At 44.2% G+C, this 128041-nt stretch overlaps 2 protein-coding genes across 13 annotated transcripts in view; both read left to right on the top strand.

Annotated features, from left to right (window-relative positions):
• arsj (arylsulfatase family, member J) overlaps nucleotides 1–15536 on the top strand; it is a 15592-nt gene extending 56 nt beyond the window's left edge. Inside the window, exons 1-2 of the mRNA XM_069672298.1 lie at nucleotides 1–630; nucleotides 13263–15536. The exon at nucleotides 1–630 is cut by the window's left edge and continues 56 nt beyond it. Of these exons, the coding sequence (XP_069528399.1) occupies nucleotides 320–630; nucleotides 13263–14661 (1710 nt within the window). The 5' untranslated portion in view covers nucleotides 1–319 and the 3' untranslated portion in view covers nucleotides 14662–15536. The remainder of the gene's footprint in view (nucleotides 631–13262) is intronic.
• Nucleotides 15537–29957: 14421 nt separating this feature from the next.
• camk2d1 (calcium/calmodulin-dependent protein kinase (CaM kinase) II delta 1) lies at nucleotides 29958–126644 on the top strand. Of its 12 annotated transcripts, XM_069672205.1 has the most exons (20): nucleotides 29958–30288; nucleotides 34707–34801; nucleotides 74167–74226; nucleotides 82859–82913; nucleotides 87144–87209; nucleotides 89735–89807; nucleotides 99104–99206; nucleotides 101167–101250; nucleotides 102689–102783; nucleotides 105483–105605; nucleotides 105688–105771; nucleotides 105902–105944; nucleotides 107933–107973; nucleotides 111405–111464; nucleotides 113366–113410; nucleotides 115091–115139; nucleotides 123529–123604; nucleotides 123689–123783; nucleotides 123896–124124; nucleotides 125190–126644. In XM_069672205.1, exons 1-20 carry the CDS (start codon nucleotides 30227–30229, stop codon nucleotides 125191–125193), a joined length of 1542 nt encoding a protein of 513 aa, XP_069528306.1. In that variant the 5' UTR covers nucleotides 29958–30226; the 3' UTR covers nucleotides 125194–126644. The 12 variants fall into 12 exon arrangements, with proteins under 12 accessions (XP_069528306.1, XP_069528310.1, XP_069528307.1 ...); XM_069672209.1 differs by lacking the exons at nucleotides 89735–89807; nucleotides 125190–126644 and adding an exon at nucleotides 91665–91737 and having other exon boundaries at nucleotides 107936–107973; nucleotides 123896–124128; XM_069672206.1 differs by lacking the exons at nucleotides 89735–89807; nucleotides 125190–126644 and adding an exon at nucleotides 91665–91737 and having other exon boundaries at nucleotides 123896–124128.
• Nucleotides 126645–128041: the final 1397 nt, after the last annotated feature.

Here is a 128041-nt window from a genome sequence, read left to right as displayed (position 1 = left end):
GCGTCTTTTGACGAAAAGCACACAGTCGAGGGCATGAGAGACAGGTTGTATGCAGAGACAGACATTAGGTTTTTGCAGTTTTGCAACACGCAGAGAGAGTGTAAGTCCCGCAGCAGCTGGTCAGGAGATGTGTTTAACTTTTTGTCCAAACCTCGAACCTGTCAGCGGACTCTGTGGTGGAGAAACGGACTGAACATGATGCGAACCCGATCCCCAACCGCCTCTGCTCCCCCCGAACATGTGCACCGCGCTCCCGCCCGCACACCCCGGCCCACCGAGCAGCAGTGACCGCGCCTGGAGCTCTGAATCCGGCTGAAACATGTTCATCCTGTGGGTCCCGGTGAGTTTGTTCCTCAGCTTCATCATTGCCCAGACGTGGAGCGTTCAGTTGTCGTGGGAAAACTGGAACGCGGAGCAGCGGAACCGAGTGAATGAGTTTGAGAAGCCGAGCTCTCAGCCGCACATCGTGTTCATCCTGGTGGATGATCAGGGCTTCCGGGATGTTGGGTACCACGGCTCCGAGATCAAGACCCCGACCCTGGACCGGCTGGCAGCGCAGGGAGTCAAACTGGAGAATTACTACGTGCAGCCGCTCTGCAGCCCGTCCAGGAGCCAGCTCATGACCGGCAGGTACAGTGCCACAGTTCCTAAACTCTGCTCTTTCAACAGCACAACTTTATAAAGTATATCTTACCTTTCACAGGGGGTTCAGGAGACTATCATGCATCTGTCAGGGGCTTTGTGAAATGTATTTGAGCCAGTCATATGTGACAATAAATACGTTAAATATGTAGCCAAATATTTTCCGCTATCAATGCTTGCCAACTGCTTGACACCGGTAAAAGAAAATGATTTATTACAACCAGTAATTTGTAATCCGTCTATCAGTTCACCATCAAAGCAGCGTTTCCTGCAGGAAACTGCAGAGCAGAGGAATCGCTTCTGTCATCTTGTTGGACATAAAAAGGTTTTCCTTTTCCTGACGGTGCAATGTGCTGCTTTGATTAATGACTGCAGAGCGAACATAAATTGTTACCTTTAAATCAGTCACCTGTTGCACCGACTTCCTGTTGGTGTGTCTCAGCAAGACGAGACAAGCAGCTCCTGAAATGCTTTGTGTTTTTTGAATGGGGTTTGGATCCTGCGTTCGTTTGCAACGTCAGCGAAATCAAGTTAAACTTTAAGAAGCAAATTAAGCCACAAACTTGTAGGTTTTCCTTCAAGATACAGAATGAGGAAGGTGACGTTAATCCTTTAAACTTCAATCCATGACACTTAGCATCTCTTATATATATATATGGACGAAAACAAAAGCTTATTCTACTGTTTTTATTTATTCTTGACTTTGGAATCAGTACTTTTGGATACAAATGAAACTCATATTTTTAGATTGACTTCAACTTTCCAAGAATATCTTAATCTACGATGTCCATCTAACGTAAACATCCACAAATCCACTTACTGTAGAAGTTATAGCCTACATAAAGATGCCACGAATGGCTGCAGAACTTAACTGAAAAACTTCACGATTTAACGTTTTCTTCAGTTTCAAAGTCATCCAGTGATGCTTGTCTGCACATTTATGTTTACATTGCAAACAGGAACCTCTTACAGCAAATTCGGCATCATTTTAATGTCGGAAAAACCGCCTAAATGCAAACAAAAATGATCTTTGAAGATGCGGGTGCAGCAGCGTTGCCTTAGCATCCACTTACTGGAGCACAGGAAGCTGTAATGAGATGTTAGAGGGCGATACAGTAACACAGGGGGTCAGCTGTGGTCTGGCTTTGGAGTTTGCTTACAGTATGTTTCGCATCAGCAGTTTCCCTCTTTGTACATGCAGCTCTGCAGGGCTTCTCTCCCCTCCCGCCCCCCCTACGTCCACCATCTGTTCCACTCCTCAGGAGGAGGCGGCCTGCTGGGCAACACAGTTTCTTGGCAGGAGTCCGAGGAGATAATGAGAAAAGTGCAGCCACCTCCTCGTTGCTCTGCTCGCTGTAGTCTCTGACCGGAGCTGAAAAGTTAGCGAACATCCATGTGGAAATGTAGGTGTAGGTTTAATTATGGATTCCTGAATGGATAGAGGGCTGTGTGTGTGTGTGTGTGTGCGTGTGTGTGTGTGTGTGTGTGCGTGTGTGTGTGTGTGTGGTTGAGTTTGAGAGAGCGAACACCATCCGTCTGTGTGCGAACATGAAAACATCAGCTGTCTGTGTCAGCTGGACGATCTCTGCAGCTCTGAGAACTCAGATTTTATCTGGCGCTCTCTCACAGACTTGTCGGAGAGAAATATCAGCCAGAGTAAAGAATCGAATCCAGAACATGAAAGTCTGATTAAAGTTTTTGCAGACTGTCTAAACGGGTAACCATGGTAACCACCTGGTGTCTGAGCTCAGCTGCGTGCTCGATGGATACAATCAGACTTCATTCCTTTTTTTATTCCTACTGATGATCTTTACTGCGGACCGTTCACTGTGTTTGTGTTAACTCAGACAGACGCTGTCTTTGCATCATGAATGACTGAAGATACTCAAAGACTGCAGAGAACAACATTCATTTAAACTTGGGGAAAAAGTTATATTTGAATTTTAATGACCTGATTGGATTTAAATTTACAGACTGTTTGAAGTAGTTTGCTTCAGCAGAGGGCGCTCTAAAAAGTCTCCAGTTTGACATAACATTACCTTTTGACCTATCGGTAAGCTCATCTAGTTACTGTTTGTTGTTTGCTACAAAAATGGAGGTCACTGGGAAGCAGAACCGTCCTCCAAACAATCACTATTTGGATCAAATGAGTTATGACCGAGTGCGTCTCATTTTAAATTTGTGCAGAACACGATTTTTGGAAAAACTGGCAACCCAATCCAACAATAGGGCTGAGCTACAGCTGATGAATTCATCACGATGAAATGTTTAATTTCACTCAGTGTTGCTGATTATTGATAATATATAAAGTTATAATCTCAAAGATCTCAGTTTCTTTCTTTGGCGGCACCTGTGGTGATAAACGGTAATTGCGGGAGCACACAGATATCCAGACAGTTCTGCATGTGTGACGTCCACGGTCGGCTCCGGTTGTAACTCCTGATTTTCCTGGCTGACGGTCGCTTTCCTTTTCAGACTGTTTGCTTCATCTGAGCGTCGAGTTTGTTTCTTCTTCTTTGGATTTTCACTTCTTGTTGAAGTTGTATCTGTAGTCATCCATCTTTTCTTTGTTTGTTCAGCCATAGTAGATTACTGTTTACTCGCAACACTCGCAGAGAGCGGAAAAGCAGCCGCTTAGCTCCGCCTACCCTCTCTGGCAGACCAATCACTGCTGGCTGATGGAAAACGCGTCACTAACTGGGCGCCGCCACAGACACCCAGTCTGTAATACTGCAAATGCAAAGGCTTTCATCAGTGGACCATAGGCTCAGTCAACATCGTGTTACCTCATTCGGCGAAAGATAGAGACTTAACAATCTTTGGAGTCACCAATGAACCTAACGAGCAGAAGAGGAGACCATGCAAACTCCGATCCAACCAGGAACTTTCTAGCTTTAAGGCGACAGCGCTAACCACTGCACCCCCGTGCAGCCCTACAGTTAAACAGATGAATTAAAATAGATAATGGATAAAGGAGGGATCTCACCTTGAAACACGATAGAGAAAGCTTTCAGGCTGTACTCAGCTACAGAGATGGTCCACGAGTGCCTACGTTGGTGTTTTTGCTCACTGTGAGGTCATTTCTCGTAAGAGGAGTATCTTTAAATACTTCATGTCCCTTTAATCTGTTATAGAAACCTCAAGATTGTTTCTTTTTCCTTGGATTAAAGTTTCATCACATTTACTCATCTTTCTTTTCTTTGTTTGTTCGGCCATGGTGACCGTTTAATTACGCCTCCTCTCAGACCAACCACCGCGGCATTGATGGACGCCGCCTGTGAGTTTCAACCTCTCACCCAGTTCATAACACCAAAGACTCCTGCACACGCTGCAGGCTTTCATCAGTGGGTCACAGACTAAACCAGCATTGTGTTTGCTCACCTGAAACACGTCGCAGTTCTAACTTTGTAGATCAGACCTTTGATGAATCGCCATGGTTACCTCAACTAAGAGATTAAGGATAAAACTGTCCTGGCTTATTTGTAGAGGCAGATGTGAGCAGCTGCTGTTGGAACCGCAGCAAAGCACTTTGAGCCTTCCAGGAACAGGAGCTCGGGAACAGATTTCCACGCTGTCCGTCTCCTGGGAAACTCACAGCATCAGAAAAATGTCTGGTTTTTCTTTAAGCTGCACTGGAGAGATTAGAGGCTTAGAGTCAGGACTTTCTTTCAAGTTCTGTGTTTTTGTGCTCCTAAACCCCCATTGTGCTCCCGCTGATTCTTAGCGACTAAAGAGGTGGATTTACACGGGCGAGGGTGTTGTTGTGAGGAACATATAAGTGACACAGTGAGTTATACGCCAACATTTCTGAAACCTGTCTCCTTGTTTTGGTTCCTTTGTAATTAAGGGAGCACACGTCTGGAGGGTCAAAGATCAATGCTGCAGAGACTTCAGTTTACCTCTAGGCTCTTGTATCAGTGGCTGAATCTCTAACCTTTCGCACCTCTGTTCCTGACTCTTGGTCAGCTCCACACCTGAAGGTAAGACTTCAGTAAGTAGCAGCAAATTATAGCTGGTTTCCATTTCAGCCCTACAGATGGTCTCAATCTTATCCTCATAGTCAACCTTTGCCATTGCCTTCAGGTGTTTAAGCCTCTGAAAACAGACCTCCTAAGGGTTCCATCTATCTCAGCATAAAGTAGTTGTCACAGCCAGAAGCTCCTGTGTCTCTTCATCTCTCCAGTCTGCAGACATCTTTGCCAGCGTCTTGTAAATGATCCTTCTTCTTCAACCTTGGATGTTTTAAATCGTCCTGTTATGCGTCGCTCTTCTGGTTTCACAGCGGTCACACATCATCACGCCGCCTGCTCACTTGCGCTAAATGTTCCTGACTATCACCTGCTGTGTTCACACATCAGCTCGTCCGGTGCTCTCGCGGACATTCTTGCGGACCAGGAAAAAGTCAGCATAATGTCGGGGTGAAACATTCGGCTGTTTGCGTTCACACATGCGGCCCACCCCGGACAGTGTCGGGAAATGTTCTGGAGGGCTGTGCATGTGTGAAATGGGTTTAAGACATCCAGACCAAGACTTCTCTTTCTCCGCTCTGGTCATTATTTACAGTCAGATGAGCAACTTGAGACCCGACGCCGACTAGTCGCTGCCGACGTCATGAATGAAACCACAGGAGAAGGGAACGCTTGGCAACAAGCAACAATACATATTTGCACAAGTTGTTGCCTGTTGCATGTGATGTTGTGCTATTGAAAGCATGCACGGCTCCCAGATCAGATGCTTCGAAGTGCAGAGTGGTTCTGATCATGCTGATAATCACTGGGCGCCGGTTTAGCTCTGTGGTTAAATTAGCGGCCGTGTACAGAGGCTATAGTCCTCGATGCGGCGGCCCCGGGTTCAACTCCCGCCCCCGGCCCTTTGCCAAGTGTCACTCTCTCTTCCCCCATTTCTGCCACTACCCACTGTCCTCTCTCCAAAATAAAAGCATAAAAAGCCCAATCTTTAAAAAAAAGAAAATCACTCTGTGGAAGAAAGGTAGCCCCACATGCAACTCTCCACACATTATTTCAGTAGCAGCGCTGGAATCAGCTGTTTCACCAGCTTCCACTGCGATGCTCTCATGGCGAGTGACTTCTGCATGCTTGGTTTGATGACTATTTCATCTGCAAGCACAGATTGCACCGCAATCCTTTGCTCGAACAGCCACTGGAGCATGACAGCTGTGATAAGCGACTAATCGATGTCAAGCATAAAGCGTCATCACACAGCAGTAAAGTCGACTAGTCTGTGCAACCCCTTGCTGGATGGTCCAACGTGGATGTGAGAGATTGCTGTTGCATAATCCTGTTAAAGTGTACCCAAAATAAAAACGATATTAGCTTCAGTGTAACTTAAATAACCTTTAGGTTGTACATGCCAAGAAATGGCATCTCAAAAAGCAAAAATACAAATATACTCACATTTTTTCTATAAAAGATCAAAACGCTTTTGCACTCAGCTCATAAAAATGAGCAAAACTTGAAAAGTACAAACTGTACAGAGTTCAAATTTCTCTTGGGATGATTAGAAATGTTTTGTTACTTGATTCTACATTTTAAAATGAACAATATTGGCACTGGTGGACTTCTCTCGCAGAGTTCTAAGAGTTAAGCTGCAGCCATTCTCGACAAGATTTTAGATCCCTTAAATGTCTTCATCAGTCTCCTACATCGCTGACCGAACTACTGTCCATCAACAAACCAAGACATGCTCGCTTGTTGTGTCTGCTCGGGAGCAACGAGGAGCAAACCTCAAGCATGGAAAAAAAAGACTTTATTCCAAACAAGCTCCTCTGTCATCCTTGAACACTGAGCTCTTCTATTAAAGCCCACTGGATTCAAATCTGGTGGAAACCACACGGAGACTTGGGTCGCTTATTTGCTCAAAGCAGCTCCTTTTCACTCCGTCTCCAACTTATTCACACTTCCCATCTGTCCACACTTATCTCGAACTTCTCTTAGCCTCTCAGTCACCCTTCTCCTGTTGATTCAGTGATCTGTCTTTCACTTCCCTTCCTCGCCCCTCACCCATGTGTCCTCGAACTCGAGTTGTGCAATGATGAACCGAGCAATGAATGAATGTTTAGAGTGACAGATTATAAGCGAGGTTTCTGGAAGAGTCGGGGCCTGGAAAAGTCTTGAAAGGAAAGAATGTTTACTACCATTTTAGAGTCTGGAAAAGAGGAGGAGCAGAAGTGAAAGAAGATATTCAGAGATACCAAGAAAGCAAATGAAGAGCCTGCTGAGAGGACGAGCTAAGTAAGACGAACTACTCCAGGGCTGACTTTGATTAAACGCAGAGCTGCAGAGTGGAGGCTGCTTATTTGAACCATATGTGTGGAGGACGTGGAGCAGGAGTACAAGAGAAGGCCCCGGTCTGCGCAACAGGTTTACTCGGTGAACCTCCAGAACCTCGGTGGCTGCAGCAGTGGCCAATGCACTTGTCTTGCGGGACTTGTGCGGTGATTTGAATTTAATGGCGTGTGTGATTTGTTGGCCTTCTGGCTCAGCGGTTGTGTAAATAAACTGAAATAGATAGCGTGATTACAGCAGCGTTTGAGAACATTACTCTGATTTTGCTGGAGGAATGCAACAAGACTCTTTGGCGAGATGAGATAAGGAATGCTGGAAGTATTTCCCCGCCTGTACTTGGTTTGATTCATGATGGACACAGGTCGCAGGGATGCCTGACCCCAGAGCTTCTGCCCCTGTGCTTCTGCTGCCCTTTCATGCCCTGGTGGGTTTTAAAGGGACTCATAAATCAGTCACGTTGGACATGTGGCGAAACTGCAGGGTAGGAGGGAAGATCTCCAGAGGGCAGTAGTTAGTGCAGTCATTATTTCAAGGCCTCATAAATACTAAAGACCTAGAACTGTCCTTCAGGTGCTCAAAAACCTGCAAAGTCAAGGCCTCGCTCCACGTGAGCCCCCCTCGTGTGTCGAGGTGAAACAACACAGGGATTCTTTGAAAGCCTTTGCGCTCCACCTTGTGCCGTTCTCCGTGAAAGACCCGGGGCAGGTTTGACTGATTTGTGGAGGGATCACAGGCTGCACTTAGCATGACATTCTCATTACACGGCTGTAACCTTTCGGTATGTGAACACCAACAAACCTGCAGGAGTTGAAAAAGAAGGGAAGGGATTGGGGCTCTTAAGGGTTGGAATCTGAAACACACACACACGTGCATGTCTTAATAAATTTGAACATGGACTGTATGTGGTCTCCGTTCCTCTTCTGTCTTTCCTCTGTCAGGCTCATATCATCCGTTCTTCTCACTTCATTTCTACAAGGTCTTTTTCCCCCAACGCTCTCTTGGCACTGATACGAAAGAGTCTGACAAATAAAAATAAATGGAAAGGAACGCCAGATGTGGAAAATGATCCTTGTGTAAATGGAAAGATGAAGATAATGGATCCGAGAACATCCTGAAGTCGTCTTAGAGAGTGCTAGTAACAACGCTAAATTCAACATACTCTGCTTTTCCAAAGTAAGGCTGGGTGATATGGCTAAAACATTGCAAAACTACATGATTCAGTATCAATATTTATCATAATATATGAGTTGAAAATGCTGCCAGGTTGAAGGGGACGGAGGCCTGAAGAAACCAGAGATTCCATTGGTTAAAGTATAGAAAACAGTTAATCAAATGATTAGATAGTACCGAATATAAGACAGGGTTATCATTGTCATACATCTGAAAAAGTGGGGTCGTCTATATTCGGGGTCTAGACTTTTTAAAGACCAATATGCGTTCACCAAAGACGACGGCGCTATCTGTAAACGACAGAAATTTTCCGCTCGTCAGAGGACATGCTGCAAGCCGAGCTGCAGCTAACAACCGTAACTCAGTTTGTGGGTTACGATTTTTATTGTCCTTCTTCACAAGGTTTTTACTGGGAGCCGAATTATCAGCAGAGGTCTCTTCTGTCAGACCACATGATAAATACTGATCAACACACTGAATAAAGTTTGTTTTATTGCCCATCCCTTGTAGAAAGTCTGGAGATATTTCACAGAAACGGTTTTACAAGCACTCATTGTTCAGTGAGTTTATAATGTGGATTTTTCCAACAAAGCAAAGTAAACAAGCGTCTTTATGTCGTCTTCCAAAGGGAACACACTCCCATGCCAGGCTTGGTCGGTTCCTTGTTGTTGATGTTGCCATCTTACCCACAAACACATGTTGCCTTCATTCTCATTCCTTCCTAGTTCAATGCATTTGAATGTCGTCGCCTATGACAGACCAACAATGCCCCCTCTATCCCCCTGTGTGCACGTTGGTAGTTGGGTTTCAGAGCTCCCCCTGCATAGACCACCGAGTGACAAGAAATTCTTCTCATCGCCTTATGAAACCAAGACCAGGGCCGCTGTGGTCTCATTGTGAATTCACCGACCCGACCTCAGTGAATGGAGGTATCAAATTCCGAATGTGCCTTATTATTATCCTGATGAGTTGAGCATTTTAAAAGTCCTGGGAACCGACACTGACATCCCTGGGAATCCTTGTTGCCAAGTTGTAAACATTACAACTTCCTAACTTCATTTCCAAATGTTTTGGAGGCATCAAACCCAGATGGCAGTTTGTTTTAGTAAAGCACAGTGCGGGACACACACTGTAATTAACCACAGAAAACAAACTGTCCAGAATGTCTCCACCAAGCAGCACACTGCATTGAATTAAAAGCGCTGGTGATGCAGTGGATCAGTGGTCATGGTTTCCCACAAAGAAGCACACGGTTGTTGCATACATTGCTTCTACCTAGCTACGACTAAAACCATGGGTTCAATGGCATTTAAAAAGTTTCTGTCCCAGATGACATTGTTTTCTGATTTCTTTATAAGCTCATGTGTAAGTCACACATCTGTGTTACCATTGCAGGTGACTCCTCAGTCAGAATCTGAGTGCTGAGCTGCTGCTAGCTTGTTTTGAGCTTGTTTTTAATACTGTAAACCAAATTACCCAGAGGTCACGTTTACTCAAATAATAAGGAACAAATTATAAAACACAGAAGAAAAACAGTTCAAGGTCTCTCAGATGCTCTCCGGCAGGGCTTCTGGAGCTGAACTTTTGCTATAATTAGATCCATAGCCAACTGAAATCCTTCATCAGGTTTAAATTATGTGGTTAAAGATGGTTAAATGCCTCAAAATAAAAAACGGAAAATGTTCAGTGTCCATAGACACGAGTCTTACAGGTATAACACGAGATATATCTTGTAACTGATAACATTTCAAGTTGGGTTCAGCCTTACGAGTTAGTTAGCTACGTTAGTTTAGTAGCTAAGTTTCTTGTTCAGCTCTGTTAGCTGTATTATGAGATTTCAGCAAATAGACAGCAGCTGACTGTGGTGTGCAGGCTTCTAGTATTGAACCACTGCCATCACGGTTATTGCAATTTCATATTTTGGGAAGCATAAATGGGTTTACCAAATTTAGTGTCAATCCATCCAAACTGTAATGAGCAAACTGTCAGATATGTTAATGAAAAGCAGATTTTGTGTCGAGTCAATGCACCAAATTTAGAGGCAGTCAGTCCAATGGTAGCACTGATGTTGCAGTCCAAAGAGTAATGCTGCTTGCATGGCTAAAAAAATGGGACATGCTCGCCCAAAGTTCGAAGAAGCCGCATTTACCTGAAATTGTTGAGCGAGAAATTGAGCATATTTTATTACAAATCTCCCGACATAACGCAGATGTTAAGTTAAACTTCACCAAACTGAAACAGAAGCATCAACTGAAAGACAAGCTGATAGCCTCCCCAGCTGTGCTACATGCCTGATCGTTAGTATGTGAATGTGCAGTTGCAGTCTGTGATTTTATGGGAGTATGTGTAGTGTCCTCTGAATTGTTTCTGTACCAGTTTACAGTTGTCAATCAGTGGGTTTATTGCTTTGTTTGGAACGCGCCACTCGGTGGTGTAACCCTTATAGGACTCAGTCTCAGGGGGCAGTGGAAGTTAGCTAGCCCTGACCACCTTCTGGATCTCCTCCAGCCGAATCGTCTCTTGAAACCTAAACCAGGCACTTATTTTCACTCCCTTTCCCTGGTGACAGCTTGACGGCACACCGCTAACCTCAAGAGAGAGCAGGGGAGGGTCAGAAGAGAGAAGAAGGGGAAGAGGCATCTGGCAGCAGCGGTTCCTCGTCTCCTGGGTGTCTTGATTTCACTCAAAGCAGACATGGAGTCAGACAGAAATGAAGTCAGAGCTTATTGTCCTCATCTTCTGAGAGCTTCTTCCTAAGTCCCAGCTGGGTTTCCTCTCTGCGGGCCAAGAACACAGTCAGTCACAGTCTCAATGATCATAAAGATGACTTGGCTGCTTTAAATCAAACCACTAATCCCACAGCTCAATTTTAATTGATTTCACTCCAAGCTGCAGAGAGTAGTCAATGATTTGATACGAGCGCTGGATATCCTTTGAGAAAAATTATCAGGGCCAATAAAAGGTCGTCACAGGTCCAATATTAGTTTGAAAGGGTCTGAAGTGGATCAAAAAAACTTTTAGAAGAGCTTTGTAATCCCGATTGGCATAAACAATTTTTGCAGAAACAGACGTGATCCAAAAGGTAATCAGAGAAATGTTAAAAGTCTGAATACACCCCAGTATAATACGACCTACGCCAAAACTGAGCAGCTTCATGCAGACTGTCTCAAAATAGCCACCAACTACAAAAATAAAAGAGGTGGAGAAGCCTCTAAGAAACTCGGTGTGATGCGTGAGGCAGGGCGGTGCGTCTCCAGTCTGTCGGCTGCTCCAACGCTCCGGACTTACAGTCAGTGAATTAAGCTTAACCAAATTTGACAAAGACCTTGCTGCAACCCTCTCGACTACCCACCACCGGGGTTGACTTTATGGCAAGCAGCCCTGCAGGAAGGCCGCTTTCTAACACACTTTCTCGTTCATTGCATACAAAGCTTCGGCGTTTCTTTTCCACAAATTCCTTGCTACTTAGTGGCTGATATTTGAATGGTCAGTTTATCGCTTTAGTGCTCTTTTTTTGCAGACATTATTCATAACATGTGTAACCACTTTTTTAATACCAAATATGCCTAAACTGCCTAGAAATTTTAAGCACACAAATCACAAAAAGCATGGGATGCGTGATAGTCAGCACCACGCACTGCCAAGTGCACAAATGGTTCTGTTAAAGTAAACAAAGAGAAAGGTTAAACCCTCAATTGAGTAGCAATTTAGTTGACACATTGACTTCAGAGGTAATAATTTACAACAAATGTTAGTGTAAAATGATTGGCTTTTGTCAGGCTTATCAAGGAAGCTTTTACGTCACTATTCACAACATGAGCAGTCAGCGGCCCTCTGAAGACGCGTCCAACAGTTGAGTAATTGATGATGTGATGGTGTGGGAAAGGGAGAGTCTTTTAACTCCAACGGGTGGAGACTGTTTGAGTTATGATTCATCAGCAATTTGTTTGAATGCCTGCAGATACGGCGTTGTACAGTCCCTTTTTTGCTAAGTGGTAATAAAAGTTTAGTTACAACCTTATGTAAAAAACTTGAGTCCACATTTGCATCAGAAGGAATTAAATACTTGGCGCCTGTCCTTTACTCATCAATAGTACTGTGTTAGCTTACTGCCAAGATGTCTGCCACAGCATCATTAGCCTCAGGTCACAACTCTGTTTCCTGTCTGCTCTTGAGTGACAGGTCTTCTGTTTTTGCTCTGGGCCTCCCCCACTCCTACTCCCATCTACCTTTCCCTGCTCTGTTACATGTAAGTTTAACATTACTCTGCTCCAGAAGGCCTATAAGAACTCTTCTGTCAGCTCAAATGTGCTTGCTTTGGACTCGGTCCAATGTAATTAAGATTGGAGAGAACCATTTATCAGTGTGTTACAAATTCTGGATAACCTATTGTTTTCAAATGGTCTGTCCCAAAGGAAGGAGTCCTTTGTGAGGGTGCAGTCTTGTCTTCAGTTTTGTATTATCATCATTTTCAGGAAGACTGAATCATCAAGGCTTGGTGTGTAGGGTTGGGCCAATGGACAATGCCCTTGTCCATTGCCGATGGCTGATAATTATCGTTTAATGAGCCCTCTTATCATCGCACCATTTTGATTTATGGCCCTTCATGGTGAGCCATAAAGTCAATCGAAGTGGAAGGCAATAGAGGAGGCTGTAGCTATCACCGTCTGGTTATAAAGTGGTTAAGCCAATTTCAATAACAGTCATCACTGGAGCAGAGATGGTTGGTCAGTGGTAGAGTCGTCGTCTCTCAATTGGAAGGTTGGGGGTTCAATCCCTGACTGCTAGGGTTGCATGTCGAAGTGTCCATAGGCAAGACACTGAACCCCAAATTGCCCACGGTGGCGTAGCCATTTGGTATAAATGCATAGATCATTAACTTGTCATATTCCATTCCGATTCGGTATACAGTACATCACCCAAACCTACTTGTGCGTCAATGGAATTGCTTATTGATTTATCTTGCATGGTCACTGGATAGACTTCTTTCTGGTTTCAGTAGCAGAAATGTTCTAAATGAAAAATGATCTTACAAGAATTAAAAACTTTCAAGCATGCCCTCCGAGATGCCCAGCTTTCCTCAAAGATGTTCATTTCTAAAAGTCTTGTCTCTGACCGTGGTTAATCTGTTTTTCTTTTTTGTAGGTATCAGATCCACACTGGTCTTCAGCACTCCATCATTCGAGCCTCCCAGCCCAACTGCCTGCCTCTGGAAAATGCCACACTGCCTCTGAAGCTCAAACAAGCGGGCTACTCCACCCACATGGTGGGCAAGTGGCACTTGGGCTTCTACAAGCGTGGCTGCCTGCCCACCCAGCGTGGCTTCGACACCTTTTTCGGCTCCCTACTAGGAAGCGGGGACTACTACAGTCACTACAAATGTGAAGGGCCTGGTATGTGTGGCTATGATTTGTATGAAGGGGAAGAGGCAGCTTGGGAGCAGGACCGCGGCTTGTACTCGACCACGATGTTTACTCGAAAGGCTATCAACATATTAGCCAATCACAACCCTCGCAGACAACCTTTATTTCTCTACTTAGCTTTTCAGGCAGTTCATTCCCCACTTCAGGTTCCTGCCCGCTACCTCGAGCGCTACAAGGGTATTCCAAATCTGCATCGTCGAAAATATGCTGCTATGGTGTCCTGCCTCGACGAAGCCATCCGCAACCTCACGATAGCACTCAAACGCTACGGATACTATGACAACACGGTTATAATATACTCCTCAGATAATGGGGGCCAGCCATTATCAGGGGGAAGCAACTGGCCATTAAGGGGGAGTAAAGCCACCTATTGGGAAGGGGGCATTAGGGCGGTGGGCTTTGTTCACAGTCCGCTGTTAATGAACAAAGGAACCAAATGTCGGTCTTTGGTCCACATCACTGACTGGTTCCCCACATTGGTGACCCTGGGTGAAGGGACTATAGAAGAAGATCTTAATCTGGATGGGTACGATGTCTGGGAGGCGATCAGTGAAGGGCGCCCATCTCCTCGCCTGGACATTCTCCACAACATTGACCCCATCTACATCAAAGCTAAGAATGGTTCGTGGAAGGCTGGGTATGGCATATGGAACACAGCCATCCAGGCTGCGATCCGGGTGGGCCACTGGAAGCTCTTGACGGGTGTCCCTGGCTACAGCGACTGGGTGCCTCCACAAACCTTCTCCAACCAGCGGCTGACCAATCGCTGGCATAATGAGCGTGTCCACTGGGACAGGGGTAAGTCCGTGTGGCTGTTCAACATCACAGCTGACCCTTATGAGAGGGTGGACTTGTCTCAGCGCTACCCTCATATAGTGAAGAAGATGCTAATGCGGCTAGCGCAGTACAACAAGACTGCAGTGCCAGTACGCTACCCAGCAAAAGACCTGCGCTCTAACCCTCAGTACAATGGGGGTGTGTGGGGACCCTGGTACAAAGACGAGAGGGAGGAGCAAGAGGTGGACGAGAGATACAATAACTTGTTTAACAACCATTTCGGAAAAAGACGGTGGAAAAAGAAATCACAGAACAGAAAGCAGAAAAGGAAGGTAGAAGAGTAGCCGACCACACCTGTGAAAGACTTGAGCTGCCTTTTCTCAGGGATTGACACTTCCTGTTTCAGGTTTGTCCTCTTCAGACATTCAAACTCCAGTAAGTTTAACTTGACCGCAGTGTATACTGTATGTAAAACAGTGTGGATGGACCTTCTGAAACGCCTCAAGGAGAGACGGATTGATCTATTGGTAGTGGAGCCTGACTGATATGGGATTGTTTTTTAACTGACGCTTATGCTAACATTACCGATATGGCGTCTCATAAAAATGGAATCAATAAAGCAACCTTTTGCATAATCACATCAGAGCAAAATCAGTGCACAAGCCACAAAAAGAAAGGTCCACTGTCATTCCAGCACAAACATACACTGTATCAGCCGCCATGTTGGTAATCTGTGACTTTTTTCCTCTAAAATAAATATTGGTATTCGGTCGGGCTCTAGCCTCCAGAGAAATGGATCCACTCATTCAAACACTGTCATGCCCAGACACAACTGAAACCTCATGCTAATGTTCGGGCATTTAAAGAATGTTTATTTTTCTAGATTGTGTTGCATGCTTGAACTGTTGTCACCTTTTGCATTGTTCTGCAAATTCATGTCTCACTTAGTGTAGAAAATAAATCTTCCTCGACAGTCGCCATAAATCTTGGTGACAGAGAAATAAAGTAGGACATAGCTCTATTATGTTGTTGATTGCAGCGATACGGTATCGTGGAAACAGATGTAGGATTTATGTGACGTGTGAGTGGATGTACGTTGGTTTTATAAGCACAGACTGTCTGAACCTTTTAGAATAACAGATTTTGTTCCCTCTGTTAGCTGATGTCTGGTCTGGCACCAGGCCAACCTGAATGTAAGACAAACTAACAAAATAAAAGCCCCAGACACAAAGCTCTTTGTCTCCTGTCATCTTTCGAGCTCTGTCTGGTTTCCATTTTATAAAGTCCAGATTTCTTTACTGTTGTAACTGGAAAAGTTTTCATATTTAGAATCTGACACGCAGCCATTAAGTGCATGTATTCATGGAAACTACAGTAAAGTGGGATCTGAGCGGTGATAAAGACCTAATTGCTTTCTTGCAGTCCTTGAAAAATGCCCGCCTCTTCAGTCATGGTGTGCAGAGCAGGAAGTTGGGATTAAGGAAAACAGAGAAGTGGAGCTACTCACACGGAGTGAACATAACTTAAAATCTGTAAAAATATATTTTTCATTGGTTGCTTGGCACCCATGTAAACAGTGCCCAAACTCCCAAGCTCCAAAATGTCCATGATTATCCTGAGCTGTTTACAAGTTTTCTAGTGTACTTAACTGGCTAATTAGCTGTTTTAATGACACTTGATGACTTCTAAAAACACTGCGCTCAACAAGATTTATAGATGCCTAAAACTGGAGCACATTCTGTTTAGCTCTTAACAGAGCTCGGCTGATTAGCGGATCCCTGATATCACCAACCAATATGGGTCTATATGTGTGCTCCGACCCTCTCAGCACCAAACCATCCAGTTTCTCTTCACTTATCCTGTTCAGGGTAAGAACTTTTAGTTCCAGGAACTTCTCTTCAAGGAACTAAATGGTTCCTGTGGCCCATTGTTGTCTACGTTTCCACAGCAGCCTGAAGTCCCGGGAAGATTCTGCAAATCGGGCCAATGACATGGAGAAGCAATAAAAGTAACTGTATTACACCACCAGTCCAGTAGGTGGCAGTAAGACAACAGTTAGCCTGTTAGCATGGAGGAGATTGAACTTTTCATCGTGCTTTTTTGAATTGCAAATGGATTCATGAAATCAACCCTGGAAAGCTACGGCCTTTTAAACATGGCGGGTGGAATAAAACACTGCGAGTACTCCAATCAGAAACGATCAGCACTGCAGGCGCCGCCCTGAAAGTTGCTGGACCTTTGGAAAGTACTGCCCCCCGAGCAGGGACTTTTCAGGGAGTACATCAATTACCCCGGAACTAAATTTAGACCGTGGTTCCTGCTGTCGAAATGCACAGAGTTACTCAATAAGTTCCTAGTTCCTTTGGAAAGTTCCTGCTGTCGAAAAGCACCGTATGTCCAAACCTGGACATGAACCAGGAACCTTATAGCTGTGAGGCAACAGCGCTAACCACTTAGCCACGGTACAGCCAAGTTTTAGAAGGTTTACCGATACCGTTACCTAAACTTTTTCGGCCGATTTAGAGTACCAATCCCATTTCAGGTAAAAGATGTTGCTTTTTTGATGCTTATTAATTACACTACTGGATCAGTGCCCTGACTGGCGTCTGCCTCATTTTAGGACATCTCTACATATCGGAAACTTTCCCCTTCTAAAATCAGCGTTTGCCTGAAGATATCGGTTGCCCTAGTTCTTTTGTGCTTCCTCAGCTTGTATATTTGTCTTTATAATTATCTAACAATCCAGCTTTCAGGAACAATCCCAGGCTTTGGGAGAGCTTGAAACTGTGTCATAGTAATGAAACATCGTGAGCTCCAGTGAGAGGGGCTTTCCCCTTGAAAGTGTTCCATGCTGCACTGCTCATCCCTCCAAAACCACGCTAGCTCGTGTCCCCCGGTCTCTGCACCGTGCTCAGAGCCAAGTTATGACCTCAGACTTTTCAGTCTCTGACTCAACTTTCACAGCGGCATTTGTGTTAACAGCTCATGCGGATTTGAAGACGACTCTTGCGGTCCTTAACCTCTGTAAATCCAAAGCAGGTGAGGTGTATTTGGGGTAATCGTAGCGGTTTTCCTCCTTCACTTTGATTTGTGTCCGCAGGATAGATTGTGCCCATGGGAAGAGGAATTTACCTGGCTATAAGCTCGGTTTCACTCCTTACCATAAACCTGTAGGGATGCCCCTCATATGTTACGAGCTACAGCTGAGAATTATAGAAGATCAGATTCTTATTTCGCTACGTCGTGCTGAATTTCCTCTCCCATGGGCTATAGGAACAGTTAAACCCTGGATTCTCTGGGAATTCACATTTGTTTTCAGTTATAGAAGCTAACATCGCTCTTATGGGAACAAGCATGCGTATGTTTTTTCTTTTTGTAACTGAGCTGTAGGGCAATACATCAAGCTCCCTCATCCTGCCGCCTCGCATTAAGAGTGCCCATTAGAGCTCATTGGGTCTGATACAAGAAAATAAGCCTGATAGATGGCAGAGCGAACATCAAAGTCGAGCGCAGCAGCAGGACTTTCCTGAATCTGGTCGGTTTTCTTTCAGCTGTGGCACCGTGTAAGACGTATAGTTTAGGCTCTCTTACGATCAAGGTGCAAATTAGCTGAATTATGTGCAGCCAACTGGAAAAGAGCCGACCACCTCGCTGCCAAAAGCTTCATGTGAAACACCATGACTAAGCCGCTTTTGTTTCTCTGAAGTATCTTTCCCAGAGTCGAGTGATGAAAAACAAGACAAATATCAAGCAGCTGTTGTCCAGAAGAATCAGAATTAATACATAATCCGTGAAGTATCTTGTGAACGCCACCCAAAATGCCAAATCACATTTAACGCTTGCAGAGCATGCTCTCAGAGCGTTACACACAGCAGGGCTGAGCTTTCCAGCTACTTGGCAAAAGAGGGACATTCCAGTCGAAAGACGTACTCTGGGTTTTTTTCAGAGCGGTTGTACGAGCGTAAGAAACGGCTGCTGTCATGTTTGACGGTGACATCATAGGAAGTCCTGCCTAGGAAGTGGCCGAGAATCTCTGCATAAAAGATGCTGCATCCTTTTTCCTGCAGGAAGCAGAAGAGCTCAAACGAACAGAGATCAGGTCGTCCTGGTTGGAAAATACATTTGTGTAAGTACAGATCCACCGACATGAGTTTGAGTGACTTTGACTTTTATTGAAGCCCATGAGTGGATTTTAAGTGTGTGAGAGAAGACAGAGCAGTGCATTAGTTTGATGGACAGCCTCTTTTGGCTGGCAGTCTCTCTGCAGACGTGGGGATTTCCTGTAATGAGCAATTTCACCCATGCACAACTGGAACTTCTCTTGGCCTTCAGGTCCAGAACTCCCACTTTATTGCATTTGTGCTTCCCCGGGACCACTCCCTTTATATCTTAATATTTCTTCCACTCCCTCTCATTACTCTTATTGCCTGCATTCATCCTTTCCTTTTCATTACCTGCCATAATTCTTGTTATGCTTTTTACATTCTCTGTTTTATTCTCTTCCCTCGCTTCCTTCTTTGCTCCGTGGAGGTCCTCTGCGGGTTTTTGCTCAAGTCCAGACCTGTGGGGTTTTGTCCGTGTGTCAGCAGCGTTGTGAGAAAAGCCTGGATCCTCCAAACACAGAGTCATCCATCCGTCAGTGGTAGGTAACACCAAGTGGCAACCTCCGAGGCTGCAAAATGTAGCGTATGTGCAAGTGCTAAAAACTGCAGTTCCTCAAACGACCACTTGAAGCTGCCTCCAAAAGTGAGTCAGTCCCCATAGAGCCCCATGTTAGAACTTTACAGCAGTACTGCTCGGTTTAAAATAGTTTTAGTCAATATATTTTGTTTCCCCAATTATGAAAACATTATGCGGAGTGAATTTCTGTGAGTGAAGTTTAGTTAAAGCACAAAAAAGGGGCGTGGCCGCTTTGAGTGACAGCTAAGTGCTGCTAGCTGTGTGTCATCTCAATTAATCTCTCTGTGTTTGTGGCTTGCTGTGCGGTTAAGTGTACAAACAGACGATTCAAGTAGTCTGTTTTTGTTTTATTATTTCATCACTAATCAGCAGGTATCTGTGTCTGTACTGGCCATACTTGGGTTGTTAGCTCTCTCAGTGTGTCTTATACATATCTGATTTAGTCTAGCGAATAAACTCCAGTCAGCTACCATCACTAATAGAATCTTATTTGGTTAGAAAAATGTTGTTAGCTATCTAATTAGCCAGCTAACGAATAAGCCTTGGGCATGTATTGGATGACTAAGCTTTTGCTAATGCTTTGCTCCACAAACCAATGATTGACATCGCAGTGTCTCAGGGCGACATGGGTTGGCTTCCTGGATCCATACAAAGTTCGCATACATCGTTTACTCAACATGTCAGCAGGAAGCTTTTTCTTTGAAGTAAATTGTACTGTTCTCCATGTGCTAACGAGCTTCATGCTGTATTTGGGGAAGCTGGCTCTTTATATGTATACAGGAATTATTTACCGTGCAGTGTGAACAGTACAGTGTAAATGATATCTTTTTAAAACCTAAATTATGAACATATATCCAAATTCTGAACCTTATGTTGCAGCAAACTTAACAAGGAGTGAGAGGTCTTTAGGTGCACGGGTGGAGTCCTTGCTATGAGGAGATAAGCGCATCCTTGATGAATGAATTGTATGTTTTTGTGCACCGATGACGACAGGATGGAACGCTTGTTGTGTCTGCTTTTGGTTTTTGGTCTTTTTGTTACTCACGGTGTCTTGTCAGCGTTTTTTGTGGCTGTGCATATTGTTTATGCATGACACACTAATAATAAAATCAGTCTATGGTTAGCCCCCCGGCCTGTTGTCCACTTGCCAGCGCCTCCAGGTCCGAACATCTTTCTGCCTTCCCTCCCTCTTCCTCCTGATTTTTCCTGCAGAACCCGTCCAGACAATTTTTTCCCTCCACTCTCATTTGGAATCAATCAACTGCAGACGACAATATGTGCACACTCCAGCAAAAACATGCAGCCAGATCTCGTGTTTCCGAGTCCAAAGAGTTTGTAACAGGAGGGTCGGTTGTTTTGCATGTAGCACACTTGAAAACGTGTATTAGTGTCAAAGTAAATTTAACATCTTAAGTAAAACTAAAACTAAGGACTGCTGAAGACAACTTTTCCTACACCTGTTATAACATTAGTGTTCCTCAGAATTAAAAGCATATTTTAGGGCTCCAGAAAATGAACATCAACACATTATCACCTCCAGCTTACATTGTGACCTTCCCTCATGTAATGTTCAGCGCAGATCCTCCTCGTTGTTCAAATACACACAGTCACATCCTCGTTTGTTTATACTGCGAGCATGAGGGTGGAAACATGAGCTCAAACACCTGCTGAGTGGATTTTATTGTACTGATCGTCCAAACATGCAGCTTTGCTCAATTACTTTGTGATCCAAACGAGGTGTCGGATACCCGAGGTATTAATGATGAGCTGATGTCATTATTTGTTCTAAATTACTTCCATGAACAAAATCCGTTCCTCCTCTACTCTGCTACTCAGGAACAGAACGCTGCAGGAGCACGATTTGTCAACAGAGCTGTCAATCGTGAGGCCACACCCAGGGGGCGATAGAGAGGGTTTGGCTTCACTTTTACGGAGCTGTCATGTTGTCCATCTTTTTATACAGTCTGTTGTTGGGACAGTGACCAAAAACAAATCCTATTCTCTCCTTTAAATAGAGAGCAAGAGCAAGACTGTGGTTAGCCTAGCTTAGCACAAAGAGCAGGGGGAAACAGCTAGCCTGCATTTTTCTAAAGTTTAATTATAAACCTGCAATCACAGATAAAGCTTCATGATTTATATGGTATATCTCAGGTGTATGATTTAGCTACAAACAGAAATGTAAGAACCATAATTGTTTTTCAAGTCCCACTTCAGGGCCGGCATCCTTGAAGGACGTGTTTGAAGGCCGATTGCGTCACAGCAGCGTGGCGAAGGCTGTCCACTTTCGAAGGCTCCTTCAGATGCGTCCTCCTTTTCCCGGGCCTCGAATGATCCATCAGGTCCAACGAATCCCAGAGATTCATTGTGCACCAATTCAAACGCTAGCTAGTTAGCTAGACGTCAACAGGAAATCCTCCGTAGACCAGACCGTCTCATTTCAGTTCGGCTTCAGCGTCTACACAGGCTACGAATGACTAATCCTCTGTAGTTTAAACACAGTTGTTGTTTTAGGCGGAGTTGTGTAGTGGTTTCTAGCCGAGCACAGTGACTGTGTGCACCTCGCTTTGTCTTTATATTGAGGTTGCTAGGTTTGGTCAGTCACTGGGCAGAAGATAAACTATCATTCGTCAGGAAAAAGTCCCAGCCACCAGAGATCATCAAGTTTTTGAACAACAGAGCAAGGCTAGCAGTTTCCCCCTGCTTCCAGTGTTTACGCTAAGCTAGGCTAACTACTGTGTGCCCCAGCTCTAGCTCCGTACTAACTGAACAGACATTAATGATATTGATCTTTTTGTCTTGCTCAGAGAAAGGAAGCAAATACGTTCCCTGTGTTACAGAAAGTTTTGGTAGTAATTTCACAGTTCACCTTGGGGTTTGTTTACGGTTTATTTTATCGTCTTATTGCTTGTGTTTCTTACCTGATGGTCACACCTCTAAAAACTTCACCCAGAGTGTAATAAAGAAAATATCTTACCTGTCAACTTAGCTTGAATTTAGCATTTTAGCATCAGCAGGTGGCAAAGCTTCTCTGCCAGTTTAGCAGAGGTAAGAGAGGTAAGTAAGAACTGAAGCCCACCTCCCCTCCCCCTCTCTTCAGTGTGTCAGCCCGGGGGGGGAGGTGGAGGGCGGAGGCCTGCGTGTCAGATCCAGTTGGAGTTGATGTGCCACAGCTGGACCTTCACCTCCTCTTCAACCTGGTTTCAACTTTGGGTCAAGTCACGTCGGAGCGTGATTGATAGAAACGTAAACTGTTGTGGGTTTTCCCTGCACCATACAATTACAGGAACACACAGAGAAGCGCTCCCATAGCTCGAGGCAGGCATGCATGGAAAGAACAATACACAGAACGCTCAGGCGGAGATTTGAATGGGAATTATAATCAGATTTATTTACACAGTGGTTATCTAAAATCAGAGTTTATGACGAGCTTTATGTGTATGCTAAAGAGGTTTAAAATGAAGCTGCAAAAACATTCGGAAAATATATAAAAGGAAAGAAACACTGAGCACAAGTTTTTACACATAAAATAAAATAAAAAAGGACTAGGAAAAGATGGAGGAGGACCCTTACTGTAAGTGCACCGAGGTCAGGCGGGATAAGAAAAAACGCCTCATATGGCGTCGGGCCAGACCTCTCAGCTGTTCACTGTGCTGGCAGAAACCCAGTCCTCCCTCAGCCTCCTCCGTCTTCCTCTCTGCCAGTAATGGAAGAAAAAGACTGGATATATTTCAGACCTTAAACCTCTCCACCTGTCACATGCCGGGGTGTGTGAGGGAAATCGGAGGCAATGGAAGGTTGGGCAGTACAGGACGGCAGTTTTTCATGATGTCATGGCTTCAGTCCCCGGATCGTCTTTCCATTTATTTCCCACCGGAGTGTGGAAGGTGTGTTAGTGTGTCTAGAAGTAAGTGTGTGTATAGCCAGAACTGACAAATGTGGCTCTCCTTGAGATGATGAAGTCATATTGTGTGTATGAAAGAATTAACTTTTAAATGGATGAAGACTACAGAGGTTTAGTTTGTTCGCAGCGACAACGTACAGAGAAACGTTTACAGAATCTGCGCTGATATAATATAAACATTTTATTTTACATTAATTGTTAGTCAGCGAGTATCAAACCCGTGTGCCACCTTACCCACGCACTCTTTAGCTGTGTCTAAATTCGGGGGCTGCAGCCTTTGAAGGAGGCGGTCTACGGAGGATGCGCCATTCATAGCCTGCGTAGACCGTTAAAGCCGAACTGAAATGAGACGGCGTTACCAGCTCCTCCCACCCTTACCCTTGCGTCACCAAACGACACTCCTGGCGCATAGCAACAGGTAGCAGTCAGGCTAACGAGCTAGCATAACTAACGTCACATAACTTAATCTCTAATTTTAAAGATAATTTGTTTCGAGGGCCCTTTGGTTTTTTTAAACGTGTATCTCCAACTATTTGATTGAGTTGAAACCAAAAACTGTGACATTTAAAGTGTATTCCTTGGCTGCTTCAGAGTCCGCCATCTCGTTTGAATTGGAGCGCAGTGAATCTCAGGATACGTTGGGCCACGAAGGATGCACCAGATGGATCCTTTATGGCCCGGGAAAAGGAGGACGCATTTTCTCGGGCCACATCTGGAGGAGGCTTCGAATTGGGACAGCCTTCAACGCGCCGATGTGACACAATTGGCCTTCAAATACGGCCTTCGAAGGCCGCAGAGCCTGGATTGGGACACAGCATTTAAGTTTGGCTTCAGCAATAGTGAGTGTTTGAGCCACCACATATAAAACAGTATCGTCAGCACACAGTTGTAGCTTAACTCCTGTGCAACACTTGGAGTTGCCTTAGCTCTATAATCTGTGGCCTGTTAAGTCCTTTTTTTAGCATTACAATGAAGCCATGTTTTTGCTTAAGAGTTCATTTTGATTTTACAGTGTCTTGTCAAATGCTTATTTCAGGTCTTGAAAAACTCTACAAACTCCACTTCCCTTATATAGAAAGCTTTCAGTATTTTTAAGCGAGTAGCTAGTTCTGTTAACTGTTTGAGTCTCCTCTCACCGTTCCTCCTCTACTCTGCTACTCGTGAACAGAACGCTGCAGGAGCCCCATTTGTCAACAGAGCTGTCAATCATGAGGCCACACACCCTTTTTATAGCATCAAATCACTAATTAAAAGTAAACTTGTCAGAAAAATGAACACTTGGACATAAATCAGCATGATAAGAACTAACTATAATGACAGAAACCATGTTGGAGAAAAATGTATTTGACGTGTATTTTGATTTTATAGTTTTACCCATCTGTTAACATGGAGGAGGCGGGCTTTATGACCTGTGGGAGAATCATTTCTCTTGTTGGTGTAATGGGGAGCTGATTGATTGATACTGAGCGAGTCTAAATCATATCAAGCAGACAAACAGGATGAGAGCTTTTATTTAAAGGAGCTTTTCTTCGGCAATCACTGAAAGCGGTGATATAAGATTTTCCAATGATGCTGCGGATGCCTTTTCATTTGGACCTGCCTCAAAGTTGCTGAAATGTTATGTTCTGGAAAGTTTCTCACTTGTCTTTTTGATCTTCTGAGAAGAATAATTCCAGCTCTTATTTCCATAAGCTGGCCATATTTCCTTTCATTCCCAAGGAAAGCAGCAACTTCCTGATATGAGAACCCGGACAGCTGGAAGGTTGGAAACAAACCTTCAGGTGAGCCAAACTTTCTTCTACCTTTCATTGCATGTGCAGGGTATAAGAGCATTTTTGGGAAGAAGCGTACAAATCAAGCGATTCGGTCAGGTACTTGGGTGTGTGAGCAACACTTTTAAAAAGAAACCATCATTGTTATTGGCCTTCAGAAACCCATACGTGTCAGACTCGATCTGTTACATAACTACAGTATGTGTGAGAAGAGTTTTACTGCGGCAGTAAAAGCGGCCTCTCCTGCAGCCTCCCGGGCCTCCACACTGACCTCCTCTCCAGGCCTCTCCCTCCACCAGATGGGAGATTGGATTGTCTCTGTATATGAACTCCACATGCGGCCTGCGGCTCACGCCAACACTAAGTGAGGGAATATGTCCCGCTGCATGTTACAATATAAATCTCTGTCTGCAAAAATGTGATTCCTCCGCGTGTTTAATGACTCTGAGTAACACGAGGCCACCTGTGAGCAGAGGAGGGCTGAGGGAGCGGAGGGTTATTCTGCCAGAGTGTCACTCATCCTGCTGGGTGGATGTTATGCTGTAAATACTGTAAATACTGTATGTGCTATTGCTATAAGATAGATGTACAGGGTGTACATGCTTGGAGACAACATTAAGCAGGATGGCAGGGTTAGTGATTAAACACTATTTCTTCAAATCTGAGGCTAATTGTTGGCTAATTCTGCAGGAACATTTAGCAAGAAAAACACAAACCAGGCAAGTTCCATAAAATGCTTTGCATCAAACAAACTTGTCTCTTTGCAAAGTGCAGTTTGGTCTGAAGATGGCAGTATAGGCGATGCTCTCGGAACAAACAGCCGACCCTTTGACTGTCTCTCCACAGGCTGCTTCAGCAGAGACTGCGAAAACGTCTCACATGTAGCGTATGCAAGCTAGCTCATCCCAGTGTCCTGCACACTGACGGCGGAGATAGTACAGGTAAAGAGGTGGAAATATTCCCTGCTGTGGTCGGCGGCTCATCAGCAGTGTTTTGTGGCCATACTGAGGCCGGATGCCAAGAGAGCTTTCTGTCCATCGTCCCGGTTCAAGTTAAGGCAGCAAAAGGTCGTCAGGTCTTACACGTCGACGCTTTCCCCTCTTCACGTCAGCAGAACTTTAAAATGTACATATAAAATATTTGGAAACATGGCGAAACTTTTTTTTACGCTTTTCAACTCTGCAAAAAATATCAATATTAGTTTTTTTTTTCTAAATTTAGGTCTAACATTCCTGATTTTCTAGAAGAGAAAGTAAAAAAATCAAGACAGTGCCTCAAAACAACAAAAAAAAAGCTGCTCTCAAAGACTTTGGGGCTCTATGAAGAGCAAAATGATAACAAGAATTTGTCCTTGAAATCAGGTTTCTTTTAGTTTGTTTTGCATGTTTTAGACTTTGTCCTACATAACATATAGACTTCATTGAGCAAAAAAGTGGTTTGCAATACAGTTTTGTTTTTCCAATGCTTTATATTTGGGCAAGCTGCTGATTTCAAGGTAAGAATGACCCATCAAATTCAACTTCATTGTTCTTTAGTTCTGCTCCACGCGTCCCTCTGTGGAAAGGAGAAGAGAGAAGTATTAGGACCATTAGGCCTTAAAGGAAAAAGTCAACATGATTGGCATAAAGGCAAAACATGGGGAATAAAGTCAAAGTTTCAGTATTAGTTAACGAAAGAATAGATTCAGTCTTTGTGCTCGTTATGTAAAATAAGAAGAAAGTGTCAGAGAGTCTCGGCCCGTCCCAAAGCCTCAGAATCAAGCTGAAGAAAACTTCCTCTGTCGTGATGACAGCCAGCGTATCCTGTGTTGTCTTCAGTTTCCATGGATCCAGTGACACTGCGGTGACATCATCGTCATGATGGAGGAGACGCATCAGCAGCTAGTAAGTGATGATGATTTCTGCCCTCCCGTCTTTTCCTTTATTCAGACTTATTTAATGTTTTTTCCCCCACTAAGTTTTCTGTCCGTTCATCACCTGCCACGAACAGAACAAGAGCTTCAGCTCAAATGGAGAAACAGCGCCCTCTTCTTGTTGTGTCCAGTAAAACAATCTTAAAATGCAGACATATTTATGTACAGAAAATGTGTTGTTACACCGTTATATGAAAAGATAAGTAGATAAAAGCAGTGAGGTGAAATCACACAATTTATATATTTTTAAGAACATTCGGGTTCTCATACTTTTTATTAATACCTGTAGGTGCGAGAATCTGGAGAGTAAGGATGTTTAAATCTTTTATGGCCTTTTACTTTGAAGTGTGTTTTACTTCCTGTATTGAACAACTTGCACTAATCCCGATCAAATCTGGTATTTAAAGTCTAAATTAAGAAGTGAAACAAGCAGTGTGATACAGAAGCAGGAGGGAAAGAACCGAAGTAAGTTTCTGGACGTCTATGACCATGTCCTGTCACTAGAGGGCAGCAGAGCGCCGGAGGATCCAGGCTCTCTAGTCATTTCAGGTCATTAAAATTGGCTTAAATCACGGCGATGGTGCTGATGCAGATTTATAAAGACAGTTTGGGTAGTTTTCTCTTTAAAGGTGCAGCTTTACATCCAGAGACCAGGATCGTTTACAGCTGAGTGAGAGTGACAATGACTTAATCTAACACCACACACTCTAACAGCATTATGTGTAAGTGATCTAGTGAAGGTACACACACAGACACAAACACTGTAACACAGCACTAACAGGAAGCAGTCCGTGGTTGGTCTGACTCCACTGCCTTCTGCTGGATTAGAGCAGATTATGGTCTAAATTAGGATTAATGGAGATTTACAGCCAGGTGAACCTGATCGCTCTCGTATGATATTTTAGACGAGGTTGTGTCCTCAGCAGATTTAGGATTTATGTTAGAGATTAGACGTTTTAATAAAAGTTAAGTTAATGAAGCTTCTTTAATGTGTTCGCTAAAAGACATCGAACATGAAAGCAGCTCTGGAAATACCCTGACCTCATTCCTGTGATTAGCGTCCTGCTGATGTCTGACCTGATGTGTGACTGTAAGTGTGTCTGCAGGAGCTACTGTGCTGCCTTTAAGGGCTCAATGTGAGCGTGGACTTTCCCCAACTCAGTCGATCAATTGACTTACAAAACAAGATTCTTTCACGCACAAAAAGCAACAAAAACAATTAATAATAAAGATACAAATAAAAAGAATGAAAATAAAACTTTGAATGTTTAGAGAATAAAAATAAGAAATAATAAAAATAACAAAAAATACACTGCAGATATATAGTTATCATAAATAAAATAAAATTAGAAAACCATTCAATTATAATATAATAAAACAGAAATAAAAGTCAAACTATAGTAATGTACGGAAGCCCAAAGCGGACATGCATCCAAACATTTTATGTGGGACAACGAGTCATTTGTTTTCTGGAGATCTCGACTCATTTATCTCGTTATCTCAAGATGGTTTTCTTGTGATAACTGGATCATTTTCTGTCGATGTAGAAGACAGAACAACAGGCTGCTCACTGTGATATGACACCGAGGCACAGCGACTTTAGCTGTGTCCCAGTCCAGGGGGCTGCAGCCTTCGAAGGCCGCATTTGAAGGCCGATTGCGTCACAGAAGCGCGTCGAGGGCTGTCGCAATTCGAAGGCTCCTCCAGACAAGTGCGTCCCCTGTTACCCCAGCTGTGAAGGATCCATCGGGTGCATACTTCGCAGCCCACCGTATCCCGAGATTAAATATTTAAAAGTCATTACTGAAGCTAACAGGCAGCCAATGGGAAGACTTTAAAGAGGACATACTAACGGCTCTCCTCGGGTTTAACAAATAGGACATTTGTTCAGTTGTACTCACAACGGGCCACTGATACTTCTAAAGATAACACGTTATTAACACAGGTCACAGAAAGAGGTCAAGGGTCAGTGGCGTCAGTGGACAACTGGAGAAGGTCAAGAAGGACGATACAAACAATAAATTCTTCGTCAGCTTATGTTGCCTTCCGTCATGACACCTGTTCTCTGGAAGGTGTCTTCTTATAAGCTTTAAGCTTTAATGTGTCGTTAAACGTAAATCTTTTATTTTGAAATCTGTTTTAAAATATTCCCTTTAATAATTTTTATGTTTTTATACATGTAATACCTTTAAAATAATAGAATTTATTTATTTTATTGATGATCTTTGCCTGATTTTAATAGTTTGTTTATTAATTTTAAAGCACATTGGGTCCGTGCCGTACAAAATGTGACTTAACGCTCACATCTGTCACCTCCGATCAGCGGTTTTTCAAAGTAAAGTACATTTATTTAAGTAGGTATCATGACTGGAAAATCTCAGTGACCTCGCAAAACACAAATTGAACAATCACCGGACCTGCTGTTAAAAAAAGAAATGTGCACTTTGATGCCACGTAGTGCAGTGGTTTCTGGGTAATGACGTTATGCAAACAATAATCTAAATTTGCAATCTAAAATTGCTGTTTCCATTTAAATCTCGCAGGAAAACAATGAGTAGACTGAAGTAGAGTTTATTCTTTGATTATGTCCTATTTCTAACTTCACTGTATTTTGTGCATCACATCAACAAACCCAGAAATAGCCGTCTGTGGTGGGGCGTTGTGTTTGTGGAGATGTGGTCCGGTGGGCCTCAGAGGCTCGTTAGCGCGTCACAGTCTCAGCTGTAGTTCTCCACAGCAGCCGTTTAGTAGCAGTTCACCCCTGCGGCCTGCAGATGTCGCCCCCGTGCAGCAGGTTCAACAAGGAAGCGGCTGAGAGGAAAATCAGCTTCGTCAAGCCAGACACCGAAAAGCAACAAAACCCCTTCAAAATAAAATACAAATTAAGGTTTGACATATAAGCGATTGGTAAAACGTTCGGTGTGCAAGTAGCAGGTAAATCACCATAAAAAAATGAAATGAAATTTAAAGGTTAATTCTATTATAAAGTTTAAGGAGCAGGAATTATGATTTTATTTAGATACTGGTGTCTTTTTTTTATTTTTATTTTTTATAAATGCTTTGTTTTACTTTGACAGGTGAAAATTTCAGGAAAAGTTTAAAATATTTGGTCAGATTTTTCTAAAACCTTTCCTCGGGGATCTCTCTCTTCAGTTGATGTATGTTGAACTTTTTATTGAGCATTTAAAGAAAATGAATAAGTAAATAAAACAATCTAAAAAGCTTTTACCTTCACCTCGATTTAAAAAAATGCTTTAAATTTAGGCGCATTTGTGATCATTAGGAGGGACTCTTAATTAGAGTTTTACTTTGAAATCTCGCCACAGGATGCGTGAGATTTTATGTTAGATCTGTCTTGACTACGGTCAACTAATCCAAGTGTAAGTGTAGAGACTAACACAACAGCAGGTCGCGACGTCCCTGTCAACTCCAGGAGTAAACCGGGATCTGCAAACAGGAGCCAGGAGGAGCGACGCCGAGCCTTCCCGCACACAGGAAGTTATTTATAAATAATACTAAAGTTTGCTTTTATTTTCTCCTCCGGAAGGCGACAAGTGGCTCTTCGGGACACAGAGAGGAGCAAAGGATTTGTGGAGAATATTAAAGGCGTTCCTGTTTCCCGAGACTCCACTGCTCACCTGAACATGGCTTCAACGACCTGCACCAGGTTTACTGATGAGTACCAGCTGTACGAGGAGCTGGGGAAGTAAGTTCTCTTCATTTTACAAATCTTGTAACTTGAAATTACAGTGAAAGTGAAGCTTTATTGCCCCGTGCTTTTATATACAGTGTTTAAATCTAGCGTAACCTCCGCGAGCGACCTCCGCCTACCTGTTCGTACCTTGCGCGTGTGGGCAAGGCGTCTTGCGGATTCCTTTTTAAAAATCTTTAAATTTACTTCTAGTTTGATTTTCATTAAAAAGCAAGAGCGTAGAATGAATTAAAAGGAAGTGATTTTACTCTTCTAATCCTCTCATGTTTATCTTAACTTATTGAATCGGTTTTCCCAGCATGTTAACGCCCATAGCGTCTATTTAGAAGGAAGAATGCCTGCAAATTAAGTTAAATAATTGTAAGGAAACTAATCCGAGAGCCTTGTGAAGCAAGCCGAATACATATGTGGCACATATTAATTTGTTAATAGTCATAATCAATGCTCGAGTTCGCATGTGCCTGGAGCGACGTGCCAGGGAAGTGAACACGAACGGAAATGTGGATGGAATCTGGTGTTTGAGACATTTGCAGTCAGCTTCTGGGAAATTTGGAGGAAGAATGACTCGACAATGCCTTTCCTACTGATAAAAAAGGTCGACCAATTTTTAAGGAAATGTAACTGAAAGACATTGAAGTCATGCCAAACATATTTAGCACATAGTAATTAGATAATAGTCACAATTCGTGCTCCAACTAGCATTTTCCTCTGGCGATATGCCAGGCATGTGTAAACAAGCCGAAATCTGGAAGGAATTTGGTGCAAGTGTCATTAGCAGCGCAGCAGGTCACTGGGGAACCTACCTGTTTTGCTCTCATTCAGGTATGGGGAATTCTGGAGAAAGGCTCGAAAATGCCGTAGGCTATGTGCCCATTGAAAAAGTTGTACATTTTACAAGAAGCACCTATGTGCCTTAGAAATCATGACGAATACATATGTAGCACACATATATATGTCAGTAGTCATAATTCATGCTCCAGCTAGCGTATTCATCTGGCAACGATCCAGGCAAGTAAAACAAGCTGAATTTTGGATGGAATTTGGTGTGTGTCATCAGCAGCGCAGGTCAGTGGGTGAACCTCGCAGCTGTGTCGCTCCGAAGGAAAATTTAGAGGGAAGTGGCTCAGAAATGCCTTACGTACCAATTAAAGAAGCTGAAATATTTGTAAGAAAAAGGCCGTTATGTCACTTGGAAACCATGCCGAACATTTGACTAGTGCAATGTTAATTGGGCTGTAGTCAAATTCATTCTCCAGCTATTATATTCCTGTGGCGACGTGCCAGGACATAAAAAAAAGCCAAAATTTGAATGGTGTTTCGTTTGAGTGTCATTAGATGCACAGTTAAATGGGAAAACCCCTCTCAGGCTTTACGATGGTCTATAAGGGCAACATTATGTAAATAAGAAACTGAATGTCAGTAATTTGGTATGTGTTTGCCCAAGTGTTGGCCCTTTTACAGAATGTGAAGGGTTATAATTTCTCCGTTGATCACTCACATACAAGATCTCATTTAGATTTACACCTATTTTCTTCTTCTACAACATAAAGCACTTTAAGTTCTCTGCAAATTGTAACACACATCTAAACACTCATGAGCCCGGTCTGCCGTTAGCTTTGGGAAGGTGTGGCTCTCCTGCCTGACTTCAGATTAAATATTGTGGTTGAGTAAAGATCAATCACAAACTTATCAGATAGCCAACTATATTGGAAAATAAATCACAGGGGAGTACTCTGCCCTGATAGGACCTGACAACATCAGTCATTCCTCTCATCGACTAAACACCAGCGATTACATCATTCATTGCTCCACTCTGTCTTCAGGATTGTCACAAAAAAAGCAGGTTTTGAAGTTTAGGTAACGAGTTATTGATGGAAAGACTTTTTCTGGAGGCTATAGGTGAACGTTTAGAGAATGTGGACCTCCCATTAAACCATTACTTTTTCAAGCACTTCGTTAAAAGCAAATCAAAGGGTCACAGTGACTGTTTAAATGTGTTCTTATTAATATTCTCAGTGTCTTACTATGGAAAGGATTCCCGCAAAGATCAGAGACCTACAAGCTGTTGCATGACTCTCTCCAAAGCCACCAAACTCCATTGACAAAAACAGTGATTTAACCTTGCAGAACAAACTGCCTCGATCGGTTCGTTTTTCTTACACAAAACTGAGTTGGACTGTACTGCCGGCTGGATTTACACCTGTCGGCATCCTTTCAAAACATGATTCATTACATATCGCTATGGTAACCACTTTCACTGAAGCAGGTAAAGAACTTTTTATATCAAAGTATTTTTGGGAGATCCTGTAGTGTAGGCCTCAGCAATGTCAGACTTTAGGTAGAGCAATAAAAGCAGATGAACAGGTGTTTCCACTTATTTTGCTCGATTACACCTCTTCTTCTCAAGACAATACAGGTGTGCTCTACTGTTAGCTTCCTGCACCTGTTGGGGGCGGGACAACTTTCCCTTTTTAACACCTCACCACTGAGCGTAGTGGGAATCCTTAAAAATCAAACCGCCCCACAGTCACCTGTTTTTAACCGCTGTGATTAGTTTAATTTGGAATAAATCATCCGTCCACACATGGGGGAGGACACCAGAGCACCTGGGGAACACCTGGGGAACACCTGGGGAAACTGACACGGACAGACGACAGGGATTGGTTTAAAAAATAGAATGAAAATTTGAAGAATCCTGGATTTTTCCAGGGCCATACTTGGTATAAGCTTAACTGAGTCCAGTCGTAGGCTCATATTTAACAAAGTGTTGATTAAATATGAATCTAACTCATTAAAATATAATGTGTAGTCTCTGAATCTGACACAGGTTGTTTCCTACAGGCTGCTTGATCCTAATAATGAACGCAGAGTCAAAACTAAAAACGGTTATACGCTTAAATTATTGATTTGAATCAAAGTTTAATGTGACTCCTGAAAGTGATGAGACGAGATCATCTAGAGAGAAGATGTCCCACTCTGTTGGCGTTTTAGGGAGCACAGAGAAGCTGCTCTTGCTCACAGTCAGCGGCTGCAGAGAGCACTTTAAGCACAACAGTTTCACTTTGGCCCGTCATTGACTTACACAAGGATTTAACTTTAATTAGCAACAGCTGATATGATCTATGCGTCCTTTGTCAGTTTAAACGGTGAAAGTGACCCTCAGTGCTGCGAACATAAGAAGCTGCCAGCTCAGTGATTTGTACTCTGCTCTTAGCTGATGAGAAAGAGGGAGAGGAGGAGACATAATGGACTCTGTAGAGTAGAAACTCTACAACATGAGCTCAGAGTCAGTGTAAAAGAACTGCTCTCGATGACCTTTTCACATGTGATGCTGTAGAGCTGCAACAGTCGTAGTCTGAGGGAACAGAACGCAGTGTATCTGTGATGCTCATCAGGAAGGGCTGGAAGCTGAGCGGCTGCTCAGCTTGTTGGGATTAATTCCTCACAGCATCAACAGCTTCCATTGTTTAAAGGGTTTATGCTCGGAGCTGAATTATCTCCAGGTGTCTTGTGCCATCAGGGGTCTGGTAATTAAATTAAACCTGTAAAACACACAGCACTAAAGCAGTTTCTTGAAGCGTTTCTTTAAAGCCATTGGGAAGATCTTCGAGGGGCTGTGAGCTGAGCTGCTGCTGAGGCGGTGTCTACCACACTACACGATAATCAAGCTGATGTAGGGCCTGATTCCTGATGTTCTGATAGTTCTACAGATGATCTCTTCAGCTGTTCCTGTGGTGTGAGGGATGTTAAGAGTGATTTTACTTCCCCCGATCTGCTCAGAACGATTTCAAATCGTGTAAACACGTTCAATATTTCCGATCTGTTGTATGGGGGAACCCTGAGGACTTGCATGTCAGGTGGAACCAAACGACAGCCAATCAGGAAGCGAGTTGACTGAAGGAGGAAGCACAACGACCGCGGCCATGGCGGCAAAAGCAAACGTGCACGCCGTCTCCACCACTTCATCCACAGTTTCATCCCAAAACTATCATCGCCAATTCTCCCTGCCCGTCGTCCGCCATGTTTGCTTACTCTAAAGTCTCGTTTGACTGTGCAAGCTTTCGTGAGAATCGGTGTTGTATGACTTGATAAAGTTATTTTTAAAGTGAGTCCCACAAGTAAAACACGGAGTTTGGTTTGCTGCTGAACTGAGAAACGTTCAGTCAAAGTTTGAATTAAACAAAGAGGAAAAGCTGTGTCCACCTGACGCCCCTGCAGCGGAGCTCACACGGTGCCTTTACTGATTAAAATCACAGGTACAAAGCTGCACTTTATAAACTGTATGATTTGGTGATCAGCTCCAGTTAGGAGCAACAGATAACTCAACTCTTGAAGCCGTTCACTGTTAGTCTTTGTGGATTTATGGCTCCTCTTTATTGCTGAACAGTGGCTGATCTCTATCTCCTCTGCAGGGGAGCTTTCTCTGTGGTGAGACGGTGCATGAAGATTTCCACGGGGCAGGAGTACGCCGCCAAAATAATCAATACCAAGAAGCTGTCTGCCAGAGGTGAGTACAGGCCGCTCTGTGTGCTGTGTGTTTCAGGTCGGGCAGAGAGACATGAGGATGTGGCAGCAGGTCACTCTGGGACGTTCTCTTCCTTTCCTCTTTAACTCACTTCCTCTCTTTTTGTGACTGAACATGATTTCTTACGCCTCTCCCGCTCGCGCCTGTAGTCACTGCCGTCGGTCACGTCCAACCGCAGCTTCAAAATTCACTTTCACTTTCCATTACTTTCCATTTTAACGCCGCTTTCATCAAACGTGAAGGAGGGCAGCAGCTCCTTTTGTGACTCATCCTCTGATATCAGCCACAGCCTCGGCTTTCTGATGAGCTGTACATGACTCACAGCGCCGGCTTTCACGTTTCAACACAAGGCAGTGAAGGCACCGCGCTCGTAGACTTCTCTTCTCCGCCTGTTGACCTTTTCTGAGCATTTGTCCAAAAAGCGAAGGCGCGAATTCTTTTATCCTCCTCCTCTCACCTGCTTTCATTCTCTCCATCATTACATGTGCAGCGGGGGATGAGGAACGGATGTTGCGCCGCTGATTGATCCTCACAGAAAACCTTAATGGGCTGACGCGAGCGTGAGAAACAAACGTACAGAAGAGAGGAGACGGGCTTGAACAGGCGCACAGTGACAGATGTGAGCGTCTCACGGGGGAAGCAGGGGATTTCCTCACAGCATCAGCAGCTGAAAACAATCAAACTAAAAAGAGAAAGAGAATATTCATTTTGCTTTTACAACATTTATTTAATCACAGCCAGGCCTCTTATTGAAGCTTAGAAAAGTACGCTGGTGTTTCTGGGTCTAATAGTTGTTGCCGTAGCTGCAGAGGTGAGAACATGAGCGATGAATGTAAGGCGAGCAGAGAGAGAGAGAGAGAGAGAGAGAGAGAGAGAGGAGGGCAGATGTTTATAGAGGGGACTCCATGATTGATTCCATACTCGGATTGCTTTGGCTGAATGCCTGCGCCGAGCCCGAGCCCGAGCCGGAGCCCGAGCCGCTCTCACCTGAAGGAGAAAATGAGAGTGAAATGGAAAGACGAGAGGAGGTGGTGTGTGTGTGTGTGTGTGTGTGTGTGTGTGTGTGTGTGTGTGTGTGTGTGTGTGTGTGTGTGTGTGTGTGTGTGTGTGTGTGTGTGTGTGTGTGTGTGTGTGTGTGTGTGTGTGTGTGTGTGTGAGACCGTGTGTGTGTGAGACCGTGTGTGTAAGAGTGTTCATCGTCATCGCTGCTCTGGTGTTTGTACAAGGTGAAAGCCAACTTTTCAGGAAGTCAGAAAAAAATGCTACGTTGTAATTTCTGAGTTAATCCAGGAGGAGGTTTTATTTGTTCAGTCCGCAGACGGTCAGAGGAAAAACTCTCGTATCTTCAAAGATTTATTTGTGCATCTTTCCTCTTGATAAATGAACATTTGTAGTGTCCGACATGGGCAGTGTTCAGGAAGCTAGTTTTGCAAACTTCCAGTTGCTTCAAGCTGGAAGAAGTTGAACAGCAGCAAAGCTACCTGAGGGAGAGAAGTTCAAACTACACACTGCTACTTCTTTTACAAATTTCAGATTCAAAACATTAAAAACCACAAATATATTCATAAATTAGTCGTTTAACAATCGCATGTGCAACAGCCACGTTGCAGGACGTGCGATAGTGAAGTTGCTCGGTGCAAAAGGAGTTCTCGCCATTTTCTCGTTGTCCGTCACTAATCTACAAAAAACAGTCTGATATCACATGAGTGCAGCTGTTCTTCAGAGCAGAGTGACCTGAGTCTGTGTGTCACCTGCCTGTAAACTGTAAACAAGCACGCGACGCTGCCGCCGTCACAGATCGTGTCAGCATGATGATCGCGTCAGGCTGCTTAAACATACATTTGAACACCTTTTGAAAAAGGTAGATGACATACAGTACTAAACCTCTTAACCACCGAAAGTAGCGCGTTGACGCAGGTTTTTCAGAGCCGGGAAGATGCGCTAATAAATGCTGATTGTTTCTTTTCCCATTGCCAGTGAAGTATCCTCCTGTCGGTCTCTTTTCTGTTGCGTCAGACGTCACAAACGCTCCGGAGACAGGGTTAGTAACCAGTGAAGATGTTACGGTGGTTAGGTCTTTATTGTATCTGTTACTCATTCAGTCTGTTTATCAAACTCGGCGCCGTCAAATTTGGAACAATGTTCGAGCGCTGCTCGGACGGAGACGGGCGGAGTTTGTAGTATAGCATCGCGCCGGAAAGGGGGCGGAGATTAGCGTGTTGACACAGGTTTTGTGTTCCCATCAATGCTGATCGGAGCCGAGGCGATAATTACCCGGGTCTACTGCAGAGTCATGTGACCCGGGTCTGAATGCAAAAAAGCCGGGTGTTAGCAGGTTTTTTGACCAGTGGGAAATGAGCTCACTGTGGGATGTGATGACGGCCACAGTATGGTTTAAAGTGTTTATTAATGATGAACGTTCTGCCCATCACAGCCTCAAACCACCACATTCTGGTGTACAGTGTTTTTACATGACGGCGGTGACGGCATCCTCTGCCTGCAGGCGGACAGATCCGGTGTTGTGCTGCACTGTAAGAGCAGCTGATGATATTAAAGCAGGCAGGCTGAGCTGAAGGTCACGTTCAGTGAAGGGAAACCCCAGAGTGACGGCCAGCTCTGCGGCTGCTGCGTGAGGAGGAATCCTAAACAGGAAGCTCCATCTCATCTTGGCTTCACACCAAACGCAGCGCTGTCTGCTGATGCGAGCTTCCAGGGAACATCGACGTGACTGCAGCGGTGTGACAGGATTTACTCGTGCTTTCACAAAGTAAAAATCACATCAGCGTGAATATTGAACTTTTAGCCTCTTATTTCCTGTGTGTTTGTTTTTACATCAGCTGAAGTTATCTGTCAGATTGTTTATTGGGGGAAAGCACACTGTGAGGTCACGCCCCCACGCTGAGGAATGAGGAAGTGGGCGGGTGAAATGTAGATGAGCTGCAGCCTGGATGGAGAGCAGCCTGCTGTGGCTCCTTTACTTTAACACAATGCTGTGTGTAAAGGTGTCTGATCCACGATGCAGACTCTTGGAACATGCAGTGTTCAGGTGCTGTCGTTGCTGTGGCATTTTGTTAGAGTTTGTTCGTCTGCACAGCTGTGATGATCTGCTGCGTGTGCTGCAGACAGTGCTGAGACGATTGCACAGTTTATTTATGGTTACTATATTTTAAAACTACAAATGTGCAACATTACATGAGATGATCGATTTAAAAAGGTGTGTTTGAAGCTGCTGAAGTGTCAGACACTGTCATGAATTGTGAATGTAACTGGAAGCCGTGCATGCAGGGAAAATAAGATGGGTCTAATGTGACTTGCTGGATCGAGTCAACAGTTAGCTTAAAGCTAATATTTATCCGCTGTCCTTTGGCAGGTTACAATTAAAACATCACATTCTGTCTGAGCGCTCTCTGCAAGGACAGCATTTCCCAATCAACCGACAGGCCCTTATCGGCTGATTATATCAGCCAACTGATATAAAGGTCTGGCTCTAGCAGTGTTACTTACCTTTGTTACGCTACGTTCGAATATCACTTCTGCCACGCACAAATTATTATTGTTTAAATGTATGTTTTGGGCCTTTTTATGCCTTTTAATCAGTGAGATGACGGTGGACGATGTCGGAAAAAGGGAAGGAGAGAACGACTCACGGCAAAGGGCCGAGGGTGGGAGTCGAACCTGGGGCTGCCGCGTCCAGGACTGTCGCCTCCGTATATGGGACACGTGATTCAGCCGCTGAGCTGAACAAGCAAACTTGTTGGACTCATAATATGATGGTCTGTTTAAAATATAAGCAGGTAGTTTTGATGCGCAAACCAAACCAACCTGTGACAGTTTCAAAGTGTTGTTCTAGTTTTTCTGCACAGCACCGTCTTCTTGTTTTTGTGCTGACAAACTCTCACAGAATTTCTTCCAGTTTCAAATGGACATGCTGTTATCTACTGATCTCTTAAAGTGTATCTACATGATCCTAATCATGGTTGTTGGATACACTTGCCCCTGTCCCTTCAAAATAAAGCGCAGACGAGCACAGAGCTTGTCAAACATTATCCAGCTGTAGTGGACTGAGGGCTCGTGCTCTGACGGCACCGTCTTGTGTGTGTGAAGTGAAAAGTAGGGCAGCGGTTGAACACAGAGCTAGTGATGCTTGGACCCGGCCGAGTGGAAATGATCACTTGACAAACCCACCAGGCTGTGGAAAAGCCGGCTATGGTTCAGGAGACGGCCCATTCTGTCGGCTTCTGGAAAATACCCGAGGCCCCGGCAGCTCACCGTGAACTCCTCATTCCCATGGAAACAAAAGAGACGTGCGGCTAAATATAGTCTGTGGGGTGATATCGGCGTTGAAGTATATTACAGTCTCGCTGATGTTAATTGTGCAACCGCAGGATGATGTCAGTGTTGTGTGAATAACTCGGCTCGGATCCATTCAGCTGCACAATGAACAATAATATTATGATTTTAAGTTCAGACCGTCACAGGAGCCAGCAGCTTCATATGTCAGCTGTAAGCCCGGACACAGGGGCGACGACCCGACCTCTCAGCGCCGTGGTTTATATAGAGGCTGGGTGTGTGACCTCGGCTGGTGATACAATAACCTCTATGGGATCATGATGAAGTCAGTAAGCAGCTTTTAGCTCGCACGGCGGATATGAAAACATTTCCAGTACATAATTTTCTTCCTGTGCGCGTCATGCCACGTTTTAGATCTTGGTTGTTTGAAAATATAATTAACTGGAAGTTAGGCTTCAAATGTTTGGAAATAAAGAGTCAAGTTGAGCCTTGTTAGCTAGTTTCACATAAGTACGGAAGCCCTAAGCGGACATGATGCCTTACATTTTATTTACTCTGTTTTCTAGTGAGAACGAGTAACTTCAGTTGTTTTTTCCCGCTTTCTCTCCAACCCTTTCCCCCCGCGGGATAAATAAAGTATTTCTGATTTCTGACTTTCTCGAGATCTCGACTTATTTATCTCGATCACGACCCTGCACCACCGTAACGCCAGATGATCATAACTTCCCCAGAGCTGCAAAAGCACAGAACAAATCGATCGCCAGAGAATGATCCCGTTATCACAAGAAAACCAGCTTTGTTATCTCGAGGTAACGAGATAACTGGATCAAGTGAAATTAATTCATTATCAGGGGAACCAGCGCTTTTACCTCGAGATAAATGAGTCGAGATCCAGGGAAAACGACGGAAAATAACTCGTTATCAGGAAAACAAGTGCTTTTATCTCGATAACGAGATTAATAAGTCAAGATCCCAAGAAAACAACGAGAAAGTACTTGTGATCACAGCATGTCCGCTTAGGGCTTCCGTACATAATAGCGTTCAAGAGAATTGCTTCATTGAGTTTGTTTTGGAGAGAAGGAGACTTCTGCACATAAACGTCCTCCATAGAAACTTGATTGACAAACGCTGAAGGAATCCTAACCTCAAATACAGCTGAGCACCTGAAAGTAAGCTAGCAGCAGCAGCAGAGCTCGCAGCCCCTCCTGACATCACGGTTCTTTTGAGCAGCGCTGGAGAAACATGATATTAAAGTGAAACAGGGTTGGCTGTTCACTCTCCCTGTTTTTTATGTGTTAAAGTGAAGAACTGGTTGACAGTTTATCAAAATGGTTCCCAGCTGTTACGTTGCAGTGCATGTCTCGTCACCGTCACTTTTTAGATCTCGGTTTGTTGTTGATTTTGTCTTATAAGAGGTTGAAGGATTTTAGTCATCAAAGGTTGAAATGAGTTGTCATTGAATTTAAGTGTCAGACATACCATCGTTTTCCGAGTTTGCTGAGGGGTGAGCCATCTCACATCCTTACTATCTCTGCTGAGAGCTGCTCGTGCAAAACAGCGAGCCTGACTTCCTGTGTGCGCCAGTTGAATGATCTTTTCTTATCACCTTCAAGAAGTGTCACATACACAACTTTAGCGCTTGTTAATAAACGATGGTTTAAGGTTTAACTCATTCAGGCCTTCATCAATATCAGGATAATCGTCATCTCCATCAAATTATATACGACGCTAAATGATGATATTGTTCAATAAAGAAAAACCTGTACCTGAATCCTTCCTGCCACACTCCCCTTTCTTTGCATTGAGAGGCTCTAAATAAAGCTCTACACACACACAGCTGGACGGTGTGAGTGTGTGTGTGTGTGTGTGTGTGCGGTCGGCTTAGCAGCTAATGTCAGGAGCTCAACGTGCCATTTACACAGCACTCTGCAAAGACCGGACATGAAAGAGGTGGATCAAGGGAGATATATTGTGTGCATGTGTGCAGTGTGTGTGTGTGTGTGTGTGTATATCTAAATGGTATCTGCGTGTGTCTCGTCATTGTATCCTCCGCTCAGCCTCTGGTCCTCGCTGACCCACATGGCCTGTGACTGTGACGACCAGCGAGCCGCTGAAACCAGCATAAGTGATGACTCAGAGCCCGCCCCCCTCCGAGAGCGGCCTCGCGTCTCTGTCATCGTTTAAGTGGCCTGTCTCTCATGCCTGAAGTGTGTCCTTCCTCTGATCCTAATTACTGCCTTCAAACACTGCAGGCTTGTTGCACTTTAATATTTTACATCGTTTTAGCCTCATGCATTCATTCATCAAGAAATCCCAGCAGGCCTTTTTGTGGACTTCAGATGCACCAGATTGTGTGTGGCTCTGTCAGTTTGTCTGTCTTTCATGTCACATAACAAGACTTTACAGCATCTTTGAATCTAACTACCAGTTAATGTGTGTGAGACGTTGGAAGCAGTGATTGATTTGATTTGTGTAGGAACCGGTCCTGGATGCAGTGAGCTCACTGTCGACACATCCAGGAGGTTGCAGCACCCAGTTTCTCCCTGATAGTTCTACACTGTGAACCGTCTCAGTCATAGCCAAAGTGATGAAGTGCTGCTTCTGCTTCTAGAAGATCAATCACGTACAACTCCTCCCTTCTTTTACAGTTAAGGTACGCTTCACCTCTTTTTGATTTGTGTTAAATATCAAACTTGTTTCTACCTGAGGGTAAAAATTCTGTGAAATTTGTCAGCTTTCTAAACTATCACGAGTTAAAACAAGATGGCGTACTTGCCCCTGGAAAAAGCCACTGTCAATCAGCCCCCCAAAATAGCATGATAAGACTGAGGTTGAACTGGCGCTTTTAGGGCCTGTGTCCACTAGAAACAACTAAAAATTTTTTTGCTGGCAGCGCAGTTCAGCGTCCTAAGAGCAAAAATGTCCTCGTCCTCGTCAAAGTCACTTCTCCCTCACCGACCAATCAAAATCAAGAAGAGGCGGGACTTCTGATATCAACTTTGTCAACAACAATGGCGGAGGAGAAGTTAATCCTTTCGTTTTTCACAATTTCAAGTGTAGAGCTGCTGCTAACGCCAGGACACGACTTTCTTTTAAATCGCTCTGTTTGCTTCATGTGCTTTAATTCAGACTACTACAGTCACTACCGAGGGAAGTGGACGTGCTGCAAGATGACGTTCGTAACCTAGCAACAGGAAGCGGCGGTGACGAGTGCTCTGAAATTGAGGTTGTGGGCGCTGTCAGAGCAAAACACGCCGTTAGTGGACACAGGCCCTAAAGTTTGTTGTGAATGGGATTTTAAACATATGTGGGGAATGCAAAGTAGAGCCAGACTGATGGAGGATTATTTCTTTATTTGTACAAAAAGACAAGATTAAAAAATAAAACAGAAAAAGGAATTGCAAAGGGAACCCACCGAGGCTGATTTTGGTGTCTAAAAGAAGGAAGAAAGTCCACTTTCCAAACAAAAGTTTTAATGCACTATAACATCATTCAAATACAGTCACACCCTTTCAAGAGAGCTTGGCCCCTATTGTCTGATAATATCGAGCAGAGATGTCTCAGCCGGGCTCTCGTGCCGTGCCTGGTGCGCTCCTGCTGTTTCTAAAGGTTCTCCCTGTCTGTGTGTACACAGTCTGGGAGCTCCTGTCTCTGCCTGTTACTCATCCTGACTAAGAACCACTCTGTCAGTTGTTCCACTATAACAACTTAGAGTATAAACATCTTAAACCCAGCCCTTCTGCTTCCTGTTGTTCACGACATGACTGTGTGCTTAGCAAAGCGGAAAACTGTCAACATTTATGTCCTGAAAATTCAGACACTCTGCCCAAAACACATCTTTGAGCGTCCTGTCGGCTCTGAGTGCGTTTCACCAGAGGACAACAGATGGAGTTTGTCTCCTCGTCTTCCTTTAAACGAGCGTGAATGAGCGAGTGTGTTTAACCTCCTGCGCTGCTGCTTTGAACCAGACTCAATCGATCTAAAGACGGAAACACTGAGAGAGTGCTGGCGTTGAAATGTCCCCAGATCTGAGCAGCGTAAAATGGTTGTATATTTATTTTAATTCACCCTAGTCTCGCCCATCTTGTAAGCGACGCACAGCTGCTCTCGGCAGGCTAAAAATATCTCATTAGGCCGACGCGCGGGAGCATGAAACCCAGAAATCAGGCTGCCATGTTATAGAGCAACTGTCAGCGGGAGCGGAGGACTCCCCGGCTCTTTGGCAGACGGTTTTCTCATCGCTGTCTGCCTAATTTCCCCATCAATCAACTGGCAACAGAAAGACTTATCTCTCTAGTCTTTCTCTTTTAATTAATGTTATTTCCACTTCAGCTCCGGCTCAGGCTGAAGAGGCGAGTACGAGGAAGAATAATGAACAAAGTCAAGAGAAACACATCGGATATAAAGCTGCATAATAAACTCAGTAAAGCACTTTGATAATGTGTTATTATACAGATTAATTTGGATGCAAACATTCAAAGGGACTCAGCTGACAGGCAGCGGATAGCAGGTATCGACTGTCTGATGATGAGATACATCGTTGGATGCTAAGCTGATTTGTTTGCTGCTCAATCAAAGCCCACAGGAGGCTCCTCATCAATACTGATGAGCTGCACTGTCTCTGCTCCCGTGGAATAATAACATGTAAGGATTGCAGAAGAAGAGTGTCTCTGTCTCTCTGAACCTCGAGCCTTTGTTTGAGCAAGAAGAGGAAAGGAAGGAAAAAAGGGGTCTACTTTTTCTGCCTGTTGGTTAAAAGCAGCGAGTCTGAAATTTAGACTTTAAAATAGTGCAGAAGTTTTCTATCTGAGGGTGATTCTAGTGTCCACTAGATGAGGGACAGCAGAGGATGATTCAACCTGCCAAAGACAATGATGGAGCACTTCTACACCGCCATCATTGAGTCCATCCTCACCTGCTCCATCACCGTCTGGTTATGCTGCTGCTACTGCCAGGGACAAGCGTATCATCCGCTCTGCAGAGAGGGTGATTAGCTGCGATCTGCCATCTCTCCACAATCTGTACGCCTCCAGGACCCTGAGGCGTGTAGGTAAGAGTGTGGCCGACCCCTGCCTCCCCTCTGGCACGAGGCTGCGCTCCATCAGGACCAAAACCTCCCGACACAGGGACAGTCTTTCCCCTCTGTTGCCAGCCTCGTCAACAAGGCCCCGCCCATTTTTTTCCTGCCATGATGGCATTAGCTCCCCATGATAGCATGATGGGACTGAAGTGGAAAATTGGCAAACTGGCCCTTTAAATATTTGCACTCATCATCTTGCACAACCCTGCACATCTGCACAGCTCTTTAATCACACCTGTTGTACATATATTATATTATTTTGCTGTTGAATAGCAACCAGACTCCATTGACAAAAACAGTGATTTTACGTCGCCGAGCGTAGGAATTGGCTAGATTACATAAAAACGCAATGCAAAGATGTGAATCAACTTGATTATCGTGTTGGACGAAGTGAATGATGCGGTTGGAACAACTTTGCGTGTTGGTGTGAGGTAAAACTTTTCAACCTCTTAACTAGGTGACATCAGAAATGGTTAAACCAAACTCCATTCAAAAAACTAGCATTTTAAAAAATGATCGCTTGTCATTTTGCAGACAAACCTGACCAAACATGAATTCAGCTTTTTTACAAATCTGCATCATGATGTCGTTAATTCAGCATCTTTTCTACCTGTTTGTTTCAATTATATCAGAGCTAAATCTGCTTATGTTGGGTTACCACTAATGTAGGCCAGATAAATCCTGATCCTAGCTAGCAGCTCATTAAACTGGGCAATGGTCAGCCTCAAGTAGCTGGAGCAGGAGGGAACGTTAACCGAGCTGTGTGCACCCTTGTGTGATGTTATGAAGCCAGACATAACAGTGTTTGGTTTTCTGGTGGTTCTGGAAAGTTGAATATGCATTAATGCAGGGCACATATTCCCGTCGCTTTTGTTCTGTTCACCTTTAACCCCCAGGACTCTACAGTTTGTCGTGGCGACAGGAGTGAAGCCAGAGTCCCCTCCCTCCTTGACTTCCATCGGTGTCATCCTCTCAGGTGCTGCCTCTCCTCGTCTCTTTCCAAACACGGAGATAAACTGGAGTATTCCCTCTGGGCTTTACTCTAAATCCTCATTTAGCCAAGTAGGGCGAGCACTTGAGGGACAGGCTGCCGGCTTTAATTAGAGCTTCTTTGTCTGGCTGACAATCTGGAGACGGCATCTTCCAGCGGTGCTCTCCTCCGCCTTAATAAACCACTCGGCCTCTCTGTGAGAGCAGGAGGTCAGACTCTCCGTGTCGCTCTGAAGCTCCCTCTCTGTCCCCCTTTTCATCTCCGTCCTCTGCACTTGTTGCAAATGAGGAGAGGGAGGTTGTTATTCTCACGCCTGTGATCGTTGTGTTCATCGCTTGCTGCCCGTAGAGATAAGGTGTGAATGTGTCGATGACCTGTGGGAGATGTCGCCGTGTTTTGCTGCTCCAGCCCACGAGCATGATGGGAGATTCCTCCGGCTGCAGGATCTGCCCTTGAAACAAAAACAGGTTCTTATTATCATACCTGTTCTACTCAGTTGTACAGAGGTGAAAAGAAACAGATGAATGCACTGAAGACGAGGTTGAAATGTAGATTCAAGCTGTAAAATATATTCAGATTCAGTCTGCGTGCAGCGTCAGGCTGGATTCAGGTTGGTGGGAAAGAATTGCAGCTTTTTCTGCAAAAAGTTGGATCTAGTTTAACTTTTGCATCATGCAGCGTCTTCCTGCAACATATTGCCTCATGGGTTTTCCTCACAGTCATCGAGACAGACGGTAAAGAGATGCAAAATACCAGAGAGGGTGAGGATTTACATTTAGGGTTACATTTAACTTTTTCCTAGTTTACTTTTCTCAAAGCTGTAATTTAGTTAGTTCAATATCTACATATCCGGGCCTTTGGAAAATGGTTAAAGAGGGAATCTGGTAGAGCGTGCGACTCATATGCTGGGACCAAATATATTTGCTCTGGGTTCAAATCCAGCCCGAGCTCTTTGCTACATTTCATCCCCTTCCTCTCATGTTTCTTTTCAGCTTCCCCTGTGGAATAAAGGCCCCACATAATACAGTTGTAATACCCTTGAAAATATAGACCTTACAAGCACATGAACAAAGTAAGCTGCATGCTAATTACAAAAAGCAATGAAGAATCTCACATACAAGGAATTACTTTGGTGTTTTGGTGCAACGACATAGAACAAGATCAGGAGGCAAGTAAACAGCAAGTACTTTTACTGGCTGGGAACTTAAAAAACATAAAATAAATAGTAAAAAAATCTTTCTTCGTTCTTTAAATCTGAACAATAAGTGTCATGAAAGAGCTGTGCAGTGTGTGCAGGAATGTGCCAGGTGATGGCAGTCTGTCAGAAGAACCAGTCAGGACAGCCTCCACAAGGTCAGTCCTGCAAACTACAGTTCAGTCAGACTCATGTTTCTGATAGTTCGAAATGTTTCTAGCTGCAGCAGAACGTAGCTCGTGTCACTCCTCGCAAATGCAGGAGTTTGAGGAGTGATGAGATGACATCCCTCCTAGCCACAGCCGGCAGGTGGATGCTGGTGGGGCTGAAAGTTTGAGCGCAGTACTGGTGCAGGGCGGTGGAGATCTTGCAGCTTAAACAGACGCCAAGTGATTGTGGAGAGTGACGCATGTCACGTGTGAAAGCAGTGCAGCTCCAGTTGCCTGCATGAACCAGCTTGCATTTGCATTAGGGAGACCAGCAATTTATTTAGGTTAGCTTTAGCCTTTAGCCTCACTGTGCTCCTGCTAATGCAGCCGGTTCTTAACATTAAAACATAACAAAATAAGGTGAAGAACATCCTGCAGCTCCTTGTTAAACGTGTTAAACGCACCGTGCCACATTAACAGGGTTTATTCAGACCATTAGATCCGTGTGTGTTAACAATGTTGCACATCTTTGGAGTTAATGATGTCCACCGAGCCTTTCTCTCATGATGCCTGTTGTTCACACTCTGTCGGGGGGGTTTCCCCTGTCGTAATGAATGGTTGCATCACCGTGTGCCTCATGTCTCAGGGGGACATTATCTGGACTGCGTCTCTAATGTTTGGACAGCCCCACACATGCTGTCCACAAACAGCAGAGGGTGAAAGGCTGCCAGGAACATGTGAGAGGCGTTGATTCCTCCTGAGACTCTGCTGGCCCTGCTCGCTCTGCTGCCCTCCCTGCACTGTTTCTCTCTCCGAGGCTCCGTGCATGAAATCAGGGCTTGCATCATTCACTGGAGCTGATTTGAATCATGTTTTTTTTTTTATTCAAATCGACTGCAAGAATGAGGCAAAGGGTGGATTTTCTCTTCCCAAAGATTGTGTCCTGAACCTCTGCTACAGAGTCATACAGTCAGACATCATGTTTATTATACCAGGAGATGATTGGTGTCAGTACCTGACCGATGCTGATATTGTTTCAAGATTACCAATATGGCTGCCGATATTAGAGATGACAGCAGCTCAGTCTGTTGGGACTTGGCAGGGAATCGGAGGGTTGTCGGTCGAGGTGTTGAGGTGTCCTTGAGCAAGGCACCGAATCCCCTAAATGCTCGGAGTGTTTGTTCGGGTGCAGCCTCCTCACTCTGAAGTCTCTCCATTCATGCATGTTGTCCTGTGTGTGTGTGTGCGTGTGTGTATTTCAGGCCTCTGTGTGTGTCACATGTTTGTGATGAATGAGTGAAAAAATTGAATTTCCCTTCAGGATTAATAAAGTATATCTTCGTCCTCTTCGTCTTCTTCTCCTTCTTCGTTGTCTTCGACTTTGTCCTCTTCTTCTTCATTTTCTTCCTCTTCGTCTTCTTCTTCGCCTTCTTTGTCTTGGTCCTGTTCTTCTTCGTCATCTTCTTCACCTTCTTCTTCGTCTTCTTTGTCTTGGTCCTCTTCTTCGTCATCTTCTTAACCTTCTTCTTCGTCTTCTTCGCCTCGGCCCTGTTTTGCTTCGTCTTCTTCACCTTCTTCTTTGCCTTCTTCGCCTTCGTCCTCTTCGTCTTCTTCTTCGCCTTCTTCGTCTTCTTCTTCATCTGTATAACAGAACTGGTTTCCCCATGCTCTACAGCTAGGCCCCTCAGATCAACTGATCAAGGGCTGTTAAGTCTGTTTGTTGTATTTGTGTGTGTGTGTCTGTCTGTGTGTGTGTCTGTGTGTGTGTGTGTGTGTGTGTGTGTGTGTGTGTGTGTGTGTGTGTGTGTGTGTCTGTGTGTGTGTGTGTGTGTGTGTGTGTGTCTGTGTGTGTCTGTGTGTGTGTGTGTCTGTGTGTGTGTGTGTCTGTGTGTGTGTGCACTCTGTGTTTGTCCATCAAATATTCGTCATGTGATCTTTCAGTTGCTCTTTTCACTTCTTCATTTCTGTCCTACAGTTTGTTTGTTTGTTTGTTTGCTGTGAAGCTCTTTGGTACAAACTGAAGCGCTATAAATAGATTTGACCTCGACGTTGAGTTTGTGTTTGTTGAGCTGAGAACGTGGTGAGAACAGAAACACCTGAGCTGGTCTTTGTTTAACCTGAGTTCTGTTTTATTTATTGAGCCAGAGAACAGATTCAACACGCGTTATCTCGAGTTTAAGAGACGCTGAACAGTTTCCACACTTTTCCTCTGTGGCTGGATTTTGTCGTATCTTTCTCTGTATTTGACAGAAACGTTTAACTTGATGCCAGTTACGTTCGAGCAGCATTAGTTGTGCATGTCTTCTCTCTGAGCTCTCGTTCTCACATCAGCCTTTGAGTTTCCCTTCACGTACCGTCACGCTGCATGTGGCATCCTTTAAAACAACCTCATCCCTCTTTCATCCCACCGTGTTTCTCTGTGTTTGTATTTATGTCCGTTTGGCTTCGTCTCCGTCGTTTGCTTCCAGTTTCCAGTCTCTGCTAAGTGTCCAGAACGTTCCTGGCTTTATTTTGATTTCAGTCATAAATACTGAGCGCGCAGAGACGAGGGGGGGAAATCTCCCCGAACAGATGGTCACCTTCAGACACAGGAGGCTCACGCTGACATTCAGGGATTCCTCTGGCTCTTCTTCTGTGGTAGAACAAGAAAACACGGAGAGAAGCGGAGCAGGGGCGCAGAACAGACAGCTTAGTGCATCAGGGACTCTCCGGGGAAACTGTGAGCAGAGGTAGTGAGTCACGCAGAGCAGTTTGTTTCCTGATCGGTTCGGTTCATAAAAACAACAGAAAACGGGTTTCTTCACCAACTCCATAAAAATAACAAAATACTTTCCACTTGTTTGGAAAACAATCAGAGATTTGCAGGCCGGGTTTAGACTCTGTGTGTTGCTCGCTAGCTCTCGCTCCTCCTCCATGAAGAACAGTGCGAGGAAAATGGCCCGATGTGTGGATGAGACTGTGCGGCCTCGTACTGAACAACTTCTACAACTATTAAACTGACAGACACATTTTTAATGTCTCATAACATCAGCAAAGTTCTGGGCCCGTTTTCAGCTTCTTGCTGTTGACCACCCAGGGGAGGTCCGCTATACCCATGAATGCCTGAGAGCTTGACGTGTGCTTGATGCAGCCTCCATTAAAAATAAAACCGCATATCTTTAGCGGAGCAGAGCAGAGAGACGCGCGGGAGACGGACCGAACCTTAAGTTGGTCATAAAAGTCATTTTAAACTGTCTTAAGTCAGAGGTTTCCTCGTCTTTAGGTCCTATGTTTTCTTTCTGAAAGTAGTAAAAATAGAAGAAGAAGTAAACCGGGTATATGCGGAGGAGACTCCGGGGAACTGCTGTCACCGTGTCCTCACTTTAGTAAAGCGACAGTGTTTGTCTTCCAGATGAGTCAGGCAGGTCGTCTTGCTTTGACCTCCCTTTGTAGTCGTTGAATATTCAGGTAGTTCCTCTCGGCTGTGTCCGACCTGTGACCCTATTAGCTTTCAGAAAAGCTTAATTTAACATTTTATCAGGAGATCACAGAAACATTACATTAGTCACACAAAAGGAAGTGATGTCAGAGGCTCTAACAGAAGCTGTGGTGTAACTTCACCGCCGCCTCGGTGTCGGCGCTTTATTGAAATGTCTCAGCAGTAGTGACGGCGTCACGCTCGGCCTCCGTGCACAGCTGTTGCCTTTTTATAGAAGCTCTTTCAGATCATATTTTAAAGCACTCACTGAGCCTATGTCACACTTCTCACAGGTTAAAGCTCATCATTCAGAAGTAAAGCACTCTGTAAGGCGTTTTAAACACAGATCTAATGGAGACGTAACGATCACAGCAGCTGCACTGGAAGATAATTGCGGTTGTGTCGCAGATTAAACGCCTCCACTCGACGGTGACTCACTTCTATAAATTGACTCGATGAGCTGCAGGAGAGGAGAAGAACGTGTACGTTTCCTCGTGTGTGTTGTTGAGTTGGGGTTCGAAAAATACACCAATGAATTGCATCTTAAAAAGCAGCAACGTATGCACCGGTGAATCATTTCTCTCGCGGTGTTTTGAGGGTTAATAAAGCTTTTTAATATTTCTTTCCCAGCACGGCCTCGGGCGTGTACGACATGACAGTGACATAATGTCATACGCTGAGCCTCTGCACGCAGGATGCTTCACCACTGAGCTCCTGAAACCAGTTCCTGGCCCAAATCCAGCTCTGGATTTGTGTCTCTGTGTGCTTGCGGTCGTAATCCAGGATTTCTAATCCAGGTCTCGTGCTGCTGTCGGCGGCATCGCAGCCAAACGGTCACACACACCTCCTCCTCCGTGCTCTCTAACACTCTGGATTACATCCTCTGCTGCCTTTGTTTCCTCTCAGTCATACATCTGTGTCCTGCAGGGCTCGAGGGATTTCAGACTAATAGCAGCTGAGAGTTTGGATGAGGAAGTGCTTGATCGCAGTTCAGACGCCGTGCCACCACTGAAGGTCCTCTACAGGGCTGCAAATGTTCCCATTAGTTTGTGCAGCAGGAGAAGGATGGACTTTATCTCTGCTTTGGCTCAGTCGCAGGTTTAGTTTCCACATTAGGGTTCAAACTTCTGCAGAATATTAACGACAGAAAAATGATAAATCTTAAGTTTTTGTGAGAGCCAAAATCTGCTGGGCTCCGAGTGCACGGGGCAGAAATAATGACACGTATGTTCCTGGAAAAATAACATTATCACAGAAAGTAGAATCAGTTTGTCAGATTTTCCTGTTCACATGTCCGTGACACACACAGACACTTTCCCTCGGCTGATAGTGTGATCACTTTCCCCTTTAATCCCAGAGAATCAGATTAGAGTGATGCTCTAATGCAGGTTTGGCTTCAGACCACTTTTCATGCTGTGTGTGTGTGTGTGTGTGTGTGTGTGTGGCTCACGTGAACTTTGAGGACAGTGTTGTAAGTTAAACTCTTGACTCTGTGTGTTCTTTAAAAGCTTAAAGTAATAATCTTGAAGATTTTCATGTCTGTTAAGTCTCTATCTATCGCCGAATGAGGTAACACAATGGTGATTGAACCTATGGCCCACTGATGAAAGCCTTTGCATTTGCAGTATAAAGTATTATTACAGACTGGGTTACAAAAAATCCCAAGTGGCGCCCAGTTAGTGACGCGTTTCCCATCAGCCAGCAGTGGTTGGTCTGCCAGAGAGGGTAGGCGGAGCTAAGCGGCTGCTTTTCCGCTCTCTGCGAGTGTTGCGAGTAAACATTAATCTACTATGGCTGAACAAACAAAGAAAAGATGGATGACTACAGATACAACTTCAACAAGAAGTGAAAATCCAAAGAAGAAGAAACAAACTCGACGCTCAGATGAAGCAAACAGTCTGAAAAGGAAAGCGACCGTCAGCCAGGAAAATCAAGAGTTACAACCGGAGCCGACCGTGGACGTCACACATGCAGAACTGTCTGGATATCTGGGAAGTGTGCTCCCGCAATTACTGTTTAACACCATAGGTGGCGCCAAAGAGAGCGAAACTGAGATCTACATGACTAATAGGTTTAAAATTGTTGGAATAGCTCCAGTAGATTGTTTCAGCCCGCGGCAGTGAAACGGGCCATAATTGCTGCAAAATGATGCGCCAAATCTTGTCACCAAAAAGTGCATTTTTTTTTTATGTCTAAGTGTCTGACAACATCACAGAAAGGATCCCCCCAGAGATAGACCTTTTTGTTAAAGAGGAAGATGATTAGCTAGTAGCTGTTACATCGCTCTCCTTAAAGGCACCAGACTCCATTGACAAAACAGTCATTTTACCTTGCAGAACATAAGAGCTGCTGGGCTTCGCTGCTTTGTGATTGTGTGTAACACAAATATTGGTTTGCATCCAAACTCATCATTTAAACCACCAAAGTCACACAATTATACAAACAAACCAACTTGTAAATGCAGCCGTAGAGCAGAAACTCCACAGTCCTGCAAAGTAAAATGACTGTTTTTGTGAATGAGGTCTGGTGGCTTTGGAGAGAGCGATTTAAAGGCTGTTTATGTTATTAAAAAAGCATCTTCCTCTGTAACGAAAAGGTCCATCTCTGCAGGGATCCTTTCTGTGATGTTGTCACACACTTAGAAGAACAATCTGAGCCTGTCGGTGGAAAAACAGGAACTTTTACTACTTTGATTTGTCGCATTTGCGTCCAAGGATTACGTTGCAGCCATTACAGACTTTCATGGCTGCGAGCTGAAGTAATCGACTGAGAAATTCCAAAACTTTTTGCAATTGGAGTCCAAAATATATTAAAACAAAAATGGGCCAAGATTTAAAAATACCAGAATTCCCCTCCGCTTGATTTAAAACACCCAGAACTGATGTCTTTTCATCATGTAAGAAAGTTGTATAATCCCCTCCGCTGTGTCTTTAAACACTCAGTAATGACTCTTTAAGCGTTGGACAATTAGAGCAGGTTGGACTGAGGTCACACTTAATGGACGCCTGTGACAGAGTTCCTTTCTGTGCTGCAGAGACTGAAAGCCAACAAGTTGACTCATTAAACAAACCGTTTCCCCGGCCCGGTGGTGACTCACACCTGAAGCACAACCTCCGGAGCTCATGACGGAGATGGTGGAAAATGTGGCAGGTCAGAGCCGGAGATTTTATCTGACCCTCGGATAAATGAGGCCCGAGGGCAGCGGGTCCAAAGAGTAAAAAGCTCCGGGTCTGTAATGAGAGGCTGTAAAACCTGCCTGTGTCTCATCCACCTTCTGCTGTGCTAACAGCCTCATTTACATAAAGAAACACCCCCAAATTGCTGCATGCAGAACGCTTGCTTTAAAACGCTTTGTAGTCTTAAGTTTAGGACCGTGTGCCGTGGAGAAAAACAAGCGAGAAAGAAAACACGGCCTGGACGGGGAAGTTCTGCTGCAGCGAGATGTTTTATTTGGCAGCAGAGCAGAGATGAAGTCAGAATGGTTCGACCTGCGAGGAATACAGTGGAAGAGGGCAGACTGCAACTTCATCGACACCCAGACATGACGAAACAGCTGCAGTTAGATGCGAAACATCTGTCAAAAGACATCATCACCGAGACTAAAGAGCCGCTCACATCAGAGGAAGCCTGGAGCTTCATGTTGCTCTCATAAGATAGTTAATTTAATGGTAATTATCGGATCATAAGACGGAACTCACCATCATTAATTCTGGATTCTTAATTTTTCCAGCCTGTGCTCGTAATATGGAGCTCGACGAGCTTCATGATGCAGGACTTCAGAATATAAGTGCACGGTTCTAGTTTTTTATGCACTGTCGAGGCACGGACTCCAGCAGACCTCTGAAGGTGTGCTGAGGTATCTGGCACCGAGACGTGAGCAGCAGATCCTTTAAGTCCTGTAAGCTGCGAGGTGGGGCCTCCATGGATCGGACTTGTTTGTCCGGCACATCCCACAGACGCTCCATTGGATTGAGATCTGGGGAATTTGGAGGCCGAGTCGACACCTTAAACTCGTCATTCCTCAAACCATTCCTGAACCATGTCTGCAGTGTGGCAGGGTGCATTATCCTGCCGAAAGAGGCCACTGCCGTTAGGGAATACTGCTTCCATGAAGGGGTGTAGGTAGTAGGTAGGTAGGTGGTATGTGTCAAAGTAACATCCACATGAATGGTAGGACCCAAGGTTTCCCAGCAGAAGGTTTCTCAGGAGGTGGTGGAGACCAAAACTCAGCTAAACACTGGTGTTGATTTTACGCTTTTAAGCATCTCATCGAGCAGTCACCTGGGAAGAGCTGGGAGGAGAAAACGGAAAGAGAAGAGGGACAAACAGGGAACACGTACAGCTGTGACTGTGGGTCTGCTGTTTGCTGTCTCTCAGGCTCACTCGGGTAAAGTCATGTTTGACTGCGATAGAGGAGAGAGGCTCAATGTCAGTCTTTCCCATCTGCATTCTTTTGGGCTTACACAGCCAACAACGTCCAACTACTGAGTCACATTATGTAACAACAGAAGCTCTTTGTCCACACTGAATCTGTTTAATATGAGTGCCTGTAATGTGATGTCATCAAACCGTGCACACATCAGCTTTGCCCTCAGGATGGGGAGGAAACCAGTCAAGGTCAAGGGATGGGTGACTTTGCAATCTTCCTCCTTTTGTACTTTTTAACGTCTGTTTCATGTTGTGTCCTTTTCTCTTTCATTACTGTTGCAAACTGGCCTTATATTGTTATTTAGGGTTGTCACAATACCAGAATTTCAAAATTCGATACGATACTAGTAAAAAGCAAACGATACTCGGTACTTGTTTCGTTACCATAGCAACAAAAACAGAACTCTTACTGTGCGTTCACACCGAACGTGAAGCGAATATTTGCCTCGCGGTGCTCGCACAAGATTGACAGACGGATCAAAATTTGCGTTTAAATAACAGGCAAATATTCGCCATTCACTTCCGGAACGGAGGAGAGGAAGCGGGGCTTATCTCCATGGTTACCAATGGCGTCAGGAGAATCTCGTTGTTCTCGACGCAAATTTGCATCTACTCGCGTCATTGCATTGACTCTGTATGGACTCTCGCCGCAGATTTGCATCTGTTCGTTATTGGGTAATCTTCTTGTTTGTCCGTGGTGTCTGCAGAGGATCTGCCCTCTTCTTATTCTGCTGTGTTTGGGACGTTTCTGGACGTCCATCGCTGGGCAGTGGTCTGGAGCTCAGTCGACAGTCGTGTCTGTCTGTCTGTAACAGACACCATCTTAACTTTAACATCTTTATGAGACGTGAAAGGGACTTCACAAAACGTCTTCATGTGTCGTTCTGTGAATGAGAACAGTCCGCTGTGTTGTTGCTGTATCAGAGGGAGGAGCAGACAGAGACACGCAGTCGACTTCGGCCTATAAACCCTGTCCCTTCCTGCGGGGTTGTACGGAGGTGTAGGCGCGTTAGTTTGTTGTTTCTTCCTGTCTATGCCGCTCGACCACAGCTGCTCTCTCTTGGGTTGAAAATCTGACTGTAGATCTGTTGTTTGTTTAAAGCTTCGGCCTCTTTAGGTTTTAAAACCGTGGTATCGAGACGTATCACACATTATTGTCATTAGCATCCTGACAGAGAATCACACGAAACAGCCTACATCACCTTACCGGAAACTTCCAGCTCCCGAGTAATCTCTCTCCAGTCAGCTTCCACCATTTTTGTAGTTAAAGACGCAGGTATCAGTTAAACCTAAATTAATTAGCGCTTTCATACAATCGATAGAAATACAAGTTCAGCTCAGGACGGAGCGTTGCAGCCAATCAGGACACGGTGCATGTACAAAATCTTCTTGCAAAGTTTGCTCCACACTTTCCTCTGTCCGTTGCTCCAGCTTCTCCGAGTCTACATGCCCATAATCCTGGACGCGATCTGAATATTTTCCCTCCAACTTATAAACGTTAAATCATTTCGACTCTGCAGCTCCAAAAACTGAGACATGAATCGTCTCTCAGTGGAATCCACAAACGGCGGTCGTGGAAAGTTGATTGCGGAGTGCGGTGTTGAAAAGAGACTGGAACATTAGACTGGAAAACAAAATCACCAGTGTGAAGGAGTGGGGATTTTTCTGCTGGAACACATGCGATTGACCTTTGACCTAAGAGTTTCCACCAGTGGCAGGTCAGGAGAGGATGTGAGGCGTGGGAGGCGTCAAACGAGGTCAGTCGGACACAGCTACCGGACAGACGCTGCAGTAACTCGATTATTTCACGGCAGTCATTAAAAGTGCATCATGTCTGTGTGAAGGAACCAGAGTGAGCCGCCGGGTCGGTCGGAGATGATCAGATCAGATCCGAGAAAGAAAGTCCTGTTGCTTTGTTATTCCACATAAAACATGTAATTTGCAGCGTCATGGTGGTCTAGTGGTGAGCGTTGCACATATGTTCCTGCAGGGGACACATTCCTCCCTTTATCCTCACACTTCCTGTCTGTACTTCAAAATAAAAGCATGCAGGCAGAAACTTTGGCCTCGGCTGCCTCAAAATAGAACGTGGAAAAAAACCTCAGTGTCACAGTTAGACGCTCTCCAAACCCTCCTGCAGCTTGAGGATGGATCGTAAATGTGCCACTGGAATAGATCCCATGATATCAGCTATCACAATTGATAAGGTGCAACCAGTTCATTCTGATGCAATGAGAACTCATTTTCCTCCTGATTGCTCAGACGGAGCCTGAAGGCACCGTCGCCCTGCTTTGGAAGTCCTAACTCTCGTCAAGTCATCCAGTCAGTGTGAGAATTCCTTCTGTTCTGATGCACTCAGACAAAGAAGAGTTTATGTTATTAAATGGTGCATGTAATCACTACCTCATACGACCCTTTGTGTAGCTTGTCCTTTTTTAATTCATTCGTTTTCTTTTTTTTGTGAGTTTCAAGTTATGCACGCGGTTTTATTGAAGTTCTGTTGCACTTTTTCTTACACACTTTTGCAAAGATGTACTTATATTCAGTGTTAACGTGTTACAAAGTCCTCTGTTATTTAGTTTTAGATATTTTAATCGTCGCCACAGAAACAGAAACTCCCTGAAGCTCTGTTTCTGTTTCTCTCCTCCTTCTCGGCAGGTAGCTGCGTACCAGCAGTGTCAGTGCACATGTGTAGCTAGCTAACTCAGCTAGCGAGCTGTCAGAGAGGACAGCGTTTACTTTGTGCACACATTATTCTGAATGTTTGTGTTAAAGGGACGAGAACAACATGACGGTGAAATGTAAGCTGTGTCTGGAGGAGAAGTGCTCGTCAGCTGTGAAGAGCTCGACTTCAAACGTGAAGAAGCATCTGCAGCTAAACACAGCTCCACAACACTGGTGGGACTAAGAGCCTGTGTTGTATTGTTGTTATGGAAACAGCTGTGCCTAATACTGTTCCTGTTATTAGGCTGCAGAGTTACAGATTATGGGCCGTAAACGAGGCTCTGCAATGACGGTAGAGTCGATACATTCAAAGGTAGACGTACAGGCTACATGCCGTCCTGATAATAAATAACCCACATGTGTAACAAGTTGTAAAGGGGGTTAATTTTTGGTGGCATAAAAGTACCCAACTTTTACTCTATAAAACAAACGTCCTGCAGGCGGCTGTGTGAGAGTGTTGTCTGCATAATCCTGTTTAAATGGATCTAAATTTAAAAGGTAGAGCACTTATTCTTTTTGCAACGCAAATCTGAGTCTTCCATCTGTCTGATTTGTCGATGACATCATCACGCTGTGTTACCTGCGGTTTAAAATGTCCCGAGAATGCAATGGTTGCAGGGGGCGGCGGCAATCTGGCTTCAGGGAGATCGTTGTTGCGTAATCCTGTTAAACTGGATCTAAGATAAAAACCATGAGAGCTACAGCTCGACGTACATCATGTTTCTATTGCAGAGTCTGAGGGTTAAAAAGATGCTCCTGTAACCTGTTGGATTCTGAGGAGATAATGAAAGTCTTTAATGTTATTTGTAAGAAGATGGATACAGGAAGAGAAAATAGTTGACGAAAGCTTGCATTGATGACAGCAGTAAAATAAAAGCATGAAGATGGAGGGTGACGATGAAAGAGATGTGAGCGTGTGTGTGTGGGCGGCGGCGAATAAAGGTCGCCGGCGGGGGATGTTCTCAGAGCCATATGTGCCTGTGGTTTGACAGGCAGGTCATGTGTTTGCCGTCCATAATGACCAGTACGTTTAACATGGAGACCTGGCACAGAGTGCGCAGACCTTCACTGAACAGCCCTCTTGGCATTATCAGGCAGCATAAGGCTGAAAAAGGGGCATTTTACTCGCACGCACACGCAGTGTAAAAGCTTGTGGAGCTCCATTAGAGGGCGAGCTGCTGTTCTTTAAGGCTGCTGGTGGAAACCTTAATCCCTTAAACCCTGGATGATTGCAGGGCTCACTGTTTCCCTACATGTCTTATATCCCTGTATGTTGTTGTGTGTTCTACTTTGTAGGATAAGATGCACAGGAATGTGGAGTCACGCCCAGCTGTTTGCATGTTTTAGGGCAGTTAGTGGTGCAGCTGATGTTGGAGCAGGCACAGACCTGCAGACACTCGGAGCGAATCCAGGTATATGTGTCAGATAAGGACGGGTCGGCAGGAGTTCAGCTACATCCTCCTGTTACTGTACGCTGGTGGAAAACATAGATTGCATTTAAACAAGCACTGAGTTCACACATCAGATTTCTCTCTCGGGAACACATCTGCTCATTGTTTGGTTTAATAAACGTCAGAATAGTGTGACATTTAAACATCAGCTCACTTATTATGCATGACACTTTCCTACTGTACACTAAAAGACCCTCTCACATCTTAAAGAGCAGCTCCAGTCATGTTTTAAGACTTATAAAATGAATTACCTTGTAAAAATCCTCACAAGGCATCTCCTCCTTCTCCCTCATTAAAAATTCCTGAATCTGCATAGGCCCCACCCACGATGCAAATTTCCAACTTCCCCCTCCGTCGTGAAAACAAAACACATCTCTGCCATCGTTCAGTGGTAACTTGTTGAAACTTAGCGAGCTTGAAATGTAGTAATTAGCAGTAGTAACGTTAACGTTAGTAGTCAGTAGTGAGTTTGCAAACATTACGATGACTGTTACATAGACTGACTTAAAACAGCTGGCGCTGAGTTTTATAACCACCGTACACCAAAGCATTGAAATGACTGGAGTGCTCCTCAACGCCAACAAAACTCCTGATTTTATTCTGACTTTGGAAAAGTGTGTGCGCCCGAGGTCTGGTGTGAGACCAGCGTAACCGAGAGACGGACTCTTCTTGCTCGGCCATTCTTTCTTTGTCTGTAACTGCTCCTCTGTCTCTGCTTTGATGTCCGTCGGAGAATATCGAGCTGAGATTGGTAACTGGAACATTTTCCGAGAAAGCCATGCTGTGCTTTTCCTAGAGGCCATCCTCATGCAGGACAGTTACATAGTCCGAGCACGTACGTAGTCAGTGATTTATAAGCTGTTTTGTGAAGTGAAATCGATGCACATTGTAGCTCTCAGTCCAAATGATTCTGTCTGCTGTGATGAAAACCAGCAGCAGATTCTCACGATGGCACATCTGGAGCCAGAGCATTGCATCTGCTCGGTAAATTAACTTAATGTTGGATTATTACGGGATGTGCAGATACATTTACTGTCAATCCAGTGATTCATCGACTGCTGAGCAGATGTTTCAGCTCTGTCACTGTCACAGTGACGGAGACGGTCCGTTGCAATGGTTCGGAACAATGTGAATGTGTTGAGTAAGACTCCACAAACATCCTTCGGGCTGCGTTTTAATTTCTAAAACCACCGCGTTGTGACAATAAAGCATTTTAATTAATGAAACAAAGAGTGCAGAGACGCTTACGTCTGATTGTGATGAAACATGAGCTGCAGACGTCGTGTGTCCGTGCCTTGTTTTCACTGGGATTGAGAGGGAAACAGAAGCATTAACATGACGTGTGCATCAAGGTGTTATTCTGCAACATGCACCTGTGAGTTGGGTTTCCAGTGCTTCTAAAAAAACTCTGATAAATGTGCGTCTTTCAGCTGCTCGACTCTCACTTTCAGGCTTGGTTCTGCACGTTGGTGTCAGGGAGCACTCCTTTATCTGTTTTATCTCACAGATGAGGAACTCCGGCCCCAGATGAGAGGAGGAGAGGGGATTTAAACAGTCGTCCCTTTCAGCGAGCGTGCACTCAGCCTGAGAGGAAGGAGAGAGGGGTTTTCACATTTCTCTCCTTCTGTTTTTACGCTCCGCTGTCATCTCAACATACTGCACACAGGCTGTCAGTGAAGGTTAACACAGTAAAGGTTCATCTGGTACATGAGTACTGAGAATCAGCCTTTTATTATTAAGAGTAAGAGTGATAATTAAACATCATTACTATATAATTACCTTTGTCTATTAATGCATCGTTACAAATACTGTATGTACAGTTTATGCCAATATTCATGTATGTGTGATAAGCATTTTATTTACTGCTGCCTAATCTCTGTTTACAGGTTCTACATAGAAATGTAGGATCTGTAGGCAGGGGTGTTTTTACTACAGGAAGTGTTCTGTTTTCATTTTGTAGTACGCTTGCAGTCCAAGTAGTATTGACCAATCACGTATCTGCAGGCAGCGGCGTATGCAGGACAAATGTGGAGAGCCAAAGCAGGCGGAATGTAATCCACCATAATGACATCCTGACTCCCATCAGCTTCATCTGACGGTGATTTATCTCATTAATCTCTAGTAACAGACATCTGCATGCTGACAGCTAACCATCTGTTCTAGATCTAAAATTCAACTTGAGACATTTCCCTTGACATGAAAGCTGTTCAGCGTTTAGATTTCCCGACTTCCTCGAATGCATCATAAACGATGGCTCCGCCCTCCGTCTCATGTTAAAGTAGTGTTCTTCTCCTCCTGAGGACAGACCTGACAAAGCTTCATGTTGTTCCTAATCTGCATCATGATGTTGTTCTTTCAGCAAACTGAAGAGCCGTTAATTAAAGTCGATCACAAGAGAATCTGTTTCTGTTTGGGCTTCATCCCGCTGCAGTAAGCCAGAGTGCAGCCTCTGTGTAACTTCCTGTTTACAGTGAGACTGAGACTCAGCACAGACAGATGAACGGGCGCTCCTCCGGGGGAATGAACCAGGAGATGACAGCGTTTATTTCACACGGTGAAACACACGGTCGCTTCTCAAGCTGCTGACTGGACTGTAAACAATGCAGCGCACGGAGAAGGAAGTGAACAGTGAAGTCAGAGAATAGAGCAAACAAATGAACTGATCAAGCTGTTGAAAGACAAACAACTCCTCCGTCCTGCGCGGGAAAATTACTGTTTTTGTCAATGGAGTCTGGTGTGTTTGCAGAGAGCGACAACAAAACAGGTTTATCTCTGTAGGGATCCTTTCTGTCATGTTGTCAGACACTTAGAAGAACAATCTGAGCCTGTCAGTGGAACAATAGAGCCACATTTAGAGCACGTACTTTGAGCAGGTGCGTTTACCCTGCAGGATCACGTTGCAGCCATTACAGCCTGTTGCACAGCTGCACTTTTTTGTCCCTATTCGTCCGTCACACCTGAGTTTTGAGCAGATGCATGTCCTAGTCTCGCTGAGCATGTTGTAGATGGTGCAAACAATAGTGAGCTTGAACCCCTGCTCTGATTTGAATGAGCCTGGCGTTACACAGGCTCATTTGCATGAGCAGATGAGGGGGAGGGAGAGACGCCAGGAATAGATGTTACTGTAAACCAGAGCTCTGTGGTCTCTGACACGTCTGTCAGCTGCACAGAGAAGCAGCCCAGCACACAAACAGAAGCTCATCTGCTCTCTGTAATGAGGTGTATTGGCGTACGTGTAAATTGACAGGCTGATTTTCTGCGGACTGACAGGCAGATACTCTCCTCCTCTCCACAGACGGATGGACAGAGGAGACGGACAGACAGGCTCGTCGCGCTTCGCCGCCTCTCAGCTCGAGCCGCGTCTTCGTCTCCGCTCCCCGGAGAGGAAGCAGAGAAAGTAAAGAGTGAATGGGAGTGAGCGGGGTGGAGGGGGGGAAGCAACAAACAGGAACATGTTCTATAAATATCTGGAAGCATAAAAGCAGCGTACAGTAAACAGAGATGGAGGAGCCTGTAGGTAGGCTTTCCTTTGAATGCAGGGATGAAGAAATACAACAGCAGGGATATGAAAGAGTCTCTGCTCTGCTCACCTCGCTGACTCCTCGTCGCCCTCGCTCGTGTCCTTTCCCCTTAAAAAATACAACCATCTCTCTCTCTCTTTGCACCGGCCCTCCTCCCTCGTCCAGCTAACATCCCCTGCTCCTCAGTCCGTCACATCGGTCTGTTTTAGTTTTCACTGTTAGTCAACAGGAGCCTCCAGGCCGTCGTTCCCTCACGCATCAGGTTGTTAACGTCTTAAGAAAAGTTATGCACACTTCTTCAGCTGTAATCCGTCACATGTCCAACATACTGAGGCCTTGTGCCGGCACAAAGTACCTTTGAGCTTTCATTACATATATACCACATTTATGCCACTTTCCCACCTACATTTAGCACGGTGACGCAGGTTTTTCAGACCCGGGAAGACCCGCTTATAGATGCCGATTGTCTCTTTTCCCATTGCCAGTGAAGTAGGAATGGAGGTTAGATCCCGGCAAACTGTGTGTGGAGACGTCTGCAGAATCAAATCAGTGCTGCTTCAGTCAAGTTTTAATCTCATTGTTGTTCGTTACCAGAATGGGGAGTTAATTTCCCAAGGTGACTGATGTCATAACTCCAATCTGAACCCCGCACATCCATCAGCCTCTAAAGTGTGTTATTGCTCATGACGGGGGGAGATTTATTGTCGGGAGCAGATCGATGCAGTCGTTAACCTCCTCGAGCCTCGCTCCCGGGAGACGAACGAGGAGTCGATGCAGAGAGAGTTCAGCGTGGAGATGAGCCGAGTGAAGGATGTTTGAGAGGAAGTGTCGCCCTTCTTCTGTCTGTTTGCAACCGGATCTTTGAATCTGTAGTCTTGTGAATGGTTCAGGTGACCTCTTCAGACTCCATCTCGCTGTGAGTTTGAGTTTCAAGATTCAACCATGAAAAATGTCCTCCTTCTCAGCTCAGAAGCACAAATTGAACTTTTCTGCTGCAGCCTTTACGCTCCGTGTGAAGGCCGGGGTAACTTCCTACTCTCGACTTTTCTGAATGTGTTTGACGGAGAAAGCTCGAGGCACAAAGGAAAGGTCGTTCAGCAATACACAGAACATGTTTTCTGTCACATTGCAGAGCGCCGACAGGAAAGCACCGACGCGACCCAAGGCTGCAGCAGGGAGGCAGAACGAGGAGTAAATTCAACATTTAAAAACTGATTTCCGGCCGTTCTGAAATATTTACAACTTCTGACTGAGATTAAATCTAAAGTCGCTGCCAAAACGTGAAAGAAACCGCAGGATTGTGAAAAAGAGTTTTCACCAAAAGGTTCATTAAACTGGAAGTAAAGTTTGCACTGCACGTTTAAACTGTGCAGGAAACCTCACTGTGTATCCACTCTCCGACAGACAGAGTGTCTGCGCCTCTCCTCTGCAAAGTGATGACTGAGACGAGCTGTAGGCCGGCCTGAGGTGAGAGCCAGCTGAAGAGCTGTTAAAGCAGTTTGACACTTCAGCTCAGTCGGCCCGCTGCTGCTGCTTCAGTCCCAGCCAGAGAGAAACCACTGAATATCAAGGCTGCAGGCTGGTGCACCTGCACTCTGTGAGAGAGGAAACATGACATAACACCTTCAATATGAAAGTGTGAGAGGCGATGTTGTCATTGTGATGCTATAATGGAGGTGTGTTGTGTTGTTACAGTTGGACTGTAACATCTGAGACAGTTAAAAAAAAACCTCAACATTTATTATGTTGTCCTTGTCCAAACTTTGTGCCTACATTACCCACAATGCAATTCTACTGGCTGCTAGGGTTCTTGTAATCTCTCTTTTATCTAACTGGTTTTCCCCCGACTGACACATCTGATTCCACACGGCTAACTTAGAAACAATTCGGCTTTTTGCAGATATTTGAGCACATGCAGCATTCCTCCCAACACCTGGAAATCCCCTGAAAACACCCCGTACATGTTGTCGCGGGGCATTACTCACCCAAGAAGCTGCAAGAAGAAACACAGAACTTTCTCGCCGCGACATTTCAATTTGGATGAAACCTGCAGAAAGTGCGTGAGAACATTTCAAGAGACGGTGAAATCCCCCGAAGAGTGTTCAAAGAACCCAGCTGCTCCGTCCAGCCTTCGCCCCCCTCCTCTCTCTAACAGCTGGGCCTGTCCTCTTCCTGTTTACACTCCATCAGCTTCATCACATGAGCAGTCTGAGCCGTCAGCACACATCATGCAATCTGGCAAATATTAAAACCCCTTTTTTAACCGCAAAAGCAAGTCTCACTACAGAAATAACTTTTGCACTCTGAATATAGTAAAATGCATGAATTTAAAGGGGATGTCCGGTATTTTGGGGGGTTTAAAGCTACAAAAAGCTGTAAAAGTAGCATAAACTATAGAAGACAATAGAAAGGTTCTTTAAGTAAGTGTTTGATTTCATTTTCTTTGCAACAAAAGCCGTGATAACACCCAGAAGAAAACACATATTTGAATCAAATTCACCTGAATCACACTGATTTCCAGTTGAATAGGCTTTCAACATAACGCACCTGTTCAAAATACGTCCACTAAAAGTTCTTGTTGTTTCCACTGACAGGCTCAGATTGTTATTCTAAGTGTCTGACACCATCACAGAAAGGATCCTACAGAGATAGACCTTTTTTTAAATCAGAAACATCAAACTTTTCAAAGCAACCAGACTCCATTGACAAAAAGAGCAATTTTACGCTGCAGAAAACGGGAATTGCTGGTCTACTTTTGCCTCAACTGCTTACTTTGTTTGTCTTATTGTGTGAGTTTGGTGTTTTAAATAGATATATTGGACTAAGCACAATCATAATTATACCAACCAGTAAGGCAGCAGTAGACCTGCATCTCCTGTGTTCTTCCAGGTAAAATTACTGTTTTTTTCAATGGAGTTTGGTGCAAAGTGAAGAGAGCAAAGTAGCGTCTGTTTCTGGTCAAAAAGAAGCATCTTCCTCTGTAACAAAAAGGTCTATCTCCGTAGGGAACCTTTCTGTGATGGTGTCAGACACTTAGAAGAACAACCTGAGCCTGTCAGTGGAAACAACAAGAACTTTTAGTGGACGCGCTTTGACCCCCAAGGATTACGTTGCACCCTTTACAGTTGATTTCGTTGCTGCCAGTTAATGCAATCTACACGAGCAATTCCAGGAACTTTCATTATCTATTAGCCCTCAAAATATATTTTAAAAATAAGGCCCATGTTTAAAACACGTCCTCTGAATATCAGTCTACGGTTATTTCCCAAAGTAGCTAAACGACCACTGCTAATCTCTGCTCTTAATGATTCAGTCATTACCTAACCTCTCAAGTGCCTTTTCATCGCAAGCAACTACTTCTACTCTTTAGTTCATGGTGCCTGTGAGATGGCTGAGGAGTGACTGAGTGACGCGTCAGGAAGCAGGACTGTCAGATGTGGACGCTGACGGATGTCCCACTGACGCCGTCAGAGCGGCTGGCTCGGGGTGATAGCAGGCGGCACGCTGACAGCAGTTTCCCCCTGGCGGTGCCACCTGCCTGCCCACACGCTCGCTTGTCACATCGTCGTACCCCTCCCCCCGCTCCACCACAGCCTGGATGAGCTGGGTGGAGAGTGTGCCCGGGGTGCCTTACAGCGAAGGCTGTTCGGACAGAGAGCTGAGAGCAGTTTATTAAACCGTTGTCACTGAGAGAAAGTTCCCTGCTGCTGGTTTTTAGATCCTGACTCATCGTTTTTTCCAAACGCTGGACATGTTTTATCGCCGGCCTTATTAGCCCGCGTTCGCATGATGGCGACATCAGCTGCCTGAGGGCTGTCGTCACTGTTGCCTGTGTGGGTTTGGACGTCTCTGTGTGGTCGCTGAGCTCATGCAGTGAGTCCAGGCTCAGGCTGGAGTATCCCCTGTGGCTGTAACTGGGACAGAGAGATTGGGCTTCAACTGAGCCCGAGCTGCCGTGTGTGTGTGTGTGTGTGTGTGTGTGTGTGTGTGTGTGTGTGTGTGTGTGTGTGTGTGTGTGTGTGTGTGTGTGTGTGTGTGTGTGTGTGTGTGTGTGTGTGTGTGTGTGTGTGTGTGTGTGTGTGTGTGTGTGTGTGTGTGTGTGTGTGTGTGTGTGTGTGTTTATGGCTGTGCAGAAGGATTTGGCCGGGGGAAGCCCAGACTGAGAAGCTGGAGGAGCTGAATTGTAAGCAGGACAGAGAAATGTGTTACTGCTGTCGTCTTCCTGTCTTCCAACACCAGTTACCCTCCACATCTTCCTCCACCTACAGCCTGTTTAGCACTGACTCTACGTGCTTCCAGCTTAAAGCACGCCACACTCAGACGACCACTCTGCGTGTCATGAGCGTAAAGTTGAAGCATCGCTCTCCTTTTTGACCTCAGCTTGACCCCGCTCATCCTCCTCTAACGCACACGAAGACACACGCACAGAGGATCCTCGATAGCAACAGCTAATTGCATTCTGACAGGCCTGTTGTTATTACAGTGCCTGCAATTACACACGCACACCCCAGAGCCCTGTTCATGTGCAGCTCAGGCAGAGACAGAGCCATGATGAGTATGACTGCTAATGATGATCGTCAGCTCGAGCTGCAGAATGCACCGCCGGGGCCGACATGCTACCCCTCTGTGTCGCCGAAAAGCTCGTTTGCACCCCTTCATGTTGTGTTAGTCACGCGTGGTGTGCTCAGGTTGGTACAAGGATGTGTGTTTAGGCTCGCTGCCAGTCTCTACGGAAACAAGGAAGAGTTTAGAGACATCTGTGTCTGACTGACTCAGACTACTTTAGCTATTCATGAATAAATATTTTCTTAGTGTTCAACACATCCAGGAGCTCGAACTATACTCCAAAGTCTGTGCGTTGGTCTGAGGGCACTTTTAGCATCTTTTTTTAGTGTCTGTTTTTAGGGGCTCAACGATAAGTTGGCCTTCACTACATCGTCGTCCGGAGCTGAGTTTGCTGAGGGGTGAGCCGTCTCACATCCTCACTATCTCTGCTGAGAGCTGTTCGTGCAAAACAGCGACCGGGAAGCGACAGGTAAACAAAACAGGGCAAAATGTCGGCGGTCGTTAAAGTCATCGTGCAATTCATTATCTGATTAGTCGATTAATTGTTTCAGTATCACAACAGTCGTTAGTTGCAGCCCTATCTGTTTTGTCGATGAGAGAGGAAGCAGTTCCAGACGATTAAGGAGACTTTAACTCCCTTGTTCAGCCTTCGTTCATATAATGACATGATGATATTTCACCTGTCTAAAGAGAACCCTCGCCTACCTCGATATTTGTTTTTAAACATCCTACTAAACTATAAATTGAACCATTCATAAGTGATAAAATCGATTTATCTCCCAAAGGCATTTCTGTTATCCTCCTCCTGACTTAATAACATCCATCCATCTATTGTCCATGCTGCTTATCCTGTTCAGGGTCACGGAGGGGTTTGGAGCCTATCCCAGCTGTCACTGGGCGAGGGGCGGGGTTACACCTGGACTGATCGGCAGTCAATCACAGGGCTGACACAGAAGCGGTGTCCCAATTCAGGGGCTGCATCCTTCGAAGGACGTATGTGAAAGCTGTCCCATCTCGCAGGCTCCTTCAGAATCGGGCCGATTAATGACATTTTGACATCACAAGGCCGATTAAACCGAACATATGTGCATGCACAGGCGGTCTCGTCTGTGTGGCTGGCTTGAAGCATCTACACCCACTTCCCATAAGAAACCTGCCAGACGTCACATGCATACGTCACACATAAGGCCACCGTTCTTCACGGGGAAGGCTCCGCAAGTGCACTTCAACTATTTTTCATTCACAAATATTAGTTTTATTTCTTTACAAAGTTTACTTTTTTGATTACCAGTCTACATTTATTAAGTCGATATTTTTCTACAAGACAACAGCGTTAAATAAGTTTTGTGTCTCAATTGATATTATCATTAAATTGTTGTAATTTATCAAATGCAAAAATAAGCAACAACATGATATCGGCCTCATATCGGCCGCCCTGCCCTCAAAATATCGGCATCGGCCTTTGAAAAACTCATATCGGTCGACCACTAGTTTCAACTCAATCGAAAAGCTTGAGATACAAATGTTAAAAACATTACAATTTATCCTTAAAATATCTAGTTAGCCCGCTAGCTACCTGTTGCTAGGTGACATGAGCCGCATTTGGTGACGCAAAGGGACCGTCTCATTTCAATTCGGCCTTAGCGTCTTCACCGGCTGCTCCTTTGTAGCCCGCGTCCTTCGAAGGCTGCAGCGCCCGAATTGAGGAAGCCAGAGAACATTGTGAGAACCGTACAGGTCGCAGAAGTAGCTTCCTCTCTATATGAAGAAAACAGACCCTAAAAAGACGCTATTAGATCCCTTGAAACAGAAGCTAAACAGACACTACCTGAGGCGTCTGTTTCGTGCATACATTGGTAATAAGTGTTGTATGAGGACACAGTGTTATTTGTAGAGTACTCTTCAAACCGCAGTGATGCTGGCAGGTAGACAAACACTGGAGAGCGTTTGGAAGTGCGAGCCAGGAAATGAGAGCGGAGCTGTTTCCAATGGGGATAAGAAGCGCTTCAGGGTGTGCGTGTGGGCAGCGAGGTGTTTCTAGCTCCATTTCTTTGGTCCCTCGGTGCACAGCGACATTACTCACCTATTACTGTCATATTAGCAGGTGAAAATGGAGAGGAACGACCCTGTTTCTGATATTAAACCTGGTGTTTAAAGGTCTGTAGCTCGCAGGGAGAGTTCTCGTTCTTCCTGTAGTTGTTAAAAGAGGTTTTGTGGGGATAGCTGACACTGACGGAGCCTGCAGGAGCTGGACGTAAAACCAGATGTGAAGCCTGATGCAGACGCTCATCTGATCGGTCGGCTGCATTAAAAAATAGCTGCTGTCCTCGTTTCCGTCGGCCCGACGACGAGCTCATCTGGGTTTGCTAAATGGGCCAGCTCCAGTGTGGATCAAACCGAGGATTTATCATCGAGAAACATGAAGCAGCGGAGGGAGAATCAAGAGATGTGTTTGCTCTCTGTGCGGCGTTACAGTGGAGGAGATTTTGTCTGATGGTTGAGAACATGTGTGCAAATATAAGTTAAATATGTAGGGGGTAATCCCCAGTGGGTTTGAACCTGCGCACTGTTTTTACATGCCTTGGAGTGAAATTGAAACTATTTTGGAATTGCTCCATTTTGCATTTGCAGCACTGCTTTGGCACATTTGCCCAGTTTCCCAGTTCTTGTTTAACAAGTTTTCCCTCTTTAACAGAAAGGTCTGTCTCTGTCGGGATCCTCCCTGGATCCTCGTCGTGCCGTCAGACACTGACAATAACAGCCTGAGCCCGGCAGTGGGAAAGAACAAGAACCTTTACTTATCAGTGCATAACGTCTGAGTGTACTTCACACGTCCAGTAAGTGTAAGAGCCGTATTTAACTGCAGGAAGAGGAAGTACAGTGAGAGGGAAAGGAGAACAAGTCAAGTCAGAGTCAAATGAGTACCAAGAAGCCGACTAAAAATGAGACTCACCGAAACTTGTTTCAACTTTCTGCTCGACTCACTTCTGCACGTGTGCTGATCGCCATCAATGACAAACATCCCTGTATACACTGCACACGTCAGCTTATTCATGACTGTAGTTTCTCCTTTCTTCCCTGTTGGTTGGTCTGAAGTCTGGGTTGGCTTCATGTGTAGCAAATTGAAGATCTGATTTCTGAAGCTGCTTCAGTTAAACTCTTTAAACTGCCTTTATATTTAATTTCCATTTAAAACAGATCAGAACTTTTTATTGCCAATGTTGCAGTTGATAAAGCTTGAAATGTTTCAACACTCATTAAACTAAACTGCTGCTGAATGTTGGATGAATATTTAAGTGCAGATACTCTGTGACTCATTGGCCATAAACAGGCTGATAAATAACAAGAACTTGCAGAGTAGAAGACAGTAGGGTACAAGACGAACTGTGAACCTGAAACAAACTGAGTATTTATTTCAATCCAGTGTTTAACCTTGTGAACATCTCCATGTGGTGTTCTTCATGTGCTACGAGACACATCAGGGACAACATCAGCTGAGTCTGCTTTTAAACTGCAGTGTACCAAGGACAGTCTGAACAACACGTGTTCAGATTGGCAGGTTTGAGATGTCACAAACCTAAGGAGCCAATCCTGTGACGCTACGCATATCATTATGTGTAACCTATGGCAACCACTTCGGCGATGCGTGAGCATGCGCCAGTAATTTTTGTAACTTTACTACTGCTAATGACTACATTTCAAGCTGCTAAGTTTGAACAAGTTGCCACTAAACGATGGCAGAGACGTGTTTTGTTTTCTCATAGTGGGCGGGGCCTACGCAGATTCAGGAATCTTTAATGAGGGAGAATGACGTCCTCGTCGTCAGCTGTTTGTTTGTCGCTGCGCTCTCAGTTGAAAATAGTCAAACTTTTGGAACACTGCTGCGCTCGTCACTGTCACTTCGCCTTCACCGATCAAAACCAAGAAGGGGCGGGACTTCTGATATCCACTTTGTCAACAACAATGGCGGAGGAGATGCTAATCCTTTCGTTTTTTGAGGGTTCAGTTTCCAGGTGTAGAGCTGCTGCTAACGCCAGGACACGACTCCTTTCATTGTTGTTATGTTTTCTTTGTGAATTTTCCTTTTAATAAAAATATTAAACACACACAGCGATTTAAAACAGACTTAACGGTCACCACCGAGGGAAGCAGAAGTGCTGCCAGACAACTTTCGTATCCTAGCAACAGTTTTTTAATTTCTCAAAGGATTTAAGAACCTTTTTAGAAAAATTGGCAAAAATAAAAGCAGTTTTCTGATATCTGACTGAGAAAGTTTCTGTGGCCAGAAGCCATTTTCAGTTTGCATTATTTGACAGTTTTTAATAAAAACATAATCGATATTCCGAGCAAAAAAAAAGAGGCTCAATAAGCAGCAAATTGTTCACTTTAACCGATATTACAAGTCCAGTTTACAGCCCCAGCACACAGGTGAAGGATGACTGTAATGCTCTGTCGAGCAGCTGCGAATGTCCCATTAACATGCAGCAGACTGAAGAAGTGAAGCAAAAGGAAGCAAATGAAGGCGAGCAGGAAAAGATCATCTGTGTGCGGCTGCAGTGAGGCTGGAGATGGTGAGTGAGCACCACTCGGGCTGTAAATCCTGTTACGTCACAGATTAGCGGCGGGCTGCGAAGCGGACAGACGGACGGGATGATGTGGAGAAGTGAGCGTTCAGTCACCCGGTGACCGCTAGGATTACAGCTCCTGCAAAAGCACATCCCATTGGTCTGAGTAGGATCAAGTGTGTAAGAAGAGGTGTGATTGGAGGTGGTGAGGGCACATCTGGGAAGCTAATGTCACAGCAGCTCTCTGATTGGTCTGCAGGTCTGTGGCCCTTCTTTCTCCTCTGTCTGTCCTGGACCCATCATCTGCACAGCTCCCCCTGGTTGAACGTTGCAGCGCTACAGACTTAAACTTCTGTGGACCCTGATGATACAAACGTATAGAAAGCACACAGCTGGTTTTTCCAGGCTCAGAAGGCACCTGTGCACGGCAGTAAACATGATCAGTGACTGACCATTGACCATGACCATTTGAGTCGGAGATATACCTGCTTTTAGCTACATGTTCCCGTGGACATGACGGCTGCCACGCATTCCCCTGCGTCTGTCTGGAGCGTGAGCTGTGTGTACGCGAGATGCAGTGTGCACATGAGCGGTAGGGGGCAGTGTAGAGGCAGAGGGGGTGTGACAGGGTCAACACAGCAGCAGGGACAACAAGGGCAGAAAGTTCTGAAGACAAGCTGATAGACCGAGTCCACAATGATCCACATCTGTACGATGTGTCGTTGCCGCTGCACAGAGACAAACATGCCTGTCAGACAGCTGCAGACAGATGAGTTCTGTTTTAGAAGTTGACGTGGAAACCTGCAAAACTAAATGGGAACAAGTCCGGGAGCGTTACGTCCGTGCACGGAGGAACGTGTTGGAGAGACGGAGCGGGGATGCTGCAGACGGTGTGATCTCACACATGAACATGACAGTAACCTCCTCGAGTGTCTGCATGTCTGTTGTTTCCATCCCGCACATGCGGTAGTTGCATACATCCTGAGCTCTCTGGTGCGCCCTCTAGAGGTATCCTCCAGGACAAGTATGTGAACAGTTACATTCTTGACACAGCCGTTTGTGTTGGTGAACTAGAGGTTAAAAGGCAAGTACATCTCCGGCCTTAGAGGCAGGAGTCTGTGTGAACCTCATTAGACGGGAATCTTTTCATTTCCTCTTTCTGACCGTTTAATAAACAAAACGCCACGAGGGTTCACCAAAACACATAAAGGCCTTTACCTCGTTTTCATTTCTATGTGGTGCCAATAAAAACATCTGCTTTTCAATTTTATATTTGCACATTCCCCATAGAGTGAAATGAGAATCATGTTTGGAGTCGTGTGTCCCTAAAGTACAGCCAAACCCTTCTCTAACCTGGCTGTGTCGAGCCCACTCGTGATCCTCAATTGTGAAGAACACACACTCGAGCTAACATGAGCTGTTTATTAAATATTCAACAATAACTTAGTCGGCATTAATTCAACCTCCTCAGAGCCGCTTCATTTGTAAAGCAAATCAGCTGTTGGAGATGACCCCACCGACACTCTTATAAGTCCGAGCTGTTCAGTTTGTTCTCCACTGTGTCCTGTGGTGTTATTTTAAGTGGTGTCTGATACATGGACCTGCCTGCACATAAATGCTGACATCAATTAAGCTTTTCAGTCAGGGAGGTCACAGTGACCCGGGTGGTTTTACGGGGTCAATGAAATGTTGCAAAGCAGGAAATGTGTTGTCTTGAAATCATGCCGAGATACAAAAATCAAACGAATCAGAAGTATATACTCTGAAAAACAATCACACACTCGGGGAAAGAGCTTCAAGATCATCGTCTTGATAGTGTAAATAATTCCAAGTGTTTCATGCATGAAAAATAAAGCCGGATTAAGTTCAGAATGAACACGCTGAACTTGTAGAATAAGAGTCTGCGGTTCAGTCCAATAAAGATTGAAGTTGTGACGGATTTATGGATTAATAGATCCGAGTGTTTATCACGCCTCAACTCAGTTGAACACAATGCAATGAGTCTGAGGGCAGAGAGATAAAATGAGAGTGGAAGCAGCAGCGTCTCCGAAGATTACATCATCTTAATCTAGGACTGATAGACAGACTGCCTCAACTATATTTATTTTACGTAACGTAACAGGAAGCTGAATTTGTTTTTGCACAGTTTGGTTATGATATTTTGAATATACTGAATTTAAAGCTGTAGGTTTTCAACAGCACAAGAACACAGAATAGTGTCATCAGTGTAAAGATTGAATTTACATTGAATAATCACAGAACATTAATTATATTTCAAACATCACCGGGCCCAGAAGGGATCCCTGTGGAACACCGTTTGTGAGTGCCAAACACTCCAGTTGGATATTTCCAGCTTTGAAAGCGTCGGTTATGTTTCATATTCTTTAATAAAGCTATTTGTGACGAAAGAATCCTTCTGAGTATCTTTGTCTTCTCGTGTTGCAAAATCCAATTAGAAAAGGTCTTTTTTAATTCCACCTCAACCTCTCTCTTAATCTGCTGCCCCGTCTGTAATCGCTGACTTCTTTCTCTTTCAGTCCTAATATTCTTTTTTCTTTGTTTCCTTAATGACGACCTTCGACTTTGCTCTTCCTGTTTGTCGTGTTGTACTTTGTGTTCTGAATCCTATTAACCTGGAAAATGACCTTCTGCTCGATCAGACGTTCTTCTGCTGTAGTAAAAACGACTTTATATAAACGAGGACAAAAGCGACTCTGCCTGTATTCCGCTGTGCAGGATTGACCTCACACTTGCTGCAGCGCTCCGTAATGACTTACGACTGTTAGTTTTACTGCTCATCTGTTCCCAGCAGGAGGGACACGGTGCAGGAAGAGGTGGGCGGTGTTTAATATGCTGAATGCCTGCAGAAGACCGTCAGGAGGTCTCAGCAGACACATGTGACTGATATATGTGTCCCGTTCTCTCCACAGATCACCAGAAACTGGAGCGAGAGGCCAGGATCTGCCGCCTGCTCAAGCATCCCAACATCGGTAACTAGAGCTTCCATTATCTGAGCTGTATCTGTATCTGTCCTCCTTCTCAGCATGGCACAAAGAGAGTTATGTTTTATATATATCTAAGTGTTATAAAACATACAAAGGTTAAAGCCTAAAGATGGTTCGGTAGATGTATAAATGCATGAAGTATTTATGCTGTACACCGTATCCACATTCTCCTCCTAAGTGCTTTTGACAGCAGGCTATATCAAGAAGCCGCAGTACAGGTCTTCTTTACACAAAGGCCATGTGATCAAAACCGTCTTTAGAGGGAATCATCTGCTCACACAGTGTCCCAAATCTGCCAATGACTGGTAAAAAACAAGATATCTATCTATCTATTTTCTTCTGCATATCCGGGGTTGGGTCGCGGTGGCAGCAGGCTTAGCCCAGACGTCCCACTCCTTAGCAACATTTTCCAGCTCCTCCTGGGGGATCCCAAAGCGTTTCCAGGCCGGGTGGGATATATTATCCCTCCAGCGAGCTCTGGGTCTACCCAGAGTTCTCCTCCCAGTTGGACGTGCCCCGAAAACCTCTAATGGGAGGCGCCCAGGAGGCATCCTAATCAGAAGCCCTAACCACCTCTACTGGCTCCTTTTCGATGCGATGGAGTAGCGGCTCTACTCTGAGCTCCCTCCGGATGTCTGAGCTCCTTACGCTCTCTCTAAGGCCGAGCCCAGAAACCCTGCGGAGCATACAAGATATGTTGCAAGTACAATACTCCAACAGGAATTCAAGTTTTAAACCTTGGCCACTTTTGTTAAATTTTTGGGGGTCTTAATAACTAATAGGTACAAAAAGTTCTGGCTCCAACTAACTGGCCACCAATTGTTTTTTAGGCAATTATTGGTTCTGCAAAGTTTCATCATGGTCTTTATAAACGCTTGTCACCCAAATGTTTCATGACACACAAGACCATTCATTTTCCTGCTGCTGAAGTGGCTTCACTAGTCTGAGACTTCTACCTGGTGTCTGTAAAGGCAATAACTTTGTAATTTGCAAGGTGTGCTCCAAGGAAATCCATAAATGTAAACTCTACAAACCTCATTAGACCGTTAAAGGTTCAAAAAGTTCTGGCATCGTTCCAGTAGATTGCTTCAGCCAGCAGCCATAGATGCTCCTTAATGGCTGCAACCAATGCTTGGGGGCAAATGTGCCAACGTACGTCTACTAAAGATGCTTCCTCTTCCCTCTGACAGGCTCAGATTGTGTCTTTAAGTGTCTCATAAATGGTTTCCTACAAAGATAGACTTCGTTGCTTTTCAGAGCTACCAGACTCCATTTAAAAAAGCAGTGATTTTACCTGCAGAACACGGCTGTTCCTCCTGCTGGCAGTATCAGAAAGTTACAGGAATGGTCGGACATGTTGCCCTCAGTTATCTGAAAGTTTTAGACTCACAGTTCAGATAAGAAACTGCAGAATGACAATATTTAATGGAAGGCAATTAAAGGAAAAAAACCTCCTTTAATACCCAAGAGATGTATGCTAATGCTAACTCTTACTGCTGATGTAGTACTGAAGCTAACAGCCATATTGTCGTGGTTGGTGCAGTTAAATTATCTTATACTCTGAATGTGTAATCGCTTTGTCTACAAATAGAGCACCACATCACCACACACACACACACACACACACACACACACACACACACACACACACACATCCCCGTCTCTTCCCTCCTCGCTTCGGGAGTCACAGGGGCCGAGAAACTGTAATTACCACTTCAGAAACAACTTCGCCACAAAGTGAAAATTGGTGTTTATCTGTTGTCGGTCCCTTTTTCTTTCATGCTGCTGAAAACGAGGGGTGAGGGGTCGCAAGCGACAGACTAATGGAGGATCGGGGGGGTTATTTGGTTTGACAGTCTATTGTCCGGGAGTCAGGAAGGGACTAACCAGCACATCACAGAGGAGGGTTACGATCAGAGAGGGTCTTTTCTCAGATGTGAGCAGAACCGAACCAAGACTTTGATTCAGTGCAGCTCTGACAGCGACGGCTTTAATCGATGGTTAAAAACTCTTTGAATAGATGTTAGCTCGATTGTTTGATGTGGCGCGCTCATATTGTGGCTGTTACTAATATTTAAAGGGCTTTTTAGCCGTGTTTTATGTTGGTGTCCAATCAGTGTTGATGTGAAATAGAGTGTGTGCTATACTCGACTAGAAAGGTGACTTCTCCTTCTGGTGGTGGTGTTCAGACGGCAGCCTCGTCCTCGCTCTGCTGCTTGTCTTCAGCTGTATGCGCTAGCTCGAATAACGTCAGCTGAATATCCAAGCCAGCCAAAAGAGATGCCATTTTTAGGGATGCTCCAATCTTGCCGTGGCTCAGTGGAAGTCGGTTGTCTTTCAATTGTAAGGTTGGTAGTTTGATCCCGGGCTCCTGCAGTCCAAGTGTCCTTGGGCGAGACACTGAACCCCACATTGCTCCTGAAGGCGTAGCTGTCGGTGCATGACCCTGATTGGAGATAGCAGCCTCTTCCATCAGTGTACCACACACCAATCAGTTTGGCCACCAGTTGTTGTGGGTCAACATGAGTTTGATCATAAGCCAGTTCAAGGCGGGATTATTACGTCTCTGTAAAACGCACGGAGGCGGAACGGTGGGGAGAAGTCGCTCCGCCTCTAAGCCGGCATCGGAGGTAGTAACAGAGGAGAAAGGGAGTCAGCGTAAACAGCAGAGCTGGCAGGGCGGAACAGCACCGTGTGTGTGTTTTGAAGCACGCTTGCAGTTGTTTACACCTTGTGGAAAGAAAGAAGGAAAGAAAGGCCAGACTTTATTTATACTTTTCTGCCAGTTAAGCAACGAGACTGAAACTGCTTATTTACATAGTTTTGTCACCAGCGTTCAACTCCAGCAAAGTCCTGACTCTAATCCAGCTCTAAACAGCCGTTAGTGACTTGAGGACACCAAACATGTCAGTGCAAATGCAACACTGTCCAAACTCTTTATTTTATGGAGCTCAAACTACAGCCTAACGTGTGTCATAAGTCCAAAGCTTGACTTGCTGACGTAAGACTAATTTTCTGGGAGCTTCTTTTATCAAACACGCTGAGACAAAAACGATCGCTGGAGATTCTCATTTCTCGCGACCGCTCATTCTCCCGTCGCTTTATGATCGACGGGCGGCAGGAAGCGCCGGTCCCGTGACTAATCCACTCACGCTGCATCCCGCTCTGGGATAAGCCCTCGTCTCTGTAAGATCACGTCGGCGATACTGTCGAGCTCGTAGATGTCAATCAGGAAGGAGACATGTCAGAGAATCCCCACAGGGGGCTCTTCCCCTTTATTAATCTTCCATTATCTCAGGCTCTGGGCTGTTTGTCTTTAACCTCTCCTGAGCGCTGAAACAGGAAATGAGCTGTTTCCAGAACCAGCCTGCTTCTTATTCATGCACACACATGCTCGGTGGAATCAGTGGAAGCTAGCAGACGATGTGTTCTCTGCTGACCCGATAAGAAGCCAAACACAATATCATCATTGTGAAGCCCGAATCAATCAGGCTCTGCATTGTGTCGGCTAAAGCTGCATTATAGTGGCTCTAACTGGTAATTAATGGTGTCTAACCTGGCTGAAGTAAAAGTGCTGTTTAAATCTGACCCTGAACCACATTAATATATAATCAAATCCAGGTATCAGAGCTGAATCCAATCAAATCATTTAGTTTGAGCTTTGAACATTATTAAATACAATGACTCAAAGATGTGTTGCAGCTTTCTAAAGGATCAAAAGTTCCCCCGGGTGTTTTATATCTTGGCAGCAGACTGGAAAATGATCCATTCATCAGAATCAAACCTCTCCGGGCTGACGCTCATAAACCCTGAGCCACATTTAAGTAAACGGAGCAGGTTCTTTACGTCAATGTGGTGCATCATGGGAGTCGGGTGGATAGGGATGTCTGACTTGATGCTGGACGAGGATGTTCTTCCTCCTGGCCTTCACACACTCATCATGCTGAACTTGATTAATTAGTTGTGTTGCTTTGCGGCGCAGACGCAGGTTTCATGACCTCTTTGCTGATTATTGTTTCTTCCTTAAAGGAGCAGTCCGCCCCTGGAAAAAGCTGCTGTCAGTCAGAGCTGGTGTTCTCTGTAGTCGATGGAAGCAATAATATTTGAAGTTGGCGCCATAGCTGTGGAGAAAGTCGTACAAACAGCTCATGGTTTCGCCCATTCTACATTCCTACAACACTCAGCATGCATTATGCCTCTCCCTCTATAAAGGAACGGCCCAGCAAGAGACACTGGAGTGAAATACGACCGTTCCTCTGCAGGCGACGGCTCAGAGCGGGACAGAAATACGACGAGAATATACCGGTGGATCGTCTAAACTAATCTTCAGGTCTACATTTCAAACCCGACGGTTGTGAACGAGACATTACGTCGGAGGCGGACGTCCTGGATTGAGGAAGTTTAGTTTAGCGAGGCTGCAGCAGAGCAAGTTGTAAAATACTGTAACAACCTTTTGGATCTAAAGAGGTGTACCCAAATTCCCTGACAGTCAGAGAGCATCAGAGCAGCCTCGTCACATGCTCCTGCATTGTTCTGCTTACAGTGATGCAGCTGTTAAAATAAAAGTGCGTCCACTTACACCAAATAAAAATCTTTTTGCATGTAGGTTTCACCTTCTCCAGTCGTTGCCACGTCCTAACTATCAGTCAGAATGAACTGATTCCAAAGCTCTTCACAGATCGGAGCAGTCAGTCAGGAAGCCTCATTAACCCGTGAGTTAATGGCACAGTGGTGACTGCAGACCTTGTCAGAGGCATCATGTTAGTCTCAGTTTCGCCCTCTTTGTCTCTTCACACTGTGTCATTTCAGGTCCATTAGGCAGTGTAGTTAATTGGGTCAGTGAAACCCCGCTGTTGGCCGGGTCGTTACCTCTCTCAGCGCCGCCTTCATCCTCTTACTGCTCAGCAAGGTGGAAGAGAAGCCTTGCTCCATGACAGGCTGCTCATTCAGAGCACCTGAGCACTAAATGTGGAGCAGCGGGAGCCATGTGCAAAATCAGTGATTCAACTGCAGAGGCATGGCAAAGCCACCAGACTCCATGGACAAAAACAGTAATTTAACCGCACAGAACATGTTCTCCTGCCGCCGGGATTGATGAGCTTGTGTGTGTTATTGTGCTTTATGTTAATATTGAGTCTGAACACAAGCAACCCCCGTTTTCTGTGAGGTTGCAATGCATGCTGGGTGTTGTAGGAATGTAGAATGGGCGAAACCACGAGCTGTTTGTACAACTTTCTCCACAGCTATGGCGCCAACTTCAAATATTATTGCTTCTGTCGATTACAGAGAACACCAGCTGTGACTGGACAGTTTCCAGGAGAGAGTTGCTCCTTCCTGTCTCTGTAGGGATCCTTTGTCAATAATCTGAGCCTGTCAGTGGAATAAACAACTTTCAACTTCCTCGTCATTTAGGGCCCAGGTGTAAAAATACTGGACGTAGCCTCTAAGTCAAAAGTGAAGCACCAAACATGAGCTCTCACTATGACCATTAAAGCTGAATCTAGGCTCACATCATTATTTCATAAGTGTATGTAACCGTCGACATGTTGACCTCCATACAGAACGTGTACGTCCGCAGCTGCAGGCCTCTGAGACGGGATGAAAGTGAATATAGTTAATAACTTATTCATGCATCAGTGTTTAAATCAGCTCCGAGGACTCGTGCAGAGATGGATGTAGAACGCTTTGACTGGCGTCTGTTTCTGAAGACCAATTACAACCACTGCAGTGAGACTGTTACCAGCACACTGTCAACACTGTGGAGCTCGTGCAGAATGCCTGAGTTAGATACACTGTATGTGTAGAGTTATGATGTTTTTATTAATAATGAATCATTTCTCAAACACATTGTATTGTTTTTAATTAATTGCTTACATTTTTATATTTAATTTTCTTTACTGATGGATCAAAGATTTTAATTCCTTGATGTTGATGCCACTGTTACTATGATTAATACAACTGTAGATTCCACTGAGGCATTTTTATTTATTTATTAACTATTTACATATAGTGCTGTGCTCTTCATACTTTATATAAAGTTATATTTAAAAAATTGCAATACAGCGCCTTGCTTACGGTATCGCAATTCACAATATATTGATCGGAACTACTGTGTCGTGGGGATGTAACGACTAACCGCGAGACAGAAATCGTACTCGTAAGGGACGATTTAAATCGGTGAGATGAAAAATGAATTGCATCCTTTTTCAAACAGCAGAGGGCGCTATGTGGGCGAGCTTCTCTTATTCGACGTCATTACGTCTCTTACACCTGAAGCTGAATAGAGGCGAACAGCATGGCGGCAGCAGGTGCAACATTTTGCACATGAGGATGAGGATAACATCGCCATCAGCTAACGATAAACTAGAGGACGATCTCTCTCTTTCTCCTCGTGTCGCGAGTAGTGTCTACACACCTGCTCTGCAGGTACCAGAGAGAGAGAGAGAGTGAGAGAGAGTGATTAAAAGAAAGTGCTGTTTATAGATAATTAAAAATTGGTGTAAAGTCAGAAGAATTGAATCAAGATTTTACTTCAAACTGCTCAATTTAAAGAGATGGACTCCCTAATATCCAAGGTTTAATCACACACTGGTTTTGGTCACCTAGTTTGCAAATCAGTAAACCTTAGTATGCTCTAAGAGTCCATACAAACAGCCACGTGTGGTGTAGATGCAGAGCGTGTCTCCGTGTGCTTGTTTTTGGTGTCTTCGCTGAAGATGTTAATTCAGACTCCTCGGATTGAAGGAGCTGCCTTTGTCTATGACGGGAAGATAAACGGTGTATTTTTAAGCGTCTCTCTGTGATAATGTTTCCAGAACAAAAGTAAAAAACAGACACCTCCCTGACAAAAGACTTTAATGGGATAAAGTGGAAGCTGTCATTATGTACGCCGGTGCTGCTGCGTTTCAGATCACATTTTGTGTTCTTGTTATCTGCTGGAGTTTCACAGTAATGATGCAGGAACAGACTGCGTCTTTTCATTCAGGAAATCTACCTACACACAGAGACCAACAGCATGAGCTCCTACATGTATTTCTTATATTACAACAAGAACAGTCTATTGGAGAAATAACTGGGAAATCTATTGGATTTATTTCTTACATAGATAGTGTGTGTGAGATAAAAAAGACCCCTTTAATCCATAATTACTGAGCTGGAGTCAGGATGTAGTTAGCCTAGCGTAGCATTAAGTGTTTCACAAATCCAAAGCATTTTGTTAATTTGGACAGGGGCAGGCTAGCTGTTTCCTCCGGTTTCCAATTGTTATGCTAAGCTAGGCTAACTTCCTCCTGAAACTGCTAGCTGTTTCTTCCTGCTTCCGGTCTTAATGCTAAGCTAGGCTAACTTCCTCCTGAAACTGCTAGCTGTCTCTTCCTGCTTCCAGTTCTTATGCTAAGCCCGGCTAACCTCTTCCTGAAACTGTGTAGTTGTTTCCTCCTGTTTTCATTTGTTATGCTAAGCTAGGCTAATCTCCTCCTTAAACTGTCTGGCTGTTTCCTCCTGCTACCAGTTGTTATGCTAAGCTTGTCTAGTCACATCCTGAAACCGTCGAGCTGTTTCCTCCTGCGTCCGGTCTTAATGCTAAGCTAGGCTAACCTCCTCCTGAAACTGCTAGCTGTTTCCTCCTGCTTCCAGTTATTATAATAAGCCTGGCTAACCTCTTCCTGAAACTGTCTAGTTGTTTCCTACTGCTTCCAGTTGTTATGCTAAGCTAGGCTAATCTCCTCCTTAAACTGCTAGCTGTTTCCTCCTGCTTTCGGTCTTAATTTTAAGCTAGGCTAACCTCTTCCTGAAACCATCTAGCTGTTTCCTCCTGTTTTCAGTTGGTATGCTAAGCTAGGCTAACCTCTCCCTGATACCATCTAGCTGATTGTTATGCTAAGCTCTGCTAACCTCTTCCTGAAACCATCTAGCTGTTTCCTCCTGCTTGCAATCTTAATGCTAAACTAGGCTAACCTCATCCTGGAGTCAGGATTAAAAATTAGCCTAGCTTAGCATAAAGCTGACCGTCTGTATTTTCAAATGCAGAGTATATATTATGTTATTGTTTAGGATTAAAATACATTGTTTATAAGGGTTGGTAGTTTATAATAAAACCAGCTTGCTCCTCCTCCTTTCAATCTTCATGCTAAGCTAGGCTACGCACATCCTGAAACCGTTTAGCTGCTTCCTCCTGCTTCCAGTTGTTCTGCTAAGCTAGGCTAGCCTTTACCTGACACCCGCTCTGTCCTCGACATACAGATATATTTTTCATCTCACAGACAGAAAGAAATTAAACATATTTCCTAAATGTCAAATTATTTACTTTGTTCATTCCTGTAATTTGTCCAATGTGTTGAGCAAATATTGACTTTTAGATGCTTTAACTTTTAATGAACTTTTGTTTTATTTGCTTTAAAAAATGGAGCAAAAAAAATGAAAAGAGAAACCTGAAATTCACATAAAACATCTAAAACTCTGAACCACTCTGAGAGACGACGACGGGTCACTGGTGGAGCTCCATTTGCATTAAAGTGAGGTGTTCATTCAGAGTTACCTGCTGCTAACAGTGCAGCAGGTTACAGAAGAGAAGCACTTTACATAATGGAGTAACTTTGATTTCTCTCTCTCCTCACAGTGCGGCTCCACGACAGCATATCAGAGGAGGGATTCCACTACCTGGTCTTTGACTTGTAAGTGCACCTTTCTTATTTTGCATAGTTTACACACTCTGCGCCAAACACACGGGGACACACGTTTACGTCATGCCGAGGAGAGGTAGGAACCTGACAGCTGCCAGTCAGATCGCATCATGGGAGATTAGACGCGGCATGTTCACCTCTTCTTTGCTCCATCTGTCTCAGCAGGGCTGTGCGCTCAGTCATCACACTGTCACCGTGTTCACACGTCCCTCGGGAACATGACATGGATTTTTGATGCGATCTCATGCAGTCTTATTAATGTAGCACACAGACAGAATACAAAGAGCTCGATGGCATCATGTCAGATCACGTGTTCAGACCTCTGATGAAGGAATGGTGGAAAACTTACAATCACGAAATAAAAAGATAAGTATTATTTCAGATCATTAAGTCATTAATTTGCTAGAAAAAACCCTCAGAAATTGTCTGACAATTAAAGAAACACAGTATAAAAATAAATGAAAAATCATCAATTTGCTAGTTAAATTTGCCATTTTCTTCTGGCAAATTTACGACTTTAATCTCTGAATTTCTGGGGGTTTTTTCTCTGAGTATTACTCTTCTCCTCCGGCTCCGGCAGAGAGGTCCTTAAAGTACGAAAAGGCTTTGAATGACATAATTACACATTCTTAATCTAAATGTATTATCTATCTATTTCGTCCTCTTTGGCGACACCTGTGGTGATAAACGGCAATTGCGGGCGCACACTTCCCAGATATCCACACAGTGCTGCATGTGTGACGTCCACGGTCGGCTCCGGTTGTAACTCTTGATTTTCCTGGCTGACGGTCGCTTTCCTTTTCAGACTGTTTGCTTCATCTGAGCGTCGAGTTTGTTTCTTCTTCTTTGGATTTTCTCTTCTTGTTGAAGTTGTATCTGTAGTCATCCATCTTTTCTTTGTTTGTTCAGCCATAGTAGATTACTGTTTACTCGCAACACTTGCAGAGAGCGGAAAAGCAGCCGCTTAGCTCCGCCTACCCTCTCTGGCAGACCAACCACTGCTGGGTGATGGAAAACGCGTCACTAACTGGGCGCTTCTTGAGATTTTTTCGCACCAGACACCTAGTCTTTAATAGGCTCAGTCACCATTGCGTTACCTCATTCGGCGATAAATAGTGACTTAACGTTTCTTTACATGAAAATGTTCAAGATTATTACTTATACTTATTATTGTTACACTTGACGTTGTTTGGCGTCGGGCTGCCCCCGCCTTTTCCGCTCTTAGTTTAAGCCATTTAAACGTATCTAAATTTATATTTTTTGGGCTTCAGAAACTGATTTGACATTCATGACTGAGACAAGATGATATTGGTCATTATGACTTTAAGATACAAACACACACAAAGGGAGCCACCTGCCAAATAACACGAAAAAACAAACTATTGAAGGCAGCAGTTCACCTGCGATTAAGGCTTTCTGTGAGGTAAAATTGCTGTTTTTTTCAATGGAGTCTGGTGACTTTAAATAGAGCGATGTTACAGCTGTTAATGGTTATAAAAGCTGCATCTTCCTCTGTAACAAAAAGGTCTATCTCTGTCGGGATCCTTTCTGTGATGTTGTCACACACTTAGAAGAACAATCTGAGCCTGTCAGTGGAAACAACAAGAACTGTTAGTGGTCTGGTGCATCCAATAAAAGAAAACATGTTGTTCCTGCAAGTTGTTTAGATCCCAAATATGTAACAATCCAACAATCGGGGCTCTGTTCCTTTACTCGTGGGCCTTTTCTACATCGACATGAAATATCTGCAGAGAAAAGGCCTCTTTTAAAAAGCTTAAATAATAAATACAAACTCATTGCAGTCTAACTGAATCGTTTCGTGCGTGGCAGCCGCGCCGACAGTAATGAAATCATCTCACGGTCCGGTTTCTCGCGCTCACTGCGCTTAAATTAAAGATGCAATTCTAAAACACAACATTAGTGTTTCAAAATAAACGCACATCTTCAGGCTGCAACACTTCGGCTCCGTGAGACCCGATGTGACAAATCTCAAGCCTGATCATCGTCACGAGTTTCAGCGTGTCCTTATATCTCCTCTGCTCCTCGTCTCTCCTGCAGTTTGATCCTGCAGCAGGGACGGAAACGGCTTCGGATTCATCTTAAATGTTGTTTTATTTTACTGCAGGCAATAAAACAAAAGAACAGGGAGGTTGTATTAGTGGCAGATAAAAACATTCCTCCTGGTATTCCTACATGGAAAACCTGTCTGGAAAGATGACAGGACATAACAGTCGGGTAATGCTAATTCACAGTAAGCAGCTTAAACATAATACTTCCACAGGTTTACATCGTAAAACCTGGATTATAACCTTACAGTTATTGAGTGAAAGCTTTGTAACAGCTGTCGGATCAGAGGAAGTGATATTTGGGTCACTCTCTGGCTGCTGACTGAAGGCCAACACTAACACTGGGACTCTGCAGACTTTTTACGACAAGCAAAGTCTTTAAAAGCTGCAGGAAACTTTAACGTCGATTCCCTGAAGACTCATTTTTTCCACGCGCTCATATAAAAGATGTTTGCTGCAGAACATTATTCAGCGTTTGGAGCAAATTGACCCACTTTTTTTAAAGATTTCAGAAGCTTCGTGACGATTAAATTACTTTACATGACGAGTGAAATTCAGCCTGTGAAAGACTCTCGTCCTCTGCGGCTCTGACGGAGCTTTGTCAAGTCTGAGAAAATCATCATGTCATCAGGAAAATCTGGTTTTCAGGGAAATCCTTCCAAAGACTTGTCGCAGCTTGTTCTGAGATCCATCTGAGGAAGTGCAGGATCGAGTGTTTTTCATCGACTGTGCACTGAGTAAAAAGACGGGCTGAGGGATTTCTGTTTCAGCAACGTGTGCACATTCAGGACACGCTATGCCAAGGAAGGTAAATGAACTCCTGTCATGCTCCAACTTTTTGGCTACTAAGAAAAACTCACACGATTCTCACGTCCTATGAATAATCTCCTAGAATTTCGCTGCCTGGTTAAAGTCAGTTACACGATCGGTTGGTCGGTCGGTCGGTCAGACTCACACTTATCCATCCATCCATTATCTTCCACTTACCCGAGGCCGGGTCGCGGTGGCAGCAGGCTCAGCAAGTTGAGGGGCCCAGACGTCCCTATCCCCCAGCAGCATTTTCCAGCTCCTCCTGGGGGATTCCGAGGCATTCCCAGGCCAGACGGGATATATATTCCCTCCACCTTAACGCGGTGGAGGGGTTTAATCGAGCCCCTGGTAGGGTCTCCCAAGGCAAATTGGTCCCAAGGGAGGGACCAGACTAAGAGCGGTTTAAAAAGAAACCCTATGTGACAGCTACCTCGCCCGGATCAGGGAGACCGGGGTTACCCCCTGGAGCCAGACCTGGGGGGGATGCTCGTTTGCGAGCATGTGGTAGCTGGGCTTTCGTCCACGGGGCCGTCCCTGCAGGGATAGGCATAGGGGTCAGGTGCATTGTAAACTGGGCAGCAGGCAAAGGCGGTGGCCTCGGCGTCTCACGTTCTGCAGGGTAAAATTACTGTTTTTGTCAGTGGAGTCTGGTGGCTGTGAAGAGAGCGATGTAAGTCTTTCACAGAACTGTTCTGCTGTCTGTCAGAGGCAAAAACAACAACTTATGGTAGACATAGCGCTGGTAGGTATTACATTGCAGCCATTACAGCCTGTTTCGTGGCCGCCGGCTGAAGGAATCTACTGGAGCAGTTTCAAACCTTTTAGTTTATGTAGGGCCCAGGTTTAAAGATGCAGGAACTTCCTTTTAAAAATGTAAACATGAGTTTATTCACCTGATGAACTCGTACTCCAGTTTCCTCCTGGGCGTAACTGCTGCACTTATAGATCGATATCAGCTGCACGTGAGCGTGTCGTTCTCGTCGCTGCAGGCCGACTCCCAGCGTGATGCAAAGCGATGATTCTCTCTGCACTCGGGACACATTTTCCTGTTGGCATCGCTCACTTGTGAAAGCGCCCCGGCTCTTTGCAATCACCTCATGGAAAGACGTGAGACTTCTTCCAGCTGAATAAACAATGACTCTGCAGCGTGTGACTGTGTCTGCTGAAACACATTATTGTGCTGATTTCACCATCACAGCAGCGTTCTGCAGACCCAGCTGCTCTCCTCCCGGATGTGATTCGTGCATCATTATGAGCCTTTTTTTTTCTCCTCCTGACACAATTGAACATCTGTGGTTCAACATTTTTTATTTTCTCACACTCTCGTTATCTGTTCCTCTTTCAGGGTGACCGGCGGTGAGCTGTTCGAGGACATCGTCGCGAGGGAGTACTACAGCGAAGCCGATGCCAGGTCAGCGACGCTCTGTTGTGTGGATATTTGTGCGTCTGTTTTTGCACCACAGGCATATTCATGAAACTAAATTAAACCATAAAATGACCTTCTATCACTGTGAAGGTCAAGTTAAACATGCACTCACAAAAATGGAAGTGGATCCAGCTGTGCGTACGTTTCTTCGATATGCCTCTGGTGCCTGAAACATCTCTTTGCATTTCTGTTTCGGCCTTCTCTGTGACGATGAACGTACTCTTCCCAACTCTACCTTCTGAGCTGTCTGCGAGAAATCCACTCAAACCAGAAGCCGGCCTCGCGGCTCCGTTCAGCAGAGAGGAAACATTCACACAGAGCTGCTTTTAACTTTTAGTTCGTAATCAACATCTTTTCCATCGAGCAGGACGGATGCCTGAAAATCGTGGCTCCAGGATTTCTCATTAGGAATCAGATACCAGCTTTATGAGATAGTTTAAAGGCTTGATATGCGACTTCCTGTAGATGTGGCACCAGCATTAACACCTCCCCAAACATACAACCTGCGACCTGCGAAAGTGTTATCTTCTACTATGCAGCAGCAAGTGAACATAATTATGCACAGGGCAAACAACGGAAGCTCGAGCTGCAACAGACCGCAGCCAGACCGCTGCAGGCTAACGTTAGCACACTTTAGTTTACTGTGCATGTTGCTGCAGCCCCCCGCTAGCACGGTTAATTACACAGAATGAGCGTGACATGGTAACGCTACAGAACACTAAGCAAGCTTAACATTCAAACAAACAGTGCGTTAGCTCGGCCCTAATGTCACTCTAGTAGCCCCGTCCACGTGAACAAAGAGCTGAGAACAAACACAGAGCGAGTCTGACTTCACTCTCTTTTCAGGACGTTTAGGAAGATGTGTAAAATGTTGCATATTAAGCCTTTAACATCTTAATATTTTAAGCACATAGATTCTAGTTTGAGTGGATTTTATCGGTTTGTAAAAGTCACTTCAGAGCTGAAACCTGTCAGAGCCTGTAAATGAAAAGAACATGCATGTGTCCTGCATAGTTCTCCACTTGTTAAGTAGCTTAAAGGGGCAGTTCAACAATGTGCTTCCTTTAGAAGAGTGACATGTGAAGGTTGATATCCATCCATCATCTGCACCGCTTATCCTGTTCAGGGGCGAGAGGCGGGGTTACACCTGGAGTGATACGCAGAGACAGACAACCTTTTACGCTCGCATTCACACCTATAAGTAATTTAGAGTCACCAATGAACCTAACGAGCATGTCTTTGGACTGTGGGAGGAAGCCGGAGTACCTGGAGGGCATGCACGGAGAGAACATGCAGACTCCACACAGAAAGGAACCTTCTTGCTGTGAGGCAACAGATTGATATTAGTCTGACGTGATTAGCTTAGCATAAAGACTGGATGCAGGAGGGAACAGCTAGCATGGCTCTGCAAAGTTTAAAAACATAAGCAGCAACATCTCTGAAGGCGTGTTTGGACCAAAGTTTATTTATGTAGCACGTTTCATTCTCAATGTGCTGAAGATTAAAAAAACATAGGGAAAAATCATAAATGACATACATGCATATAACGAGAAAAAGCACAGACAACGTCAAACCTGGCACCCGAGACCTACGCACACAACCGGCCACAAACAGACATGATCGACCAAGCATAAACAAACCCTCCCCAACGAGTCGACTTCAAACCAGACTAAAAGCTTTAAAGATGTTTTAAGTCTTTTAAAAGAAGACGGTTGTCAATGCAAAGATGCCGATAAAGGGGAATTTCTGTAACTCAGCCACACATGTGCGTGACGCTGTAAAATAAAAGCCCAGCAGCGTCTAACCTCAGAAATGATGCAGATTTCAGAGCTCGCACTAATCGTAGCGAATACGCCATCAAACCGTCTCCGCTCGACTTAAAGTTGCTGGAGCGGCACTGAAGTGAATCTCGACACAGTTCCTGGAGAAGACGGTGAAATCAGCCGGCTGTGTGCACCTTCAGAGGACGGTACGTCCTGAAACACAGCAGCGTTTCTGATTCATAGGATATTGAGGATATTTGCAGATTGTGTTTAACCAGCGCAAATAAGCACACATGATCAAGTATCTCACTGAACACAGCGTAAAGCTCACGACTCATCTTGTTTATTAACCTGTAAACAAACAGTCATCTTGCTGCAGAACGTTGGAATCAAACCAAACAGAGCCTGCACAATGCTGGAGACGCTGCACCGTGCAGGGTGGATGGATATGAGCACCTGAATCACCCTAACCTCACCTGTACATCTCTCTTTATGTTCACGTTAAACAAACTACTTTGTGCAGAGCAGTGTCGACCTCCACATGTCACTCTTGAAAACAAAGTTTGTGCTCCCAGGATGTTGCGCTGTCCCTTTAAATGTTCCTGTGTGGATCCAGTGTTGTTGTTGTTGTTGTTGTTGTTATCTCATGTGTTTGGTGTCTGTTCTTGTTCCTGTGTTTCCTGACGTTTACCTGTTCTCCCTCTTCCTCTCCTTTTGCTTCTGGCCCGGTGTCTCTCTCCTCCACAGTCACTGCATACAGCAGATTCTAGAAAGTGTAAATCACTGCCACGTTAATGGCATAGTGCACAGGGACCTAAAGGTTAGTAAGTGACCACATCCAAAGACTCAGGCCTGCCCCCCTGCGGCACCTCGCCTCGCTCCTCACTGCCTGATCAGTCGACCAATTAACCCTTCACTGAGCGCCCCCTCCTCCGCCAATCACCCTCGCACGTAACGTTTTGACCCCGCCTCCTGCAGGGCGTTGTGGGTAGGCCGGCTGGAGAGGAGGCGGTGGGTCACGTAGTGTCGAGGGGGGGGCTGGTAGATCTCATCATGGCCTGCCCCTCCTGTATGCCAGGGCACAAAGTGCATGTAGCATCTGAAACCATGCTCTAAACAACAGCCACTGAGAGGCCCACACCTGAGGGAGGAGGAGGAGGAGGAGGAGGAGGAGGAGGAGGAGGAACACTCTGCGTACATGAAGGACATTTTTTATATTCCAGATTATGACACTGATTTATGCTGAATTATAAAAACACTTGTTAAATTGTTAAAACTTAAAGCACATGATTACATCAACATCAATTATCAGAATCAATAATCTATATTTTAGATTTAGATTTATCATGGATGCTCTTTTAAAACATTGTAGTGACAGTTGCAGCTCACTGTCCAGGTGACGTGGTCTTCTTTACTTCCACAACCTCAATCAACGATGTAATTGGGATTTAAAACATGAGGATGTGCTTAGAGCCGGGGATCGATCTTTCATGTCGAAGGAGGGAAGCCACCGGGCTTTCTTCACACTCGCACCGAGACGAGGATTTAGTTTAAAATGCCTTTATTGAATCAGGGCATCAACACTGATCGGTTCCGACCCTCCAGCAAGTCAAAAACCTTTTGTAGCTATTAGTTATTTAGACCCAAAGATATGTGACATCAGATACCTGCTTAAAGCTGATGTTGAGGTTCTACCTGGCCACCTAGTTGCTGTTAGAGCCAATCCAAATGTATCCTTAAGCACATTTAAAAGCAACAAACGTTGACCGAAGTGCTGCACAAAACACTAAGTCCAATTTAAAGACAACAGCACGATAAAGTAAAAAGCGTTTGATTTAAAAACAGGCAGAGTGGAGGACAGCCCAACATGTGGAGAGCTTTGGAGCTGCACCTGAAACAGCTCGGTCACACCTGAGCTTCACGCTGGACCTCGGGAAAGAAGCAGCTGGTCTGCAGATCTGAGTGTCCTCGATGAAAGACGAGAGATAACCGTCACTTACAGTGAGCCTGATCCTTTTTGAAAGGTCATTTGAAACGTTAAAAAGGTCAAGAAAAGGGTCGTCTTTCTTTTATCAGACACAAGCGTGCAGAAGCAAAGCGAGTTTATTTATACAGCACATTTCAGCAGCATGAAGTGCTTTACACAAGACGACAAAAGCAAAGGAATACATTTTAAAAGAGTTAAAACAGAAGCTAAAACTCACAGAAATACCTCGAATTAGCTTTTAAAGCGTCATATCCAGATTGTTGTTTGAACAGAGAAAGGACGAACACAACCTGCAACATCTTAACACTATCTGCCCGTCGCTGGGAAACACTGACAGATTGAGACCACGCCTTCCTGCAGCTCCCTCCTCGGTCTCTCAGGCTCGGGCCTCCAGTCGGCCAGGAGCTAACACCACTTCTGTTTTGAGACTCGGGCAGAGCATCGGCCGTGTTGTGTGAGTCACAGATAAACTCACGTCTTTGTTTTCTCTGGGTTTGTGGGTGGAATTTTTAATTTGGAGCAATAAAGGGTCCAAATTGCGGCTCGTCACAGGGCAGCTGGGCGGGTCAGCCGGTCAGCCCTCCTCGCCAACACGGCCCGCAGCTCCCCGAGTGTCAAAGCGAGCTCTCGGCCACAGACAGTGAGTGGTAGCTTGTCACTAACACATGGCCCCCTGGTGTTTGCATGCAGTCATTGCATTCAGCAGATCCTAGAGGCCGTGCTCCACTGCCACCAGATGGGCGTGGTCCACCGCGACCTCAAGGTAAGTGAACTCACCACGACGTCCAAAGAACTCTGTCTCTCCCTCTCTGTCCCCGGGGCTCCACCACGTCCCTCCTCTCCTTTGTGTTTGTCCTTCTTTTCCTCGCTGGTGTTCTTCACAACGTCTGCTCACACCCTCACCTTTCACTTCACATAAAGACGTTCCAGGGTCGTGTTTCGGTAAGACTTCACACTTCCACTGAGCAGACGCTGCAGGTGCTCTCACAGCAGCTATCGAGAAATGTGTGAATGAAAACAGGACTGGCGGCCGTCCGGTTCCTCTGCAGCTGTAAACATGAGTGCATCGTGTTACTGGACCTTAGGCTGCAGGAGTCTGCAGAACATCAAGCACCAGCTGTTACATCCAGAGGGCCTTTACATGCACGCATTATTACGATCAGAGGTGTATGTAAATATTATGATCAGAAGAGGCCTGTAGTGTTCTTAATTTGTCAGCTAGTTTCTGGGTTTTTGTAGCTGTTGAGCTAAAGGAGCACAGAGCGTTCTCAAAGCACAGCAGGGAGGGAAAGACGAATGATGCTGGTTCTCCTCAGTGTGCCAAAAAGAGTCCGTGTTTATCCGAGCACACTTCTTTCTGTGTAGCTTTTTCTCCTCTCTTATTTCAGGGGCGTCTTCTTTTATTTGAAGAGCTTCAATTATTGATTAACCAGCCCCTCCAGGAAGCGTTCCTGCAAATTCACGCAACTTTTCCGCAAATCATCCGATTTCCCCGTGCGTGTGACGTCATTAATGTTACCAACTCACTCACTTGCATGTGATATATCGACCCCCTGAGGTCTGCGATGTTGTATAAACATCAGAGGACATCTTTGACTCTTTCTTTAATACGTTTAGAACGCGAGAAACTTTGTCTTTGTTGTGAAGCAGGCAGCAGATTCATGCTAACGAGGCTCCGGTGTGATCGTCTCTCTTTCATGAGCTTCCTGATCCGGCCTCAGAGTCTTTGATGAGACTCTATACAGTGAAGTTATAAGACACTCAATGTCTTCTTGTGATTATTGATCCATGTTTACATGTTGAAAACTGTTAGCCGATCACTTAGCCACCTGCTGATGCCTTGTGTTGCCTTTACACCAATCAGAGGCTCTGATACTGATGGTTGTGGTAGGGTAGCGGTGGCAGCAGGCTAAGCAAGTTGACCCAGTCGTCCCTCTCCCCAGCAACGTTTTCCAGCTCCTCCTGGGGGATCCCGAGGCGTTCCCAGTCCAGACGGGATACATAATCCTTCCAGCGAGCTCTGGGTGTATCCCAGGGTCTCCTCCCGGTTGGTCGTGGCCTGAAAACCTCCTCCTGCTGTGAGACCGTAATCGTGAATGTGATAAAAAACGTGTAGATTCTCCGGTGTTGAACGTGTTTTAGTGTCTTTACACTTTTTTGGGGGGGGGCATCTCGACATGGAAATCAACCATAAGTGATGTCAGAAGACAAACGGCTCGCTCAGGCAATAGATGGAGCGTTTGTCCCAGTCGCTCAAAGTGGATGTGAAAAATATTGTTCCTGTTCGCAGCGTCAGCCCTGCTCCGCACACTTTCTGTGCTGTGAGTGCGAACATACAGTTTAAGCACAAGCAGAGAAAATCGAAGCACAAGCACAGACTGTTTGCAGTATCTAGATCTCAATCAATAATTGATGCTTTCAAAATAAAAGACTCCTGAATAGATGCAGGAAAGTTTAGTTGAAGTAGCCTTGGTCTGTGCAGGATATTTCCCGATGTTGTTGTTGTATTTAAAGTTGTCCTGCTAAACTCACTGTTTCTTCAGGGCATTTAAAGTTACTTTGTTGCTTGAATTTATAACTTTCCCCTTTAAATACAGCTCACCGTTTCCTGTATTTTGAGAGAGTAGAGATGCACACCGTCTAGTTCCTCTGAGGTTATAAACACAAAACAGGGTCATGACCTTTCCTGAGGCAGACGATGATGGACGTGAGTTAAACGCCCTCGCAGTGGTCGTGTTTCCATCTCTAAAGCTGCTTTTTCTCACCGCGGTTCGCTCCTAAAGCTCTGATTTGCCAATCAAATGAAGTAGGTGCGTCTGAGGTTTGGTTTTATATTCTGCAATAATAGGTTCGCATTTTGCATTTGCCGACTGCCCTCGTTCTGCGCTCTGATTGGCCGTTGCCAGGCAGCGGCCACGGCTCGGTGCAGAAACACAAAGGCAAAACAAATACAACCAAAAACAAATAGAGCAGAGGCTCTACGGAAAGCTCTGTCTGCCACGGTGTGCTCATGTGATTCCATGTCTCAAGACAAGACGCACACACACACACACACACACGCACACACACACACACACACACACACACACACACACACACACACACATACACAGGAGCGCAACATGAAGCTGCCTTTTTAAAGCTTAATCTGTCACCCATCCGTACGTCAGAGACTTGTTTTATCACATTTACACTTTGTCTTTATTCTTTAACTCTCTTTTGAAGAAGCAAGTGAACAGCTTAGATGATCAGCAGGACGATCAACTGACCTCCAAATTTTAAAGATATTGTTTAATAAATGAGTAATGTTGCTGTTTCTACAAATGTAGAAGAGCTGTTCATTTTGTGCAGAAATTTTAACAACATTTGCCAGAAAATCTGTGACGATAACACGAGAAGTAGAAAGAATAAGTTTAATGTACGTGCATAAAAGAAGTGTTGAATTAGTATAACGAGTAGCTTCTGTCTTTGGACTGTGTAAATTGAGGACTCATGCCTTGGAGTAATCTGTGTTTGAAGTCCAATAAACCCAGATTACTTCTGATGGCCAGCAGGGGGCGACTCCACTGGCTGTAACAGAAGTTTGATTGTGATAAACTGCAAAGCTCCTCCTCCTCTCCTGATTTATTCCCTCAGTAAACATTTTCCTAACGAGTTTATGGTCTCAATCTGTAGTTTCAAGTCTTCTTCTACACAGCATGATGTTCGTTTAGTCAGCGATGCTCCCGATTAGAGTCGCATAAAGCGGCCTCCCAACCAACCAAACCACCTAATGACAGATCGCGACACTTTTTTAACCACTTCAACCACTTATTTAATGAAAAATGCTGCAGTTTGGACCTGAGACGGAACAAAACATCACAGTACGTCAACATCACACAATACAACAGGTATAATAGTCGAGCAGCAGGTAGCAGAGTATGAGAGGAAGATATTCCCGCTACAATTCATTCAGTTTTTCAACAGAAAGAAACTGAAACAGTGCGACATAAACGCCTCTACATCAGAGCTCATCGAGTTTCAAGAATGTAAATGTAGCTGGGATTAACCAATCGGGACACTACTTCTGCATGCACGTCATAGGAAACCCATGTCCTTCAAAATAAAAGCGCAGCGTAGACTTTCTGTTTTCAAGCACACATTTGCGACCCACTTTTGGGTCCCGACCCACCAGTTGAGACCACGGCTTTAGGGTCATTGATAAGTCACTACCACAGCTACCTCCCAACCAGGTTGTGGGTGCACCAATGCGTAACCACCCTCTCTTGCTGCTCTCAAAGATGGTCACAGATGGAGACGGTCTAAGTGCTCCTCCATGAGAGGTCTGCAGCCCCCTCGCCAAGGGGAGTGCTGCAAGAAGTTAGCTGAGATGAGATTATTAGATATGCTTTACTCGCCTGAGAGGAAATTTACTCAATGCAGCTTTTTTCCTGGGATTGCGCGGTTGGCCACGATATTTCTTGGTGAACAGGTCATTGAGGGCGGATGACCTTCTCTGCAGAGCGCATGATACTCTGCAGCCGGATGCTGAAGGAGGAGCTGAGAATGGTCAGGAAGTACACCACCATTGTTTTTGGCAGGTTGACTGCAGGTAGCACGTCCTCCGCTGAGCTTTAACGTTGAGGACGCCTCTCCTCGAGGTCCCTCAGGAGCTCAATGCTGCAGATTCCCGCTTGAAGCTGAAACCTGGGGGAGCATGTGCAGTGTGTGCATTTGTCAGTCACAGCATCCTAACCCTCAGTTTGGCAAGGAGGGAGCAAACATCTTGAACAATAGGTGCACCTGCTGAATGCCTGGGTCCACATCCTTCACCTCCATCAGTGGAACGCTCTCAGCTGTTATTTGAATGAGTCAGCCCGTGAGTTTGACTGTGTTTGCATGTGCGGGGCTTCTGTAACCCTCTCTGCAGGCCCCACAGCCACACTGTGCAGTAATTAAAGGCTGTCCAAATGCTTCAGTGATTTGTAAAAGAAAAACAGCAATGACGCATAAACAGGCGTTAAAGGACACCGAGCACCCTGCAGCCATATGGTGCCATGTGTGAGACAGCAGATTATGGAGCCCTGCATTAAATCTTCTGCTGGCACCGATTAGAAAGAACATCCGTACCTTTAAAGCACAAATATAGGACCAGTAGATTATAAGTTGGACAAATTCTGCATCACACTAAGACTTAAAATCAGGTTTACCTGAGTGTGGTGCATCATGGGTAATGTCAGTGTGTCTTTGGGAGTTGGGTGGTTAGGGTGTCTCTGTGCAGCGTCTCTGTTCTGGGCGTCTGACTTGACGCTCCAACAAGATTGAGACCATAAGCTCATTAGGAGCATGTTTAGGAGGACCGTTTCCAACTATTTTTTGCAGTCGAGTCGCCCCATTCAAAATATGCAGGTTTGGCTTCCCTTATCAAACCCAGATGCTGCATCCACATCTAGGGTCAGAGGTCAGGGTACACAGAACATGATCAAACTGTAGCTCTTCTCTGTTCCTGCATTCATCACTTCCAGGTTACCTCTTTCCCCCCAGGGTTATAAGGGGTGGTGCACTGATGGTGGTTCATGTTTGCAATGACTGCATGATACTAATGAATGCATCGAATCCCCCCCCTCTCTCCCCCCCTCTCTCTCTCTCTCGCTCCTCTTTTGCCTCCCCACCTCCTCGTCCTCAAACCTTTACCTCACGACAAAGGTTTGAGGAGCTGCACGACTCTGAGTTCACACACGCTCTACTAACTGCTCGAGCAGCCTTGAAACGTGAACAGTTGATTTCAGTGAATGACATGTCTGATGCTTTCCAGATTAACAACCCAGTGTGCTCTGTGTAGGTAGCGTATGAGGAGCCGTGCAAGCCGTAACTCAGTCTGGGTGTCTTTTACACATCATTAGATAAAGATGTCTATCATGTGTGTATGATTGCAATGAATGTAGAAGGAGAAATAGGAACATAATTACCACAGCAAGAAGTTGCACTTATAAGGCGTGTTTGGTGTTGACCCTGTGTCTCGTCTCGCAGACGTACCTGAAGGACGAATACAAACCTTTTTACACATTTCCATCATGATGTTGTTCTTTCAGCATCCTGACAGAGATACACCTTCAGGTTCAAGAGTAACATGCTTTTTTTGAAACCAGAAGCAGCTGCTACATCGCTCTCTTTAAAGCCACCAGACTCCATTGACAAAAGCGGCAATTTAACCTCGCAGAACACAGCGTTCGTTATCTGCTGTAACATCGATTTGTTAATGCGTTTGTGTTGTTGTGTGTTGTGCAGATATTGTGTTGGATCAGAACTAATTATTTTAACACCACAGTCCGACAATAACACAAACAAACTAAGTGATTGAGGCGGCGGTAGACCAGGAGCTTCCATGTTAGCAAGGTAGTGTATAATGAGCGTTTTTATCAATGGAGTCTGGTGGGTTTCAAGAGAGCGATAATGCCGGATTCGGTTTCAAAAAACAGGCTGACTTTGAAGGGACAGTTTCGGTTTGTTTGAAGTGGGGTTGTATGAGGTGCTTATCAGTAGAAAGTACAAAGGGTTCCTACACAGAAGCTTAGAGAAGCACCGCTGCGGACGGGGTCAGGAGCACCGCGTACTTTAGCCTCTTAAAAGAGTCCTACATATACACAAACATTCAGTTTAAGTGTACACTGTGTTTTTAGTTTTTTGACAGCCCTTCCCTCGGCACTACGTCTCACTCTGCACATCAGCCATGTATACCTACGCATGCAGCGCACGTTATCACAACAGCTGTTTGTGTCAGCGGTTTGTAGAAGAGAGAATGGAAACAACAAAGTGCCGCTCACAGTGGGGACTAGTGGACATCGTTTTCCTCTTCATATCGTGATGTGTATGGGCCAGAAAGTGCTGCGCCTAGCACCGACTGAAATCAAACTTCACTTCTTTGAAGTTATCACAGGTGACACAGGTGATCACATGCAAAACCAGCGCAGAATAATCCAGCTGGACTGCTCCTCCTTGCTTGCTCGTCACGATGGAGACTAGAGGATACGTTCATGAACCTGAGAACACAGAGGAGGTGCTTTTACAGATGAGACGGGCCGACAGAGAGACATGTTTCATTCACTTATGTGTTTAGCGCTAGCTTTCCTGATAGTTAGGTAGAGAAGTGCAAACTGGATTATTCTGCGTTGGTTTTGGATAAAAATGATCGCACTGAACTATCCCTTTAAAATGCTGTAAGCGGCAAAAACAAGAACTTTTAGTGGACGTACTTTGATCGGGCCGGATTACGTGGCAGCCTGTGTCACAGCTGCAGGCTGAAGAAATCTACTGCAGCACTTCCAAAACTTTTTTACCTTTTAGTCATTTAAAGCCACAAATATGTAAAATAAAGACGGAGCTCGGGTTAAAAAATATCAGAATTATAAGAATTGTATGTGAGAGTGGATTTAGAGTAGACTAAATGTAAACGGTGAGCGGCTCAGAGTAATTATGGCTTGCATGACTCCTCGTATGAAACAGCCGGGGTGCCCACGGCTGTCAAAATAACTCTGTATTATCACAGTGGAATAAAAGCATCCTCTCTCCTGTTGTTACTCTAATTCACCGCTCTGTTGTTGTGAATAATTTCTAATTTGGCTCCATCAAGGAAACTGCTTTGAAAATGTCAGAAAATACATAATTCATCAGTTTTAACTCTTTCCTGGAGCGTTTGGCATGAGTCACGGTCCGCCTTGCTCACCCGAGCCGAGTCCACCAGCCCGGCTCGCACGCCCAATTTCACCTCAGCCCGCCGGCGTCTTCTTCACTGACATCCGCCCGCGCTGCTGGGCTGAGGTCAGCCGCGGCCTCAGACTCACCCGGGGTGTAATCGGGCTCCACATGAGTCAGTGTGTGTCGAGGCTGGACTCTGACTCTGACAACCTCCAGTAGATGTTTATCTGTTAGAGCGGACAGCTGCTGCAGTCTGCCTCCAGCTCAGCGATTAGTCCTCCCTGCTCAGACATCAGTCCTAATGTTATCACCCCGATAATGATCCTTCCTGCTGCTCATAAAAGCCTGCGAGCTGCCCGTAACACAACCACAGAATCGTCTTTACCTCTGTTTAATTACATCACTTCATCACTGCAATGCACTCAAAGTCTTTGTGTCTCACTCTTCACTTGAAGCCGGAGAATTTGCTCCTCGCCAGCAAGTTGAAGGGAGCGGCGGTGAAGCTGGCAGATTTTGGTTTGGCCATTGAAGTGCAGGGAGACCAGCAGGCATGGTTCGGTGAGTACACACGTCTGTCTAAGCTCCGCCTTTATTACTTAGTGGGAAATGGGAAATGTATGACAGTATGTTTGCAGTCCCAGTAGTTTGGACCAATCATGTATCAACAGGCTGCAGCGTATGCAGGAAAAACAGGTGGAACATAATGACATCCCGGCTCCCATCAGTGGCCGTCTGATGATGATTTAGCTTCTTATTAATCTGTATAAACAGACATCTGCTGCAGGTTCAGCTAACAATCTGCTCCAGATCAAAAATTCAACTTGAGCGACAAATTGATTGATTTCCCGACTTCCTCGAATGCATCACAATCGATAGATGTTTTCACTTTGATCTGAACACTCGCTTCTCAAGCTACGGAATGGACTGTAAACGATGCAGCACACGGAGAAGGAAGTGTTGACTGGAAGTCGCTTAAAGGGACAGTTCTCCGAAGTTTGGCTCTGTGCCTTTGGAGGACGCTATCCGCTCTCCAACGGGCCTGGAAAAACTCCGCCAGACTACGTAAAAGGGCGTTCGCTAAACTACACTTTCTCAATCTAGGACGCCGCCTCTGACGTCATGTCTCGTTCAGAATCGACATGTTTGAAATGTAGACTGCAGACCTGAAGATGTTTTAGACGATCCACCGGTATATAGTCGTGTTTCAGATTCTGTCCCGCTCTGAGCCGTTGCCTGCAGAGAAACGGTAGCATTTCACTCCAGCGTCTCTCGTCGTCCTTTCAGAGGGAGAGGCGCAATGCACGCTGGGTGTTGTAGGAATGTAGAATGGGTGAAACCACGAGCTGTTTGTACGACTTTTCAGCAGCAGCTATGGCGCCAATTTCAAATATTATTGCTTCTATGGATTACAGAGACCACCAGCTTTTTCCAGGAGAGAGTCGCTCCTTTATCGCTAGCTAAACCAGAAATACAAGTTGACCAACGTCAGACAGTTTCTGTTTTGTGCTTTTCTGATGTAGTTTTTGTCTACCTACCCTGGGACTACAGATGTAAATTAGCTGCGAGCTAACTCGTGTGCAATTACTGTCTTCCTCTGAAAACTCCCCCAGAAACAGTAAACTAAATCTTCTGACAGAGGAGAGTGTTTGCTTCACAGTGTATCTTAATTAGCCGTCTCTATCCAAGCTGCTTTATGATGCCTCTTACATTTTTTCATCTCCAGGATTTTACTGAAGCACAAATCAGACGTCTCTAAATGTTTAATTCTGAATGTTCAAGCACTAAATCTTCCTCAGGAGCGATCACACTGAGATGATTTGTACAAAACAGAACAAATGGAGGATTTTTTGTCCTACTTTTGTATCTTTTAAATTGTAACTGTGCCATTTCATCATCAAACCCCGCGTACCTGACTGAAGGGACTAGGTGTGCCACAGCTCTCGGCTCTAGTATCACGTCTGGAGTGAATATATTTTCAGGCCTCTTTCTTCTCCGCTCCCTGCAGACCGGAGGAATAATTGCTCTATTCCCTCCGCCCCGGTCTCCATCTGGAACCAGTTCACTCTGTGTTCTCACTTTACTACCACTCGTACTACGTCTCATTGCCCAAAGCAGCCGGCTGCCACTTTAAGGCTTTTTTAAAAGTAGGCTGCATGCTGCCGTCACGAGCCAAACAACTCAGAAAGGGAAGGGTTTTTTTTTTAATGGGAATTGTTAAACTCGCCTCATAAACTTTATGAGATCCTGACTGTGAAACGCGTGGTGAGGAGGAGGTCTGAACGAGCTTCTGATGGACAGAAAGTAGTGAACTGAGACGCAGGGTGAACATGCAAGTCAGGTGGGGCACGGAAGAAGCTTTATTTGCATCGCATCGCGCTTTAAACCGCACGACGTAATGACATCATCAAAACACACCAAAACATTTAAACTGTGACCTCCAGTGTCCAGGGTTGTTTTAACAGGGTTATAATAAAGTCATCCTGTATGCTATGTTTAAGTGTGTGTTTGTCTGTTGCAGGTTTTGCAGGGACACCGGGGTACCTGTCCCCAGAGGTGCTGAGGAAAGACCCCTACGGCAAGCCAGTGGACATGTGGGCCTGTGGTAAGACGCTGCTTCTTATTTGTTGCACACAAATGTCACAAAAGGACTTGAAACAGCCAATCACAGGCCTGCCCTGGTTCTGATCAACAAGACTGCCTTTCCTAAAATAATAATCTGGAAGATTTTCATTTAAATAAATTTCTGTTAAGTCTCCGTTCCTCCTCTACTCTGCTACTCGGGAACAGAACGCTGCAGGAGCCCCATTTGTCAACACAGCTGTCAATCATGAGGCCACACCCCCTTTTTATAGCATCATATAACTAAAAGTAAACTTGTCAGAAAAATGGGACAGAAAATCTGCATAAGAACTAACTATAATGACAGAAGAAAAATGTATCTAGATTGTATAGTTTGACTCATGTCCCATCTGTTAACAAGGAGGAGGCGGGCTTTATGACCTATACTGCAGCCAGTCAGCAGGGGGCGATAGAGAGGGTTTGGACTCACTTTTAGGGAGCTGTCATGTCGGCCATCTTTATACAGTCGAAGAAAGCCTTCCACCAACACAACAGATAATTTTACAAGAGTTAATTAAACTTAAACAAGAAGGACGACAAAGTTTTAATTAGTGTTTTTGTTTACAAGCCGCCATGAAACAAATGTAATCATAACACCAGGCTGAAAATGATCCTCTGTGATGTCATTTTAATGTCTTTTAAATTCAGGTTTCACTTTCAATCAGTGCTGACTGCTGCCCAGTGTGTGTGTGTGTGTGTGTGTGTGTGTGTGTGTGTCTGTGTGTGTGTGTGTGTGTGTGTGTGTGTGTGTGTGTGTGTGTGTGTGTGTCTGTGTCTACCTTACGTACCACAGAGGAGTACAGAGGGCTCCAGCCCTTTGAATTAATCATTGCTGACGCTCATTTCACACCCCTCTGATGGGCCAGGCCACCTGGGCCCGACATGTCACACTCACACACACACGCACACACACACGCACACACACACACACACACACACACACACACACAGGCACCTGTGCTGACTCACTGCGTCCACACTAACAATGGTCGGTGTTGTGTTTGTGGTCAGACCGTCTCGTCGTCACATAGAGCACCTTTCATGTTTTCCTGGCAGCTGATCAAAAACACCGTCTCCTGTCGCACCAGCAAACACCGTGTGTGTGTGTGTGTGTGTGTGTCTGTGTGTCTGTGTGTGTGTGTGTGTGTGTGTGTCTGTGTGTCTGTGTGTGTGTGTGTGTGTGTGTGTGTCTGTGTGTGTCTGTTAACACACTCTTTATTTAGACACGGTGTGTTTGTATTTATGTGCATTGCAGACCGTTGGTGCGACGTTATGGATTCAGTAATTGAGTCATTATCTTTGTTGTGTGTTCAGCTTTGAAATGGATTTATGGGTCACAATGTGAGCTGTCTGTCAGGATTAACTTAGACCATCGTGTGTGTGTGTGTGTGTGTGTGTGTTTGGTGTGTGTGCGTGTACAGGTGTGATCCTCTACATCCTCCTGGTGGGATATCCTCCGTTCTGGGACGAGGACCAGCACCGGCTCTACCAGCAGATTAAAGCTGGAGCTTATGATGTGAGTTTTTAATTACATCAAATTCAACAAACTTTATTGGCATGAAATAAAGTTCAATAACATATAATTAAATACATTTTCTAACAGGGGAATTACAGCTCGAGACCCTGACAATATTTGATGTGTGTATTTGGAGTGTTTTGAAATTGCTCGAGCAGATTGCCTCAACCAGCAGCTTTAAATGGGGCTTAAATTGCTGCAACTTACTTCCTCTACAAGTGCTAGTTTCATACTTATTCGATTGTTATCCCAGCGTCTGATCACACGACAAAAAGGATCCCTACAGAGATAAAAGTAAAAGTTGTTTTTTAACCACTAACAGCTGTTACATCACTCTCTTCAAAGCCACCAGACTCCATTGACAAAAAGAGTGATTTAACCTGGCAGAACATAGTTTGGATCAAGCGGCAACATTAGGTGTTGTGAAATGAAACCAATGCAAAAATCTAACATTACCGCAGATGGGAAAATGCCAATTTTTACAGCAGAAATAAACATGTTCACAGCCTGGTACAAGAAACAGTTCAGTTATGAATAGCTAATTTTACCGTTAGAGATAACTGTACGGGGGTTAAATTATATATAACACACCTCGATGATTTGCAACACAACAAAACAGTTTTAGAAAGTTGCAGCGGTGTGAGCTGGTTAGTTGCAGAGCGTCTGAAGCCGTTGCGTCGAGTTGCAGAAGATTTGACTTCAAATGAAGTTTTAGAACTGAATGATGTCACTATTTCACTTCAGCCAATCAGGAAACAGCATGAGTTGACGTAGGCGCCCTGTCTCTGGCACTGCAGCAGCCACAGACGGCTCCAGATCCTCTCTTTCCAAACTCTCTGTCTTCAGCGTTTATTAATCAGTGTTACAGCTAACACCATGAGCACGTCACTGTCACTGTCATCCACTTCTTTTTATAACAATAACAGAAATCCAGCTAGTTAATTCATGTAACCTGGGCCTAATACTAACGTTATAGTTAATACTATAGTATAGTTATAGTACACACAGCTGTGTCCGTGTGTGTTCTGTTGCGTTGCTTTGATGTGAACGGCCCAGTTTTAGAACGTGTCCGATCACATGTCGAGGGATTCTCTTGGCGGTCGCACACTGAACCTGTGTGTCTGTGTTTTTGGAGCTTTTTGGGTTTTTTTTCAAGCAAAAATCAGACGATAATCTTCCTCTCTGTGAGATTTATGGAACTTTCTGGAAACACAGGAAGTCTGAGCTCCAGCTTGTTCCTCTCCAGCTCCCTCTCGTCCAAATATGGTCATTCTGGCTCTAGAAAACCAACATGGCGGCCAAATCCCGAACTCGAGGCTTCGTTTTCGTAGTCGAGAAACCAATGTGTGACATCACGGCTACGTACATTATTCATACAGTGTATGGTTTGGATCCAACACAAGTTTTGTGTTGTGTCAGGTCACATTCTTCCTCTTCCTCCAGATTCTCCCTGTTTCTGTTAAAGTTTAAAAGTATGATGATATAATGAAGTAATGTTTCCATATATTAGATATTCTATCAGAAAGTAATCTGTCTGTGCAGCTCTCTTAGCTCACTCACAGTACAGCGTGTCCTCTCTGTGCAGCCAGACTGTGGTGAATGTGTTTCTCAGGTTCTTATCACTTACTGTTGTTTGGATATCCGCCTAATTCTGCCCCGCATGCAGAGCAGAAAGAGTTTGGGGATTTTTCTTAGTACTCTGAGGACACGTTGCAGAAATCTGCAGACAGACTAAAACTCTCTGTGTCTGTTCTCCACGAGGGAAGGAAAGAGAGATGGATGGAAAAATGTTGGAGGTTAAAGACTTCCTGCCAGTTTATGAGAAGCTTAAACTGGGTCAGATAAACTCTTAAATCAAAGGTGTTGATGCTCCAGCTTGGCAGAAATGGTGGATGATGGGAGGATGTTATTAAGGTGACCACTTCCAGCGCACAGCCACTCTAACAAAAATCAAGGTGGAGGGTTTGATCCGCACCGAGGTGCATTTTGGCCCTTGACACCCCCTCAGGCCTCTGGAGGCCGGCATGGTCTGATGCCTGACCTTCCTTTCACGCCTCTCCAGCTTCGCACCTTTCTTATCGCCACCTGAGCCCGCCGTGTCCGCTCCACACCCAGAGTCAGGGTCCTGGTCAGAGCGGCTGTGAGTCACCTCGGCCTCGGGTTCACGCTGCCAGCTCCGTTACCATTGTTGTTATATTTATGTCTAACTATCTATTTATATATTTCTTATTCAACCCTAGAGCCACACACAGAACTTGGTTGAAAAAGAACAGAGTCTAAAGTTAGGGGATTTGTTACAGTCCAGGAGGAGAGAGTTCGGTGTGACGACGGGCAGGAGGAGGCGCTGTGGTTGGCTCGACCTGATTTTGGTCAGATACGCCCACATGGTCGACGGCGTCTCTGCAACTGCCCTGACAGAACTACGGATGATGGAAAACCTCTGCCAACCTCCCGACAAGTTTAGGAAAATAAATATCCGTTAATAAACCAACAAATCTGAAATATTCAGGTTTCTAAAGTTTAAACTGTGCGAGGGAATCAGAGTTCAGTTGGTTTTTAAAATAATGGATGTTCAGGAGCCGGAAAATGAATAGTTTGATATTCAGAGATATTTGCACCAACCTTTTTTATAGACAGAAAACACCTGAACTTACCTGCATATGTGAATAATAAGGAGTATGATGTCGCTCCACCAACAGTTCCCCTCTCCTGAGTGGGACACGGTGACTCCGGAGGCCAAAGACTTGATCAACAAGATGCTGACCATCAATCCTGCCAAGAGAGTGACGGCCACAGACGCTCTCAAACACCCCTGGATCTGCGTACGTTTCACTCACTCTCTCTTAAATCAGTAGATTAAATCAAAAGCTTCTTCTCCTGACACTGTCCCTCTGTGTTTTACAGCAACGCTCCACCGTGGCGTCCATGATGCACAGACAGGAGACTGTGGAGTGCCTGAAGAAGTTCAACGCCAGGAGGAAACTAAAGGTGAGTGACGACAGGGACTTATAGATCGCCTTTCTGCTGGTAATCCTGCAGAAATCCAGCTCCACAATCTGTAATCATTAACCTCTCAGACTGTGCAAACATCCCCGTGTTCTCCTCTCTCTCTCCGCAGGGTGCTATCCTGACCACGATGCTCGCCACTCGCAACTTCTCAGGTAATAACGAGGACAGACAGCTCACATGTGTTTCTCCTCCTTCCAGCCACAAACAGCATTATTTTTCTCTGCTCTGCCTCTTTCATGCACTTATGTTGTTTTTAAAAAGCTGTGCAGCTGTTTTTAAATCATCTGGCCTTTGCAGCCCGATAAACTCAATGACTGGACGACGGCACGGATCGATGGAGTGCCATCTTCAGGTCCCTTTAAAGGGCAAAACATTCAGACACAGTCTAACTGTATTGATTGATCCTCTTTGTGAGAGTCGAGCTTTCACTTGTTTTATTCACTTTCGTGTCATTTTTCAAAACGTATTTAATCAGAGTCTGAACGTGCCCTCACTGTTTGCTTCTCTCTCTTCCTCCCTCTCGTGTGCTAACTCGTGTAAGGTAAGTTTTCTCGGCGTTGTCGGCACGTTTTCTTCACAATGTCAGACTTAACTCGTCGCAGCAAGTGTCATGTCTACTAATGCAGCAGTTCACAGCTTTCAGCTGACACACTGTGTCCTACGACAGAGCCGGAGGAGAAGGGAATCATTCAGAGAAAAAAGTTGAAGATTACGAGATTAAAGTCGGAAATTTGCCAGGAAAAAACGGCAAATTTGCAAGAATAAAACTAGCTCAATCCTCTCTGGATACCCACCCAAGAGTGTACACACTTGATATAGAAGTCAGTTGTATGCCTATAAGCCTCCATCATGTGGGATGTAACCCCTGGGGCAAACGGGGAGCAGAGAAACGTGTGTTTCTGCAGCGGAGGGTCGCTCAGTCTTTCTCCTCTGTGGAGTCTGCTTCCTGTGAGCAGAGAAAACGGGCTCAATCTGCTCCGAGCTCTGTGCCGTGAAAGCCTGTGTGAGCAGCAGAGCCAACAGGGCAGTGAACAGGTGAATCAGAGGGAGGGGGCCGTGAACCCCAGCCTACTTTTTGTAGCAGCTCAAAAAGGTTCCAAAAACACGATTTTACTAGTTTTTGTTTCTCGCAAATTTTCCATTTTTTCCTGGCAAATTTCCGACTTTAATCTGGGAATTTTTCTCAGAATATTACTCTTCTCCTCCCGCTCTGTTTTTCTTTGTTTTTTTTAATGCCCTTGTAGTATCCATTGGCGGCCATATTGGAGGAAATGAACCTAAATCTGTGGCTGTTTTAAAGCTTGTAAAAGGTGTCATTGAGTAACGGTCGTTCGCTTTGAGACGTCATTAATAACATCCCTCGTGCACACGCGGCTCTTGTGCCGTGAACACAGACGGCTGATGAGGACAGTTAACAAAGCAGACAGATAGACAGGAAGAGGGGGGCAGGGCCAGCAGCTGTGTGCAGAGGTGCAGGTGTGTTGGGGCACTGAAGGGAAGCAAAGTGATCAGATTAAAGTGAACTTAATAAGGTGAAGGAGAGAGTTTGTGCCTGCCTGTTGCCTCTTTATAAAGTTTTCCTCCAATATGGCGGCTGAAAGATGTTTGATGTCGCTGCAAAGCCTCAACAGTTACTGAACATGCACGTGTTCATAGCATGACAAATCCCTCCTCCATACGAACTCAGCTCTGACATGGAGGATGCTGAAACCGTCCTCCTGTCACCACCGATCATCTGTTCATGTCTCAGCCTGCATGACCTGCAGATAAAATCACCTCTCACATGATTTCAGCTGTCTCTCCTTCCTACACGTAAACATGTTGGAGATAAAAGACGGCGTGCTCGAGTTGGAGTGTGCAGATGAAGCGCTTGTTTCCCTGCCGCCTCAGCTCTGTGACGGCGTCTCCTACAGCCTGTCACATTCGTGTAATTGCATGTTCCACAATAATGATTCACCGAGTGTATTTCATCTCCTCACATTTACATCTTTCTCTTCTGCTTCCGCGAGCTCACTTTGAGGCAGCTCGTAATTGGCCAGCCTTGAATAGACAAAGTGCGTGTGTGTGTGTGTGTGTGTGTGTGTGTGTGTGACATCAAGCAGCTCACTGATTCCCCTGATTGTTATCTTTTTGTCAACAGCAGCCAAGAGTCTGCTGAACAAGAAACCAGATGGTGTCAAAGTAAGTTCAGCTTCCCTCTTCTTCTTCGCACTTCTCTGTTCTCAAACAGAACGCTTCCACGTCTTTAGGTTTTGTTTTTACGCTCTTCAAACCACACGGCAGCTCGAGTTTAGAGCCGTTCCTCGAATACTGAACTCGACTGCTTTGTTTAAACACAAAGGGAGCTGCAGTCGAGGTATATTTCCCGAGTGTGTGACAGTTATTCCCGATAATTATCCCCTCTGCTCTGTCGAGAAGGAGGAGCATCTGTTGTCTGAGGGAACTGTTGGAAAATAATAACAGCTGATTAAAATATGATTCATCTCTCCGTCATTCTCCATTCAGATACCTTATAATAAAAATCCTCCATTTCCACCCTTTATCTTTAAATCTGTCGTACAGTCTCACCCTTGTTTAGGATGTTGATGAGCCAGACTCTTCCCCTAACACTGCCATCCCTTTAGCTTTGTCCCTTAAGAGTTTTACACCCCGACTTTCTGCAGACTTTTTCCTGCCAGCCTCCTGGTAAAATGTCCGCAAGAAGTCGGGGTTAGTGGGCGGGATGATGAGGTTTATATCGTGTGAAACCAGAAGAGCAACACAAAACAGGATGATTCAAAACATCCAAGGTTGAAGAAGACGACGACATTTACAAGATGACGACAAAGATGTCTGCAAACTGAAGAGACTCAGGAGCTTCTGGCTGTGAGGCCCGACGCTGAAATTGTTCGCAGCTGCCTGAAATGTTCTGTAAACGTGTGAACAGAGAGCTTTGGTTGATTGTCTCTCTCGTTGTGTTGTGGCTGCTCGATGCAGAAAAGGAAGACGGACGGTACAGAGCTTTTGATGGTAGGCCCGAGCTTGCTGCTGCTCGTTAGCCAGACTGACACCTGCAGTGGTGTTTTTAGCTGTAGACAACCCGCCTTGTATTTAACTCCACCACAGTTCTGCTTAGACTGGGGAGGCACGGCATGACTGAGAGGACAGATCGGCTGGTGGTTTACATTCTGCATACATACAGTATATTTAATAGGGATGCACGTTATCGGTATCTGCAGCTTATGGCTTGAAAATGACATATCGACATATTTTCTGCACAAAGTTCTCAACAATATACAAATAAAGATTCACAAAGTCACGGAAACTTGAGCTGGTGAACAGAAGTTAAACAACTAGCTAACAGTTAGCACACATTCTCCTCATTTTACCGACTTAACAACATCAAACACGCTGAAAATACACTCGCGGCCAAAGCCGACGCTAACAGAGAGTAACATAAACATCAGAGCAAAACTAACTCACATATTCACGGACGCACACACGATGAAAGGAGTCCATCGGCGATCACTGATGTCTCCGTAGTAGGTGCAGTAAACATGTCCGGGCATGTCTCCCACTCTGCTGTGTTTTTTGAGGGGGATGCTGCATTCAGGTGGGCTCAGAAACATGAGTGATCTCTGCAATTAGGTGGAAAAAAACGTGCCGAATATATCATTATCGAAATCGGCAAAAAGGGTTGGAAAATATCAGCATATCGGATATCAGCAAAAAACCTGATATCGTGCATCCCTAGTTTGAAGTTAAACACTTTGTTTTCATGTTATTCTAACATTTATAAGACTGTAGTAATGGGTATACTTTCAGCTACGGCTGCGTACTGTTTGGCGATAGTGTAATGAAACAGGGGCTACGATTGAATGTATCATGGCTGAAGTTAAGAGTCATCACGTGTCTCCCCGACATTAGAATAAGTGTCTCTTCCCACATAGTATCAAGCTGATGGTTGAACATGTCCCTGCTCCTCGTTCAAAGTCGATGTAGATTAAAAAGTGCTGTAGCTTTAGAAACATCTCACCTGGCGACAGTCCAACAAGTTGTTTTGAAGACACTGAATCACTTCCTGTTTCCTGCTTTCCTGAGTGTCACTGAGCTCGAGGTTCTTCACATCCTCACATGTTGTGAGTGTTTTCCTGTCATGCTGCTTTTGATCACAGGATGGGATGTGCACGTGGAACAAAGAGAAACCTGATTACACATGTTCTGTTCACAGTTGGCATGTTGCAGGGGGTAGAAGTGTACAACTATAAGCCCGATTTGGACCGCACCAGACCAAATATAACCCTGATTAAAATTGGCATAGAAAGGGGCCTATTTTCCTGGAATGAATACAAAAGCTGTGCAGTCCTTTAGTGAGTTTGACCCTCACTTTGACCCACAGTGGAGGCCGGTGGTTACATTTGTGAGTGGGTGCTAATGGGTCCAAGCGATGCAAAGTATGAATCAGCTTCAGTGTGATCAAAGTGTAACTGTAACTTGGTGTACTACGCTCTAAACTTACTACAACTGCAAACCAGTAACAACGTAGTTTTCTGTGCAAAGACGGAACTCACTTTTTATATAAGGAAAACTACGGAAGCCCTGAGTGGACACACATCCATACATTTTATGTACTAAGTTTTCCCGTGATAACGAGTAATGTCCGCTTGTGTGGTTGGGGGATACCAGCGTTGTTATCTCGAGATAACGAGATAAATAAGTCGATCTCAAGAAAACAACTTAAAATAACTTATCACAGAAAACCCAGCGTCGTTATCTCGAGATGACGAGAAGTCGCGACCTCGATGAAAACACCTGAAATTAACTCGTTATCGAGGGAAGCCAGCATTGTTATCTTGAGATAAACTAAATAAGTCGAGATCTCAAGGAAACACCTGAAATTAACTTATCATGGGAAAATCAGCGTTGCTATCTCGAGATCAAAAGAAAAATAGTCACGATATCAAGAAAATAACTGAAATTAACTCGTTATCGAGGGAAAACTAGCTTTGTTATCTTGAGATTAAGAGAAACTTAAAGTAACTCGTTATCTGGAAAACAAATGTTTGTCTGCTTAGGGCTTCCGTAGAAAACATATATCTATATATATATATACATATATAATAACTGTGTAATTTCAGACGTCTTATTAAGATCTTACAGTCATAACACATGTTAGCGGGAACGGGAAAACAGACCTGCCTGGTGTGATTGAACTGTGGTGAAAGCAGAAAGCATCTACAAGTGGAAAAGTTATTTCAGGGTTTCAGCTAATGAATCTTTGTCTCACAGAGTAATTGGGTCATTTGTTTCAGTCCGGACTGTCAGCCTCTTCAGGCAGGCCTCTGATGAGAATGCTCCAACTGGCTTTAAAAACAACGACACTGTTGTTGTTTTTGTGGTTTTAAATAAAGCTTTGTATGTGATTCTGTAATGTATGTCACACACATTTGATGGCCTGACTCACTGACACTCGCACGTCTTGGCTGCACCTCCTGAGCTCTCTCTGGTTCCACTTTTCCCTCCACAGCAGCTGCTTGAAGAGCCGACTGTCCGAACACTAAGCCTTGACACTTCTGTCGCTGTCCCGTCTGTCTACCTGTCTGTCTACCTGTCTGTCCACTCTGTCCCTCCAGATCAACAACAAGGCCAATGTGGTCACCAGCCCCAAAGAGCCTGTCCCCACTCCTTCTCTGGTACACTGTCTGCCTGCCTCGCTGCCTGCATGTCTGCATGACCGTCTGTCTGTCTGTCTGTCTGTCTGTCTGTCCTGATGATGCAGCTGTGTTTCTCTCACTTTATTGTCACTGGTGTTTTTTCCACAAAGCTAACATTTGTTAGCATCTAATGTCCTGTGTAACATGAGCTGTCCACACGCTCCTCTAGCTTGCTTTATTGCTCTGCCACGTTGCTGTACATGGGCTACATTCCCTTTGTTGTTGATGAGTCCTGTAATGGCAACACTGGAGCCGTTGCATGTCAGCTGTGGCCAACATAATGTTGCCTCTCTTGGTATCCGAACCTGCGCAGGTTTGCTGGGGAGCCTCTTAAAGTTCTTTACCACTGTAAAGACTTACTTTATTTTTTCCCACATGATAGCTGTCGCCTCTAAATCAGACGTGAACAGACTCTCACGGTTTTAAGCTAATGCTAAATTGTATTAGACCTGTATTCTTTATATCGGTTATTATCGTTAGCGAAAACTAGTTTGTCAGAAACATTCTCGTTAACTGAAATAAAATTAAACACGATAAGCCAACGATAACTAGCTGAAACTGTACTGTGTGTTTACAAAACTAATAAGATCAAATTATTAAGAAAATGTTTAGTTTTCATCTTTGTCATTTTATTTCAAACAATTTTTGCTTTTATACACAAGTAATTTATTTATATAGTTTATTATTTTATACGTTATTTATTTACAGTCTTTATTATTTTATACTTCAATGATTTATTTACATTATTTATTTATTTATATGATGTATTTATTATTTTATACTAAATTTATTTACATTATTTATTTTATACTAAATTTATTTACATTATTTATTTTATACTAAATTTATTTACATTATTATTATTTTATAGTAAATTGTTTTATTTATATATAAATCTTTTACATTTATATATAAGTAATTTATGTATTATTTTATACATTATTTATTTACGTTCTTTATTATTGTATCATTTATTTATATATTTACATAATGTGTTTAATTTCATGGTTTATTATTTATTATTATTTATTTTGTATACAGTTTATACTTCATATTTTACGTAATATATTAATTATGGTATACATACGTTTATTTATTATTCTATACTTTATGTATTTATTTTCATAATGTATTTGTTATTCTATACATAATTTATGTATTTACATTATTATTTTATTAATTATTTATTTATTTACATTCATACATTATTTATTTCGCCCCTGAGAAGCTTTCTACAAAAAACTAAACAAAACAGCGTTAAAAAAAAACTGCTTAAAACTGAACTGCAAGTTAGTGTGAATTCCAGCAGCCGGGGACAAAGCACCAGTGTACAGCAAACAGATTACCATTTACTGTACATGAGGGAGGGAAGACCATCCTGACAATGTCTTATTTTATCTGTTTTTTATGATTTCTGTAGATAAAACATGTATTTGTTTGATGTGTGTGTAATTGGTCACATGCCTGCCTTGTATGTATCCAACCTTTTCTCAATGTTTTAGCTGTAGAGAAATGTTTGTTTTCCATGTTTGCCAGGACGGCAGATAGAAGATAAATCAACATGGCGTCTGTCTTTAATGTCACTTATTGTCATACTGTTGTCGGTATTTGTCAGCTTGATCATGTGTGGTTATAGACTTGTATACCTAATGTTCAGGGAATTGTCACGTCCTCACATGCCGTAACATCCCATCTGTCTGTACCAGTGCTGTGGTATGCCGTAGTGATTCACTCACTTCCCCCCACATATCAATCATGTTGATTTCCCCGACTGTCTCCCTTTTCTTTTCCTGTCTTACATTTGTGTCAAACTTTCTTGCACTAACTCACTCTCCTTCTGCACCGACCTCTCTTCCTACTGTTGGTCCTCTCTAATCAAGGAGCCTCAAACCACTGTTATCCACAACCCAGCTGATGGAAACAAGGTATACAGCTGGTCAGATGGAGCTGTAGTTCGCTGCTGGTGTGCGTTGTTTACAGTTTAGAGACACTTAAAGGGTCATTTTAAACCTGGGTCCTATTTTTTATATTCATTTAAAGGTCTGATTTACAAATTGGTACAAAATCGTTTGGTATTGATCCAGTAGATTGCTTCGGCCCGCAGTCACAACACAGGCTGTAATGGCTGCAAAGTAGTCTTTCAGGGTAAATGCCTTGTTATTAATACAGTCTGACAACATAAGAGAGGGATTGTTACAGTAATAGACCTTTTTGCATCATTAAAATCCTCTTTTTTTTAACCAGAAACAGGTGTTACATAGCTCTATTGAAAGCCACCAAACTCCATTGACAAAAACAGTCATTTTACCTCACAGACTAATGGGGTCTGCTGGTCAACCACTGCCCCGATTGGTTAGTTTTTCTTTGCTATTTTGTCTTACTTTAATATTGTGTTGGATCTTAACCAACAAAAACACCCAAAACAAACTAACAGATTAAGGCAGTAACGCAGCAATGTTCTGCACGCTAAAATGACCATATTTGTCAATGGAGTCTGGTTGATTTGGAGAATGTGATTTAACGGCTGCTTCTGCTCATCTTCCTCTGAAACAAAAAGGTCTATCTCTGTAGGGATGCTTTCTGTAATGTTGTCAGACACTTAGAATAACAATCTGAGCCAGTCAGTGGATAACTTTAACTGGACTATTACCATTACAGCCTGTTTCACTGCTGCTAGCTGAAGGGATCTAATGGATAAGTCCCAAAACTTTCTGTACAATTTAGTCATTTAGACCCCAAAATACATCAAAATAGGACCCATGTTTAAAAAATACGGGATAACCCTTTAAATCAGCTTCTGATGATGGTGTGTGTGTGTTAATGGGTGTTACTGACAACCTGCCGTGTGGTGAAACAAGGGCTTATGGATTGTGTAAAATAATGCATGCTGTTGTCAGCTGTTGCATGCGATTCTTTGACTCGCCGTCGGTCATCTGTGTGATGTAAGTTTGTGTATTATCCAGGTTGCATCATTTCATATGCCAGTCTTTAAACCCTTGCAAGCATGTGCTGCTATTGTGGTTGTGACGTCAGAGTCAGTTTAACAGTTGTGTGACAACGGGATTATGCATGCTGCTGGAACACAAATAACATCATGGAATACCAGGGAAGTCTTAACAGGGTAGCCCGGAGTCTGTCTGCTGTGTGGAGGTGTTTTCGTGGTGCAGATGTTTGGATCATGCATCAGATAACAATGTTCTGCATGCTTGTTTTTGGTTTTGTGCAGTGATATGCTGGTGTTGTAACTTAAAGTATAGCATAAAATGTGTTATAGTGTGTGTTTTTTCAGATTGAGGCAGAGGTAGACCTGCAACTCTCTCGTTCTGCACGATAAAATTGCCTTTTTTTTCAATGGAGCCTGGTCCGCCGATCAATCAATGCAAAATTAGCTTTTTTTTGTATTTGTTAAATCTAATGTTCGTTTATGCAATGCATATTTAACAAGGGATGAACATGAAGGAGGTGGGATAGGTGTTTTGTTGGTATATAAAGTATTCCTGTAACATAAACCCTGAAAGGCTTTTCGAGAAACATGAGAAGTAGCTGATGTCTTTCAATGCTTTGTGTCCTGCTGCTTACAATCGTGTCTTTTATTTGTTTGACAGGAGTCCAGTGAGAGTGCCAACACCACCATCGAGGACGAGGACGTGAGAGGTAGGGAGGCTCACACTAATATAAAGTACACTTCTGCACACTCAAAACCCTTTAAACAAGCTTTGACATCATAGCTCAGTGTCACTGTTCTATGGAAGCTCTGAGTGATCATGCATCCATACATTTTATTTACTCTGTTTTCCTGTGATAACGAGTCATTTCCTGATCTCGACATATTTATCTCGAGACAACAGCGCTGCACCACTGTAACCTCACATGATCATAACTCGTATCCTTAGAGCTGCAAAAGCACAAAACAAACACAGAAACAGGCTGAACTTACCTCTTTAGTGGGCGATGGCAGCATGGCATGTCCTGCTCTGTAATGTCACAGTGAGCAGCCTGTTCTGTTTTCTAGATCGGCAGACAATTGTCCCGTCATCACGAGAAAACCAGCTTTGTTATCTCGAGATAACGAGATAAATTATCCTGTTAGGAAAAACGTCCCCAAGGAGACAATAAAAGTTTATCTAATCTATTCTTATCGTGACAAAACCAGCTTTGTTATCTCGAGATAATTAGATAAATGATCCCATAATCACGGGAAAAACAGCTTTGTTATCTGGAGATAATGAGGTCGATTAAGCGCTATAATGGGAAAACAAGATTTGTTTCGGTTGAGATCTCGAGAAAACATCTGGAATTAACTCGTTATCACAGGAAAACGAGCCTTGTCATCTCGAGATAACGAGATAATGAATCTGTTATCATTGAAACATGCTTTGTCATCTCCAGATAACGAGATTAATAAATTGAGATTTGGAAAAAACATCTGAAATGAACTCGTTATCACGGGAAAACAGAGTAAATAAAGTGTATGGATGCATGTCCGCGTCGGGCTTCCGTACTTTTCTTGTCTTTCGGTGCACTGGCTCACATTGTTAAGGTTTGGGCTAACCATACTTTTCACATGAACAGTTATAAACGTTACTGGTTTGTTTATTGCATGAATGTGTTGCATCCTCTATGAACTATCTCTCCGTTTGTTTCATTGACTCATTGTCACGTCATGGCTGTGTCAGTACAATGTGTTTAAACTTGAACCACCCTACAGAAACGTAGTCTCACAATGGAAGTTCATATAGGTGTGCAAACAGGTACCTGACACCGTGCGTTCCAAAGGCTCTGGTATAACAAAGAGAGGTACAAGGACAAGAGAGGAGGCAGACTTTGTGCTTGAGCTCAGTGAGGGGAAGAATGGAGACATTTCTTCCAATTGTCCAAAGAGTGGAATTAATTCCCGCTTGTGTTTCTGTCTGTGTTCTTGTTTACTCCAGCAGTGACCTTTGTTAGAGTAGAGTTCATGTAGAGTTCCACATTCATAACATTGTGTAAAACTATCTTCTCTGTGTCATATGAGCATTTACTGATTCTCTGAGGATCCTCATATTCATATCTTTCCATGAACTGTGCCAGCGTATGTGCTCCCACACCTCCGGCACATACAGAGGCCCATTAAGGGACTGTCATTTATAAACGGCCTCCATTGTTATTCGTGGATGATAGTGCCATCATTCCTGAATGCTCCACTAACCTTATTCAACAAAGCACCAATGAAAATGTGTCAAAGTGCTCTGATTATGATAGCACGTCTTCAGTTTCCCCCCTCTTCATGTCTTTCTGCTATTGTTCATGTACACCGCTCTGTAGTGACGCTGAATGGAGCTTAAAAAGTCTTTGAAATTGGCGAAGTATCTTCTTTGTGGAGAAGCTGTCTGTGGCAGGGAGTGGGAGGATTAAAGGGCAGCTAGTGTTTGGTGTTGAATACGACTGATTTGCTGCGATATGAATGATGGTTAGTTGATGGCTTCCTGTTTCTGGTTCTAAATGACTATTAGTTTAAAAAATATTTAAAAACGCTCCAGTAGATTGCTTCAGCCTGCAGCTGTGGAACAGGCTGTAATGGCTGCAATATAATCATTGGGTGCCAATCAAAGTGCGTCCACTAAAAGTTTTTCCACTAACAGGCTCAGATTGTTATGCTAAGTGTGTGACAACATTACAGAAAGGATCCCTACAGAGATAGACCTTTATGTGTACAAGTAAGGCCCTTCTTTTTAAACCAGAAACAGCCGTTACATCGCTCTCTTCAAATACACCAGACTCCATTGAAAAAGTAGAACATTTTCCCTGCAGAGCATGGGAGTTGTTGGTTCACCTCCGCCTCCATTCCTTTGTGTATTACACAAATTGTGTTGGAGCCAAACTAACCATTTAAAAACAAGAAAGTCATCAAGTCACAATAACACAAACAAGCTAACTGATCAAGGCAGAGGTAGACGAGCAACTCCTTACCGGACCGGCTCAGGTTGTTATTGATTCTGTCTGACAACGTATCATTAAAATCCTCTTTTTTTTAACCAGAAACAGACGTTACATCGCTGTCTTCAAAGCCACCAAACTCCATTGACAAAAACAGGAATTTTTCCTCGCTGAAAACATTGGGGTTGTTGGTCTACCTCTGCCACGCCTGGTTAGTTTCTTGTGTTATTGTGTGTCACATGAATATTGTTTTTGGGTCTTAACTAACCATTTAAAACACCCGAGACATAAACAATAACACAAACAAACACAAAAACCAATCGAGTCAGCGTAGACCTGCGTGATTAAAAATTACCATTTTTCTCAATGGAGTCTGGTGGCTTTGGAGAATGTGATTTAACAGTTGCTTCTGTGCATCTTCCTCTTTAACAAAAAGGTCTTTCTCTGTAGGGATGCTGTTTGTAATGTTGTCAGACTGTTCTGCAGGTAAAATGACTGTTTTTGTTAATGGAGTCTGGTGGCTTTAAAGACACCAAAGCAACGTCTGTTTCTGGTTAAAATACGGATCTTACCATGACTTAAAGGTTTGCTCACAGGTTGACCCTATTTCCGCAGGTTGCCCTTATTGCCTTAATGGTTTTGGTGGCCATTTTTAAATGAGCCCAATGCTGCACCTAAAGTTTACACTTGTGAAAACACAGAGACAAAGAGATAAACTTATGTAGATCATTTCTTCAATACTGGTACATTTAGTATAAACCTGTTTCCTGCATCACCTTCTACAAGGGAAAAAACATTACTGTCCTCCACATTTCCATCCCTGAACATTTGCTCTTTCTAAACTGATCTGTTCTCAGCTGCTGGAACGAGCTGTCATTTCCTGCATGCTTCTCATTCATTCTTCATTTCATGTTTTTCCCCCCTCTCATGTTATCCTTTCATTCCTGCTGCTTCCACTCTGCCAACCTCCATTTCCCCTCTTCTTCCTTCCACTCATTCACAGCACACTGTCCCTCCTCCAAACCCCAAATCTTCCACCTGAAGCACTTAGACCACTCCATCTCTCTCCGGCCTGCCTCCCCCTCCCCCTCCCCCTCCTCCTGCTCCTCTCGCTCGTCCTTCGCTTCCCTCTCCTCCCCCTTCTCCTCCTGCTGGTACTCTCCCATCGTTTGGCCCACTGCTGAGGAGTGCTGCCAGTACGTCCTGTGGGCACTGGTGGCGGCCTACCTGCTCCTCTTCTTCACATCTTCCTTTCTGGTCTTTTTCATTGACCGTCCCACCTCATGCCACTGCGGCGCCCGTCACACCCCCACGCAGGGGCCCGACCCCCAGCACGGGGAGCCCCCGCCCAGCCTGGGCGCCCCCGACTCCCAGTGTAAGTCCATGTCCCGGTTCTGGAGAAGACACCAAGCTTCCCTCCTTTGATATCTCTGAGGACATTCATGAGTGTTACAGGAAGTAGGACTGCAAAACTTTGAAAAATGATAGATGTGGTATAGATGTAGTGTGGAGTGTTTGTAACTTCCTGCTGTCTTACAGCACCCCTAGCAGGCCAGAAGCAGTCATGGCACCCCAACGTCTCTTCAGTTGTATTTAAGAAGATGTTTCCAACCTGTGTTATTTGAGATCCTCTTATAATCAGGTGTTGTCTCCTTGTGACGCCTTCCTGTTGGAATAGAAGTTATTTTTTTCTTCTCAGGAAGTTCGCTTAAATATTTCACAAAATCCCAAAGTTAAAGCAAGAAAAGTTTGACAGTAACACGATGCAAACTTAGATTTATGAAGCGCCTTTCAAGAAACCCGAGGTCGCTTCTCACAAACCAAAACAGATAAACACAAGTGCAAGGAAAGAAAGCGAAGCGAGCTGGGTAACAGTTGTTACTGATTGTTGATCTTGTTGAAAAGAGGTTTCAGAGCAGTTTTTAAATGAGTCAATGGTTGTTGCGTTGCTGGAGAATTGTTCCTTGCAGAACGTTAGAGTTGCTGGTCTACCTCTGCCTTGATTGGCTACTTTGTCACTTTGGTGTTTGAAATGGTTAGATCAGATGCAAATACTTTTGTAAGACAAAATAACACAAACAAACTAACAGATCACGGCAGCGAAGGACCAGACTCTCATGTGAAAATGACTGTTTTTGTCAATAGGGTGTGTTTGAAGAGAGCGATGTAACGGCAGGTCTCTCTCTGTAAGGATCCTTTCTGTGATGTCAGACTGTTTGAATAACAATTTGAGTCTTTTTGCCATCTTTGAAAGCAACATTAAAGCAGTTTACTTTGATAAGACTCCACACAGAAGCAGCTCCATTTTTAAGACCTTTACTTTATAGTCAGTGTTGTGTTTGTGTCCTCATCTGACCCGTCGTCTCTTCCGGCACTTACAGTGAAAGCTCTTATGCTTTGTGTCATTTGGCACGACAGTCCTGCTGCTGCCAAGCATCAGTTGACCTGCTTAGTTTCTTTGTATTTATCACCATCCGCTTTGTGTGTGTGTGTGGGTCTTTCCATTAGAGTGTGTGCGTGCAAGCCCTCCATCTTTCTCTAATAAGAAATCCCAGAGGAAAAGAGCATTTATTACACAGCTGACAGAAGCTCAAAGGGCATTACTTCCACTCCGAGGACACCGTGGAGTCATCTCAGTTCTCTGCTGGCCGAGGCCGAGCTGCTGCTAAGGCTGACATTTCATACAAAAAACTGTTTCATAAGGATTCTGACACAGGCAAGAAGTCATTCTCAGGTGTTTGCAGAGACTCTCTTCTCAGATTATTGTGCTCGCAACAACAGACCTGTAAAACATGTGGAGCATACCTGTGAAGGAGCAACAGGGCCAATTAAGCTTCCCACAAAGGTTGACTTCTTCTTTTCTCCCTCTGATGGAGGGTTCTGCATGTGAGGAGCGAAAGAGGCGAGAGACATGTTGGGTGCAAACATTAGACAGCAGTAATACTGGTAGGGATGGTGGGGCAATGTTCAGGTGATTAACAGCTCAGGGGGGTGTGAATGTTTTGTCCTGTATCGCCTGCCAGAAGGACGAGTTGGAAGATGTGGTAGCCGGTGTTTAAGGCTCTGCTCCGCAGCGGGTCTGATAGATGTCCTCAGCAGCTGGCTCTCGGTGATATTCTGGGCTGCCCTGATTGGTCCTTTGCTGTGCTCTCTGGTCCTTGTTAGGCGAGTTTATTAATAGATCACCACTCATAAATAAAGAAACTCAAAGCAGAATAGATACAAAAAACTATATATTAAAAAATGCAGGTCCGTTAAGAACACTACGACAGTGTATGATTACTTCCCCAAGGACGCTTTCTAACACGTAAAGTATTAGAAACGCCTTTTTAAGTTTTAACTCGTCAGTCGTGTTCCCAGAACACTTTGTTGCGGGTTCCAAACCCCAGAAGTACCTTTTCTCCTGAAAGGGTTCCAAACCCTCGGAGTTGTTACAATCACACAATTTTAAAAAGCAAATCGCTGAGATTGAAATCTCCCTTTTTCATAAATCGCTGAAAGCAAACAACTCTTTTGCTCTTTACCTGAGTTTTTAGAAATCCCAGAATACTCTGGGGTCCCAGACTCTTGTAGTGCAGCTGTAACCACGCTGTGATGCAGTGTTATGATACTCTCCATAGTGCACCTGTAGAAGTTTACCTGAAGGTTCTGCAGCATTTGTTCTCCTGATACCAGTTATGAGATAATTGCTGGCAACACTGGAAGCTCTGAAAGGCCCTGAATCATCGTGTGTAAGCCGATGGGTTTGGTTATTGAGTGCATTATTGTACAGTTTCCTAAAAGCATGTAAAAGGCCCCGTCTGGCTGTGCTGGGGCCTGTGAGCAAACTGATAGCGTCTCTGTAAATATTAGTCAGTGCTGAGTTTGCTGTTTGCAAAGTAAAGTCCAAACTGGAGCCATTGGACCCTTTTCGTTTGACCCTTATTTTAGCTATGTCAGGGTTTTTTATCAGCCAATCAGAGGAGGGTGTACCGGTCATCCTGTCCGTGTGCAGCGACCCGTCCTGCTGATTTATAAGCCGGTCTGAAGCTGCAGCGATAGTTTTAGCACCAGAGGAAATGTTTCACCTTTGTGCGGTCAGTTTGGTGCTGGTGTTGTCTCTGGAGGTTATGGATGCACAGGTCCAACAGAGGACTGTCAGTGTTCAGATAGCTGGGAACAGCAGTGGATCTCCAGCTGTGGAAGGTAACAAAGGATGAACAGTGTTGCTGTGTGTGTGTGTGAATATGAAGACACATTTCACTCCTTCCCTCTGACTCCACCACGTTATCTCCATCCTGTAAATGTCAGTTGTGGGAGTGCTTGTCACCTCTGCCACAACAACAGCACTTACTCTCTGCATTCATTGTCTCCTAGCTTCCCTACTTAGCATGAAAGGTAACTTCGATGTTGTCAAATGTTGAACCACGCTGACTAACTTCCTGTCAGTCTCTCCTTCATTTCTTTCTTGGTGACGCTGTATTTCTGTGTGTCTGAAAACAACCTGAACGTCCTGATGTGACTGTGTTTTTGGTTTTGTTTGTGCTCATGTAAAACTTTGGTCTGTTTTTAACCTAAAAGGGAACTTTAGTATTTTTAAACCTGGTCTTTTTTTGTTTGTTTTTACACATGTTGGTGTCTAAATGACTAACGGGGGTGCAAATTGCTTCAGACAGCAGCCACGACACAGGCAGTAATGGCTGCTGTGAAATATTTCAGGGCCAATGCGACAAACAAAGTGTTGTTGTAAAGTGTCTGACAACATCACAGAAAGGATCCCTACAGAGATTGAGCTTTTTGTTACAGAGGAAGATCTTTTTTTTTTTTAACCACAAACAGACGTTACATCGCTCTCTGCAAAGCCACCAGACTCCATTGACAAAAAGGTCATTTTTACCTCATAGAACACAGGTGTGTGTGGTCTGCTCTAGGGATGCCGTGGAGGGGAAATCTTCCCACCAGTTAATAAACTTGTGAGCGCTTGCTGTGATCTTTGAACAAAACAAATGCTTCGAAGGCTGGTTCATTTTTATATTTTAATGAAAAACACAACGACAATTTAAACATTTAACTACGTCAGAACTTTTGTCTTCTACTTTTAACTTTTATTTATAACAAAACGAACAAGGTGGCTGACGGCTTGGCGGCGGCACATGGCGCGCATACTCGTGCTGTAATATAAAAATACACAAATAAGTGAACAAGTTTTAAATAATATAAGCCTACATAGTAAAAAAGTGACATTGGCAAACACTCTGGAACCAAATAAATAAGGGGAAAGGAATTCAAATAGGAACTAATTAAAAAACATAATAAAAAAGAAAACAAAGCAGGTTGTAGGTGGCGATAAACAACAGAATTCCACAGGCTTAAAAGCATAATAATAATAATGATAATAAAGAAGAAGAAAATTGAAACACTATTTAACCAATCAAATATAGGAAACAAATTCAAACAGGAATCAAATAAATGATGGAATTAAAAGAAACAAGGCCAAAACACCCGCTGCTACTTTCTGTGCTGCGAAGCTGCGATGAAGCAAGAATATATACACCCTAGTATTTAAAAAAAATAGTTTTCTTACTTGATGAACGTGGGAGCTGCACTGATACGTGAAAATTAAATCTATGGGTTTTATTTCTATACACCCAAAAAAAGGCAAAGCGACGGTGGTTTAACTCCGGTAACAAGCCTGGTCTGCTCCTGCCTTGATCGCTGGCTTTGTGTTAATGTTTGACTTTGGTGTTTTAAGGGGTTAGCTCAGATCCAACACACTCTTTGTGTAACACACAATAACACAAAATCACTTACTGATCATTGCAGTTTTAGGGAAGCATCTCCCGTGCTCTGCGAAGTAAAATCGCTGGTTTTGTGAATGGAGTCTGGTGTGTTTCCAGAAAGCGATGTAACGTCTGTTTGTGGTTAAAAAAAAAACATCATCTTCCTCTGTAACAAAAAGGTCTATCTCTGTAAGGATCCTTTCTGTCATGTTGTCAGACACAAGGACCCCGGAGTCGTAACATTATGGCCCAGGTTTGAAAATACCAGAATTCCCCTTTAAGTATTGTTTCTTTCTTGTCGATCAGGGGTCGTGTTTTCAAATCTAATCAATCATTTCCTCGTTTCTTTCTCTCTCTCTGTGTCTCAGCTCGTAAGCAGGAGATCATTAAAGTGACAGAGCAGCTGATCGAGGCCATCAACAACGGGGACTTTGAGGCCTACACGTCAGTGCAACTAGTTTGATTTGCTTATCTCAAATATTTGACCCACATATTTCCATGACTCTTATGTTTGTTCTCCGATTTCAGGAAGATATGTGACCCTGGCCTCACGTCCTTTGAGCCTGAGGCGCTGGGTAACCTGGTTGAGGGCACCGACTTCCACCGCTTCTACTTTGAGAACTGTAAAAACACATTTAATGACTTTGGTACATGAAGAACTTTTCTACCAAATGTCACTGAAATGTGACTAAATACCCTGCCTCTCTCCGTCCTCCATGTTCTCTTCCTGTGCAGCTCTGGCCAAGGGAAAGCTGCCCATCCACACCATCCTGCTCAACCCCCACGTGCACCTGATCGGGGACGAGGCCGCCTGCATCGCCTACATCCGCCTCACCCAGTACATCGACAGAGACGGCATGCCGCGCACCATGCAGTCAGAGGAGACCCGCATCTGGCACCGCCGAGACAGCAAGTGGCAGAACATCCACTTCCACCGCTCCGGCTCGCCCACCGTGCCCACCAAGTAAGGTCGCCATCTCCTCAAAGCTCTGTGCCAATCACCACCAAGGCTTTTTTAAAGAGAACATTATATATTTTTTAATCACCTTCACTTTAAAGTTAAGCAAAGAAACACTTCTGATTAAGCTTCTAGACTGCAGTTATTTCTTACATATTTTGGGGTCTGAATAATGGGTACAAAAAGTTTTATATTTGCTCCAGTGGATTGTTCCAGCCTGCAGCTGCTAAACAGGCTGTAATGGCTGCAACAGAATCCTTGCAGCCAAGAGCACGTGATCAAGGTACGTCCACTAAAAGTTTTAGTTTTTTCCTGACAGGCTCAGATTGTTATGCTAAGTGTCTAACAAAAAGGTCTATCACTGTAGGGATCCTTTCTGTAATGTTGGCAAAGAGGAAGATGCTTTTTTAAACCAGAAACGACCTTAACATTGCTCTCTTCAAAGCCACCAGACTCCATTGACAAAAACAGTCATTTTAACTTGCAGAACATGGCCGTTGCTTAGCAACAGCTGCCTCAATCAGTAAGTTAGTTAGTGTTTTTGTACATGCAGTGTTATTGTCTTGGAACCAGACTAATCATTTATCATACCAAAGTCGCACATTAACACAAACTAACTTTTTAATCGATGCAGCTGCGGATAAGCAACGCCCATGTTCTGCAAGGTAAAAATGCTGGTTTTGTCAATGGAGTCTGGTGGCTTTAAAGAGAGTGATGTAACGACTGTTTCTGGTTTCAAATAAATCATCTTCCTCTTACCAAAAGGTCTATCTCTGTAGGGATCCTTTCTGTAATGTTGTCAGACACTTAGAATAACAATCTGAGCCTGTCAGTGACAAAAACAAGAACTTTTAGTGGATGGAAATACGCTTTGTTGCAGCCATTCTCCAACTCTAATTATCCCTCTTTAAAAGGAAGAAGGAGCAGAGGTTAATTACCATTTATTCAAGATAGAGGCTAGACGCTACCTCCGAGCTACGGGAGACAAAAATGTATAAAGTCATGAAGTGTTCTTTGTGTTTAATAGAACTTAAATATCTATAAAGAATCTGTATGTTGTTTGTGTTTCAGTTGAGAGGACGATCTGTGACTACAAACACCCTCCAGCCTACAGCAGCCAGCTGAACAGACCCCGCCTACCAAGTGTCCATCAGATCCCTCAGCCAATCCCTGCCCATGATAGCTAGAGCTCCACCCTCTCAGTGTGTTGTTTACATAATGTCGCTGCTGGACTGAAGATTATTGTACATGTTGGGGGGCAGAAAAATCTTAAGGTTTGACAATATCATTTTCTAGTGAGAGTGTGTGGCGTTCATTACGAGATAATACAATCGGCAGCATGTTTTTTAGATCAGTATGTTTTAAATAGAAGACGTTTCAGAGGAGCCGGCTGGTTTTTAACAGGCTGGTGAGATATGTGAAACTTCAGTCATCATGTAGTGGCAGTTTTTCATTTAAATATTGCACATGTTGAGCTGTTGTGATTTTTTTTTTTTGCGCCTTTTGGCACGATGACCAATATATCACATATCTGCTTTTTACTCACGTATCCTTTCAGACTCTATTAAAGCTCAGGCTCGCTTTCGTTTGGTGATGTTTAGGTTTCTGGTAATTGATGTAAATTGGTCTCTTAATCTTAAGCAGTAACCATTTGAGTTGGCTAATTTTACAGGATATGTTTGTGGCTTGCTATCGGCACCAAATATGTTTACTAGGAATTTTAACTACGTGTTTAAAAGGGAAACATCCGTTTTATTTGATCTGTTTGGACCTTAATATCGCAGTCTCTTTGATAGAATGTAAACTATAGAGATACATATAATTCTTTTAAGGCCATTCCGTTATTCCTGCCAGTCAAATCATATTTTCATACAGTAAGGAGCTAATTATGTGAATTTTATCAATTGTTCTATTTTGCTGTGTTTACTTTTTATATTGTGATATTGATGCTTGTCCCTCAACATAGAATTATTGCTTTCCTTGAAGCCCTTTGAGCCCTGATTGGTGATATTTTCCTTTATTCTATGTTTGACTGGTGTACGCCAATGTTTTACAGCACCATGTTTAACAGCAGGTTCTACACTGGACAAGACTTAAGTAGAAGCATGTTGACACTGATGGGAATGCCAAATTCTGCTGAAACTTGCAGAACTTGTGGGAAATTAACGAGCAGAAAATCACCATTAAGTTCCACTATTGTGTTCTTTTTGTGTCACTGTCGGATTAAAGGGTTATGGAATTGTTTGCATCACTTACAGGTTTATATTTTGAAACACTTACAAGGATGTTTTGAAAGTTTGTGAAAAGAAAAACACAAATGGGAGATTGAATTTCAGACTATAAGCAGTCACAAGGTGTTCATATTGAGATTTTTTGTTTATCACATTCGTCCCTCACACACCACACTTTGTTTTTATCTAATTAAGAAATGTTGCGCATCCCAATGGGACACTGGTATATAATGTTACCATGATGGGACAAGCCTGATGTATGTTTAAGAAATATCAAATAAAATGTGTGATTTATGCCAAAACACTTGTTTGATATGGTTACTTTTACGTTTTTCCTAATTTTCCTTGTGTTGTAACAGCTTAAAGCTCCTGTGAGGAACCTTCGGTTTGTGTTGATTTTGGCGCCCCCTGTGGACAAAGCCGTACCTCTTATCTCTTTGCTGATTTTGTCCTACACATACTTAAACAAAAAAAGTCTCATCCTGCTTTGGTTAACAGTCATATGGATCACTCACTTTACATTTTAGCACTGGAAAATGTGAGCAAAGGCAGCGTGCAGTTAATTTTATTTAAAATAACTATTTATAAATAACCAATCTTGTTGCTGATGGTATCACAATTAATTTATGTCTGTTTCATTACCAGCGAAAAACTCACAGGGCCTTTAAGTCTTTAGCTGTGTGTTTTTAATTCCTGAATAGCAGCCAACTGTTAAAGGTGTCCCACAGGGTTCAATACTAGGTCCTCTGTTATTTTTTCTATAGAACAGTGAGAAAAAAATGTTCCAAATCATCACTACATTTTTAGAGGAAGTATTCCATTTTGATAAATCTTTCCTACCTTACAAATAGGCCACTCTACATTTAAGTATAGAGGTAGTAGTTAATTCTCTTTCCTATTTGACAGAAATAAAAACCTTACTTTTGACTAAATTTATAGATGTAGTAGTCAATTCTGGCGGATATTTCCTAATTTTAACATTTTAGGTTGTAGTCCATTTTGATAATTTTTCTTTTAAGGAATAGAAAGTTAATTTCTTTATTTAAACTTTTCCTATCTGACAGTCTGAACTACAACCTTTTTGACTTAATTTATGGAGGTAGCAGTTTATTCTGAAAGACATTTACATTTACAGAGCTAGTGGTTTGTTGCGATTTTCTACCTACTCTAATGTATCTATATTTAAAGAGGTAGTAGTCGGTTCTGATATTTCCTATATAATAGAATGAAATACTTAAGTTTTTAATACATTTATGGAGGTAATAGGAAATATCTGCCAGAACTGACAACTTTTAACAACATTTGTAGGGATAATAGTTTGGTCAGATACATATTCTACCTGACAGAATAAGCTACTTTACTTTAACCCATTTAATCCCATGGGTCACAATAGTGACTATAAGAAGCCTTTTCAGTTAAAAGGACCTAAAAATGCTACTGATTACTTCCTGGTTGCACTATTAGAGGAATATGGCTGCTTCAAAGCTCGGACAAAAAGGGTTATTAAAGAATCTTTATATGAACATAAGGCAACAATTTTGGTACACATAATCTTTAAGGTGTCCAGTAAACATGTTGACGGCAACAATAGTGACCAGTGGGATAACACAGTGTATCTAGATATACACATACTTATACATATATAGAGTTCTTGTTCTACTATGTTCTTCCTTTAAGTTACTTTTGAATTAC

The sequence above is a fragment of the Semicossyphus pulcher genome, unplaced genomic scaffold (genome assembly GCF_022749685.1).
Source record: "Semicossyphus pulcher isolate SPU_LCO1_2020_fin unplaced genomic scaffold, fSemPul1.0.p SCAF_21, whole genome shotgun sequence".
Taxonomy (NCBI): domain Eukaryota; kingdom Metazoa; phylum Chordata; class Actinopteri; order Labriformes; family Labridae; genus Semicossyphus; species Semicossyphus pulcher.
Note: the sequence above shows the minus strand (reverse complement) of the source record. Positions and strands in the feature narration are given on the sequence as shown.

Excerpts from the sequence above, each read along its gene's own strand:
- camk2d1 (XM_069672205.1), top strand. The coding sequence starts at position 30,227 with ATGGCTTCAACGACCTGCACCAGGTTTACTGATGAGTACCAGCTGTAC. Across the intron at positions 111,465-113,365 it reads CTGTCCCCACTCCTTCTCTG|GAGCCTCAAACCACTGTTAT; the intron begins GTACACTGTCTG and ends TCTCTAATCAAG. Across the intron at positions 123,784-123,895 it reads CCGCTTCTACTTTGAGAACT|CTCTGGCCAAGGGAAAGCTG; the intron begins GTAAAAACACAT and ends CTTCCTGTGCAG.